The sequence below is a fragment of the Alosa pseudoharengus genome, unplaced genomic scaffold, assembly GCF_046254945.1.
Source record: "Alosa pseudoharengus isolate Yale_2024_CS ecotype anadromous, Long Island Sound unplaced genomic scaffold, YU_APseudo_1.1 YU_APseudo_1.1_scf_2, whole genome shotgun sequence".
NCBI classification, from domain to species: domain Eukaryota; kingdom Metazoa; phylum Chordata; class Actinopteri; order Clupeiformes; family Clupeidae; genus Alosa; species Alosa pseudoharengus.
This window is the reverse complement of record NW_027468663.1, coordinates 4269341-4413519: the sequence shown is the minus strand read 5'-3', so window position 1 is coordinate 4413519 and position 144179 is coordinate 4269341. Positions and strand designations below refer to the sequence as shown.

General features: G+C 42.7%; 4 protein-coding genes across 11 annotated transcripts; 2 read left to right on the top strand and 2 right to left on the bottom strand.

Moving 5' to 3' along the window:
- The first annotated feature begins 3472 nt into the window (after window positions 1-3472).
- Window positions 3473-24929, top strand: cnpy1 (canopy FGF signaling regulator 1). Its single transcript, XM_076293433.1, has 6 exons — window positions 3473-3709; window positions 6023-6131; window positions 17273-17388; window positions 22129-22338; window positions 23147-23243; window positions 24115-24929. Exons 2-6 carry the CDS (start codon window positions 6032-6034, stop codon window positions 24153-24155), a joined length of 564 nt encoding a protein of 187 aa, XP_076149548.1. The 5' UTR covers window positions 3473-3709; window positions 6023-6031; the 3' UTR covers window positions 24156-24929.
- Window positions 24930-30677: 5748 nt separating this feature from the next.
- Window positions 30678-33690, bottom strand: en2b (engrailed homeobox 2b). The gene is made up of 2 exons (XM_076295701.1): window positions 33219-33690; window positions 30678-30994 (listed from the first exon to the last, which is right to left on the bottom strand). Exons 1-2 carry the CDS (start codon window positions 33688-33690, stop codon window positions 30678-30680), a joined length of 789 nt encoding a protein of 262 aa, XP_076151816.1.
- Window positions 33691-56821: 23131 nt separating this feature from the next.
- On the top strand, window positions 56822-75753 carry paxip1 (PAX interacting (with transcription-activation domain) protein 1). 2 transcript variants are annotated; one of them, XM_076293432.1, is made up of 21 exons: window positions 56822-56993; window positions 58149-58283; window positions 58389-58432; window positions 58647-58710; window positions 58866-58976; window positions 60126-60851; window positions 62140-63064; window positions 67051-67145; window positions 69916-70011; window positions 70403-70540; window positions 70739-70860; window positions 71252-71436; window positions 71720-71763; window positions 71862-71929; window positions 72097-72199; window positions 72607-72775; window positions 73040-73140; window positions 73461-73595; window positions 73904-73979; window positions 74113-74177; window positions 75373-75753. In XM_076293432.1, exons 1-21 carry the CDS (start codon window positions 56913-56915, stop codon window positions 75382-75384), a joined length of 3495 nt encoding a protein of 1164 aa, XP_076149547.1. In that variant the 5' UTR covers window positions 56822-56912; the 3' UTR covers window positions 75385-75753. The 2 variants fall into 2 exon arrangements, with proteins under 2 accessions (XP_076149547.1, XP_076149545.1); XM_076293430.1 differs by having other exon boundaries at window positions 74113-75753.
- Window positions 75754-77815: 2062 nt separating this feature from the next.
- Window positions 77816-122281, bottom strand: LOC143133644 (sickle tail protein homolog). Of its 7 annotated transcripts, none has more exons than XM_076293422.1 (21): window positions 122154-122281; window positions 107774-108057; window positions 101394-101592; window positions 99911-100109; window positions 97856-97949; window positions 92578-93320; window positions 91796-91900; window positions 91612-91661; window positions 91215-91381; window positions 90755-90930; window positions 88549-88685; window positions 87988-88135; window positions 87099-87609; window positions 85967-86213; window positions 85278-85534; window positions 84589-84756; window positions 83840-83959; window positions 82971-83045; window positions 81183-82859; window positions 80384-80515; window positions 77816-79838 (listed from the first exon to the last, which is right to left on the bottom strand). In XM_076293422.1, exons 2-21 carry the CDS (start codon window positions 107885-107887, stop codon window positions 79164-79166), a joined length of 5994 nt encoding a protein of 1997 aa, XP_076149537.1. In that variant the 5' UTR covers window positions 107888-108057; window positions 122154-122281; the 3' UTR covers window positions 77816-79163. The 7 variants fall into 7 exon arrangements, with proteins under 7 accessions (XP_076149537.1, XP_076149544.1, XP_076149538.1 ...); XM_076293429.1 differs by having other exon boundaries at window positions 82761-82859; XM_076293423.1 differs by having other exon boundaries at window positions 82971-83042.
- Between the last annotated feature and the right edge of the window lie 21898 nt (window positions 122282-144179).

Sequence of the window (144179 nt, the reverse complement as noted above, 5' to 3'; positions counted from 1 at the left end):
CCAATGATTATGTAACGGCGTTGTCTCTGCTAGCTAGCAACTATGATAACGTTAATCATTCAGAAGGATGCATTTTCCACGTTTACGGAATGCAGTTCAGCTCAGTTAGCTGGCTGACACAAGAAACTAAAATACCATATTCAAATGTCAGGTGGATAAAAAGGTTAGTCATCCCCATTCATTCACTCATCCCTTTTTATCATCGCTTAAAAACATAGCTAACCAGCTGGCAAAACTTGCTAGCTTACAATTGTCCAAAAAGTGCAACGTCCTTTGAACTATTTTAACATTAATATTACCTTGGAAATCGGTGGCCATGACGCTCTGCAGTTTACTTAACTTGCTAACCTAGCAGCTTCGCAGAGTTTGCTATGTGAAAGATTTGACCATGTGAGAACCATGGATTGTATGATGCACTGTGATGGGAAGGAGCTGACGTGAGGGATTGTGGGTTGATTAGGGTGAGAGATCTAGAATGATGATCTTTACCGAACTACACCCATTGTTTCCTAGGGTAGATGTTTGACCTAAAAATAATGAAAGCAAATTCAAGTCTTTCTATAAAAAAATGGACACTATCTCCATGATCTGTGACACCAAATTAGAGGGAAAAGCTCACCACCAGTTGATCTATTTGAGCATGTGTTATGAAGGCTGTAAGTTGGTACAAACACCAAGTAGACCCTAAAGACTTGATCAAATAATAATTTGATTATTCAAATTGGTCATGTTTTATCTTGTTTGTTTGTCTTGGGCCACCTCATTGTCATGAACTAGGCCAGATAGGTGGCATGCATTGAAATCAAGCCTTCCAAAGTTCCAGAAGCCCATATCCCCAAGCGCTAAAACACCATTATCCATTAATAGCAAAATAATGCCCTAATAGTAAAATGCTAAATCGGTGGTTTAATCTCATTTCCCTTTGGGTTGGTAGAGGCTAGAGATAGGTTTAAAGGCAAGTTCCATGCCCCAGCCTACACCATTCTGGGGGGTAATTTATTAAAGCTGCTAAAGTAGTTTTTCAGTTCAAACCGTTTTTAAATGACCTAAATATATATTATATGAGCTGCCCATTTTGAAGACCACGGTGACAGTCGGGCATCCAGGAGGAGCCTTCGAGGTGTACAGCACACTGTCTCCACTTGCAGCAACGATGCAGAGGACTCCAGGGCCATCATGGCAATGTCGTGGCCTCTCTGACCAGTGGCGATGATGTGACCCCAGGCTCTCAGTAGCCCTTCTGGCTGGTGGCAGTGAAGATGCGATGGGCTCTCTGGCGGCACAATTGATGCAGAAGGCTTCTGGGCTATTGATCGTTGATGCAGTTGTGATGGAGGCAGATCCTCTTGCAGGCAGTGCTGTAGGTGGTGGTTGCAGATCCCTCTTGTTTCTGGTCTGCTACAAGGACGCATGTGGTGATATCAACAGGGCTGGGAATCTTTTTCAGTAACAGGCTCCATCTTCCACCAGGCCATGTAGCCTCCAAGAGCTGGTGTGCTAAATGTATTGTTTTAAGTCCAGGACCTTTGACTGAATACCTCAGTGATTAGATAGCCTATGAATGGCGAACACAGACCTCAGGTTCAAAGGCACATTTCGGCTCCCATACACCGCACAAACCCTAGGGAAAGTCATTTATTAAGGATGGATTTATGACTCCCCTGTCCCATATACTCCCAGAGAGTGCCAATACAGAAGTTAGGCCGGTCACACTGACATGTTTACAACACTGACAGTGAACATATAACATATATGCATTTTAACAGCTTAACACATGAACATGATTTTGATATCACAGATGAATGACCTAGTAGGCAATGGTAGAAAAATCAGGATCAAAGATTTATTTACGTATACACATCACACCACAGGAGAAACAGCATGGTTTCAAATATCCACCAGCTGCTCTAACTAGGTTGGTCATCACGTCTTACATGGACCACTGAATCAGACCCTAATTAATGCTAACCTGGCAATCCAGAGCAGATAACTACACTGACGCAGGCAGGTATGTAGTGGTAAAAAAAGAAGTGGGTAAACTATGAATTTTGTGATCTCGGTGAATTGGACAGCGCCATACGGTATTGGATTTTCAGAAGGCATTCAGAACATGTTTGATGACGGTGGAGGTTATTGTCCAATGTTTATAACAATACCAGTGGTATTAAATGGTTCCTAGAGTGTTGATGAGTGTAGCCTATATTGTGAATGTGGATAATACAGTGTGATTTTTGAATGTGTGAATAAACTCTTTTGAGGTGGATAAACTCTAATAAGAGGTGGATAAACTATTTCTGAAATGGATAAACTGTGTTTACTTGCGTTTACTACATCCTTGGACCCAGGGGATGCACCCATGGAGAACATATGATCAATGATGTTATTTGTCACGCTATTTCACATAGATTGTATGGCATTTTGGTAACATTACTGGGTACCCAAACTGAATCACACTTTTCTACTCACCCACACTTTATTATTCAAAGCCAATCACTACAGATTATGCAGGCTACATCAAGGAGAACTGGTGATTATATGCATAGCATCTGAGATTTCAACAGCATTTTGGAAACATGGTAAAAATGTGAGCATTTGAGAAAGATTTATTGTGAAGTCACTTAAGATGGACATGGGTCAGCAATTCTATCAATATGGTGAGATGATTTTTTGATTAATTCTGTATAAAAAAATAATACCGTAATTTAGAAATGAAGAACAACCACAGAAGTAGCCCAGTTGGGGAAATGATTCAACCACAGCATGCCTTTTCACCGCCTCTTCTGCAGAATGGCTGCTTGACAGAATGGCTCTGTGAGATGATGAGATAAACCAGCATGCGGATTAGTCATCATCCTGCAATGGTGTGATGGACTGCATTTAGAGGGGCTGGTGTCTGAGAATGTCAAAGTCAAGTATGTAATCAGCAAATTTACAAGCTGGGTCTGAAGTAGTGCTCTGGAAATAAATAATAAGTGTATCCACTTATTTTAATTGCTGTGCTATATAGGCTATTACAAGATATTAATTAATCATGTCTGATTTTCCATAGAAACTACTCATAGCTGGATGCATAATTTGTTTGTTTGTTGTATAGGCTATAGAATATTGTAGGCTATAAAGTTTATCATTTGAAAATTGAAGAGAAAATGACTGACAATAATGCAGTCATGTGTGTTACCTCCAATGGTTTGTATGCATAGGCTACTTGTCAATTAAGTCAGATGTGTTTTCTTATATATTTGCTAGTGTGGCAGAATGCAGAACACCAGCAGCCATTCTAGTTAAAGTTCAGACAACAGCAATAAAGTAGGCTATCCTAACCTGGGTGCATTGTCTTCTACACTCTCGGTGATGTTTCGCCATATTTTCTTCCGGGGGGTTGGATGGACATTCCTTTAGTGATTTCATTGGACGAATGTGTTTCTGCGCATACATCATTGGCTTACATAGTTGTCACTCCCGTTCATTTTTGCTTGTCGTGGCAGCCCTTCAGCCCTGCACGTCTGTGGAGAGATCAGTTATATGTGTGTGAAAATATTATTCGCGTCGATAGCGATCCTATAGCTTCGACTGCAACTTGTAAAGAGGACAAACCACACCCGTTTCTATAATCATCCACAAGAATTCGTGCTGTCAGTTTGAATTCGTGACGCTATAGTCAACGCCAAAAGTTTCCTTGCCGTTGTGTCTGTCAAAGCTATTCGTACAGGTAAGACAACCACTTTGGCAATATAGGAAACCAACCTTTCTGTCGTGCTGGGACAGAAAAGGCTGGCGCATTCGGTTTTGGAAATTATATTTTAAAATGTTAGATGAAAACGTTTTCAATATTGCCGAACAGCTATAGGCCTGGCATATTCTCTGATTTCAGTTAAGACTCTTTCAAAATCCTTTTCCGAGCAGTGCACCCGTACACAACCTACCTGTGTGTTTAGCAGGTGCACATTGCTCTTGGGCACGCGGGAGAGCAGTCAGCTTACTTTCCCAAGAATCGAGCTTATAGGCCTAAATGGCTACTCCAGCGCATACATTTAGGCTACACATTTAAATCAACCCCGTTCTGGTCATACAACTTCATACAACTTCTGTTACGTTTTGCAAACATGTTGGCAGAACTGGCTTGTGGACTGTTTGTGAAAATGTTGAAACCTTGTTATCTATAGAAAATATAGATCTTTAAAGAATTAATACCGTATCTGTCCGGCTACGTCTGGATGGCAGGCCTACACAAATAGGCCAGAATAGTCCACTCCAGGCTATTCATGGGTTTCATCAGGTCCCTTTCCAGAGGTGTAGGGCCTATTAATCAAGCACCATGCCGTCTGCATTGCTAATCTAGATAATCTATCTTGATTTTATACACCTGTGAAAAGGGACCTGATGAAACGCATGAATCAATCACAAGTGTTAGGCCTATGCATCTTCTTTTCTGTTTGTTCAAGCTGTGAAACTTATTGTGACATAAAAAGTAGGCCAGTTCTGTGGAATTTTTCTGAAGCATTTAGGTCTTATCCACTCTGAACTCTTGCACAGACACACACAGTGGTGTAGTCTAGTTAGCTGTAGTGGGTATAATGTGATGTAGTCTACTTAGCTGTATTGGGTATACTGTGAGCATCAACACCAAATGTTAATACCTAGCCTTGCCTGTTTTAAGTGGGTATACCGAGATGGTAATGCTTTTGATGTGGGTATTACTGCATAGTCCTGGGTATCATGTAGACTATACCACTACACAGATGCACTTTCTTCATCATCTTCTGTCATCTTTGAAGTGTTTTATGGCTACCACCCTACCAGGCCTGTTTCAATTGAGAGCCAGGGTACTGATATTCAACCCCATTCTGAAAAAAGTTGATACTATGACATTATTTTGATGGGAGTTTTCTGGTTGATTTTGTCTTAAAATTCCCGTGTCTATTTCAACTTCTGGAGAGAATTTTGCTCTCTTCATATGTTCATAGGTTATTTTCACTGATCCGATTTTAAAATCCTTAGATGAATTACTGGTTCAATGAACCCTGTCTGACCATAAAGCTAAAGCCATAACATAACATAAAGCTAAAGCCATAACATAACATAAGCGTACATGACTCAGATTTATTATGCCCAGGAATAGGGTATAGTTTGACCGCCTGCAGCTTTATCATTTAATTAGTTATATTTCTTATCATGGACAATTAACGGGCTGTAGCCTATGCTAGTTCATCCTGTGGTAGCATTGTGTTACAGAGAGAATGAGGCTTGCAAGCACCACATGCATCCTACATAATACAGAACTGGAACTACTTGTCTGTTTTATGTGGAGGCGGATATTTGATGTGTTCAGGCAGTCTGAATGGCATGAACAGGCCAGTTAAGCAGGCTCATGTGTCTGTTCATTCATTTTCTAGATTCAGTTATGGCATCCATTTGTCCCCTTTATTCCCAGTGGTGAAAGCAGACTAGTCACCTCATTGCAGATTGCTTGCTCAGTAAAAAAGAAAGTTATTTTGATCTTGCAAGACTGATATAGATGGATAACATAGTTGAAAGCTACTTGTGTTGTTGCTATATTTTTAAAGTGTTCTTGTAAACACTGTCTGTAAAGTGCATAATGATTGTTACAATGTACGGTATGTTGCCTGAACGTTTACCCACATTTTCCATATATTTCCATACTCTTTACAGAGTAATTTAACTGTTGGCATAGTCATTCCACAAATTTGAATATGTTTGAGATTGTAAGGAACAAACAGTTATCTGATCACATTCAGTTGACTTGATGGTAAACCATGTGATTGCAAAACGTGTGATGGCCATATTTTTTTCTTTGTAATCTAACAATGTAACCTAACTGTTATGTACTGAGCCTTCATTGTAAAAGGACATCTGGTCAGCCAGTGCCTATAATTTTTTTCAGAAACAAAACAAAAAACATTAGGCTAGTACTTGACATGTTTTTCAAGGTACTAATGGTGCATTTAAATGTTGATGTGTCCAGACTACTCCAAGCCTCATACCATATCCTCTTTCCCCACAGTAAGATAAGATGAGCCCATGGATTATTCAGGCTGGCCTTGTTCTGCTGCTGCTGTCTGGGTTGTTGAAGACAACAGAAGGGAAGAAGGATGAGATGCTGTATTGTTCAGGTAAGACACTTGTGTTTGCTGGCAAATCACACTTGTTCAGAAAAGTATGCGAGAGGCCAAAATGAAAATGGGAATAGCTGAAAAGGAGACTGAGTGCATTTAGGAGAGAAAAACACGTAAATCCTTGCGGGATTGTTGCGTTAAAAAGATTGGAACCCTATTTGCACTCCAACTGCTGCCAGACATGAACTATTAAATGCAGAGGAGTTTTGCCAAGACTTCTGTGAAATGAAGGATTGTTCATTTACAGTGCATCATGAATGCATATTAACATGGCAAATCTAACAATTTTGAAAGCCCATTCTGCTAGTTATGTCTGTCCATGTGTGTGTTCATGACTTAATGAGAGGAAAACTGAAAACATTTTATTCATAGTAGGAATAGGTACATAGCTTGTGTATGTGTAATGTTTTTTTTTTATTGCCACACAGCAACATTATGCTTACAGGTCAAATATAAAAGGAAAACACACTTTGATGACCCCCATAGTTTACTCTTTCTCCAGATGAGGTCACTCTTCCTGATTCACTTTATAGTGATAACACATCTCTGTTGTGCAAACTAGACTAGACTATGCCCTCTCTGGCTCCAATTAATTGTTGCATTTTTAGACTGTTTGGTCTATGTAGGGTATCTATGTAATTGTTAGATCAAAAGTTAAGTTTAATTCTCAATGCAGTGTGGACGCTTTTATTGTTAAAGTTATAGTTATCTTTATAGTTATTGTTCCATGAACGGCCCTTAAAACTATAGTTGCAGTTATCTTTATAGTTATTATTCCTGGTGTGAACTAGGCTGGGTGAACTCAGCCTGATCTGATGGTGGTTTCTATTCCGCCCTGCAGCTCAGGCTGGAAACTTGTACATCTTTCTCCTGCTTCCGTTACACTTTTGCGGAGGCCAATCACAAACTGGCTTATCCACCTAGTGCGCTATTGGCAGGTTTAAAACGATGGGAGAGCCTGGAGTTTCTGCATCGCCTTGCAAACGTCACCCGGTTTGTTGGTCAGATTGGTGAATGACTATCCAATTACGTACAGAGTCATTTGAGCTATGCCCATTGATCACACCTCTTGTGCAGTAGAAAATACATAGCGGACTACCCAGACCAATGTTCAATCTTAAAAGATTGAGCTTGGTCTGGTCAAATATTGTATCATCTTGTATAAACCTATAAAACATGCACAGTGCTAACGGAAAAAAAAGTAAGTGAGCCCTTGGAATGAATAACTGATTTGGCAGTAATGATCCCAATCAAGCACTCCTGGTAACTGTTAATAACACCTACACAAAATTCAGCAGCAATTTTTGTTTGCCTAGTTCAGCCATGTCTGGCTCTGTTGAAGCCTCAGTGTTTTCACTTTTGAAGTTTTCATGGTGCCCTTTTTGTGCCATACAGTGCTATGTGTTTCTAGCATTGTGGAATGTCATGCTGCTCTTTGGTAAACTTCCAGTGTACAGCCATGTTTTTTGGAGAGCAGTGCATCCTCAGTGGTGTCCTGCTAAGCGCATTTCACACACAGGGGTAATTCAATGTGCTTTACAACAAAAGCAAAGTATAGTGTAAGATAATGCTAAGAGCCTTTTAAACGTTTTACATTTTAGAGTTACTACTTTTGTCAATTTTTACTGTTTGGTTACATCTGGAAAGATGAGTTTTGCAAGTTAGCGAAGCGAGCTAATCACAAGGTTAATATAGCCATACTGATCGATACACCGCAGAAGGATTAAAAAAAATAAGTATACTAAATGTTTTCTGATTTATTTTACATCAATCTAAATTAAGACACAGTAAATGTGTGTGGTTTGGTGTGGGCTAAATATTTTTTTTAAAAATGCCATTTTTTCAAGGTTTGCTTAAATGGCACAGTGACCCAAAAAGCAGCTAGCGCAAGCTAACATTGAATGAGAAAACCTTGATAATTATGAAAATTTGGCAAAAGAGGGATAACTATGGCAAATTTACAGCATATTTAGGCTCCACAGGCATAGCTTTATTCATTTTGGTGTGAACATATTTTTATTTCCCTGGTAGTCAATGTAGAACCATTCAAGCCCAGCATTTTCCATTTAAGCCCATCTCATGTGTTTCAATGAAATTATTAAGTTTGATACATTTTCACTGTAATCCTGTGACTTTGATGTTCTTTTTACCTTACTGACTTCATTAGTTGGCAAAAGCAAGCCAAACATCAAATGTTTATACTTCTTAAATGTAAGACATGTTATTGAATAAATATTTGGTATTTTTACTACTTTGAACATAATATTTTTTATATTTTGATCATTTTTGTCGTGGGCTTATTTGGAACACATGTGGGCTTAAATGGTGCCATAGTACCAATTAAGCCGATGCCAGACTTTTCACTTTATTCATAAAATATTTGTTTTTACATGATGAAATGTGCACAAATAAATGAATGTATTTTCAAATGAGAGATGAATCTTACATTTTAACAAGTTATTATGTTAATAAACTATGTCAGTATGTATGAAAAATAACTGAACTCAGATGTTGGGCTTAATGGGTACGCCTCATTCTTTGTGTCGTTATCGTTGTAGTTTATGTGTGGATGCTGTCATTCATATGAGCAAGACTTATACTTTTTTGTTGTTATCGCTCTCGTTCTTTGTGTGAACAATAATGAGCGGAAGTTCATGCAGATCGACCTTTTTGCTTTCCAACATCACTTTTTTTGTGAGGCATGGTTCTTACTCATTAGAAGATTTTTTTCATCAAACTCTAAATGTTTAAGTGTTTATTTGTATTTGTATTTTTTAACTGGTTTAGTTAATAAATAAAGTTATAATAACTAGATGTACCGCATAGCGGTACAATATTTGACCGCCGCTCAGTCCTGTACATCCGTTCCACGAAAATAAATCACACTAATCAATTTGTCTCCATCTTTTACTCCATCCCCCACTCTTGAAACTTTTGTGTATGCTTGTTTGGCATGTCTTTGTGTGTGTGTGTGTGTGTGTAGCTGCACAGAAAGTAGCCTACTGGCGCTGCAAAGGTGAATAGATTGTAGAATAGCCAAAAAAGTTGTAGCATTGTTATAAAACCTTTATAATCTCTAAACAATCACAAGTAGGGCAGTTCATCACTAGGGCTGGGATAAACGATTATTTTTTAAACGATTAATCTAGCGATTATTTTTTCGATGCATCGGTTAATCTAACGATTCATTTTTTCAGTCCGATTCGATTTCGATTCGATTATCGATTATCTCCCCATTAATTCACTAATAGCAACTTATACATGTTTATTTACATATCTGAATGAAAAACATGAATTCTTTAACATTGCAATATATGTTTATTGCTCTTAAGATTCCAAAATAAAAGACTGAAGTGCAAGTAAACAAGTGCAAAGTAATGTATTCTTAGTCAGAGGTAGCATTCAATAAAGTTCATGTATGTCTAATTGAGTGCCTGTCATTTTAAGACGTTCGTGTGGGAATCATGTGTGGATGCAATTCATAACGTAGTTCAAATAACAGTTCGTACTTCTCCTTTGGACAAGCACTTTTGAGTCTTGAAAACAGTTTTCCATTTCCATCGGGATTTTGCAAACAGAGTCAATAAAATGAGCCCTGCATGAGTAATACAAGCAGCTGCAAGTAAGCATGCTAAACTTGACATCCAAACAGTATTCTAACGTTAGCTTTGAGATAGGGCTACTGCTTGATTGCATAGGCCTAATGTAACTTAACTTCGTTTAGTCTCCTCAATGTACTATGTTGTGATAAGACCTTAGCAGAGTTTACTTTAACTTTAATGCAGCGGTTTTGAACAAATTTGCGCAGCATGGTCACGATGCTAAGCGGATTTAATAGCAATGTAGCCCACTGTGTTCTATGCAGTGCTTCTATGTGGCAACAACAATCCTTCAACAATCGTGAATATTTTGTTAAATGCACAGAGGAGCAGCGGGCTCGTTACGAGAGAGAGCGGGCGGGGCGAGGAAAGGCTGTGTGAGTAAAAAGTGCAGCTCAATGAAATTATTTTATCTTATCTTTAATTTAAATAGCAGGCCTACAACATAGAACATCAATGTGTGGTGGCCGGTTTTGATTTCGTGGTGCCCAGCCACAGATTAGTCAACGTATGGAAAACACTGAAGGTGTAAAATTAAAAATATTTAGCAGCACAAGTTATGCTTGACGAATCGACGCTCATATTTTGCGTCGACGTATTTTTTGCGTCGACGTCATCGATTACGTCGACGCGTTGTCCCAGCCCTATTCATCACAGTTCATCCATTGCAACTGGATTGATGAAAGGTCACTTACACCTGTAGGCTACATTGTATTTGGGAAAAGCAGAAGGTATCAGCATAATGTTATATTTTTATTTATTTATTTATTTATTTATAAAAACATCTCTGTCAGTGCCATGCAGTTTTCAACAGCTATCAAAAAGAAAGGTCATTTTTGGATGGATGGATTTTTTGTGAATGTTTCTTCTTCTACATAAGATTTTAGTCATCTTTAGTTCATGTGATAATTTGTGCATTGACAATAAAGTAAGTAGCCTACCAGTAGTCTGAAACGAAATGCAGTTTTACATCTAACCAGTGGTGCAAATAACTGACCAAATGTCCAAATGGGCCTTCATGAAATGCGTCGCTAGACTGTAACACATTTTAACAGGGCCAAGTTGAAGAGCTGTTGTTCGTTATTGTTCGTGCAAATATAGGCTGATTCATGTTCCCTTGCATTGTGTAGGCTAACTGAGGTCCATGGCTAGTCTGGCTTTCACCAGACCAAGCTCAATCTTTTAAGAAATCAAAAAATAAATCGCCGGTGTTCCAGTTTAGATGGTGAGCAGTTTAACTGGTGATATTTGCATAAAATCAGTGAATATTCAACAAGACCCTGCCTACTTCTTAATCTGCTCTGCCTCCGATAGTGCAGGTTTATATTAGGCTACATTTTCACGAAGTGTTTTCAAGTGAGACAATATAACGGACATCGCTGAAAACATCATCAGTATGTCTAATACATGTCCGTTTAAGCATTATCCACAAATATGACACATAGTGAATGAATGGAAAAAATTAAAACTAGCGATCAGGCTGGGATTCGAACCACGCATGGACAAGAAAGTTGATTGGATTAGCTTCTACATCATCTATACCACTACACTACAAGCCGCTGAAATCAATGCCAGATTTCTATGTATATATTGAACTGTTAGTCAAAGTTAACACAGGTTAACATAAGTGAGAAATATACGCCCATGTTAACTGGTGCCATCACAATTTAACATGGGCATATGCAAGCCTCAAAACAACAAAATAGGTTCATCTTTGCCTCACATACCAAAACCTAACTGATGTACAACAAACTGGTATGTCCCACTAACACTTTATTCCGTTTTGGGGGTTAATAATATGAAACACGTCAGTCATGTGCAAAAATTATCATAACTTAGTGTCATGTCTCGGTGTAGTTATGCAGTGAGCTGTCTAATGATTTGAAGTGAACACATGAAACTTATTTTCACCGAGTTAAATATTATTTAATTTGTTGGTCCTAATCTGACACAAAATGGTTATCATGGTAGCATATATTACAAAACTTTGATGTAGCTGGAGAGTTTGATGACAGATGTTGCTGTTTCAGATTCCCACGTAGCCTAAATTAGAAAATAGTTTAGCCTACTTACTGCTCGTTCAGCAGCCTGTTGCAAAACATTCACTTAGCCTTGATGTTTGCTATAATGAATATCTGGATCGATTGACAAATAAGCTGTCACAAGACAACATAGACCTACATTCATTTAATAGGAACACCATGCTATTGCATAGATACAAAATAACCAGTGGTGCAATTGGTTAGCAGGGTGGACTATTACTGCTAGCTTGCTATTTTAGTCAGCAGTTCGAGGCCCAAGTGATCTTCATAATTTTTGCGCATTATAATCACGATGTGTGTTTCTGCACAAAAAACGAGCAACGTCTGATGGGGTCATTTGTTACTGTTTGTGATGCAAAATTACTGAGGCAAAATTAATCTGCATTATTCAAGGCATGCATTCGCTGTGTTTGCTCATGTTATAGGCTATCACCAGTTAACCTGGACATCAGGATAGCTAGTAAGCTAGTAGACTAGTCTAATATACTACTGACAAGTGTTGCTCTCTGTGGCGTAGTGGTGATAGTGCTTGCTGCTTGGAACATTTTGCCTCAGTGAGACTTATGTTCGAAACCCAACAAAACCTTCGCTGATTTACTTTGACACATTTCCTGTTTGCACAACATTTTGTGTGGATGCTTAAGCAGACATGCATTATACATAGCAATTCCCGCATGTTTTCGGCAAGATCTTGCTTCATATTTTGTCACGCACATAGGCTTGTGAAAAGTGAATCTCCAGCACTGGAAGGGCGGAGGCAGAGCAAAGCGTTGTTAACAAGTAGGCAGGGTCTTGTTGAATATTCTCGGATTTTATGCAAATATCACAAGTTAACCTGCTCACCATCTAAACTGGAACACCGGCAGATCAGGCTGGGTTCACCCAGCCTAATCCATGGTAGGCGCCCGATATTTTTTAGATATCTCTGGCTATTCTAAATGCAAAAATGCATCAGGGAGTTATGACAAAACCGTGACTGTTAACAAACTAGATCCTAATAGAAAGCTGTTAGCTTCCCTAAGCTACAGGTATAAGATAGGCCTATTTACAACATAAATTGTGAGTCTTAACAGTACACATGTAATACTCCTTTTGTCCACTGGTGGTTGTTTTGGCGCTGTTTCGCGTTTGCCATCGAAAACGGAATGAAATGTAGGCCTACCTGCAAACAATGTAAGAGGCCTATGCTGACTGCATCAGTGCTCAAAGTATTCTAAACGTTTATCAATTATTTGTTAATAACTAACTAACTTCTATTCAAGTCATATTTCTGGGATAATTATTTCTATTTTTTATTCACACGTTCAAATGTTCATACAGAGTTCAAAGTTCTCATCAGGTGAGTGAAAGTTAGAATGGTGGTCATTTCAGATGTGTTTGCCAGCACTTCATAAAACTGCCTAGTTTGATAACTTTAAGTTATTTGTAGGATATAGCTTGTTCACAACTTGAGCTATGTATGCAAAGAAACAGAGTCTTTTTATTAGTATTATTTCATTTGAGCTACATTTTACAGTGATATGGCATGGTGGCAACATAAACACAGCTAGCAATGGTATTACATTGCAGTAGCCTATGATTAAATGTAATGGAATATTCAACTGTTGTTTACAGCACTAAGCAACATCGTGGTGAAAAGTTGTAATAAAATCCACTCAGCTCCGTGAATCACGGAAAGCGCGAATGAAGTAGCCACTTCTAAATGGGACCCACTGCACAGTAGCTTAAGGTCTGTTGCTAAAGCAGCCATAATGAAAGCCATAATGAAGGTGTCGTTGTTTGGATACTTCACACACACGTGCTTTTTAATCTCACAGACTACAACTACCAAGCTGGAATCAAAGCACATCGATTCCCCTCGCACACCCTGCACGCACTTAAAACAAATAAACAGGCGTCTCAGTCTCACGCATGTATAGCCATAGGCAAAACTGTATCGGACCGGTACAAGGATACAAGGATACAAGGAAGTTTATTGTCACATTCATATAGTTACTGGAAGTAAGAAATGCAGTGAAATTATGTCTGGTGTCAGCCTATTTGTGCATTAATGGGGGGGGGTAAAAAGTGCAGTAGAAGAGGGGTTTAGTAGATTAAGTGGCAAGGGCTGCATAAAAAAGGTGGGGAGGATTGGGATTGGGTGGGGGGCACCAACAAGGAGCACCCAAGAGCAACAGGGGCAAGGAAAAACTCCCTTACCAAGGAAGAAACCTTGGGCAGATCCACGGCTCAAGGGGCTAACCCAACTGCCAGGGGTCTTGGTGTGTGTGTTGGGGGGATGACCGGGGAGAGGGGATAGTGTGCTGTGTATGTGGGGAGAGGGCAGTGTGCAATATGTGTGTTGGAGAAGCTTCCTCATGAGACAATGTGTTGTGTATTGGGGGGGGGGGGGGCAGTGTGCTGTAAGTATGTTGGGGATGTGTGTTGGAGAAGCTTCCTGATGAAATAATGTGCTGTGTATGTAGGAGGGGTGGGGGCAGGGACTTACTATTGCAAGCAGAGTACTGTATGTATGATGTATGTGAGTGATGACAGTGAAGATGTGTGTGTGGGCGGGAGGGGAGTGGAGCAGTGTGTGTGTGTAGTGTGTGTGTGTGTGGGCAGTGTGCTGTAAGTATGTTGGGGATGTGTGTTGGAGAAGCTTCCTGATGAAATAATGTGCTGTGTATGTAGGGGGGGGGGCAGGGACTTACTATTGCAAGCAGAGTACTGTATGTATGATGTATGTGAGTGATGACAGTGAAGATGTGTGTGTGGGCGGGAGGGGAGTGGAGCAGTGACTGTGTGTGTGTGTGTGTGTGTGTGTGTGTAGTGTGTGTGTGGGTAGGTGGGGGCAGTGTGCTGTAAGTATGTAGAGGATGTGTGTTGGAGAAGATCCTGAAGACAATGTGCTGTGTATGTAGGGGGGTGTAACGTTGGTTAATCATCCATTGCACAGAATGATTTTTGTAGCACGTGCAACAAATAATATTACGATTATGTGTACAGCCCTGCCTTGGATACATCTCTCAAAGTGCGCTCTAAAATATTTGGTTTAGATGTAGATCATCACGGGTGCCTTAATTTTTAAAATAGAGTATTGAAGTAGCCTAGTGGGTGTTTAGGAATTAACGTTAGTTCAGATGCTTTTTCAGACTTTTTGTGGTCTTAATGCAACACTTTACAAAGCACTGACAGGGCCACCAAGGACTGTGACCAAATTAACAGCAGAAAAAAACCTATTTAGCAAGCAGAAATGTCCCAGCCCGGTGTTTGCATCATAGACAGGTTATCTTTCAGGTATATTTTCCATTAGAAAAACATCGCGTTAGGGAACGTTGTGGCTAACTTACTTAGCTTGTTAGTAGGCCAGAATGAGATGAGAGTCGAAAGATACAATTGCAGTGCTGCTATCAATTTGCTTGGTATAACCGCATTTATAGTTTTCTACAAATGCAATCAAATTGGCCTCCATCACTCAACCAATGCTAACGGTAACATTATTGTACCTAGGTCCTATAGCTATTGATATTATAAGATTAACGTACCTGCAGTAAAAACCAAGCATGTCCAATAAACATTCTCAGATTTATTTCGGCTTCAAGAAGAAATGGGAATTACATTTCATGTGAAAATCGTCCTATCCTTATTAGACGTTCTCTGCGGTAAACTAGCCTACAGTCCTTGTAGGAAGCATCCATTGTTTTTCCAACCCACTTTAGATTAACTTCCAACAAAATTACGTCTCACTGCAACGATGCGCCATCTAGTGGACAAACGACTACGTAGGCCTTTCGCCAATACTGGAAATGCAGCCATGATAATGATGATGAATATTTGGTTTTCCTTTAATCCTACTGAATTTGTAATTATGTATCGGCCGTTCTAATTGCTGATACCGATAGTATGTGCGTGCCTGTGTGTGTATGCGTGTGTATATGTGTGCACCGCCATCTACAGGCCAATGAGTGTACAGTCACTAAATATACACATAACTTAATTTTTTTTAGACCCCCCCCCCCCCCCCCCCCATGGATGAAATTCTATGAAACTTGGCATACCCCCAGAGAATGCCAGGTTAATTATACACATAAAATTTGGTGCAGTTCTGAACATCTTAACTGAAGATCGGGGTGATTAAAGCAGAATGATATTGCATTTTCATTTTTTACCGGGGGGGTGCAAATCACAAATGAGTGATTATGGGCCAGGTTGATGTGGGCCCTTGAGACCAACATACCATAAAAAATTCTTCATCCTCAGTGCCACGGTTCAGGTAGTTATTTAGGAAAAACTGCATTTTTTGGATTTTGGGGGGCTCAGCGCATGGGGGGAGTGGCCCCCGGGGACCAAACGAAATTTTTCCATAAAAGTCTAGTGGGGCTACATACCCACCAAATTTCATGTGCCCCGGTGTTTCGGTGTCCCGGGTATCGTTGACCAAAATTTCAGGAAGTAGATGACAAAAAAAAACAACAACAAAAAAACAACTTTGACAATCCCTATATGACCACTTCGCTAGCAGCGGTCATAATCAACTTGTATCATTGATTGAACTCCAGGTTTGCCGACTTCTGTTCTTTTTTTTACTTTTTCCAACTGACATTGTGAATGTTTGAGTTATGTATTGAAAATGAACAATATAAATGCAGTTGTGTGATAAGTGAAAACATATTGTGTTTGTTCAAAATGCAGGTAATTCCAAAGGCTTCTTGCAACTGTAAGCATAAATGTAATAAGGAAAGTAAGAATTAGTAAGTAAGAGACTTGTCTTACAAATAGGTATAATGTAGATTTGTTTTCAGTTCCTTTCTTGAACAAATATCTAATATGTCGGTATGTCTGTTAAAGTTTCATACACTGGGATTGACTAGACATGTCTTATTGTGCATGTTGGAGTCGAGTGTCATTCACAGTGGCTTTGGCAGTCACCCAAGCCATCTATGCATGCCGACTCTCCTCCTGATGTGTGTAATTGAACTATTCAGCACCCAGCTGCACCCCACGGTTGATATGGGGCCTTAACAAAAGGCCATCGTGCTTGTGGCTTCGGTTTTGGTTCATTTTGGTTAGGTACTTGTATTTCAGTGATATTTTAGTGTGTAAGGTGACCAAGTAATTTTCTTGTCTCAAGTGAAACTCTATGAAATTGTTACATCTAGCTGGCTAACTCTAACTCCAATAACAATGTACTATAAAGAACATTCCATCAGTTCTCTAGTGTGATGCTACAAGATTCATCTACATTTTTATACTGACTGTTGCTCAACAATGCAGCTGGTCTTCAAGTTGTACAACTAGTATTCAAACTGCCATCATGGGTGATAATACTGTTGCAGCAGGCCACTTTTATGCCAACTGATACATTGTGGTAGTTTCATTGACTATGATTTTTGTTGATTTTTGGCTGTTGTCGATTGATTACTTTACGAAGTACCGTCAATGTCTTGCTGCATGGAGCTCTATTTATGTCCAGATGTGTTGCTTGTTGTTAATAGATTTTTTTTTTTTCCTACAGCCTGCATGGCAATTGCTGACGAGCTGAACTATTCAATTAGTCAGACTGATCCTAAGAGGACCATCGACGTGGGTGGATTTAGACTAAAACCTGATGGTAGTCTCACTGATAAGAAGGTATGTCTCAAAGTCAAACTGAATAAGGCATGAATGTGTTTAGTGTTTATGCTTACAAATGTTGGGACTGTTAGCAAACAACCTATTTTCCTTCAGGCACTATTATGTTTTTCTGCTATGCATTACAAATACTTCACTTCATAGTATAATGAGATGAGGTTTCTGCTTTTGATGTAATATTAGTGTTGCCAGCGAGAGCGAGGTTCAAAATGCAATGCAATGCAATGTTTAGCTGCACATGAACACATCTTAATTTTAACAGTCATCTACCCTTGAGCTTTTGCACATATTGAACTGCCAGTTTCACAGAATGTATAAAGCAGACACCGCACACGCACGCGCACACACACACACACACACACACACACACACACAGTCACACAGTCGGTGCAGTTTTGAGCATTTATGCATTCACAATGGAGAGATTATCTGTAATTGTAAATAATGGGTAAAATGCCAGTTTTCCACTTGAAGGTACATGTTCAATTCGCCTCATCTCTATCCTCTTTTTTAGTTTCTATTCGGAAAAACTGGAACCTATAGTCAAAGTTCCAAGCGAGCTGAGATGATGCCAAAAGGTGGCGTGAAAGTATTGCTGGTTATTGATTCGCCTGTATTGTCATTGTTGTGTAATGCTGACGTTCTTAACAAGCTCAGCATTTTGAATACCTCAGCCCTACTGGCACCACAAGCAATTACTGTGAATGTAATTCACTACTATGCTACGTTATTTTTCACAACTGGTGCGTTCGTAAAATCTTCATTGTTGTAATTGTTACTTTATTGTTGCTGTGTGTCCTGCTGTAATGATACCATAGTAGTTTCCTTCTGTGTCGGGAAGACATTCAGCTACATTACTTTTTTGTGGTCAAATAGGAAGCACCTGGAGGTGGGTTAGACCAGTTAGCCTATAGCTGGCCTATAGCTAAGAGGGAGCTATAGGCTAACTGGTCTAACCTACTTACAGAGAATTAAGATGTCAGGCTGGGTAATTGCATGCAAAGAGAAAAGAAGGGTGTGTATCCTCTTATCTAACTCTGGGGTAGACAGCAAATAAGATAATTTCCCAAATCACTTAAATGAGAAATTTACTTTGATATAGCAAAGTTTTCCCCAAAGGCTATGCTATATACTACTCTTTATAGTTGTAAATACATATTCCGGTCTTAACTCAAAACTGCACCGGTTGACGTCGTTTTTGGTCCCAAATGAAAATTTCCACTCAGTATCACCCAAAAATAGACCCTAAGATGCTAGATCTCAAAATACTCAATTTTTTATCTCTATCTGATCTTATCTATTCTCGCCGCCTTTCTCCTACGGGTTGCTTAGGAGAAACAGGTGAGATCTCTAAGTGCTTATTTACTTGATGTGACCGCACATTTTTCAAGACCAGAAATGTACCTTTGGGTGGTGTTTGTGCCATTTCATTGGAGTTTTCAATTTCATATTTTCTGTTTCATATTACATTTACTTTGATGTGTTCTTTTAATTAAATTGTATTTCTATTAGCATTTTTGATGCCATTGCTTTAGGTTTTTATAAAGCAAATAATTTAAATAATCCAAAACAAAATCAGGCAATAGCTATGGAATGGAAATAGCCATCACATTTTCTAGTACATGAATACTAGCATGCAGAGCTGAATGTGTTTAGTGGAATGCCTTAGGAGTTTGTTATTTCATGTAGCCTTCTGGTTGTGTGCCCCTGTACACCAGTAACATTGTGTTGTAGTGAAGAAGCCCAATTAGCCATGGGCATGCACACAGTCCAAGGAGATGCTCAGCTTCACCTTTCAATTGTCACCATATTCCTGATGCATCATGGCCTCTTGTGCCTTATTGGTAAATTGATCAACCTCATACCATCACCCTATACATCTTCATAAAGACACACCAGTGTCAATGACCTTGTAAATGATCACCGGTTCCTACAAATCTCCCAGCAAATTGTAACTCGGAGAAAACTGACACAGTACTGTGTCTTCACGCTATCAATGTACTGCTGGGGAAAGGTCAGGCCCCTGTGAAAGGCAGTGCCTGACCCCTGGTATCCTGGGAGTGACGAGAGTCCTCCATTGATCACAGGGGTTAATCCTATTTTGATTGTTATAGGTATCTAATGAATAGGCATTTACGCAGTTCTTTCCTCATTCTCCACGGCCCTTAAGATGTAACATCTAGCTTTTTTACTGAGTAATGTTTCGTATGAAGAAGGCCATGAACATTTGTATTGGGGATGGGATATCCCTTGAATTTTATGTGTTAACAAATGAGGGGATGAGGTACATTCTGAAAGCTTCAGAAATTAATTTTTTTCTATTGGTGATCATAGCATGTAATGTAACTAATATTATAATTTTAGGGTTACTTAAAACTTAAGACTTTACTCCTGTCTATTCCTAGAGTAGCAGATCATTATATAAAATAGACACCAATAATGACATTATTGAGCTTACAGTCTCTGCCCATCAAGACTTTGCTCATTGTATCATCTTTTGAGCCTACTTTTAGTATTTTATTTGGTTTATAATTCTTGCTTTCCAGTTGAGGATTATTCTGTGAGGCTGTATTACAGACATGATGTACAATAAGTGCCTTCCAGAGTACCAGTGTGCACAGCAGTGTGCACATTCAGACACTGCTTCACCAGGTGTTATGTCAGTTGTTGGTTTCACACACTGATTTGAGTCCTGCTAAAAAACACTCTCTCTCTCTCTCTCTCTGTCTCTCTCTCCCTCTCTCCCTCTCCCTCTCTCTCTCACTCTCAAATCTCTCAGCCTGCAGGGACTCTATGTCTTAGTTGCTGTCCTTGTCAGTTAAGTACAGAATAGTCTATGGTCTATATTGTATACACATACACATTATGTGACCTCTTTCCACTATAGAATTATGTTGTGATTCAGAAATGATATCCTGATGGTTTTGTAGTGTTTTCAGACAATTATGGATTGAGATTGTCTCAGTTTGTTGAAGTTTTGAAAGTAGTATTAGTATGACTCATTTTGTTGCTCTTGGGAAGGCTCATCATTTTTTGTGGTCTTGATTTGTCTTTCCAATGGTGTGAGGCTTTTAAATTATTGTCACAATAAGCTGAAAGGCCTTTCTGCCAATCCTACAATGATGGCTGGCTTTCCACTGTGATTCAGTGGAGGATGGCATCCCTGAGAAGCCTTTTCTCTTCCGGGACTGGCTACCCCCTCCCCTTTATTCCTGTGGAAATTCTTTATTGACAGGTTCTATTCAAAACCCTCCGACTGTTGCAGCAAGGAATTAAATTCCCCAGAATTTTCGGGATTGTGTGATAAGGATGCAACATTGAAGCCACCCTTTTGCAAAATCCAGCAGGGGAAGATTTGATTTTATACCTGATTCTTTTTTTCTTTTGTATGATCAATTTAACAGGGTTCACTGTTTCCTGCTTCTGAATCAGAACACCAAATAGAGTTATGAATATGCATTTAATGAATGTTTGATCAAAAACCTGATAAAGAATGTGCCAGAGTGTTTATGAATGCGCTATTTTCTATGCATCTGCTTTTAAGTCACTGGGGGTGGGGGGTGCGGGGGGGGGGGTGAGCATGTTTAATTTTTTAGTATTATTATGCTTGTGTTGGATTAGGTGGGATCCTTTTACTTAGTGTACCAGCTGTGCATCATGGTTGACCACTGTCTTATCTCTCTGGCTATTGTTTTTTAACCCTTTAATTAAAAAGTGTGTGTGTGTGTATGTGTGTGTGTTGCTTGCTCTTCTTCCTTTAGACCTTTTATCTTACTTGTGACCAGATGGCAGAGAGCCATGGAAACCTCTTTGTGTCAGAGAGATTCACAAGAGAGAAAAAAGGGAGAGTGAGAGCAAAAAAAAAAACCGTGCACCATAATGTAATCAGAGGGGACCGGAAGGTTCCATACTGAGTCTGAAAAGGGACAATGGGGTCAGGGATATACATCTACATTGCAAGAAATCCAGCTCATCTGCAATCTGGCCATCTCTCTCTCTCTCTCTCTCTCTCTCTCTCTCTCTCTCTCTCTCTCTCTCTCTCTCTCTCTCTCTCTCTCTCTCTCTCTCTCTCTCTCTCTCTCTCTCTCTCTGTCTCTGTCTCTGTCTCTGTCTCTGTCTCTCGCTCTCCCTCTTCCCAATACCCCACAGCCCTCCCCACTTCTTTCCCTCCTGGCGCCCTTTGACCGGGCTTGACAAGGAAAAACTTCCTGCTTTGATCAGCGAAGGGTGGAGGTGATGGGCTGCCAAAAGGAGTACCAAAGGATGAGACTTAAGTGTTTACCCTGCACTTGGCTGCTGGTGACACCGCTCCCCTCCCTGCTCCTTACCCCCCGCTCGCCTCTCCATTCACTCTCTCCGCCCTCCCGTCCCCCTTTCCCCTTTCTCCTTCCGGGGGAGGCCAAAGGGTGGGAGCAGGTTGCACCTTGACCTGTCTAGACGCCACAGTGTGGGTTTTGTCTTGTTTCCAAGACATAGGGCTACACTTTGCCTAACTTTAGTGGTACAGGTTAAAATGTCATAGCTGTGGCAGAGAGGATGTTTTTGAAATGGGAACGGAAGGAAAAGGTCAGTTGTATGACCTGGATGCATGACCATATAGAATAATTTCATGGGGAGAAAGAAGAGGCAGGAAGAAGGAAGATTGGCTTGTCAAACTACTTTTTTTCTTTTTCTTTTTCTTTTTTTTGCGACAACATCTGAAGTGAAATATTACTTAATCTGATTTTCATTATTTAATAGGTTCCTTTTGCTAGGTCAGAAACTCAGTTAACAGAACTGCTGGAAGGAGTGTGCAACAGCATGAGTGATTACGCTCTCTATGTGGATCCAGACACCAAGGAAAAGAGCTATAAAAGATTTGCCCCAAGGAGCAACAGCGGTGGGGATTTCCCCGATTTTAACAATTTTAAGTTTGATGGCCCAGAGGGTTCCAATGCTCTCAAATTTGCTGTAAGTATTTTTATTTAAATTTCTTTCACAAGTTCAGTACATCATGTTTAATCTAAGTCCTCAGGAGTTTTTCATATGTTATCTACAATTGTATGTTTTTTTCCCCCAATAAGTTATAATATTAGCACAAATATTGCATGTTATTGGAAAAGGAAATGGTTTGCATTTTATGTTTCTTTTCCTGCTTAAATATGTACTAACTGTAAAACAACACATAATTTCTTATTTTCTTATTTGGTAATGGATATTGCTATGCATATTGATTATTGCTATGATTACTACTACAAATTAGCCAGTTTTTGGCAACTATGGATCAGTTCCATTGAAATAGCAACAAATATCTTTTTACTACTTTTACATTCAAGTTCATTGAATTCAATATTTACTCATGCCCATCATTGGGCCATTTTATAGGAAGAACTGGCAGCATATTTTTCCATGCCACCATTTCAAATCATGTTGTCCTGCAAATAAATACTACTTTACATTAAGCTAAACATTACATTTTCAAATGTTAAACATGCATTTTGTATATGCAGTCTGGATCGAAAATGCTATATGTTTGTTTATTGATGAGGTTGTGTGACACCACAAAGGAGATTTTTCTCCAATGCTGTCGATGTGTAGGTGTTTCAAGATGGCAGCGCTGCCATGTTAAACAAGTAGAGGGGAAAAAATGGCTGCCTCACAGCATGGAGCAGAGCCCACTCTGTGCTTCGTTAGATGTTAACCTATACTGTGTATATGTTATCTGTTCTGCTGTACCCAATTCAAATGCATAACCGACATGTTGTTGGTTTGCTCATAGTGTGAGACCATTGTGGAAGAGCTAGAAGATGATATCATCTCTCTTTTTGGCCATGAATCAGAACACGTAGCCGACAAGTTGTGTGGCGAAATATCAGGTACTGGTTTATGGTGTGGCTTGTGTTCTCTCTCTCTCTCTCTCTCTCTTTTTCTCTCTCTCTCTCCTCCTCTCCCTCTTCCGCGCTATCACACACACCCTCACACTTGCACTTTCTCTTGTACGGGTCTGTTTGCATCCACCATATTGTGGTAATTGTTGTCAGGAATTCTGGTGTATCTTTAGGTCTCTTGGAGACCATGTCTATTAAGTTTGTAGCCACTATTGTGCTAATCAGTAGGCCTATATATTCACACACTCATTTGTGCAATGCTTTTAATCAAAGCAAAAAGCAGAGCAATTTACAACCCACACTGACCTCGCACATTGTGTGCATGAATTTAAAGTTTGGCATGGAAATACATTGATCATGTTGTTTTTGTTCCGTATGTCTCAAAGGTTTGCCACATATACATGTATAGTTGCTATAGTTTGGAATAAATTGTCATACCATTTTGGTAGACCTATGTAAGTTTGTTGACACTTCGTAGTGTTTCACAATTAAATTAGGCAAAACATGGCATTATATGAAGGTTGATCATATTAAATAATGTATCGTGGAGGATGGTTCCATTCTCACATTTGGTGCTTCCCTTTTCCAGCAATGGACCATCATTTTTCAGAAATGGAGATAGTAGACGTAATGATGGTGTAGCTGAATTGCGATATTTGTTCTCAGTTTTACACTTTGAATCAAAATGTTCTACTCAAAATGTATTGTTTCCAAATGTTTGCCATATAAAACATGGATCTCATGCATATTCCTCTACAATTTCATGGTTGATATAAGGCATCCTTGTTTTGGTTATAATTTAACATTTGGTTTTAGATGAGTTTGTTAATAGTGTTTTCATTATCATTTTCATGTCTAGGCCATTGTAAAGGGAGCCAAGGCCAGCGTTCAGAGTTGTAACATTGGCTGGAGAACAATACCCAAGCTGTGACCTGAGGTACAATATTGCAGACGTTTACTAATTCTGGGTGAAACACAGTGATTTGGTGGAAAACATTATATGAACATGTTTTGTAATTTTATAAATAAAAGTTGTTTTAAAGTACTCCCTATTTTTTTTGTCATGTGCAGCTCTGTGGTACATGGAAATGAATATTGTGCCTTAAATTAAGTGGCTGTTAGTAATACTGAAGTAAATTATGTTCAATGGCTCCTAATTGGTTTTGTTTGGTGTGGTTTACACCAGCCTGTCAAAGGCCATAAAAACAAGTTAAAATCGCCACACATTTGCTCTGTAATTAGTACAAAATATATTTTTGGACCATGATTACATATTGCACTATTAGCATTTTAATTTAATAATGTGACTTGAAATGACGTACATTTCTTTAATCAGTGCAGTGTCCTATTCCCTTTGCTTAGTTTTTACTCTGGCTTCTATTATTGCATTGCTGATGAAGCCACCGTACAATAATAATGATGTTGGAAGCCTTCTGAGAAAAACTGAGCACTGGTCTCTTAGTGTGGACACACAAATTAGCATTTATCAGGTTATGTTTTTGTACTGTACATAAATTTGTCTTTCCGGTTATGTCAATGCTCTATGGAAACGAAACCGCAAAAAAAACAAAAAACAATTTGAAATGGTGTCACATTTGTTCGAATAAGTACTTCAATGCATATACTGTAACTGTATTGCAATGGCAAAGGCCAGTTAAATATTTTTGGCCTGAATTCTTGTTTCCGAACTCAAATTATTTTGAAAATCTGGGATCATCATTAAAATATGTACTGATCTTGCTACATGTTACACTTATCTTAGATGTTGTGTTCACTGTTTGAAAACTACTAAGATAGAAATCCCCCATTTAATGTTTTTATTTATTATTATTATTTTTGTGAGGTCAAACTTTCAAAACGAAGTATGACATTAATGTGTTTACATTACATACATTTAATTATTATGTTTTTTTTTCTGAGTGGTGTCTGTTGCAAATGCATGGAACAAAATGTTTTCTCCCAAAATGCTGAACAAGTGTACTTAACCTAAGCATGGACTAGCTAGTGAGCTCTCCCATGCCTGTCCTTGTTTGTCTTTGAACATGGCTGCCAGTTATGCATGAGGCCCGACATCGCAGCCTTCTCTTAAGATACAGGAGTGCGCATGCGCTGAGCTGGGACGACATCCTGGTTCTGCAGGGCTTAGGAGTTTTACCGGCGACGCCATGATGGTCTTGCATCAGGCGTTCCCCTAGATGCTGGATGAGTGTGTCAGACAAATCACTGAAGGGTAACAGACCGCCCTCTCGCTCTTCTCTAAACTTCTATCAAATGCTGATCTGCTTGTTGAGTTTTGCACAGCCTATAGGCTACAGTTTATGTCAAGAATTACTGAGGATCTTTTAAGATGACAAGGTTGTTTTAAAGACCATTGTGCCTGCAGTGCGTAGTGTGCCATAGAGATCATTACACTGAAAACTTATGTAAGTATACAGTTTGATTTAAAGGGATGATACAAATTAAATTTACATTTGTACGATACAAGCTTTGCAAGGTGAATTTAATCTATACAGTAAATATACTCTGAGCAGTATTTTACCATCTGACTACAATCCCCCCCCCCCTTTCACAGGAAATGTCCTGAGAAAGGGGAGGGGCCTGGGATGTAATCTATTGCTAAGAGTCCAGTCTGTGCCAGCTGCACTAGCCAATCATGGGACTTCCAATGAGACTGACATCCCAGTCTGCCAGTTAGTTTTCATGCACACACTAGACTGGGGGGGTGAGGGGGGGTGGATTCCTATTGTGGTCAAGTCTACACGTCTGGCAGAAGTGAGCAAGAAGAACCTAATATTGTTTATTGCATTTCACTCAGTATTACTTGGTTAACATTAACATACACTGTAGTGAATTTCCTTTTCTTTTTAATCTGTGTATTACAGGAATGGAATCTCCAGGTAAAAGTTTTGACAATTGTATACAATCTCCTTTTTCATCACAGACCTCAACAGGCCTAACATTTTCTCTCAATGCATCTCTTGAAAACTTTCATTGAGCTGCTTTATGTACTTTGTGTGTGTGTGTGTGTGTGTGTGTGTGTGTGTGTGTGTGTGTGTATGGGTGTGTGAGAGAGTGAGAGAGAGAGAGATGCATGTAAACCTGTCAATGAAAATTACTGTCAGTACTCATTACAAAAGTAATTAATTAATTTTCTTAGTATTGATGGAGGAACTTTAATATTGTTACATATTAACACCATCTTTCACCTGCAGCTGATGCAACAACAACTTCTTAAGTGTGATTTGTCACTTTCAAACTTTATTGACTGTTGATGAGCTACCCTGAAGAATGTTCTCAGTGCAGCAGGCCATCCCTATACTATCCAAGTGTGTAGTCTGAGCTGCTACTTGACACATCAGGGGTTGCCACGGTGCCATTGGCGAGACCTCCAAATGATGAGCCAAGCTGGACTCCTTTCCCATGCGTTGGTTCTAGGTGCATCTGCAATATGTTTCTGGAATGACCACTCCAAGTCTGTTTGCCCTCAGTGAAAACAGAGCCTTCAGGCACAGTATGTAAACTGGATGACGAACCATTTTTTTTTCTCTGAAAAAACTAAACTTGATCTCAATGGAAAAAGGAGGCCCTCTTCTCTCATTGAGAAATGTGATGGAAAAGTGAATCCTGTCCCCTTACTCTGCAAAGTTCAGCCACAGAGATGTAGCATTAACTTGTATTTTAACAAGATTAAAATATATTTGTCCTGGAGATTAGCATACTTAAGTCCCCTTTTGCCTTTTCAGCAGTGGTAGTGTGCTTTGATCTGTGTTGCGTGGCAAGAGCCTGGCTTTGGCTTGGCCATCCGAGTGCCAAGTGTGAAATTGGCCTGATGTCATCTCCATTCTTCACCTTCTCTATCTTTCACTGGCTTAATTATATTTCCGCCACAAAGCCCCAGCACTTAATTGCATATTCAAGTTTGATAGGAAGCATTTAGAAACTATGGATAAATAACTCAGTGGGGTAGGGGACAGGAGGGGTCTTTTGTATGACAAGCATACAAGGACCATCAGTAGGCCTACTTGATGTATTTTGTTTCCATGTGACTGGCCTTTGGCCTATTGTTTTGCAAAAGTTAAATGGACCAGTTGGACTCTCCAACAGGTGTTCTTTAAAACATTTTAACAAATATTTGCTAAATGTTCTTACAATGTACTCAAGTTCTGTGCATTCTAACAAGTCTGCTGAAAATGTTGAAATGTCCTTTGGTTGTCCATCTGAAAACATGTGAAAATTCTGCTCTGGCATATGTCATTCTACAACCTCTATTAACTCATTATTGGCATTTTTGTAACTTTACAAATTGCATGAAATTGAATTAGATGTACCTCACTTCTACAACCATATTTTATCCTTAAACCAACTTTTTTGCCGCGTAGTTGACAGTAACAACTCTTCGTTCGTCTGTATGTCCGTGCGTCATAGAGTTCTGTCTCGTGGCACTTTTTCCATGGATCAGAGGGGGAAATGGGTCGCCAAAGTGTAATGCAACACACCCGGACTTAATTCGGAGGTGTGCAGATAGAGGACTGAAGGAAGCGAAGCACCTGCAGCTGTCACACAAGGCTTTGACCTTCAACGGGGTCTCCCGGCCACAGACTCCATTCAGGAGCCACGCTGCGCGTCTGAGCGGCACCGGCCTTTCTCTTCCCCGAAAGCCTCATCAAGTCAGTGACCGTTGGGCGTTACTTCCACATACAAGCTGAGCCAGAATAGAAATGCAGATGAGCTTTTCTGGCATTGAAGAGCAGGTCAATGCTGGGGATGATCTTCAGATAGCATGGCTTTTGTGGGATATTTTCAATTGCGACTTAAAAAAACGCACCAGCTTTCAGGTAACTTTATTGCCACATGTTCGTCCTTAATTTTTCGAGACTACAAGAGTTTTGATCACTATCTGGTTGCGTATTGTAGCCTATTTAGGCTATGATTTGACACCAAATACTCTTTAGACCGTTGATAAACTATTTTTATGGCTTGTGTATGTTCGTCACTGGCATTTGTCAGTATCTTAACTATCTTAAGAGTCGTGTTTTCTTTTTCAAAAATGCTTGTCTCGAGGAAATACATTTGATAGCCTATTTCTAACACTCATTGTGTACCAAGCCACGTGTCTTTTATAACTCCAAAGCTACCTGATTGCATGTTTTTTCTTCATTCCCTTGGGAAGAGTGGTTGTATTATGCGTATAGACCTGGGTGCGTTTGCGTGTCCTTTTCAAGACCGTTTTGTTTCAGTCAGCAGGAAATATACAATGTAGGCTATGGCTATATTACGAATCAGTGTGAAGTAAGTCTATAAGGGTAAAGAAAACTTAGAACACGTGTTACAGTGAAATGTAACAATGCAGTAGCAGTCTTTTTTTTTACTTTTCCGCAGTTTACGCAGTATGTTTAGGTCTACAGCTGAATAGACTATTGTGTAAAACTTGAGACCTATATATTTCATGTTTGGAACATGCGTCATTTTAAAATAGCCTTCTTTAATGTTCCCATAACAGGCCAAACTTGTACTAAAGTTAAAATATGACGTGTTTTAGGGGCAGTGTTTCGTGAGGGTATGGTGTGGACTTCTCTTACCACTAATGCATTTTCTGAGTTTGCTTCTTGGGATGGGAAATTTTACATGTAGTAGGCCATACGACACTCCATTTTCCATATACGATTCTCCAATTAATCATGGTTCCTCTAATTGCGTTATAGGACTAAGTTGTGCAGAATGAGGGTAACACAATCTTCAGTGTATTGGCCAATATGCAAATACATACATAAGTTCTATAAGGTACCCTACTAGTGTTACCATTTCTGGGTGTTTGGTTACACTTGGGGACGTTTTCCCCCAAAACTAACATGCTATAGGCCTATCACTTGCAGAAATGAAAACAGTAGCCGAAGTCATCGTTTTGAATCCAGTTTTATTTCTTTACTCGTTTTTCAGTTCTCAGGCTGCAATTATACACACATTATATAAAATTATGTACAGTTGCTTTCCTCAAAGAGAACCACTTGAAATAATAATAAAAAACATCACACATCAAATGGTTTGTTTCTCTTTTTTGTATTCTGTTATGAACTGAAGGCAATGGCCCATTATTGATACAAAGGGTGGGGTTTTTAAAAATGATTTTTTTAGACCACAGTTCTCACAGGAAAGTTCATTAAAGAACTTAAGGCAAAGTGTGTTCGTTTGGTGAGTCTCAATTCATACACACTTTTAAAATGTTCAATTAACACACTGCACACCATAACACTGATTCCATCTGCAACTGAATGCCACGCTCATTCCTTGTTTTGTGAAGTAGGTTATGACTAATTGCAGCTTTCATGCAAAGGCCTCACATTTTTCATCAATAAAAGAAGTTATTGCAAGATAAATAAGCAATGTAAACACATCCGTTCCTTCTCTGAAAAAGTAACATCTGAGCATCAGAACATTTTTTCTTGGCGGCGTTTCAAACAATAAAAAACACTGAACTACCGGTAGGCCTAATCAGTTGGATCAAGAGTTTATATGCATGTCAAAAATGTATCAGTATTTAAAATTGCAATATGTTGTGTGTTTGTGTCCTTCATTTTTTATTCTGGTGCGTTCAGGTCAATAGTCAAATATCTAACTTAGTTTAAATCATTAGCTACATTTCGGCACATTATGAACTTAAACCTGTTTATTTTTTATAAGAGAGGTTAAAATATTGCTTTTTCTCATAAAACTATATCATATATCATACAAGCCTCCTCTGGCATCGTACGTTTAAAATGATATTTTACATTCTACTAATAGAACTCTACACCAGATGTGCGTCAAGTTACAACAGGTCATAAATATGTTTTACCAGAATTTTATTAGTTTATGCATTCGATGCCTTGGGAGTTATAAAGTTATGTCAGCTTTCCATATAACCTAACCTAGAGTACTGCATGACAACTTCCACAACTCTGGCCCATAAATACCCTAGTCTATACAACAATGCTGTCAGCTTGTGGGAAACTTCATATCAATGCCACATAAATATACCAGCTCTTGAGAAATGACATTCAATCATAATAAAAACAAGGAACAGGAAACACACTGAAATAAAATAACATTAACAAAGCCGTCTGCCATGTAGTTAAATCACAGTTGCCTGAATGCAGCAGAAAAAATCTTTGGACTTCAGCATGAATTTCATAGATACTGTAATGTGTCAACGTCAAGTGCCAATCAAAAGCGCTTGTTCAAAAAGTTTCAGAAAATTATACAGCAATATTTGCAAACATTTTTTGTTTGTTTTACAACAGCATACTTGTAAATTATAAGCTATATACACATAATATTGCAGAATTATAGGTACTCCATACATATTTCAAACGCATAAACGCTGGTATTTTTGTACACTGGCCCTTTAAATTATTGCATTTTATTATTTTATTTTTTTGTCTGGCATTAATCACTGTCTGATTTGTCTTCTTTTGAACTTGAGGCATGATTGTAGAGTCCCTGTGCCATCAGTTGGATTGCTAGTGAATTCTTGCCCCCGGTGGCTTTCTTGATCTTGGCCCTCTTGTTTTGAAACCATATTTTGATCTGAGATTCGTTAAGACCAAGTTCTTGTGCCAGACTCTGCCGTCGTTGCTCTGTAAGATATCGGTTAGTCTGAAACTCTGCCTTCAGTCTCTGAAGTTGCTCGGCTGTAAAGGCAGTTCTAGGACGCTTGTCTTCTTTGCTTGGTGTTTTTTTCTTTGGTTTGCGAGATCTTGGTCCTGTGGTTTCCAAAGACAGAGCAAAATGGATTAGTGACTGAACGTGCAGACGCAAAGGGGACAAATCCTATAGCCAAAATGGCTCACAGTTGGCACAATATCATCATTACAAGGCCAAAATAGACTATTAAGAATGCTACTTGCTCAAATGTATAGCCTAGCTTACTTATAGGCACGTCTACATGATACAGGCAGACGCACAGCATTTACTGATGTGGATTGAATGAATAAGTAGCTATCTCATAGTTGCCGGAGTTCTGGACAGGGCTGTGGATGAGTGCTTGGGGGTGGGGTGATGATTGAAACGAAGGGAGGGTGGGGGGACTCTCTTTTCACTTACTGTTTCCATAGGAACCACATTTGTAAGCTGGAGTTGTTCATAAACTTGTTATACATATCCTGAATAACAGTATGCTCCTTTTTTACCATTCAAATCGAAATTTCATTCGAATCGGAGTTTGATTCTGTGTCGCACATTCACCTGTTTTGGATGGGGTACGATAGGCTATTGGTAGCCTACCTTATTATTATAAAGATAATAAAACCAAAAAGGCCTATACGTTTCGCCTAGTTTTCTGACGAGATCCTCAATTCAAAGACCACATTTTTCTTGGGAAAAAAAAGACTTCTTGAAGTGGTCCATGGTAATCGATGTGTAAAATATTTGGACTACTCACTACTATGATATTTTCTAACATGCTTGTATAGCTTTGCCACTTTGCAAAAGAGACAAGGGCATAGGCCTAGCTGAGCTGGCTAACCCATGAGGGTAAACACCTGCAGGAGGCTATATTTGACGTCGTAGGCTATATTATCGTACCTATTGAGTCCCATTTTCGAGTTTGTCTAGTGTCTTAGACTCTTAACTGTTCATTGAAAATGTATAAATAGCATATGAGTGACTCATTTATTGGAATAATAGGCTCTCTCTTATTTTGCATAGGCCACCACGACGAAATAACATTGTTAGAAGTGTTACAATATTACAACGTTATAATGATACAATGTTAACAGTGAAAATGTTCATGGTTTCGATTTCTTGAATGTGAATATCTGCATAATTTCAGTTTTACTAGTAGCCTAGGCTACTCGCAAGCTAATTTCACCCATTCGATGTTTTAATAGTCCTTCAGATAACCAGTTAAATTCTGACGTCAATGTGATTATTAATTTATTCGTTTATTTATTACTGCACTTTTGGAGACGTTTGGACTTTTTTTACTGGAATGCGTGCATTTCCTTATGCATCTGTCCGAAACAGTTCTCACTCATGGATTCAAATCCATTGTCAAAAATATGCAAATTCAATATTAACAAAAGCAAAGACTGAACAATGGCGCAAAACGAAGTTTTGGACATTCTACCAAATTATTAAAAGTAATTTTGCTATCGATGTTTGTGAGCTCTCTTATGCCTGGATTAGAACAATTAACTTTATTAGGTTATTTTTCTTTATTGCAGTCTATATCTAGACTATCGTGTATGGTTTCTGCTCTTTGAATTAGCCTAGGGGGTAAATATTTCTTTAAAATAGGCTAATGGAAAAAAATGCCAAATGTTTAGCGTAATGTTTTCCTTAAAGAGAAAAGTTTTTTATATATATATATATATATATATAGGCCTATAGCCTATTACACATAGCATATACGATTGTGGTAGCCTATTAGGGTCTACAGCTTATAAGTCTCGTAAAATTGTAGCCAACACAAAGATAGCTTTCTTAAAACTGAAAAAGCAAGGAATACTAACCCACAATTTACATTTTTTATTTCTGTAATACTCTCTTATCTCGGAAAGGCCTACTATTTATGTTGTAGGCTATGTGGATTTCCCCCCCTGACGCCATTCAACGAAGTTTAATAGCCTAGTTTATATATAGACTATAAAACAACAGCAAAACAGGTCTATATCTATGTTATGCCACCATTCCCAACGTTAGTAACTAAAATATAGATTAAAAAATAAATCAAACAAATGGACAGATTGTTGGCGGGCGTAGCCTAGTCATGGTCAAAGTGAACTAATTATTATTCCATGCAATGGGGTTTCCGGAGATCCCTGCATCCATTCAAGGACCATTTCTTTACCCGCTATTTAAATAAATTCAATTGAAACTAGGCTATCAGAGAAATTATCAGTCGAACCGACATTTTGCTGTAATATCCAAACAAAATGCAACAAATACTGAAGTGCATTTTTGGAAGGTAAAAAAGTTGGCGCTCACCTGATGATGGCCGATCCGAATATCTGGTACAATACACCCAGGCCGGCCAGAGCATGGGCTGTGAGGAGGGGGAGTTGTTGGTTTGCGAACTATCCGAGTCCGAGCTTAGGCACTGATCCCCACTCTCTTCACGGGGCTTCAGAGGCGCTTCCTCAGCAATGCTTGATTTCTTCGCTCCATTAATGGAACTAGGGTTCGAAGTTCCTTCTTCTGCTACAGTCCCTTCCACTTGACCCAGTCTTAAACCCGAAGAATGATTCTCCCGTCCTCTTCGAATACCTGATTCGCGGTTCAAGGTCCCCTCTTTCCTGCGTCCAAAGTCAGGTCGTAGAATATTGTCGATGAAAAAGTTGGTAATTCGGTGTGGGAGAAGGTTAGCCGGTGCTTGTAATAGTGGAAGAATGGCTCGGTTGGATTCATCGCCGGAATCCTGGCGCTCTGCATCTCTGTTGCTATGATCATTTTCTTCCATTCTGAAATACTCTCCCAGCACTCGATCTTTAACCCTTTTCTCGCTCTCCCGCACACAAATATACGAATTCCAGTTTCAAAATATCTTTCTTTTCTTTTTGTTATTTATAATTAAAAATTTGAAAAGAAACACGCAAAATCCTCTCACCAAAGACGATATTCTTTAAATACCACAGAGCCGCCTTTGGTCGTGATCACAAAGAAAAACCATACTTTTACTATTTAAATCCAGAGCAGGTTGTTCTTTTCATCTCATTTGTGTTATTTGGATTTCCCTGCAAAAGGCAAGGCTTTATATATCAAATCTGAACGAATAACGACTATTTGTATGCTGCCTAAACTACGCGTAAATAAAGAGGCGCGACTGGTTCTGAAATACTTTCACTATGGATTTTTGTTCTTATTTTTAATACGAGTTCCCCAGAGTGACGTTGCAGTCCGGTATCCAAGACACGTGCCTTTAACCAATAGAGAAACAGGAATCGAACCACATGATCTAGTGACTCCCGGATAAATGACAGCACCCAACATCGCCTTAATTTCCCACTTTAAAGCTATAGTAGGGCCTACAACGTATAGACAGATATAACACATGAACGAGTTTTATGTATTCTTATTTACTGTCAATTCATCGTGCATTAATTCAAAATATTGAGCGCCAATAGTAAGAGATTTCTCTAATTCGTGATAATTCGGACTTTCAAGTAGGCTAACAGTTGTGGTGAAAATGGCCAATCACATTGAGGGGGAGGGGTGCGTAATGAGAATGGGCGCACCATGTTTACTTGGCGTAGTTTAGGGAATATTTCAATGATTCGAAAGTTTAGCTTGCCTGCGTGCATGCACACTTCCAAACTGAATCAAAATGGTGCAGGGCTGTAGGCTACACAAACGGCCGACTGTAGGCTATAAAAATGTATTATTTCGATGTACAATCGATCTTTTTCAGACACAAAGTAGCAATCAATTAACCCATATTTCATTGGAGGACATCAACCCTTCCTTTCTCTTGTAAAATCGTATCTGGCAACTCGGAATCGAGGCTTGTGCTGTGTCAGCATGTCTTTGGCTCTGACGAGCCAGCTTTTAAACAGTCTACGATGAAAAACATGGACACTCCTGCATATTGTCGAGTCAGAGAGCGCATGCAACAGAGGAACTAGTGGCCCATTTGAAGAAATCGGTGACGTACAAACACAGTTAGGCAGCTGAATAGCGTAACAGACGAAAAGGACCTCTTACATGCAAAACCTACGGATGTGTATATAGCACGAGAGTCCTAAAGATGTGAAGCGCGTGGAGTCATATTAGCAGCGAAGCAGGACCTAATGACATTGTTTATTATTTTGTGTAGGCTATTTACGCATACTGAGCTGGGTGTTGCTGAATCGATGTACCTGTAAGAACTGGCATGAGGTAGCCGCGTGCGTCAAGCGTTGTTTGTAGTCCATTGCCATTTTCATTATACTGGCTTTACTAATTGTAATAGCCTGGGCTAACATGCTAAAAATGTACAGAACGACCACACAAGACAAAGCATAATTAACAAAGTACTTTGGTCGTGTTAGGTTATACTGAACCATGTTTGTTAATTTGGCAATCGACAGTGGCAGATCAACTAATCAGCCAGTTTAACTTTGGGTAAAACATTGTACCTCAGCAATACCTCATCCGATAATGTGCTTATTTCCTTAATTTGCTTAAAAACCTAAGTGGCTGAGACTGTTTCGTTTACCTTTAAACACACTGTTTTGTTATTCCCAAATAAGCAAGCTAAATCTGTCGAGTATGATAATGCGCACGCATATTTCAGGTGCTCATCCATGTCGTGCGTATTCGAACCCAACAGTGATTTTGGCCTGGCCTATTGACCTTGTTCAGTCAGTTGAGCAATTTGCTACACCATGTACCTACAACGCAAAAATAAATAACTGTAAGGTAGCCTACTATAGGAGGGACCAACATCAACTATAACGTGAGCGACTTTGGTGACGTTGTCTACGGAAAATCACTGAGAAGTGAAGGCCCACGGCTGTCGAGGATATAGTCGCAAATGTTCAAACAAACTGTTTTTTATTGGCACAAAAACGACCGCGTCTGTTTAAACGTTGTAGTACCACAATGCCCTAAACACATGGATTTCAACATTAAGTAAAAATGTAGTTCATTTACAGAAACATTTTGCGCTTTTGATGGACTGCGAGTCAGCAGGGTACAATGCCGTCATGACACGGTGTGACTTTTGAATGTTTGATGTTGGGTTTTTGAAATGGCAGAGGATCCACCATAGGATAATGATCTGCTGCCAGACTGACTTCAAATGCTGCCCAGTGGAATTTAGGAGATCACAGTTCATTCACAGCGTATTATACTATTATACTACTATATTATGGACAGACACATTCCGTAACAAAATGATGGCAATTAAGTCACTGAAACGCCCCAATCTGGAAATATTTTTTTCTAACACATTTCCCATTATCTAATTCTTGTACAGGCTATGCTTGCATCAAGCCACTTGATGCAACATGCCAGTAGTACTTTCCCAGTTATTTTTAAGACAATAACCTGTTGTAATAAAAATGGACTCCTTTGATTATCGAAGAAAATCCAAAAGCACCCCACCCATGTTTAGATTGAATATGAGAATGCACGTTTCTTAAAACTTTGTTTTTGCCCCCTTTCCTCTCCTAGGCAAAGAAGATGTACAGTAATGACAGTGCAAGGTTTAGGTTTATGTGTTAAATGTTTATGTCGACATCATTGCCCCCCAGCTATATTATTTTTTCATATAGCCTAAACCTTTCTTTTTGTATGACATAATGCTGATATTGCATTATGATTTAGACGACATCTCACAAATTGCTTTTTCCAGATAGGTATTGTTTTTCAAGTATTGCTAGTTATTCTGAGTAGGCTAAATTAGAAACCAGAACCTGGGTGTCAAAACACTGTTAATTGACAGAAATTCAAGACACCTCACGACCTAGGGTTAGCAAAAAGCAGGGTAAGGGAAATTGATACTTTCACAAAATATCTTTAAGTTGGACAGATTCCTGAGGATTAACACCTCCAAAACATTTCACACCTTAAATGACCCCAAAAATGAACTGTGCCCTGTTACTTTAGCTAAAAGTTTGGGTCAAATTTAATGACACGTTTTAAACTTTTCTGAAACATTCTGAAATGTGGTCTGTGGTTTAAATTGGATATCAACCACAATTCCTGCCACAGACACCTGGCGAATATATAAGCTACTTTGATAACACCCTCCTTTTTGACCATAATCACATGAAACCGATGTAATAATCATCATCCCCAAGTTGCTATAGGCTATAATACGATATTCAATGTTCTAACACTTTCTATGAAGGCTGGAAGTGTTTTCTGTTTACTAACTAAAAGATTGTCGGGGCACACTCTACTACATTTTCGATTGTCCATAAAACAGTGTGTCGGCCCAGCATTGTGGGGTTCCTTATGCTGAATGACAGGAGCCGTAGACTTTTGCTCCTAAATTTTGGCGAGGGCTTTCGTTATCTTCCTTTTAACATAGTGGAGAGCATAAAACTTAGTTTTTAATGTTCCTAAAATTTAATCCATTTCCGCACAGTATTTCTTCTGTTTTGCCTCCACCAGCTGTAAGACTCGTGAGCTGAAGCAAAGGGGGATTTTGTGAATGAACGCCCGGGCTTTTGCCAGCTCACAGATCATAGAGCGCAGATCAGCACACAGATGCTCTCCTTTCAATGGCTATGATATCGAGGCTAGAACAATGCCGGGGTCATGCGGGATCTCCCGGCTTCCTGTCGGCCTTTGAAAAAACAAACCGAGGGAATACAAACACCGTATAGGGGGACCCTAAGGATCAGCAGAAAGGTTACCAACCACTTCCTATTTCGGTCAGGGAGCTTAAACTGTGACGCTGGCATGATATTAATTCTCTTAATAACTAGCCCTGAATTTGACTTGGTAGTCTAATGAGCATCACGACTTGTTAGACTGCTTGTGTTCTTCTCACATTAGCTAAACGTGTCAGTAGCCTATTGTGGGTAGCGTGGTAGGCGAAAGCCTGTCATGCAAAATTAATATTGGGAATGTAATTATTAAAGAGCCGACACCCATTAAATAACCTACTGTAGGGTAGGCTAATTTAGGTTGATATGTTATAGGCCTAGGCTACGTCATGCAGGCAGCAGTGTGAATTTATTGGTCATATCAAATAAAATCTGCTTTTTAGGCCGATGGATGTTTATGTTTATCAAAATATAGTCTGAAAATCTGACAAAATAGTCCAAATCTGTTGACTCTGTAGCAGGGTGTTATTTTCCCATTTTGGTGCGTGTCTACCAGAAAACTAAACGGACTGTTGTTTCTGCGTTTTAATTACGTGTTAATCCGTCTGATCTGTCTGGCGTGTCCTGATAAATCCATCGAGAAAGGCCTGGGTCGGAAATGCGCTTTGCTTGGTTCTCTTTAGTTCTCTTTGAGTCGCCTTGGCTACTGTTCTCCTAATTCCCAGCTGCAAAGTGAACATTCTTACTGGGCAAAGTTAGTGCTGTCCCTTTTGTTGAATATTGGCTACCCTGCAAAGAGTTTACTCACAAGTTTTCGGACAGCTGTTCGCAGGTATAGACATAGGTTGTGCTGATTAAAATGATTCCCCGATTAAATACATTTAGGTCTCAACGAGAAGGCTCAACTGACGTGAGAGGCCCAAGTGCCACTAACTTAAAAATATACCGAAATAAGTCCACAACAGAAAAAAAACATGGAAAAAATTCCAGAAGTCAGTTATATAAGCACGTGCAAACTAAGTGTGGCATGTTTTGTCTGTGCTCCATGCGTAAAAATGACACGTTGAGTGTGTGCGTGCGGTTTAAACTTGTGATAAAGTAGGCTACAGATAAGATGCAGTAGTCGTGCTTAGTTGATGATGGAAATATGAGGACCAAGATTATCCATTGAGCACAGTCTGTGATATCAGTATTTTCAGTATATCTGTGTTTGACACTTATTAGACTGCCCCAGTAGCAATTGAGGCTTTATCCACGGACTTCGAATTTCGCTGCGACTCAAGCTCACATGGAAACTGTTTTATCTTGACTGTTATGTTGCTCAGCTAAGTATGATACATTTCCTGCCAAGCTTGACTAGACGTTACATAGTCTAGTCCTTATCATCATTCATCACCCTGGCCTGGAGGCGAAACATTTTATCGTTATTGTAGGCTACTTGGAGTGCCACCTGTACATGGAGACATGGTAGCCAATTCAAATTCATATGAGCAAAATGCCAATTCACAACGCCAAATATCTTACAGCTGGATAAGCAGTTCAGCTGCCTATGCGTTGATGTTGTTTATGGAAATGTGACGCGGATTAACATTTCGTTTTATTTCCGGAACGATTTAATTATTTTCACGACCCTTACATCCAACGCTTAATTTTATACAGGATGTGCAAGTGTCAGCCTGTCAATCAGACGAAAGACAACGTGCTGGTCTTGCTAATTGTCCAATGAGGGTAGATGAAGAGATTAGGCTTTATACACGGTAATATCTTATAGTGCCCTGCTTATTTTTCTTTGGACCCCTATTATTGTAGAGATACCTCACCCATGTGGTGAAGCACAGGATGCGCCAAAAAGTTTGCACGTCCAGACTAGAGGGTGCAAAAGAGCGTTTGTTTGTACTTGTTATAACAAAAAGGTAGGCTAAAACAGAGTGTAAATAAGTGTATTCAGGTTTAGTAAACCTGAATTGTTGTTACAGAAAATATATTTGCAATAGTGCTGCAATTGTGTAGGCTATGCTACAGCCTGGACAAGAGTTGTCATGCAAGTCATGCAAGAAATGGATATAATGATGTATAATAGGCAAGAGTATTTGCATGTTTAGGCCATGTATTTTATCCCAAGGAAATCATGAGGACAAATTAGGAAACTTTCAATTACTGATATAGTAGGCCAATTTCCTATGCAAGTTAGGTAGGCCTATCCCACCATTGGGCTTCAGCGGATTTGTACCAACAAAAAAAACGTATTTTCTGACTTGTGAAAGTCTTATTGTTCATATATGCGTTGTCTGTGTGAGAAAGCGGCTTGAATAAAATCGATCCTTTCCGTTTGTGTTTTTTAATAGGCCTATAGTCGAGCTTTGCTATTGTGATTCGGTGGTCAGGCATAACCGGTAGGCGCACAATAGTTGTAACGCTTGGTGACCACCAAAAATAGCTAAGCCATCAGTCTGTCAAATGTGCCCCATTCATGTATATTTCCATTCTTCACTGTTCAAGTTTAAAGTCATCAAAATGTGTGACATGACTTGTATCAGGGTCCAGCAGAGTTTGCAATTGCAACACATATTCATCAATAATTTTGAATTTTTAATAAATGTAGGCCTGCATCCGTTATTTATGTTCATGATTGTTCACCAATTTCGAAAAAGAATTTCAACATCTGAAAAAGTTCTCCAGGAAACTTTAACAGTTAAGCTTATGTGCCGATTGAAGGTTGTTGGCGAAGGTTGCAGTGGACCAAAACGCCCCCTCCCTCTCAGAGAAGTTACCGCCATGGCATCGCATTTTAGTCGATTTAAACAGCTATAATGATGGGCCAGGATCAGAATTCTGATAATATTGATGGCGAGACTCGAGAGAGAGACACACACAAAGTAACCGTGTCCACATGGTGGGTGTAATGGCTGCGATGCACAAATCAAAAGAATTAACAACGACTGACCGGCTGCCAAGGTAAGACATCACACATCTTTTGAATCAGTTTGGAATTCAACTCACTTTTGGCTGCAGATGCATGATAGCCTAAATTAGACTGTAGACTACAGGCCTAGTATTTTCTCAACATTGAAGGGTGGGTGATCGACAGAGCAGAGTGATAAACGTCTGATCAGAGTGGTCGTGGAATTGCCTTTGACAACGTTCATTTCAGGTTATATATAGGCCAACAAATTATGCGTGCAAAATGGATGAGATCCATTTGGAAATTCACAACAGTTTCTGCTGTTATTTGTACATGATCTTTGTTCATGTCATTCTGATTCTGTGTCCGCCATTGCTTTCAGGTTACAGATTAGTGTAACGGTTTAATATGCCTACTCTGTTATAATTTAATCAACTTAACGGCAGAAATTAGGAACGTATAGAAACATTTAAAATAACGTGAAAAGAGTTGTTAGTTTCATTGAAAGTGTAGGCTATCTAAAATCTCTTAACAAGGTGGCTTAGGCCTACCCTACCTGTGCAAATGCAGGTGTACGCTTACTCACTCAATCTGAATATGTACAAAGCCGTTGACAAGAATATGGATGTAATATGAATTTAAAAGTGTGAGGAAGTGTTAGCATGACCCTACAGTTGAGTAGGTAACTGATGACTTTACATATAAGTCCTGGCGCCTGAGCCCCGATATGGTTTCAGAGGTATCCAACCCCCTAACTGGGCATAGGTCTGGGACTTCACCAACAGCTAATCCCATCTCTCTGTTCGAGGTCTTTGTGGAAAACCCAGCTGCTCAAACGGAAGGACTGCTTTCAGCTGAGAGTCAACCTTTTGGTCTGATGTTTTTTCTTCAACCTTGAAGGATAAATCCTGTCTGCTGACACGCAGGGAAAAGGAGAAAGGGTCTGAAAAAGCCACTTGAGCCATGTCTGAAATGGTTCAAGAATATATAAGCATTTGTATAGTCAGACAGTGAACTAAAAAGCAAAATCTGTTAACCTATATTTTTTAAAAATATTAGGTAGCCTATTGCTGTGATCGACCTACAACAAATAAACTTAAAACACCTGTGACGTTTCAATTGGATAGCCAGTTAGACTCCAAGGGTAGGCCTATCAATTAAATGTGTTTGTCCCAATTGTGAAGTTAAATGTTATTGTGTCAAAATACACATTAAGAGTCCATCGCAACATCCAGTGGTTTATTACATTGATCGATTTATGTCTGTCACCAATCACGTTAATTACGCACTGCGTTTCAATGGGGCATCGTTTTTTAGAAATTAAAGTTATCACTGATATGCAAAAATGGATGGAAGTGAAGCGACGCAGACAGAGTTCCACAAATCTGATTTACTCATGAGAAAATAGACAGTGCCTTTAAGGCTTCTGCTTTGTATAAGTAGGACCTATACATGAGTTGAAGTGTAGACATCCTCTGTATCGTTGAAAAGATTATTGAAGGGCTGCATGCATGTAAGAGTCCTTGACCAATTTGGGACACTTCAAATCCTTTTTAAGCAATAAAACATGTTTTGAGCGCAAAATCGATGTCAACGTTTTTGTTCTCTATTGTGTAATTATTCAGATTGGGCACCATGGTGTGCACAACCAACGTTACACGGGCTGCAAAGTGATCAGCAAAGCCACCTTTTTGTTTATCAAGCATGCTGGAAGGCAACCTGTAGGCTATACGTCGACGTGTTCAATATCGTAGCCATGAAACCAAATTGTGTCATCATCCATATAATGGTGTAGCCCTATATGAAGACATTGTACTTGCAAATTATATGTATCAAATACCCCTCAAACACAAAAACAACTCAGAATACATGCTATATGGAATAAGTTCCAGAGAAGATTAGACAGTCGGCGAGGTCCAAAACTTATTTTGCATTGAGTTTGTGATTATGACTCTAAGAACAGCAAGAGAAAGAATCATACCACAAAAACATGAGAAAATTATTCAAATCGAACCTCCTCCCAAGTTTGGAGGAAATATACAATAATACAGTAGGCCTATGAGAAGACATCAACAGTATTGTGATAGCACACACTGAATTCCATGGCTCTTTGACATGACACCCATGGTAACCTGACGACAATTTCAATTTCTACAGACAAGGCCTACCACATAAATTTAGAGGTGGTGGTATGGTATACATTAATGCATGAAAGGAAAGTAACAAAACTATTGGATTTATAATTCAATGCAATTATTTCACGTCACGATCCAACTAAGTGACCAAAAGCGCAGAATATCTGCCTCCAAACTCACAACTCGTCATTCTTTAATATGCACATAATAAATTGGGACTATTCGTTTTCGCCAGTAGCCCAATGTTGAACGAAATGTAGGTATTTCCCAGCGCTGAGTCCAGATGACTCGAAATGCGAAAGGAAGAGGCGCAGAAAGAAAAGTCTCCAACTAATAAAGACTCAGCGGACCTGAACGTGCGGTCTTTACATTGCGCTCCTTGTGAAGGAAAGGCGCATAAGCTCCTTAAGATCTCCTAAAAAGGGGATTTAGCCAGTGGTCCACTGCAAATAAAAATGAATCTTTCTACAGATAACATACTGCTGGTTACAGTTGTAATACATACTTCAGTTTGGTAATAATGACACCTTAATTTCCCAGCAATTCTCCCGTTGGAAGTTGTATTTTAAGTTAGCATGTGTGGCTTGTTCAAAGACCAACGTTTTCTTTAACGTCAACCAAAGGGAATGCCATATTGAGATAAAATACAACCAACAATAGATTTATATTGAGATATGCTTTATGTCTGGAATGAATAAATACAACAAAAGTTAATTGAATGAAAAGTTATTTGAAAATTGGCCATAGGCTTTTTGTAGAGACGCATTAGGCCTACTTCTCATGGCATAGTTCCCCATATCTGAATTCCCATATAAGGTTCAGGTAGAAAACATGTTATAAAAGCTTGTGTCAGCATGCACCTGTATTTTAACCTTGACCTATTGTGAAGGATATTTTAAGATCATTATTCTTCTACATCACTCCTCGGGTTATTCATCAACCAGGAATAGTATTGTGCTCAATGCATATCAGGGCTGATTGCCCTAATTAAAAGAGTTGCCCCCCTTTTTTAATATGGATTCACTGATGAAATCTCTTTGTAAGTATACTGTATGTCATCCCAGAGGGCAATTTTAACAGACATATTGTTGAAGTAAATGTGCTGCAGCGGGTCACTTTTTAGTTTTCAATTAACATGGTGTTATTAAAATGTAATGGCCCCGGTGATTCGCTCAGTATATCTTTAGAGACTACCCTTAATTTAATTTTCAGATGGTTGTAGAACCTTAGGTGCTTGTCAACGTGCTGTTTGGGGGCACTGAGTTTAAAAAGGCCTATGGCCAAGCGTGCAACATCATTGTCTGCTTAACTTAGACCCATTTATGTCAGCATGCCTTCTATAAATGTTCTATTACGAAATCCATAAAGAAGGAGTCTCCTCCAGAACAGGAGACATTCTGCATAAGTACACATTTTAAATAGGCTATGTCGTGGCTGGACCTGTAGGTCAGTTTGCAGACCAATCACGTTTAGGCTATGCTCATTTTAAGTGTATGGAACACAAAGCTATATAGCGACATCTAGCGGTAACTAAAATAGCTAACTAATCCCCATTTATTTTAGAGCTTTGGTCTTTAATAAAACAGCATGTTTGTAGCTTGGCCTATTATATTATTACCTAATGGTTATCCGCTAAAACCACGGCAGATGTGTACCACTTACAATTAGGTCAGGTTTCTGTTGTCTTCGGCTATGGCACATCACCACCACCTCTTGCCGACAAGAACTGCCCAATGCAGTAGGCCTAATATTTGACCACTATAACAGCTTATTATTACATATTTTGGCAACCAATTAGGGCTATTGCTTAGCCTGTGGTCAATGTAAGCATTTTAGGTTTACAGTCATTTCACAGTAGGCTACCTTGGTGAAATCAGTAAACAAAACTCCAAAACAATTCATATGAAATACGAACATGGCCTCTAGAGTAACCTCAGAGATAGTGTAGCCTAGGCTACTTCATAAAATTGGCTTTTGGGGCATTTCAACAAAGTAACTCGTGCATGTAAGCTGTTCACCTTTCCGCTGCGCTGGCATGCTGTAGACTCATCTCCATGCGCGACGGCTGTCTGTGATCTACAGCGCACCCTGCTGTGAGCACGGCTCCCGTACTGTCGGGTCCCTTCTCCCGCTGAGCCTTGGCTGTCTTTAATTTTCAGTAAGGGAGGGGTAAGGGGGGGACACCAAATGTAACCTACAACCCAACCATATCGCTGTTTGCTTTTGCGCACGCTGACACTTTCTCATGGTCGGACATAACCTCTCATATCTCAAAATAACCAAGGGTTTATAATCGGAACTTAACACAGGAATATTTTGAAAGGAACTACGGCATGGTTGATCATCATTTGCCATGGATTTCTTGTTCCACACATGTAGTGAACTGTTGTTCAGACTACACTGGATTTAATTAAGTGTGGCAGTTCAGTAAGCAAAAACGCACAAGCTCTATCATTCAATGGCCCTGTGGCCCAAATGTGACACCTGACACCTATAATATTAAAATATGCCAGTTGTGCGTAAAAGATAGCCTATAAGGCAGCCAAAATAACAATCTCTTGGAGATGTGTCATATTGTCTCACCATGCACGACTCTGAAATGATAACCGTCCATGATGTAAAAGGTTGGGGTCCTTCCCAAAGGCAGCAGATTCTGGGCGGGAAATTTGGCCTGCATCCCAGAAATCTCTGAGCGAAAGGTTAACTGTCAGTCCCCTGCAGGGAGGAAATGGGAAGCGCGCTCTCCAGAGGGGGACAGGTTGCCAGATCAGCACGTCTCCTCCAGACAGCCACAGACAGACAGACAGGCAGACGGGCCGTCAGTGTCTCAGTTTGGGGCCGGCCTGCCATCATGGAGGGAGGGAGAGCCAGCCGAAGGGACGAGACTTACTTACATTACAGGCAACATCTCTCCAAAAGATACACACATACATTCTGAGTGGGAGTCGAGTCTTTCAGTAGCCTACACTACTCATGTTTGATTTTTTTTGCCCCCGAAGCAAGCCTCTATATATGAATTATTAGGAATGACGAAGGCTATCTTAGAAGATTATCCTAGCTAGTGTTTCTATATCATCCAAAAGATTGTATCAAAGCCCCTATTCTCTGCCATAATGGGAGTGTTTTATAGCTTGAAATCTGTGTGATGAAAGAAATCAGTACTGATTCCAGATTGCCTAAGGGTTTACCACACCATTACTTTTGTCTTTAATTAAAAGTGAAGTTATTGTGAAATGCAATAATGGGTATCCCTTATGAACAAGCAAGATTTATTGCTTTGTGTCTGATTTTCTATTGGTAAATTTGATCAATTGCCAACAAATTGTCTGTTTAGCTATTCATTTGAGACCTAATTATAATTCACAGAGAATGCAGCTCAGCATTTGGTTTGACCAATATCTGTGTTGTATGAATATGTCAGCCAAGGAACAGGCCAGATTGTTCATACTAAGGCATGTGTCTTTAATTATCATCATAATCTTTCAGGTGTCTTTAAGCATCACCATTCACCATAAATCGCATCAAAGCCAAGGAGAATGGACATGTCATGTTGTTCATTAAGAGCAGCATTATGAGCTCTCTGCAGAGTGGTTGATTGAAAATTCAAGGTGCACAATATAATGTTTGGACTCTGGATAGGTAAACTACATAAATTAGGCTACCGTAGAAATTCTCATGTTTATGATCTGTTATTGATTACCAAATATGTTATACCTTATACGCATTAAGTAGATAATGGAGAATAGAGGTGCCTACTGGTATTTAATCAAATCAGTCACTAATTTCACAAATGTTTGTACAGCACAGTGTTGCACAGCTGAATTTGCTAAGTATTTTACACAACATATGGTATAATCATGAAAATGGTTTATAAAGTTTGTGTACAATACCTTTCAAACAGTTGTACACTGAAAAAATTAGGTATAGGCAGGCTGACACACTGAAATTCTTGTAAAAACTGATGCTATATTTGGAATTTGATAATATACAACATTTTGTGATGTGGCAGGCTGAGATAAAAAAGAAAGAAAAAGAAATGCAGGATAAATGGCATAGAGGCCAAGGAAGAAGGTTGGAGAAAGCCTTTGTTATATCTCTCATCATTGGGTGCTTGACATCACTGAGGGAGATGGGGTAGGCCTAGATGCCCTGGTACTCAAGGATATACCAACATACCTGTTTTTTTTTTCAGTTTGTCTATGGAGTGTGTGTGTGTCTGTGTCTGTGTCTGTGTGTGTGTGTGTGTGTGTGTGTGTGTGTGTGTGTGTGTGTGTGTGTAAGATGCTTTTCTGCTGCTTCAGTTTGTGATGGTCATTTGTTTGTAGGGATCAATACAAATGACTTTGCTTTCAGAGCACGGCAAAGTAAACGTGTTGGTTGGCTTCTACATCATCGTAACAACCTTATCAAATAATGACAGCTCTTCTCTCAATTTACTTCCAGGTGTGAAAGAGTAATTTCACGAGTAATGAAATTAACATCAGCATGTCACCCTGCCAGAATCAGTCTCAGGTGAGAAATTGGTGTGGAAAACCGAGTGGGACCAGACAAATGGGTCTAGGCAACCACAGACAGCCTTGCAATATATTTAGATGATCTCTCAGAATGATAGAAATTCATGTATTATATTATACTGAGTGATCATCTCATGTCTCTTTGAGGATGATCTAATGATCTAGAGATATAATTTTGCCTGCTCCGTACACAAGGGCTGCAAGGAGTACTCCAGGTAAGGAGTGTGTGTATAGAGCGGTTGGGGCGGGAAGGTTGGGGGAGTTTGGTTCATCAGCTTGGTCTTGCATTCTTTCTAACCTTGTGGTTTGAAATTATATCTTTCTATTGCAGCAAAATGAATCCACTTTGGGGGAAAATTACGTTAACATCTATTTTTTTGTCCCAGTATTGTGGAATTGTCTAGCCTGGGAGCCAGCCTGTGTTTACCCCGCCCATAAGAATTTGAGTGTGGCTACGGCAGGCTATAGGAGTTGTCCTCTATGTCTCACTGTATATCTGTTATCTCAATATGGGGATCTCCAGAGGAAATTTTGAAGGACATTTTTGTCACAAAAACTAAAAATTGTTTCAGCCTTATAAAATGGATAATATTTCATAAACGGAGTAAACCGATATGACAGATATTCCTAAGCAGGATCAGCCAAATGAGTCTGTGCTAATAGCTTTTAATGTGATGGCCATACTTTGTCAAACAGTCCAGGAAAAGGTTGTCAAAGCTTAATTCTGTCAGGTCAACGGGTCTTGTGCTCATGCTGAATCCTGCTGTCAATTAAATGATCCAATTACGCCTGCGATTGGATGCATTTCAGAGATTGTCAAGGTCTTTTAGCACTGATGCTTGTGTCGGTGTGGGCTTGTGTGGACACTCAGTTGGAATGCATCTCAGCAGTGTTGACACCTCCTAATTATGAAATCAGCACGCAAATTACAGATCATCTGCCGAGAGCAAGCTGAGGTACAGGACCATGGAAAACATCAACCAGTCTTCATCGTTGTCAGCCATTGGCAGTTCCTTTGGATTCTCACAAATACAATCTCAATCTTTTGCTCCTATATATCATGATGGCATGTCTGTCTGCTATTTGTCAGTGTCTGTAGATTAATATCACTGTCTGATCTTGATAACAAAGGGTCCATGTATTACATTATTGTAATGTGACTTTCTTTCTTTTTATTATTAAAAACATTTTATATCCTTCCACTCTGCCTTAATCCAGTATTCTTTCACTTATTTGCCATTAAATGGATGGAATGGAGTGAGCTCAACTGTCAGATATCATATCTCATAGAATTAATTAATTCATTACGAGCATAAAAAAAGACAGTGCAAGTGACTTCTCTGCACCTGAGATAAGGAGATAAGCAAAATAAAATATATATCCCCTGCCAAAGATTGTACACCAGGGGGCAGGGTTGCCTGACATCAACTTTATCCGTGTTGTCTCATCAAATATGAGCACCTCTTTTTCATTAAACAAAATGGCATAAACATGAGTGCAAGCTTATTTGTTTTACAAGAAGTCGATTGTATGCTTACTAAAAAAAAAAACACTATTCTGAAATCCATTTATGATGGCTAGGACTCTACTGAAAATGTATGAATTGATTAAGCAATTCACTCTAATTAGCTAAGAAAAAAACATTAAATTTGCAGTATAATATCACTTAAATTAAACTTATTAATCATGTAACGTGTTAATGATAGGCCTGATTACCAATTGAATGTTTAAAAAGTAATTGGAAAATTAATAGCCTATGATCTGTAGGGAAATACTGGCTGATTTAATGACCAGACATTAAAGCTATAGTGTCCACAATATCCATGATATTCTCTCTGCATTAATAAGAAGGAATGCTTGAAATTAGCACTGACTAATTGTTTCTGTATTGTGCGTGATGGTGAGCATGATTTCCTAGCACGGCCACTGGAATAGATAGCGAATGAGGACACATTCATCTGCACATTGTGCTGTTCTAAGAATAATCAGCCAAGGCATTTGAACTCCATCGCCATTATTTACACTTCCACATATGCAAACTAGCCTACATGAATTGTGAATGTGTGGGAACGGTTTTGAAAAGGCCTGTGGAATAATTGAATGTTTATTTAGACTAATCTGTTCTTACATCAGTGTGGGTGTAAATCTGTCATTGGTGCTGATAGTAATGCCATTAGTCCACACTCAACTTGATTCAGACAACGTTCCCAATTTCTATTTTTCTCACTGAACTTTAAAGTACTATTCTAACTTGGTTGCATCTATGTTGAACATAGGCTACTTGACACTGAGAAAGACACTGCACTGGGTAATGTGAAAGCACAAATGGATTTGCAAAAGGATGCTGACATTTCTCCCAGTGCCATGGTTAGTTTGAGACATTTTCATATCTGATACAGGCTTAAATGTCCCCGATATGCTATTCATACTTGGGTACAAATTGACACATTAATCACTTCTCATGACATGGATTCTGTAGACAGTGTTTTTGTAGGAGCATTTGCAATGATTAAGGGTATGAGTCTGTCATATCATGGTCTAGCTTTAAAGTGGTCAAGCCTCTGACAAAGCCTCCTGGAATAGAAGCTACATGTGTCAGACTTACTGAGAGGCTACGACCTGTAGTCAGCCGTCTGCTTCCCCTTCATGGTACTAGCATACTTTAAGCGCATGTCACATTCAAAATTCATGTCCTCAGCACAAAGGCAATATCTAACCTGACAGTTCATGATCCAATTAGCCCCAAAGGTGACTCCTTGCTATACCACAATGCTACCAAAAGTTTCAAAAAGTAGGCCTAGCATTTCCAGTAAAACAATGTTGTCTGTCAAAAGTGTCAGAATCATTGTGTTACACATAGCACAATCAAAGTTCCTTTAGCATCCCCTTCAAATGATCTGATATGTTGTCAAATACTGTTATCCTGTAACAGTTTAGTAACAAACAGTTTTGGTTTTATGCATTTTTGGACATTATATCTGAAGAATCCGGTTTCTCATCAGTTTTGGTTAATTGGAGTGCAAACCAGTAATTTCAAACTGTGCACGATGAAGTATAACCTTTTAACTTTATATTCTCATAGGGCCAATTATGACAACAACAATACATTACATTTATATAGCGCTTTTCTAGACTCAAAGCGCTTCAAAGCGAAGGGGGAACCTCACTAACAACCACCAATGTGGACATTGCATTGTGTGAAGAAGTTGATATTGCAGTTACAATATAGTGCAATATTCCATGCAGATAACTTTTCACAAAATTGTAACCTCTGTCCTGCAAGAGTCGAGAGGTGTTTATCGCAAATCATCTTTTTTTTGCTCTTTAAGCGAACTAATGACTTTGATTCATTCTGCTTTGTCAGTTTCATTAAGCTGAACATTTTCAAAATGCATCTTCAGCATCTTCATAAATATCCTCAGACTCCTCCTGAGACTTGATGTTTGTCACAACTGTAGATCTCATGAGCGTCATATATGCCCTTGATCGTTCCCTCAGATCCCTATACAGGTAGCCTATGTGTTCAGATAGCAACAGCATCAAGAAGAAAGACAGAGAAGAGGAAGTAACGAAACCACCATGGTCCAACAAACCAGGGGCGATTCTAGACCTAGAGCTTTGCTGGGGCACAGGCCCCCAACTCTCAATACATAAAAAAAAAATAATAATAACTGTGCGCGCAATATGAATAAATGGCTAGCCTGATTTGGACCATCACATATCTCCCCTAGGTCACAGACATCCTCCTCCATACTCTGAATAGTTTTACGCCTAGCCCCCATCATGTCCTCATCCGTTTCTTGCCTGTCTCTCCTCCTCCTCCTCCTGCCTGGTATTGGACTGCCCAGCCTGTGCTCTTTCTCCCCTCTCTTCTCGACCTTCTCCTCCTCCTCCTCCTCCAGCACTCTCTCCCTCAATTGTTGTAGCAGCCACTATCCAGCAACATCCAAACACATAGGCATAAGTAGGCCTATACTCACATGCATTAATTTAATAGGCTTTCCTACTAACACAAGGGAAGCTTATTTTTAGTCAAAAGTGAGATATACTTCCCTCCCAGGCAAGGGTCCTATATACATCCTGGCAATACTGCAGTTCTTTGTAGCTTAAATAGCCTACTAAAGCCTTCATACTGAGTTTTGGTGATAATTTGCAAATGTAGCCTATAATAATCTACACAGATGGCTATTCTGATTCTGTGTATATTATTATAGGCTACATTTGCAAATGCAGCAAACTTATTTAAGTTTGCCATTAAACCATTGATCAAATCACAGCACTGGCTATTACCAGCATAAATGTTAATGTTACCGTTAATGTGGGCAAAATGATCATACCTCCCTCATCCTCCTCACTGTTCCTCCCCCTCTGTTCAGGAAGAATTTTCTGATGTCCATCTCTGAATAGTCAGAAGGCTGTGTTTAGTTTTACAGTAGGACAGCTTCACAAACAGTATAGGCTACTTTTACAGGAGTCTCTACAGTATACATATAAATCCTTATTAATTGTCCGCATGTGTGCATGCAGCCTACGCATGGTGTGCGTGTGTGTGTGAGGGAGAGAGCACAAGCTGGTAAACTGTTGCTAAATTTAGGCTACAATGACGCTAAGCATTGAAAAACAGATGCTAGTTATGTTATGTTACCCTAACACTCTCTAACAGCGATCAACTTGTAATTTTTTCTGTCAAACAAGTTGTGAATTTGTTGTAACATTAAACAGGGGACGACTTACTCTATGCTCAAAGTGATTCCACAATCCACAGTGTATGTGTGTGCAGTACAACGAAACACTCGGAAGAATCATGTGAACGATTTTCATTGGTTGTTGCGTTCAATCTTAGCCAGCTACAGAGGTGCTATTTCCTGATTGGCTATTATGGCCCCTTTCTTTATTCCTTGTTTTTTTTTATTATTGGCTGGTAAGTGACAGACTCGAGCCATGATTAAAGCAGGCACGGAGATGCGCTCATGAATGCCGTTTCCAGCTAGAGCCGCGCTAGAATTTTACTGGGGCACTGGAGACTTTTACTAAGGCACGTGCCCCAGTGAATAAGGTCTAGTGACGCCCCTGCAACAAACCCTAGAAAGAAAGAGAGAGAGAGAGACAGAGAATAAAAAGAGAATTTGATATGATGAGGGATGCAACAGCAGCCTACTAACATTTTGGAAATATTTTAGCTAGTGCTGAGAAAACCCCCCACAATAATTCATCCTTACCGGGCCACTCCCCTTCCATATTAGCTGTATTATTATCAAGTACATCAGAATCACTCAAAAAATGAAATATGTTATTATCAACAAAAGCAGTACCAACCTTTTCGGTTGAAGTTTGTAGCGTGGACTTGTAGCATTTGACTTTGTGGGATTTGTAGGCTCTGACCACTGCTACCATTAGCAACAAAACAAAAAATACAGGAACAAGACACAAAACTGAAACAGACAACCATTACAGAATCAGACTAGGGGGAAGTGGAAATGGAGAGGGTCTTAAGCAACCGGAGAGAAAAAGCACTTGGGACACAATTAGAACACATTCAGGAACCAACTCAGGTGCAGGTTAGGAACCACCTTGAGAAAGGAAGGACCTCAAACAAGAGCCACCTTGATAACAACTTCTGGTAGGAAGCAGTAATGAATAGGAGCTATCCGAGAAAGCAGAAAGCAAGTTTTGTTTAAAAAAGTCGGAGTCGATTTAGCCTGAGATTAAGGATATAATACTGGGTTTTTAATTCCAGAAAGAAGGTAACTTCTGAACTACATCTGTTCACTAGCAGGTTTTTTACATACATTTTTACAGACCCTGAGTTTATACAAATCTCCTTCCTAATGCTGAGCAGTGGGGTGTCCTTTTCTCATTTACCCAATATTAAAGACAAATGAATTAGCATAGCCTATTTTGAGAAGATTTTAGACCAGCCAAGCAAGCAGCCCAAAGCTCAGGGAGCAAAACACAATAGAAACAAAAACAAAACTAACAGTGTGGCACCTATTTCCCATTTATCTTTAAATATGTGCAAATTAATTGTCAGGATCAGTGGCTCCACAGGCTCAACCAATCAAGAGGAGTGTCAAAAATAATATGGACATAATGTGCAGTTGTTTTTAAAGCTGATGATCAGTATGGGTGGTTGCTTTCCGGGTGAAGCCATCATGCTAACCACTGTGGCCTTTTTGTGGTTAACTGTTTAGCTCTACACAAATTCCTGTCTTCAGCAAGACAGGACAAATTGTCCTGTTCTCATTGCAACATATTCTCAATTGAAACGTGGCACTCCGGGTATATAAATATATTTATGTATGTTTATGTCGTCATTAAGGATTTAAGATAGCAGTCTTCAATTCTAATCCCTACACTTTGTTGTCAAATTCAATGGTCCTTATTGTCAATTCAGTGTTGCTTCTCAAAAACCAAACACAGCCCTGACTTGTGTCTTGACTTTATTCTACTATCATTTGGAAATAATTAGACTTCACAGGGATATCTTGAATGATAGCTGCAGTAAATAGTTTAATATTTCAGTATTTCTCTGTCACCTTTTGCAAAATCGCATTTTCTATACTTTTTTTTTCACATCTTTCTTTCCTTCTGGGAAAACCAGTCAAAGCCACACAGAAATGTATCAGACATTCATAGTTTCATCATGACATTATCAAATGTTTTTATTACAGTTTTTTCTGATTGCTTAAGCACATTTTTTGTAACTATGTTTTTTTGCCAAAACTCTACACACAAAAGCCAACACACCTTGCTTAACTCTTCACACCTTTGTATAAATGGTGTTTTCGTATCATACAGTAAACACAAGCCATCACAATAGTAAGCACACAATGTGCCAACTACACACTGATGGTATGAATAAAAAACACATCTGGCTTTTGCTTTCTCTGTACACAAGGTAGACTATGTCAGTTTGAGGTCATACTTTTGTCATAGTTCTGTAAACATACAGGGATCCAAACTTCAAGTATTGGTGTTTATTTACACACATCAAAACAAACACAAGTGTGTTTTTCCAAGTCAAAACACAAAATAGCATTTCACTGAGACAAAACAAATCAGTCTACATCGGGTCGTCTCTCTCAAAATTCCGTCTACATCACATGCAATGTCCAAGGCACCGGGGAAAATATATTCTGGAATGCCGTATCCAGGCCTGACATGACAATATCCCCACATGTAGACTGATTTTTTTGCCTGTAAAGGGCTATTTCTTTCTCTTCTTACCCTTCCTCTTCCCCCTTCTCGTCCTCCTCTTGCTCCTCCTTGTCCTCTTCCTCTAACTTCACCTCCTTGCCCTTGTCATCCTCTCCCTCTCACTTCTTCACCTCTGCATCCTCTTCCTCCTCTTCTTCCTCCTACTTCTTCACCTCCACGTCCTATTATTCAGCCTCCTCTAATTCTTACTCTTCTCACTCTTCCTGCTCCCTCCATTGTACCCATTGTACATTACCTGTGGCTTATTTATAGTGCTTAGGCTGATTGCAAAGTGAACTAATTATCTAAAACATTTTATACATTAGAAAGTGTGCCAGAGAGTTGGCAAAATAGTGAAAATAATACATGTGTATAGATTTGCTAGGAGTGTGTTGATCATTTGGAAATTAAGTATAAAGCATGAGTTGTGTTTACAGTTCCACAAAAAGAGTGCTGTGCAGTGAATTGTGCCTACAGTTGTGCAAAGTGTGTGTTACAAAATTGCAAACTGAGTGCAAAGCAGTGTTTGTGCTTTTAGTTTTGCGTACTCAGTGAGTGGTTTTGCTATAAGTATTAATAGTTTTAGAAATTGTGCTATAAGAATCACGGTTGTGTTTAACCATTCAGAAAAAAATGTAATATATGTAACAATGTTCACTCTGTTTAAGCTCTAGTGAAGTTTTAAACATTTTGAGCATCTCAAAGCATTTCACAATGTACCATTTCACTGTCCATCATTTAATGCACTTATATAAATATAAAACAAAATTACAAAATGTACAACCTTCTTACAGTTGGACATAACTTTTTATTTTCATTGAGTTTCACATCTTCATCTTGCTCTGATCATATTTCTGTCTTTGACTTCTTGGCTTCTTTAATTGCCAGGGTTTGTGTGGGTTCGAGGAGTACTGTGGATCTAGTTTTTTACACCACTTCCTTGAATCATTTTCCAAATATTTTATCAGAAGCATCAAGAAGATATTGAGGACACCAACTGAAAGTAGAAAGTAGCGATACCATGTGCCAATGTATCCAGTGGATGGATTGACCAGCAAGAATCCCTTTGCCAAACCTATAAAACCAAGAATACTTTAACATGTTGCATTTGTGCTTATTCACATCACAATTAATACGTAGTTTCAGACTTACCCCAGATGTCTTCCATTTTGTTCAGTGAAAGCAAAGTCCTTGCATCAAGCACAATTAACTGGGTATAATGATTGAGATTCCGTTACATACCAAAGCAGGCTAGATATTAATGCTTTCTTTTTTGTCTTTGTGTTTGCAGACCATCCTCTGTTGGGCTTTTTAGACTTAATGCTACTAAGACTTCAGGCCTTGAGAAATAATTTGCTGAGATGTGGAGGGTGGATATTGTGAGGGGGAGCTGGATGTCTCCAAATCCACTATCATCTCATTCTTGCATGTGTTCCAAATTAATCTGACTCCACCAGAGCAGTTGTTCCAACTCCTGTCAACATTTAGGGTGTTATAGAACAAGAAAAAAGGTAACCAGTATTATTACTCAGTACTCATATTTTTAAACTAGCCCACTTGATACAACATCCCAGATTATAATAATAGGCCTGATATTAGATCTAATAATAATAATAATAATAATAATAATAATAATAATACTAATAATAATAATACAAAGAGAACAAACTTTTCTGAAAATGTTCAGAATAATATAAATTATATATAAATATATATATGAGAAATATATATATGAGGCAAGTCTTATTTAAATAAACTCCTGGTGTATTTACAAACTTTTCAATGCCTCGTTTTATGAGTAAAGAACATAGTTGTACAACTGTAGAAGTTTCGTACCATTCAGGGCATTATTAGTGGGGTAATTTACGAGATAAAAGTTGGTACGTCGGGGATGAATAAAGTAATCTATCTATCTATATCTATCTATTGTGGACAAAGGACAAGGAAAACATATGGTTTAAGGTTTAATGTGACACAATGTGGCCACTTTCAAGCAACAGTTTTTGTAAAGACTTGCAGTAGACATTCTCTGCTTGTAGTCTAAAAGCAGTGTAAAGTAGTGCTAGCCTAGCCTAGCCTAGGAGAAAACATTAAAGTGGCCCCAGAAGGGTGGCTATTTGATGGCTATTGTGGTGACTGATGTTAGTGGAAATAAAACTCCTTTTCAATGACACAATAATCCGATCTAAAAGCCTGTTCGTCAAAGTTTATCATTTGTCATCTTATGCCAACCACAGACACATAACATTTAAATAAAATCCAAACTGTCAGAAAATATCCATAGTCGCTTGGCTATCTGAACCGGAAGAAACTTTACGCGCTCCCGTCCTGTAAACAGACTATCGGACTTTTGTTATGAGGGGGGAGTCATACTAGTTTAATTAGATTTTCTGCCATGGATGATAATTAGAAAGTGGTAAATAAAATATAAAATAGTATTTAGTGCTAATAAAAAACCTGAGTTATTATAAAACACAACTTTAGATTTAAAATATCAATATAGAAATAAACATATGTTTTCATTCCCCACCCTGGGTCAAAATGTAGGCTTCCAAAGCCCGCGTAGTATTTGGCGCTTTGGAGACTGCACTTTGAGGACAGTAAATGGATAGAAGTTCATTGAATATGTACAATACCTAATATATTTAATTAATAACGTCCTCTTTTGATACCGTACAATGTCTGAAGAGGAATTGACGGTGCCCGAAGAGCTTTTTAAAGATGTTAAATTCTACGTGGTTGGCGATATTGACCAAAAGGTAAACTGTATACAGTTTTCTAGCTAGTTGTTGCTACCTAGCTGGCAATCAATTTGAGCTAACCATTTTCATTGTGTTCTTACAGTGTTACTATTTGCGTATTTGCATTCGGATTTCACAGACTGACATCTAAGACAGCTAGAAGTTCATGTTGTGATGTGTATTGTCGTTTGCAGTTATTGTTTTAACATAACAACCTTAGTGCTTTAAAGTATTTTGAATCAAGCTTGCCCACTTGTCTTGCTAACGAGATAATGCCGAGCTAACGTTAGCTATCATAGCTATCATAACTGATTGATGCCATGGGCTATCCATGTATCATCTTGAAGAATCTGACTCATGAAGCTGACACTATTTGTTAGAAATTCCTTTGTTCAGAGTAGGTGTCTGTTATTACCATAAGACCACCTTGCGGATTTGGCGGGGTTCGTAAACGTTCATGTTTACTTGTCCTCAAGGATACTCCGGTATAACCAAGTTAGCTCAGAGTTACTGTCAGGAATATTTGGCATGTGTCCCAGACGCAAGTAACTACTAATGCATTGCTAGAATGCCTTTGACCATGCTTACACTGTTAGATTTATTTGCACATAACGCCATTTGTACATAGACAATAATGCTAGTGAATGATTGTGTTGTAGCTCAGCTAGCTGTAGGAAGGGTAACTTTAGCTAGTTTGCTAGCAGGCTAGTAGGTAACGGTATGTTGATGATCAGCTACGCTAAAAGGCTTACGTTACATATTTACAATTAGTGACTCTCATTCTTGATCAGACCTGTTAGTGATCAGTGTTTGCCATGACATTGGCAAAGCTCTCTTAATTTTGTGGCTAAAACATGGGAAATGCGGAGACGTTGCTTAAGTCAACTGTCATGAAAAACATAACCGATGCATCATTAATTGGACCAGACAGCTAAGAATTCATTCAAGTGTACGTGCCAAACACCCATGGTTACGACTGCATGCATTTTCTTTGTAATGTTTTCTTGACAAGAATATAATGTCTGCACTCTGTTAGTCCATGTAATAATATAAATTCCAAAGACCGATAATAGATCGGTAATACTTTTCACCTTATATTTTTTTATAGACTCGTATTTGTTTTGGGCTGTAGTGTCATCACATTTTATCTGACCCCGTCACATTACTTTGTAGGTTGTTCAACTTTTGAAAGCTGGGAAAGGAAAAGAAGTTTCCTACAATGCTTTGGCAACTCACATCATTGCAGTAGATGGTGACAATCCTGAAGTCAGTGAATCACGTGAAGTCTTTGATTTGCCAGTTGTAAAGGTAACTAAATGAACCCGGAGAAATTTGACAGTATTTGACAGTAAGTCAATAGTGTATAAAGTTTTCTTTGAGATGGCCTTTTCAACATGTCTCTTTCCTCCTCAGCCATCTTGGGTGATTCTTTCTGTGCGATGTGGAGACTTGCTACCGTATCCTTTTGAAAGTACACTGGTGTTTAGGATATCAACTGTATACGTACATTACTTTTTGTTTAGCTTTTAATGACACTTGGACAGCTTCCCTGTCCTAGGCTTGACTCGTTACTCTTCCAGCTATTCTCTCTTACCCACTCTAATGTTAATTTTGACATGTTTCCATTCAACATAAACATGAAGTTATATTAATTTAACACAAACCATATAGAGTCACAGGCTTCTCTCCAGAGTCAGGCCAGCTGTTCTTTGGAATTACAGCATGTCTGCCACGGGTAAGTATCAAATAGTATAGCCCTGACTCCTAATTTAAAATCACAACATGGTTCTACACTCTCTTGTTTTGCTACTCGACTTGAACTCCCTAATATCCCTGCAGTTTTAGGTTATGACAGTGTGTCTGACGGTCTAAAGTAAATTTGTCTTTCAGCTCCCCGAAGATCTCAACACTCTTTGGGCCTTGATCACATACCATGGTGGAGACTGTCAGCTTTCACTCAACAAGAAGTGCACTCACTTGATTGTCCCACAGCCCAAGGGGGTAAGAATCTTTAGCTGTCTGTCCTATTGAAATGTTATCGGTCAACACTGCTTTTATGACCATTTGTCTGTGGTCTTTCCAACAAGGAAACAACCTACTTGCCATTTGTCTTTATACAATATATATTTTTTGTCTTTATACCATCCAATCATTCATTTCAATCAATCGCTGAAAGAAACTGATTATACTTATAATGTGATACATGATTTCTTGCACTGTGTATGAATGAACTGAATGTTGGCCTTTGTTGAAGCCAGGAAGATGTTTTTATATGGCAAGATTTCCTGGAGGCAACATCAGGGTTTTTGCCGGGCTCTCTGCATTTCAGAGTTTATTGGCAAGGGTCTAATTCTATGGCTCTTAGAAGACTTTGTTTGCGGGGCCCTAAACTAGCATTCACTGTGGTTGGCTGGACTATAAAACAAGCCTGTTCTTTTTTACTCCCTTGTTAGCAGTCAGGGAAAGTATTTATCAGCCACATGGCCAGACTCTTATAAGTTATATGCCCCATACGACTTAATAGCTAGGATGTCTTCTCGTAGTTCTGAGTGTTTCATCACTATTACCTAAAAGGTGTGTTTCTTTTGGCAGCATCAAAGTTTTCCTATGGTGTTTTAGCTATTTAAATAGCTTGTGCAATATTCTTACTTTAGATGAGAGAATTTTTCTTGTATCCTTAAAGAAGGCTTGTAGCTCACACATGGGAAGTAATGCACACTCCTAGTATAAACATAACTGATTTCAGTTCAGTCATGTTCACCTGTTGGTTTAATGCACACTCTTTAGCCTTTAAGTTTGTTTGAGTGGTTGCGTGCACTTCCCACCTTTTTTTAGGTCTGTTGCAGGACAAAGTATATGAACGTAAAACAAGAGGGAATGTCCGCACACCGGACTATAGCTCCAAAATGTTTAAATTAAAACCAACAACGTTTCGACTCGTCTGGGTCTTCTTCAGGCAAATGGACTCTTTAGACTTTCCCACAAAGTAAGACAGTGGAGAAAGTTGGAAGGTTAAACAAAATCCAATGTCAAACAATATGTGTCCTTAAAGGAACGTATAAGATATTAACTGTTAAGTTGTGTAACATGTCTCTTTATGTTGAAGTCAAACCTGCTTTTGTTGACATTTGTTCACTTGATTCTTCTCAGGAAAAGTATGAGCGTGCATTAAGGGAGAGCGGCATCCTCATAGTCACGCCAGAGTGGGTGGTGGACTCTGTGAAGGACAAAGCCCGTATGGATGAACTGGTTTACCACCCTCGCCTGGTCTGCCCAGAGGAGGACGAGGAGGAGGAGGAAGGCAGCGACTACGAGTACAGCCGCGGCTCACGCTCGGACGGCAGCTACAGCCCACGCCGGTCCCCACGCAGCCGGCGCTCCAGCGGCGCCACGTCCCGCGACGCCTCCCCCGTGGCCAGACACCGCCGCCGGCCGGGCCCCCGCTGTCGCCGCCGCTCGTCCTCGCGCTCGCGCTCCCCGTCGCAGTCCCGCTCGCCCAGCCCCACCCACAAGCCCGAGCGGCGCAGCGAGCTCATGTTCGATGACTCCGATGACTCTTCCCCGGAGAAGGAGGGCAACCTGAGCTGGACACCGGCCGAGGTGCCCCAGCCCCCCGCCGTGGCCACCGCCAAGCGCCGCCTGCAGCCAGGCAAGGACTCGGGCCTCATCAACCTGTGCGCCAGCGTGCCCATGATCCCTGGAGCCACAGGGGTGGGCGGCCCGGCGCTGCCCACGGAGGTGGCTGGGGGTGGAGGGGCAGGGACGGCGGACAGGCCGGAGGGTGTGCCCGGCTGGAGCCCTGCGGCCAGGACGCTGAGGAACATCACCAACAGTGCCGACGTCCAGCAGCCCAACAGACCCTCCAATGTCGCACATGTAAGTAGGCACACATTCCAGTGCCGAGTTCATTTTGTAAAAAAGTACAATCCTAGTTGTCAAAATGTGCATGTTTTACAAAGAGAGACTTCATGTAAAAGTGCTTTGAATGGACAGGTCAATCAGTGCCAGCAAATGAATCATTATAATCATTATGTGTAAACGGTAGGTCAGTTCACACCAGAGCTAGTGAGCGGAGTGCGAGCGAGCGAGGAGCGGAGCGGATGGAATTTTGTTGGAGTGCTGAGCACTTTTTCCATTTAGAGGTCGAAACGGCCGCTCTGTTCCGCTCCAATTTTGCTCCGATACCGCTCACACCTCGAGTCTGAGGCATGCCCAAATCCACCCAGAATGAATTTCTTCCTAATAAAACCAAGTCTGTTAAATTTCCAATATTGTCCATTAAGCTCGTTGATGGGGATGGAGTTCGTTAAATTTTTATAAAGGAAACTGATAAGTCATACAAGTGTAGGCCTACTATTCCTACAAAACAACTAGATACTAACAATGTAGAGCAAGAACAACCATGTGGTGACACTGTTTCAGTAAGTAAAGATTCATTTTGGAATCTAAGAAGACACATTTGCCGGAAACATGAGTGTGCTACGGGAACACACACAGAGCAAAGAAAAACGAGAGCAATTTGAATATGCTTCATATCAAGTAGAAGGCTAAAGTATTGTGTATTGATGTTGCCAAGCTTGTTCGTTGTTGCACTCGTTGCGTTGTTTATCGTTGCAATATCATTTAAAATAAATGTTCTATTAGTGAAATATATTCCCATTGCTCTTAGTACTTTGGGATTTAAGTTCTCTGTTTAAGGAGACAATTTGGCTTGTAGATTATTTCTCCCTCTTTTAAATTGGAGCGAGCGTGGAGCGATTTCACTGGAGGGGGAGGATTTTTAAGTGGAGCGGGGAGCGAAATTGAGCGGAGTGACCTGATGCGAATTTGAGCGGAGAAGCGGCCGAGTGAACAGCCACCTGAGTGAGGAGCGGCCGAGTGAACAGCCACCTGAGTGAGGAGCGGCCGAGTGAACAGCCACCTGAGTGAGGAGCGGCCGAGTGAACAGCCACCTGAGTGAGGAGCGGCCGAGTGAACAGCCACCTGAGTGAGGAGCGGGATATTCGCACCGCTCAGCTCCGCTCACTAGCTCTGGTTCACACATAACAAAGCATGGCTACTATAGAAGATGCATTATAGTCTCTCATGGCAAGTTATAACCAAAATCATGCCTTATGCTGTCTTCCTGTCTGATGTGAATATTCCCTCATTTTTGTCACCACAGATTCTCCAGAGTCTCTCCGGCCCAGCAAAGCCCCTGGAGCAGCAGGCTCATCCAGGCCAGCCTGGCGTGCCCAATCAGATGATTTTTCCTCAGGCCAAGCCACCGGCGACACAGCAGCAGCTTACTGAAGCACAGCAACATCTCCTGCAGCAGCAGCAGCAGCAACAACAACAACAACAACAACAGGGCCATCAGCTGCAACAACCACAGCAACAACATCACCCTCAGCAGATGCCACCCCAACAACACCCAATGATGCACCTCCAGCCTCAAGTCATGCAGTTACACCATCAGCAGCAGCAACAACAACAACAACAATTGCAGCAGCAGCAACCAGTTCCACCCCAAGGCTTTCCACAGATGCCCCAGCAAACGCATCCCTTTATGCAGCAGCAGGCTCATCCACAGCAGCAGCAGATGCATCCGCAACAGCAGCAGCAACAACTCTTCAATCAGCAGCAGCAGCAGCAGCATCCATTCACTCAGCAGCAGCTGCGACCCCAGCAGCTGCTACGCCCTTCCCTGCAGCAGCAGCTGCAACAACAGCAGCAGCACGCGCTGCAGATGCAGCAGTTGCAGCAGCAGAGGTTGCAGCTGCAGCATCAGCACCAACAACAACAACAACAGCAACAGCAGCAACAGCAACAGCAGAATCAGCAACAGCAAATGCACCAGCAGCACTTGCAACAACAACAACAACAGCAGCAGCAGCAGCAGCAACATTTCTTGCAGTTGCAGCAGCAGCAGCAGCAGCAGCAGCACATGTTGCGGCAGCAACAGCAGCAGCAGCAGCATGTCCAGAATCAGCAGGGCATGCAGCATCAGACGCAGCATGGGCTGCCGCATCAGACCCAGGCCTCCATGCAGCCTGGGCCCCATCCGCCTCAGCCTCACCAGCTGTTCGGTCATGAGAATGCACAAGACAGTAAGAGCACACCTCCTTGGTCATCTCTACTGACCACTACTGGTCATCTCAGTTTGCTACTAAGCCAGTTTGGTTTATAAGTGAAGGCTTGCTATGTACAAACCTATGAGGGGCCGCTTAGAATATAATTCATACTTGGTCATACACACACACTTATCATAATCATAATATCACATACATATTAGGGCTGTCACTTTTGTAAAAAAATATTGATCGATTTTTGAGACATAAGTGTTCATTGAATCGATTGTAAAATCGATTTTTTTATGTCTAAAGAAGTTTCCATTTTCAACGCCAAATATAGGCCAATCCACAAACAACTAACAGGCATTAGGACCAACGTAAAGAGGGCGCTTGTAGACGCAAGCCAGCAATATTTCTGATGATTTATTGGCGTGAAGTTTCGTGCACAATGACAAAAAGTGCAACATTCTCGAAAACCAGTAAGCCGAGTGGACTGCCATTACATCAGTGACATGACTGAAGGCTTCAACGTAGCTGTGTCTGTGTTTACGATTAGAAATGTCAAACAAATTTCGCCTACGTAGAACTCGATTGCACAGTTTGCGTAGCCTACCGCATTGTTCTTCTCTATAGTTTGATATACCAAAAATCCAAAGTACTTCCACATCGAACTCCTCAAGTTATTAGGGCCTATCACTCGTCTCTCTACATGTCGCACAGGTTGATCGCGTTGTCCTCAATTTTTTGGCAAAACACGAGCAGCACAGCAGCTGATTGAAACAGCTGTTCCTGGTGCGTAAAATTGGTGGGAATTTACTCTTTAGCTTTCACAATGCTTACTGCACTTCGGAATTCTTTTATATTCTTATATTCTTGTTTGTGAATTTTGTTACGTCTACCTTTTTTATTTGTTTATTTCGTTTAAAATTAATAGTGTAAATATTTGGTTAAAATTGATTCCCTATTTTAGTTTTCGAAACTTGTGTTGTTTGGTCCAATCGATTGTGCAATCGATTTTCGAACGTAAAGTGACAGCCCTAATACATATTATCATAATCTCACATATACATCACTATACTTACACTCAAAAACTACTATACTCCGTTTACATGTGTGTATGAGAGAGTATAGTAGTGTGTGTGAGCAAATATAGTTGTGTGTGTGTGTGAGAGCATATAGTTGGGTATGAATTTTTGAGTACCGTATTTTCCGGACTATAAGTCGCACTTTTTTTCATAGTTTGGCTGGTCCTGCGACTTATAGTCAGGTGCGACTTATATATGAAAAAAATTATATAATTGAACATGTTTTTAAATGTTAATTTATATTAACTGACATGAACCCTGCATGAATCATTATCGTCTACAGCCTTGAGAGAGCGCTCTCAAATGCACAAGTTGTGAAACACACGTGCATACTTAAATCCTCAAATTACTGCCGGGATTCTATTTATAGCTGGGCCTCAGATTCGGACAAATAAAAGCCAGTATAATTTTGTTTCAATTTAACTCATAAAATAGCTCTTCTTAATAATTTATATTGTTGGTTGGTTTAATATTGTTGCCAATGAAGTCATTGTCTTACACCATGAGTCTCCAACACATTGCTCTCAAGCTACCAGTAGCACGCAGCCCCAGGTTAACCTACATTTAAACACAATTGTTGCTGCCAGGCATCAGCCTACGAATTTTATAAAAAAGTAAATCATGCATAATTTAAAAAATAACTAAATTTAGGCTATCTTAGACCTCTTTGGCTATACGGAATAAGGTTTCCCTTGCAGCACAGCACACGTTCCATGAATGAATGAATCAATGAAAGCGGATGCCTTATCTCGCAATAAGCGGATGGACATCCCGACACTCTTTCATACATGAAACTTAATAGTGACCCAATGCCATTGATAGCCTACCGGTATTCCAAACGAAAAGTATAGGCCTATGTCTCACAGTAAAACGCAAGAAATGAAGGCCTATAGCTGACTCGAATAGGCTACAAGCCATGGTCCAAATAAAGGTGCTCTGCTTTGCCCAGCCATAAATTCAGGATTCACGATAGTCTGTCCCCTAAACATTCCTCACCTGTTATCTGGACATGCATGAAAACAAAACTCACTGCCATGTAATATTTGATCACTGTTTGGCTACTAATTATCTTTCATGTGAATACGCACAGAAAGTGAAAGTAGGCCTACTATGCGCTCCGTGTCTGTAGCTGTCCTGTCTGTTCACGTCCGCAATCGATTATAACGTTCCTCAAATGGAGAACACATCCATGTTCTCTTGCGTTATATTATAGGCCGTCATGCTTCTGTGTTTGCGGTTCCTGATCGATAAACGTTTGTTTTCCTTTCCTGTCGATAGCGGTTGATGTAGAAGCACGTAATAGGCTATAATAATTTGACTTTAGCGGTGACAAATCCTGCTGAGAGAGAGAGGCACCCCCAAAGTGGTCCTGCGCGCGCGCGCGTCTCTGCATGGGGTTCAATTGAAGTCAGAGTTGGTCTGCTTTCAGGCCGCTCCATTATTAGATTAACGTCAGACAGCGCTGTAAAATGTGTGGGAATTTCTCGCATTATGATGGCTAGCGTTGCGGGACTTTTATTAGTATACTCAATACTTAGTAATAATTTATGCGCAATCCCGCGCTGAAATTTAGGCCCTGGTTTGAAATGCGCATCTTTTTTCTCTCGCTCTCTCGGCGAGCATTTGTTTTGCTGCCAGCTTGTGCCAATACGCTATATCATCCAAAATGCTTGATTGCATTGCATTCTCCACATTTTTAGCTAAAATTTCATGTACCACATCAGCATTTTTGTTCAGTGAATCTTTTGTAAATTGCTTTACAATAGCGTCGGGCACTTGTCAGCAGCCTTCGGCTTGCCTCTTGCCACTATTCACTCCTTCGTCTTCAAGATTCCCTGTAGAATTCTCAATATTTTTGGCCTCAGTGTGTTCAGTTACATAGTCTGTCTGTTCTTAGTCTTGGATTTTGTGAAATAAATTTCTAAATATCACCTGCTTGCTGCAGCTTCGGTCTGCACGTCCTTTTAAAACCGCATATTTTTCTCTCTCGAGCATTTAATCTGCTGCCGGCTTGTCTCTCCACATCGTCCAAAATGCTTGATTGCATTGCATTCTCCACATTTTTAGCTAAATTTTCATGTACCATATAAGCATTTTTGTTCAGTGAATCTTTTGTAAATTGCTTTACAATTACCGTCGGGCCTATATGCCTATTGCCTGCTTGCCTCAGCTTCGGTCACGTCCTTTTAAAACCGTCTTTTTCTCTATCGTGAGCATTTAATCTGCTGCCAGCTTGTGACTCCACATCGCCCAAAATGCTTAATTGCATTGCATTCTCCACATTTTTAGCAAAATGTTCATGTATCATATCAGCATTTTTGTTCAGTGAATCTTTTGTAAATTGCTTTACAAATACCGTCGGGCCTATAGGCCTATCGCCTGGCTTGCTTCAGTCACGTCTAAAACTGCATCTTTTTCTCTCTTGTGAGCATTTAATCTGCTGCCAGCCTGTGACTCCACATCGCCCAAAATGCTTGATTGCATTGTTTTCTCCACATTTTAGATACATTTTGGTGTACCACATGGTATTTTCTTTCAGTGAATCTTTTGCTTTGCAATGACCTTCCTGCCCTCCTCTTGGCTGCCTTCACTCCGTCTTCATTAACATTAATCTTTTTGGCCTCAATAATCCAGTTACATAGTCTCTGTTTTTGGTTTTGGATTTTGTGAAATACATTTCTAAATAAATGCGACTTATAGTCCGGTGCGACTTATATATATTTTTTTCCTGTTCATGACGCATTTTTTGACTAATGCGACTTATACTCAGGAGCGACTTATAGTCCGGAAAATACGGTATAGTATTTGAGTGACCATATAGTGATGTATATGTGAGATTATGACGGTGTGTGTGTATGACCAAGTATGAATTATTTCCTAAGGCCCCTCATACGCACCCTTTTAATTTACTGATTTATCAATAATTTAATCCTGCAGTTCCTGAAGACGGCTTCTTGGTCGGATGTGTCTTCGCCATTGCTGACTATCCAGAACAAATGGCTGACAAGCAGCTTTTGACAACTTGGAAAAAAGTAAGAACATCATTTCCCAATCTAGTGTGTGTGTGTGTGTGTGTTAGGGCTGCTCGATTATGGCAAAAATCATTAGCCTTATCTGTTATTTCCACAACCCCAGAAAAAGGCTTAATAATTTGTATAACTTAACTCTCTGCCACTGTATCCCCTCACTGCCAGACAAACATTCTAAAAACAAAACAATCAAAACAAAAGTACATTTTTCTTGTTTTACACCACTTGTGATCGCTACAGTCAAATAACAGGATGTAACACCACTGCCTTTCGTTAGGGTTCCCAAAAACCCTGTGTATTTCATTGTAGTCATTACAAACAGCAGTTACACAATACAGGGCTCTACACAAAATTTCCAGGAGCACTTGTGCGCCCAAGTTAAAAAATTTAGGAGCACAGACAAAAATTTGGGCGCACAGTCACTTCTGTACTTAACTTACACATAATCTAACATTACACTGCAGCTAACATCTAAACATGCCAGTGCACCAATTGCGAATATTAAGAATGACTGACAACATTTAGGCTACAGGAAACAGGATTTTAAAGATCAGTGCCTACTTTATTTTCAGTCTGTTCTATTTTCCTACATTTTGTTAATGAAAAATAATATAATACATTTCTATATTTGCTTTTAGCCTGTATATCAAGTATCCTGCCAAATGTAGGCTAATTTATTTATTTGTGAATCCATCTGTAGCTAATCCAAATATGCCCATGGTGACCTATCTGACTGCATACTGCCTACTACTACTACTAAAACAGTCCATTTTCTCTTCAACAAAACCCAACATAGGCTATCAAGGATATATATATTTTTTATCCTTTTATTATTTATTTTTTTAATATCTGCATTGATGGGGGCAGTAGGCAAACGTTAGGCCTACTTTCGTTTTGCACTTCAGCTTGTATTCGGTGTAAACAAACAAGCATGCGTGGAAGCCTGGAGTTGTGAGTAGCGTTCTACCTTTTAATAAAATGGGAGTATTACGGGAGGCTACTTTTGTGCCTGTTCGCTACAGCTATATTTTGCATATTGCAGCCAATACGTCAACTGGGCTAAAAGGCATGTTAAGTTACCTTTCCTTCTCTCACTGCATTCTCAGAATCTCATCCTGTCCCTCCTATATCCGATGAATTCGGAGAGGAGAAGAACTAATTTCTTCAATCTTTGCATCTTGGCTGGCTAGTCTAACTTTCCACTTTTTCTGCGTGCTCTTGGATTTGATAGAAGCGACTACTATCGAGTCACAACGCGAAACTGCTAACGTTGATGGGAGGTGTAGTTTTTATGCTGCATTCGCGACGTGATTCTATGGTTTGCACATGTTTCTCGATGTTGCGGTGTATTTTGTAGACAAACATTGACATGGTTAGAAGTCATTCGCACCAGTGCGCCTAAATATTTTTTTGCACTCGCACGGCATCATTTTTACTCGCATGTGTGAGTGAAATGGGCGCACTGTAGAGCCCTGCAATATAATTTGTAATTGGTACTAATGAATTATCACCTCAAAAATACACACAATAGATAATATTCATAGGAAAATATGAATATTATTACATACTCAAAATATGCACACATCCCATAGGCCTAAGTCTTAAATTCTACTTAGCTGCATTACATTGCAATTACATACTGTGGTGTGTGTGGCATGTTCAGGCATTTTGGATTAAACCCAGTGACCTGTTTGCTGATTATCTGATAAAAATGTCCCTTTGTCATGTTTGTAGGCTTGTCTACATCGCTGCTTGTATCTGCACTAGTTGGCTCTCTGTCGCATACATGTCGCCCTGAATGATGGCATTAGAAGAACGGTTCGTTGATCTGATTGGTTGATTTGGCCCGTCTATCACCAACATAGGTGGTGATAGACAAATGGTTTATCCAATCAGCTAACCAGTATTTTCACTCCTTCCCAAACATTCTCCAACGGAAAGTTCCCAGATGGATATGCGGAGCAAATACGAAGCAATCCATCTGGCGTTGTCAGGTTATAGCTGGATAGCTAATATATAAGCAAATCACGGTGGTCGGATTGTTTAGTTTCCCACATGTTTTCTAAGTTTGCAACTTTAAATGTAGGCTAATTGAGAGAGAGGCTTCTCCTGTGGGTTTTTGAAAATACGTTTCATAATCCATTGGGACTGAAGGAGCAAACAATCAGTGTTAATGATCTAACAGTAGCTTTCGCGTTTGCCTAATGTTAACCTTGTGCACTATAGACAAGCTGTAACGGGCTGATTTCAAAAACCAGGCGGGTTCTAACGTAAATTAGCCATCTTGCCAAGTTCTCAGAGTAATTTGGTCGCCTCGATTGACAGTGATAATAACAAACTTAGCAGAGAATGCTAGTTACAATTTTGGCGTGGTTCATGATGCTACCGACTGCACAAGCACACAGACTACACATGCAACCCAAAACTGATTGAGTGGCCTGTGCACAGAGGAGAGGGGCGTGTCTAGTGTGGCTTAAAGAAGCAGCCTGAATCAGTGCGCCGTATGAGTTGAAATTGTATGGATTTTTGTGATCGTTTGGAGCAAAATTGAAATTCGATTAATTGCACAGCCCGTGTGTGTGTGTGTGTGTGTGTGTGTTTGTGTGTGTGTTAAAAACAACAGTAAAGGCAATAAGCATAAGGCAATACGTGGTGGAACCTATGTATGCCTAAGGTTGCTGACCCCTGCTTTATGCTCTTAACATGTAACAAATGCAGGCAGCAGCATTGAAATCAATATAGTTGTTTTAACACTGGATCGTTTACCCTGCAGATTATTCAAAGTTATGGTGGTACTGTGGACTCGTCCCTAAACAATCGCTGCACACACCTGCTTTGTGAAAGCCAAGTCAGCAGCATGTATGTTCAGGTAAGTGACGCGCTACAGGTCATGCCTCAGAAATGCCTGTGAATGTGTGAACATGACCCATTTACTTTAGCCAATACACCTGATGTGAATGTGTGAACATGACCCATTTACTTTAGCCAAATACACCTGATGTGAATGTGTGAACATGACCCATTTACTTTAGCCAATACACCTGATGTGGCTGGAAAGTGTGCCACCGCTTTTAGATTATGTTTGTTTTGTCATGTCTGGCTTCCTCCTGACACACACCTTAGGGAACAAATCGCTGTATCATCAGTGCTGCACTTTGCTTGTCATTTCTGGAAAGATACATGGTCTGAAGTGAAGACGCAGCGCAAATGACTGTGGGAGTGTTGATTGTTTAGTGTGTTGTGTGCATGGCTCTCCGCAGGCCTTAAGAGAGGGGAGGCGATGCGTCACCATCCACTGGCTCAACACCATCCTGAAGAAGAAGAAGATGGTCCCCCCACACAGAGCTCTCCACCTGCCCTTTGCCTTCCCACCTGGAGCCAAGCCCTGCTCTCAGCACGTAAGGCCCTTCCACCTACTCATCCCAAGTCAGTCCTCTGCCAAAGAATGCAGTGATGGAATGTTTTTCTCCTGTTTCATTATCAGTTTCTAGTCAGAAGATGATTTGAGTAGTTCGGAAGTACAGTGGAAATCTTTCATTCAGTGTAATTGATGTGTTTTTGCAGCATGCATTAATCATCTGGTCTTCTGTTGTCAGATCATCTCCGTAACGGGGTTTGTGGACACGGATCGGGATGATCTGAAGCTCATGGCCTACCTGGCGGGGGCCCGCTACACCGGCTACCTGTGCCGGAGCAACACTGTGCTCATCTGCAAAGAGTAAGCTCCTCTTCTCATCTTGTTAATTACGTTTGTAAAACTTGGGCATGTCTGCACTTCTTGCCCTACTCAGATGCTCTTGTTTGCCAGGTGACTCGGTCACACAGACCTTGAAAATCATTGAAGTGTATGGCTCAGTTGATTTGTTCAAAGAGTATTCACCATAAACCCACAGAGAGTTACTCCACTGGTTGAAGAGCCACCCTCCAGCTATGATTAGGATGATTGCCTGTTGCAATAATATCTGTGCTTGTGTTTCAACTCTCTTACATTATTCCCTCAAAGTCTGTGCCCTTGTTTGTTATGATCACTCTAATGTCCTTGAGGCTTTGTTTTCTTCGAGCCTTGGTTGTGGTCTGTCGTGTTCACCCGCTCTTGCTGCTGTTCCCAGGCCGGGTGGGCTGAAGTACGAGAAGGCCAAGGAGTGGCGGATCCCGTGTGTGAATGCCCAGTGGCTGTGCGACATCCTAATGGGGAACTTTGAGGCTCTGAGGCAGGTGCAGCACAGCAGGTATACTCAGTTCAACCTGCAGGAGGCGCTCACGCCCAACCCACACCTGGTCCACAATCTACTGGGTAAGAGTCACATGTCCAGTAGTCCCCTCGGGGGTGTTCTCATTTTTGTTTTTTTGTCCCCCAGGAAAATAACTTTTGCTTTGTGTCCCTGAAATGTGTTGAGGCACAGCATGCGTTTAGAGACATCAATTGCCTGAGTGATGTAGGATGTTGCAATGTTGCAAATTCCCTCAGTATATTTGCTCAAGATGAAAATTACTTGACATTACTTTATTTTTGTGGTTGGAAGTGTCAGTGTGAGGTATCAGAGAGAAATGAAAGCGATGTTGTATGTGATTGACAGGTGCGTGGCGGACTCCTGTGAAGGTGGCACCAGACACTTTAGCAGTAAGATCTGGCTAGTTGCTGTTTTGTACACATTGTCTGTAATCATTACATAAACAGAGATTGTAAGCAATAATCATCATTTGTCATATTGTTCCCAGACACTACGTATTCAGCTGAAACAGAAACAGGTGGATGCCAGCCCTCAGCCGCCCTCTAAGAAACCCAGGTGAGTGTGTCCTTGAGAACGTGTGTGCCTGCTCTGTAGTAAGCATGGAAAATGTTCCATGTCTAATATTTCGATGAAGACAAATTGACAAATAGATTGACAGGAAAACCACTCTAGAGCATTTCAGTGGAGTCTGACAAGGTTTGTTTTGCAAATTTATTTTGCAGGCTTGAAGAGCTCCCAACGCCAACTAAGAAGCTTCCGCCAGAGTCCACACCGAGTGTGTTCTTCACTGGCTTTGAGCCTCTCCCAGTCCAGCAGCACATTAAGGTAGGGGAACAGAAGAAAGCAGAGGCTTGCTCACAGGCTTTGTGCGGAGGATTTAAGTAGGGTAGAGTGTATAGTCCACCAGTCCTTCTTAATCTTGGAAACTATCCCACTTACTAAGTGGTTATTTGCTAAAACTAAATTTTAGCAATTGCTAAATTTGTAATGATTTGAATGCCGTTTCAGGGGGAAGTTTTAATGAGAAAAGTAATCCCCCTGCTTTGCCTGCTGAATTCAATGAATGTAAACAATAAATTGCGATAATGTAATAAACTATTTGTGGAATGAGATGAAAGACGTGAATCAGTTTCACAAAACCCGTTGCCAGTGGACGACCATCTCTGCTGTCAGAAGCACGAGGCTCTCTCCATCTGTCCACACTGTGTGACCTGCTCTGTTGTCCTCTGCAGAGGCTGTATGAGCTGGGAGGAGAGGTGGCAGAAAGTGCTCAGAAGTGCACCCACCTGGTGGCCAACAAGGTGCTGCGGACGGTGAAGTTCCTCACGGCCATCCCCGTGGTCAAGCACGTGGTGACCTCCGAGTGGCTGGAGGAGAGCTGGAAGAGCCAGAAGTTTGTGGGTGAGTGACGGCCTGCCTGGTGCAGCCTCATGCTGTAGAGCTAATACCGAAGCACGAGTTGAACCCCAACCCTCACCTGATATGTGTAGAAACAGGATATTATTTTGTATCTTTGAATGCGCCGTGGTTTTAATGTAATATACTATAAAGATGAAATATGCAGAGCTGAATTTTAATTGTTTTTGTTTGTTTTGGTTTATTTTGATTGATTTATTTTGGTTATTTGTTCACTGGTTTCATTTGTTGGTGTGTGCGTGCCCACAGACGAGCAGAAGTACATGCTGCGGGACGCTGAGGCGGAGGTGTTGTTCAGCTTCAGCTTGGAGGAGTCTCTGAAGAGAGCCCACACAGCCCCACTCTTTAAGGTTTGAGCACCCATAACCTCATTCTAATCTGCGTGTGGTTTTTGTGTCTTTCTTTCTGCCGACTGTGCATTCCGCCGCTCTCGCGTGTCACTCGGCTACTGATGCCAAACGGCACATGTTTTCAGAGATAAAAAGCACTCGACAGTTCATCACGCTGTAAGAGTGGCTAGATACGAGATAGGTAAGCGCACTGCCTAAGAGATGACGTGCGCTTGTCCCGTTTTGATGCTTCTTAATTGGATGTCACAGACAGGCTTCACTGAGAGAAAGGGAGTCAATTTTCACTCTCTCTCTCTCTCTCTCTCTGTGTGTTCCTCCAGGGGAAGTATTTCTACATCACCCCTGGGATCTGTCCGAGCCTCAGCACCATGAAAGCCATAGTGGAGAGCGCTGGAGGGAAGGTGCTGTCAAAGCAGCCCCCCTTCCGCAAAATCATGGAGCACAAGCAAAACAAAGTATGTCTCTCTCTCTCTCTCTCTCTCTCTCTCTCTCTCTCTCTCTCTCTCTCTCTCGCTCTCTCTCCACATTTTACCCGCAGACTGCCAGAGAAGGCCGTAATGCATGTCATGAGGTTTGATGATTATATCACTGAAGTGTCCGCTAAAGATGAAGTGCTCTGAATCATACCAGTCTGCATGTTTGAATACAGATGATTAGGGCAACGGTGGTTTTTATGTGTGTCGCGTTCAGTTCAGTGCCGAGTTCAGTTTTTTGCAAGCAGTCTCTTCTGGTTCTTGAGTGTTTTGTGTTTTTTTTTCCCTAGAATCTACCAGAAATTATTCTTATATCCTGTGAGAACGATTTGCATCTTTGCAGAGAGTACTTCCTCAAGAATATTGGTAAGGGAATATTCTTTGTTTGAGCTGTTACAGATGAGAATAGTTTGATTGATAGTTATCATTCTTTGCAATATACTGCCATATGTTCTTTCTTGCTTTCGTAGCCTAATGTCTTGCATTCTCTCCATTTTAGATGTACACAATGCTGAATTCATCTTGACAGGGGTGTTAACACAGGCCTTGGACTATGAATCATATCCTTTTACATATTAGCAGAACATGCCTACCTCTTTCAAAGTGCAAAGCATTTTTATAGTGAAACAGTAACTTGTGTGCATAAGTGTCCACCCCCTGTAGCCCACATTTACATAAATTACAGCGGCAAAATCTGGGCTTTGTCTGGCACAAGAATACACTGGGACTTTTGCCCATTCCTCTGTAACGCCATCCATCATTCCTACTATCCTGACCAATTTCCCAGTCCCTGCTGATGAAAAACAACTCCCGCAGCATAATGCTGCCACCATGCTTCACTGTGGGGATTGAGTTCTTAGGGAGATGAAGGGTGTTGGGTTCTCGCCACACATGCGGTTTGCCTTGATCGCCAAAGGTTCAGTTATACTCACACCTGACCAGAGTACCTTCATCCACATGTTTGGAGAGTCTTCTAGATGCCTTTGGGCAAACTCCAAACATGCTTCCTTATTTTTTTTCTTTAAGCAATAGCTTTTTTCCTGGTCACTCTTGCAGAAAGCCCAACACTATGGAGCGTGCGACTTATCGTATCGTGGTACTATGGATAGAGCTTTGCAGCTCTTTCAGAGTGGTCTTGGCCTGGGCCTTTTGGGCACCCCTGATCAATGCCCTCCTTGAGTTTCGGAAGGGCATGGAATGCTATTCCATTTTTAAATAATGGTGGATTTCCTGGTGCTCCATGGGATAAAGTTTTTTGTATATTTTTGATAGCTCAACCCTGCTCTGTGCATGTACCTGTTTGAAGGGTACCTGGTGGTAATGGTGCATATTGTTTGGGGTCCCTGGTGGTAATGGTGCATATTGTTTGGTTTAGTGGTGCTCCTTGCTATATGGTGCTGCACTCTTTCAGGGGCTCTTTCAGAACTGGTTGACTTAGCTGAACTGTGTGACTTCTGAAAGTAATTGGTAGAATCAGATCTTCTGTAAGGCCGTTATAGCAAAGGGGGTGAATACATATGCACACATCACTTTTCCATTTTTTTCTCACTTTACCAATTTTGGGTTGGGTGGGTTTCATAATGTAAAATCCATCAATAACAATTAGTAATTTAAATGGATAGGTTTTTGGATTATCCATTTAAATGTCAGATTGTAATACAAAAGAATTGGGAAAATACTAAATAGGGGTCAATACTTATTGTACAACAATATCTCCTACTAGGTATTAACAAACTAGGCCCTTAACAATCTCACATATAAATTCACGTGATAGGGGGCCAACAAGGTTGTAGGAGAGATGCTGATCTCTGGGTTTATCGACCTGCTGCAACAGAGGTCCCTGCAAGGGCACATGAAGACACTGATGAATGGGCTATCCTCTGAAATCTTCTATTGTACCATAAAGTACTGTCCTTTTTGCAGTGTTTTGTATCCTGTACACAGACCAGTTGTTACTGTGTTTTTTCCCAGGTTCTGCAGAATAGCTAACAATAAATAGATATTTGTTATTTTTATGATGTGTAAATTATGAAATCGGTGAGTGTATCATTGTGTGTTGTTGTTTTTTACTGTTGATTTTTTTTTTTGTTTTGGAAATAAATCCCTACTCACATCTGTGAAAAGATGCTGCACTCGGTGAGGCTGTGTGTGAATTGATGTTAGTTTTATGTGTGGGAAGGAAAGACTCAAAAGTTTATATTGCTCAAACACACTCAAGTGGTCTACTAAGACCTGAATTGTAGGTGGATGCTCATTCAGAGCTGTGGTGCAGAGATCCAACATTTTTGTCTCCATATCAAAATCGGAATATTGATTTTAAAGTGTTTCAGTCCCACAAGGCTGATGTTAATGAATTGTTAATGAAGAGCTGAGGTAGTTACCGATGGAGAGTAATTGTCTGCTGTCAGACAGATTGGCCTGCAGCCATCCCCTGGATCCCAAGCTGAGTTGCAGAGAACCGCTGGAAGTGATGTCCTTAAAAATATGATACTATATGTGCTGTAGGAGTGCTGTTTTCTGTTTGTAACAGGACTCCACCACTTGCATATCTAAGGTCATGCTCCACATAATTCTGACAATATAAGTTTGCAATTTGTTTACCATAGGCTATTTCCACATCTACCCCTGACCTTAATCAGTGGGTGTGCAATTTTACTTTTGGTCATGGGGTGTGGGAAACTTCATATGGATCACGATACTACACGTGCAGAACTGGCAAACCTGTAATTTAATGGCAATTGAAACCCATCACTCTGTGCCGGCATAATGGCCTACTGCCATGGTTTGTTCATTTTCAATTCTGGATTGTTTACTACACTACTAATACTGCAGTTCTCAATAATGAAAAAGAAAATATCAAGTAGGCCTACTCTGCAGCACTAAATATGATGTTCTAATGGTTATTGAAGTGGCAGGAATGACTCATGCCAGTGTGAAATAATGATAAGTTGAAAGATAATTGAGGATCACAAAGTGGTGCCAGCAACTTCCCCCCTTCACTGAGGCTAATTAACACCCTTGTTAATTCCAATTAACAATGCAAATGAGGAGTAATCTTTGATTAACTTGCACAAAGTTCCTTGTTGGTTTGTGAATGTCCTTAAAGATTTACTCTGTTGATGCATCACTGCAATAAAAGGCTAGGGAAAATAATAATTACTCCTAAACGTTAGAAGGACTTACATTTTAATTACTGAGTGTTCCTCCCTCTCAGACGCATTTCAACAAGCGGACTAACTTTTACCCCCATTATTAATACACAAATTACTGGCTAATTACAGTGGATCTGCCATGGGATTCATTAAGTAGGCTATGGAATTTCTAAAGGAGCTAATTAAACGGGCAGTGCCATTTATTTGATAAAAAAACAGAACTAGTCTTGCCATTTCCACTGCTCCATTTTGATGTGAAACAATGGCAATGGATAAACCATTTTATTGTATGCACTTTTATACATACATAAATAAATAGGGAACTGGTGAGATACTAAATAAATACAAGTTGAAACCATTACACCCCTGCTATGATCACGCTCAGTGGCATCATAATGAATAATAAACAAACGACTTCCCATGTCTGATCACTTGACAGTTCATTTATATATATATTCTGAATTAAGATAATCATTCCATGACAAGGTCCAGATTAATATGCCAATCATGTTTGCACAAGGGATGTTTGTGAGCCACAAATGGTTACTTGTTGGAATTTTATTTTTATCATATTAATTGCTTTTCTCACAAGATAAAAATGTAACCAAATTGTCTGGCATGTTTGATATTGCCAAGACATCTCAGAATTCCTTGACCAAGAATTTGTTCCCTATTCTTGACTGACAAAGCAGATACCAGGATATGATGGGTGCAACATTACAGTGAAAATACTCTCTGAATATCCAATTGTCAACATCTTATTTTTGTCACTAAAATACAAAAAGAGTGCATTTGGAATATAGGTTACTTGGCTGCCAATTGGCTGACAATGAAGCAACTGCTAGCTATTGTCTTAAAATATATTTATATGCAAGAACCTCACAAATAATGAAGAGTTCCTCTAATTCAATATGATTAAACATTATACACATGCTACTCTATGATCACAGCTGGAATTGCAACAATACAAGCCTGATTATCATTATGATATGATATTAAATGTGTGCCAAACAGAGGCATTTTGAAAATGTTTCACAAATACTCAAGAAATAGGCAAGATTTCATTTATTGCTAAATGCTATATTGACACATACCACTATTACTCCTGAAGCACAAAAATGTAGACATGTAAACACAAGTTTTAAATGATTCCTCTGTGACTAAAGTAAGCACTCAAATCAGATCTATATTTAAAAAAAAATAAAAAAATAAAAAACAACTGAATTCAAAGTCCAAACAGATTAAATCTGTACTACAAGCAGGCAGCCCTTTATTAGGTCAGACACCTTCACACACATTTTCTTCCACAGAGCTTTGTACAGGTTATACAAGCTTATAAAATTAAAAGAGAAAGAAATCAACTATTTACAGTATTTTGTGCAAACAAAAATGTAATCTCAAACATCTGAAAGGCATGCATTGAAGTAAACTTTGGCCAAATCAACCAAAATATGTCTTTTTTTTCTTCTAAACATTTTGTATGTTTGCTCATGATCACATACTGTGGTATCAAAACCAGTGAGTCTCTACAACTGCACAATGAGAGAGACAGCTTTGTGTGACAGTGCCCTGTCACAGGCTTAATCACACAGTGGCTCTGATGCACTGCATTGTCTGTCTGTCAGTGTAAAATGAACACCCAAGTGCTTTGGTATGTTGGCACAGACACGTACTGAGGAGGACAGGTTCCACATTGGTCTATACTGGTCAGAGAAATCATTTGGCAGTGCATAGGAACCTGTGTGATACCTTTTACAAGTAAATGCTGCCATTTCAGCTCCCTTTCAAAATCAATTCAAACTTTATATGAGTGTCAAAGCATTGCTATAGATAGATGTCTATGGCCACTTTTAAGCCAAAGTAGGTGAAAATATACTGCAGTATTGAAGTCTTTTTTCAAATTTCAAAAATATTTTGTACATTTTTTGTAGTGATCTATTTCAACATGATCTATTCATTCCCAAACATATTTATATAAAATATATTCTCAATACCATCCATTAAAACTGCTAACCTTTTACATAAATAAAAAATAAACATCTTCCAAAGCACTGACTGTCTAGCACTAAATCTAATGGGTTACATATTTTCCTCTCTCTTGCATGTAATGTAAGCCAAGAATTAAATTATCTTGTGAATACAGTGAATACACTCATCAATACTTGTATAGACGCACAGGGCAAAAGGCTGACTTTTCTCTAGGTTACACTCTTATCTCATCACACATCAAGCAGCCTTCCAGCCAATTTACACCCATAAACAGATTCAACTGATGTTCAGAACATGAACATACAGATAACACTATAAAACAACATACCATGAAGGAGAAGGACAAGAAACAGAAGTTAAAATATGACTACACACACATACAAAAAACATAAAAAACAGAACATGGAGGTCATGCCATGTCCCTGGAGGATGATGTTGGTGTGATGGCGGGCGGAGCACTGCTGCCCCCCTGTGGCCGAACGCTGCCGATGCCGTGGAGGTGGGCTGCCCGGCCTCCCCTGCCGCCCTGAGCCACGGCCGTGGGGGAGAGTAGGGAGGGGGAAGAGGGCGAGGAGGAGGAGGAGGTGGAGGTGGGGGACACGGAGGAAGAGGAGGAGTAAGAGTAAGAGGAGGAGGAAGAGGAGGAGTAGTTGAGGCCAGAGGACGAGGTGGTGGGGATGCTGACGGGGTGATGGGATGGGGAGGTGTGGGGGCGGCCATTTTGAGTCTGCTGCTGCTGCTGCTGCTGCAGGAGAGAAAGGGTCTGGCCTTTGCCCCCGTGGAGCTGGAGGGAGTCGTTGGAGGGGACGGGGCGGGGGAGGGCGTGGGCTGAGGTGCGAATGTGCCGGCCAAGACTTAGACACGGAATGGAGGACTTGGAGGGGGAAATGGGGGTGGAGGAGAGGGCAGAGGAGGAGGAGGAGGAAGAGGCAGATGATGGATTAGTAGGCTTAGACATGTTTGAGTTAGGAGAAGACAAGCTACCTTTTCCAGAGCTAGGACAAAAGGCTGGGATCTTAGAAGCAGGTAAAGCAAGGAAAGCATGTTTACTATCCCCATCAGTTTTCACAGAACTCCCGTTAGCCTGCAAACAAAGATGCCGAAAGACATGGAATGTCAAGTAGGATGATTACACAGCTCCATGATGATTATTTGCTTTTCTTTTTTCTCATTTCACCAGTATGTACTGCAAGACATTACTTGAACACAATTATACATTTTCATCCAAATGAAACACATAGGGGGCTAATACACAGCTGTGGTAAAACATTACTGGAATTGTTTCAAATGATCTTTCTTTTGGCTTGACAGCAATACTGCTTCAGAGATTCAAGGAATATAAAATGACTGTTCTCGTTAATGTGCTTATGGGTTGTTACACAATGAACATGCTCAAGAGGGGGGGGGGGGGGGGGGTGGCATGGTAGAAGTGTATGGAAACAGTTGTGACCAGCAAGACAAGGAGAGAAGGAAACATCACAGCTGATTCACATAGGCACAGTCCACTCCACAAGAAAACATTCACGGTTCACACTTTTACAACGCTGAACACAACAACTGTTTCTTTCTGCCATTTTTAATCAAGAATGAGTGTCCCTCCATAAAACTGCTGCCTTACAGCAGAACTACCTGTCTGAACTGCCTCTGGGTATCTTGGAGCTTTTGCGATTTCCCGGCTTTCTCCGCGCTCGCGCCGGGCTGCTGTCGGGTCTTGGGTGAAGGCAGCGTGGGTCTAGACGTGGAGGACGAACCGCCGCTGTTCTAGAATGATAAACAGGAAGACGGTCAGCGAATCGGCCAACGTGTGAGCCGACAGCTCCAGAGGCGAGCAGAGCAGGAGAGATTTCTGATTATAGACATGATTCTGGAAGGAGAAAATTGGCGGCGGCATGCTTAAGTCAACCCAAAAGAAAACCCCATTATGACTTTGAGTCAAGTCATGCACAATGAAGTTCATCAAGATCAAGACTTTCTTTCTGGGAAAAAAGAGAGAGTTCATTAGTCTATGCCCAAATTCAAGCTTGAGAGGCCAAACAAATATTAGGACTGAACACATACACACAGACACACACACATACCTGACACACACACACACACACACACACACACACACACACACAAATACAGACACACAACCACATAAACAAACAGAGAGAGAGAGAGAGAGAATGAGAAAAAAAGTTAAGAAAAAGAAACCAAGAGACCCACAAATCAAGTCCATAATCATGTCAACCCGAAATCACACACAGGACTCAGAAGCAGAGGGAATCCCAGTGTTTGTCCCACTCCCAGCACCTAGGAAAACACTTGTGATTTAATAAATCAGTGATTAGAGTTGGGGGTGGGGGAGGGGTGAGCCCACAAGCAGACCCAAGGCACCGGCGTTAAAGGGGGGGTTGGGGGGGGGGGGGGGCAGCTGGAGAGAGACCTGTTTACTGCTGGCGCTGCTGCTGGAGGAGGAGGAAGACGAGGACCCAGATGAGGGGGAAGGGCCAGAGGCGGAGGTGGCCGACGGCCGGGGCAGGAGGTGAGGCTTGGCCTTCTTCCGCAGAGAGGACCCCTTCTGGGCCTTGGATGACTCATGAGGGGGGGTGCGCTTGGAGGGACTTCCCTCCGTCTGAGAGCAGTCGGAGACTGACCGCTTCACCTTGGAGCCTCCCCGTGGGGAAGAGGGCTCCTGGGGTGGGGTTTGGGACTTGGGCCCCATGTCACTGATGGTGCTCTCTAGTTCCTTGATGGTCTCCTCCAGGCTGTCAAGGGTCTTGAAGGTGTTCTTACGGATCTCCTCTGTCCGTCTTTGGGTCTGAGGTGCCACTTTGGCTTTCGATGGAGTAACCGGTGCTGAAGAGGAGGTCTGGTTGGCCTTGGATTTACCGTGGATCTCAAACCGTTTGGCCACCTTCAGCTCCTTGGTGGTGCCGTCCGACTCTTCCTCGTCCTCGTAGACCACCACCTGCAGGGTCTTCTTGCCCGTTTTGGTCCCCGTGCGAAGCGCCTGCCCTATGGCGGCCAGTTGCTTCTTGGGGAACTTGAATTTGAACTTCTTCTTGGCGTCTTGCTTTGGGTCGTTCAGAGAGAGCTCGGGTATAGAGCCGTCGACAGCCTCGGGGGACAAAGGCTCCGTGGGACTCAGGGGCTTACTGACCTCAATAGCAGCAGCAGGCCTCTTTGGCTTCAGTTCAGCCTTGTCTGTTCTGGCCAAACCTATACCAGTTGCAACAGTTACCTCTCTTGCCTTGATCTCTTTCCTGGCTCTCCTCTCCAACTCCTCCTGCTGCCGCTCCTCCTCCTCCTCCTCGCTCTCCTCATCGATCCTGTCCTCCGACAGCATCCGGTCCAGCTCCTCCTCACCCTCGAAGATGGTCGACAGCCGCTTGTAGGCCTGCCGGATCTCCATGGGCTCATCGAAGATGATGATGACGGGCTTGCGGTCAAAGCCGCAGTCCTCGGGTGCGCACACCGTCTGGTCCATACCTACTTTGACCGTCTGCATGTCGCCACCATTGGTGTTGTTCACCAGATCTTTGTATTCCCCAGTGGACAGTGCCTGCACTTTGGTCTGGGTGATCATGAAGGCAATGCTGTCGGTGGACGGGGGAGGGGGGCCCTCCTCGTCTGGGAGGTCTGGGCTCAATCCGGACTCCTCCGCATACCTCAAGCGGCCCCTATTAGACCTCATCACCACCTCCTCATTGACCAGACTCTCCCCGTTTGGTGCCGTGGTGGCCTGCCCACCCGGAACACCATTCACTGGCTTCTCAGTAACAGCACTGTGTTTGGCAGGCGCAGCGTTCCTCTTTTGGGCAGCCTGTGAGAGCACAGGTTCTGGGTTAGGGCTTCTCTCTGTCTCAGGACAGACTGGCCACGGCCCAGACCTGTCTGTGTGCTGTGTGGATGGCTGCGCGCTTGGGCATTGGCCTGCTGCTTTATGGGAAACTGTGGGGAATTCAGCTGATGTTAATAACTTTGGCTTCTGGGAAAGGTCAAAAGCATTCGCATGTGCCACCTTGGTTTGGGGAAGGGTTCGCTCCCTGCCCTCCTTTTGTTCTGCTGTGTCTGCTGCAGGATGCTCATTGGAAATCTGTCCAGTGACGTAATATATCACCTGACAAGACAAAAAGATCACAGCACCCTGAGGACAGTGCCAAGCTAATAAAACATGGTGGTGTGGTTTCCAAATGAAATACAAGTAAAGAAAAGGCGATAGACTATTTACCCTGGAACCTTGTGGAGTGGAATCCTTTCCATCCTTGGTTTGGTTTGTCGCTTCACCCTGGTGACCCGGGGTCTGCTAGGATAGTTTATTAGCATAGCATTATTGACTCAAACGTTCTACTTGGCTGTACTTGGGAAGAATGAGGAATGTGCCCATCTTAAAATGCACTGCAAACCAATGATCTTGTGTCAGTGGCAAAGAATAAAGAATTACACAAAGTGCTTGATGTTTCCTGAAACTGAACACAAAGCACTAAGCTACATGACTTTTTCACAGGCATTTTCGTCTGATGGGCAAATGACACCGTGATTCAGGAAAATGAAAATGACAGTTTCATCAGAAAGGGTAAAAGGTAAGTGATCCTGCTGGAAATGAGAGATTAGAATTAGGGAAAATAGCATGATTAATTATATCATTACAGTCAGTGAGGCATAAGGGTGTTATAGAGTGTGACATGCTCTCATTGCAAACATGTCATCGGAAAACCATTACGTCATCTATATACAAAAAAACAGAATGCTGTTTTGTCTGCATTCAAAAGAGAGCAGAAACTCTGGAAACAGAACAGTTAGACAGCTTTTAGACAGCCAAGTGCACAGACATGGCACTTGGACCTGGTCTCATTCAAAGAAGAAAAAAGAAATCTGAAGTAGTAAGTTCAAAAAAGTGTTTAGTCCAACTCTAAAAGCAGTTAGTGGCACATCAGCATTAGGGGCATCAGCATTCAGAGCCGGGCACATGGAATCCTAACTACAGCGCTAAAGCTACAGCCAGGCGAGGGGTTAGGTGGGCAGCTCAGCTCTACTCTCGGCACTCGGCTGGTGCCAGTGGGGCAGCAGAGGGCAGTTAGATGGCACTACACCCGTTACCTTTGTGTCTTGGGGTGTGTGGGGGGCTGGGGACTCTGGCTCCAGCACCTCCAGCTCAACATTTGAGAGGTCAACAAAACATTTTGCCTCTAACTCTTTAACGGTGCACCTCTCAAACACCTGAATGGGGTTAAAGCACAAGGCGGTCAGGCCATTGTGGACACATTTTTAGAATAAAATGTCATATGAAAATTCACATTGAACGTAATCTCCAGTCATTTTAATGTTGAATTTCCATATTTAATGTATTTACATTTGAGCTATACAATAAGCTTTAATTTAAGCTGAGTGAAAAAAAAGGTCAATATGTTAGAGAGAGAACAAAGTCCAAAACCATGTAAGAAGAAGTAACCCAAGAGCTTTTTAAAAGGACACAGAAATCTGCTGTTCTCCCATTTCACCAAAAGAGGGCAGCATAACCGTAGCCAACAGGAACAAGCCAAGAGTCACTGGTGCCGATGTACATGCAGCGCAATGCATACTTCTATCTTTTCCAGTCTTTTGACATTCTTTCCTCACCCTTTTTATCTACTGCAGTCTTTGTGTGTGAGTGTGTGTGTGTGTGTGTGTGTGTGTGTGTGTGTGTGTGTGTGTGATAGAGAAAATGTGTTATTCAGTGCTTTTCAACCTATCAGTCCTCTGGGTTGTGTTATCTCTCCCTGTTTGTTTATGTGTGTGAGCTTGACTGAAAAGACAGGAGGGCATGAGTGTGTGATGAGGAGATCTGGACCCCTGACAGTTCCACTCACCTGCAGCTCAGCCATGATCTTATCTCCCTCATCCTCCTCGTCACCATCGGCACTGGCGGCTGCCCGAGGAGTGGGCGGGGGGCTCTGGGGTTTGGGCTTGATCTCTGGGGGCACCTTAAGCGCTTTGGGCTGGGCGGACTCCTCCTCCACCTCCTCTCCCTCACCCTCCTGCAAACACAGGAGCACACAAAAACTCAGCTGGAGTGCGACCGACATTCTGCCCCCCTCCATCTCGCTCTGAACCTCTGCCAGGAGGATGATATTTCAGCAGGCAGCCATTGCACACCGCTGCTGCTGATGCACTGTGTAGGAAGTCCTACCCTGGGCGAGTGTGACACACCCGGGCAAACTAACTTTGCTACACTTTTTTCATGAGGGCTTTCTTTCTGTTGCCCGTCTGTGAACACATGCGTCTGGGAATGTGGCTTGACAGGGTGGTGACTCAGTCAGCTCAGTCATTTCTATGGTGACACACTTTCAAACACACACACACATATAAGCAATGTGGAAGTATTTAGTATGTCCCTCTAAACAATGTTCATACCCTGAAGACATCTATCTGCATTAGTCAATCATATTTTGCGGTAAACTGAATAGAAACAAACTCAGGCATGCGTGCACTGCACACACATACACACATGAACCCACACCCACACCCATACACTTTCACACACAAAGGCCACCCAAACCTGAGCGGAGGTCGAGTCCTTCCTGTTGTGCGAGGCGTAGATGACCTCTCCTGACCTCCCGGTGGTCAGGCCTGATCCACTGGGGAAGAAACGGCGGGGTGGGGGAGGGGGAGGAGACTTGCTGGCCTTCTCTGCTGAGCCGGCCCTCGCTCGGTCCACGCTGGGCCTGTGAGGCTTCTCAATGGCTGGCCTCTGTGCTCGCTCCGCCGAGCCGGCCGCTGCCACTGGTTTGTCAGCTACGGGTTTTGGTGGCAGCTCTGAGAGAGGGGTGCGAAAGACGTGCAGTGACACACACACACACATACACACCCACCCACACACACATGCACACACAAAAGGGACTTGGGCGTACTGTTTCATTTGCATAGCTATTTAGCTTAGACTGTTTAGAAAGCCTTGTATGAAAATACTTGTAAAAAATAAAACATTTTTTTAAAGTAGCTACTTTTCTGCAACATCTGCCTTTTAGTGCCTTGCTTAAGGGAACATCGGTGGCTACCTGGAATAAAACCAATTACTTTGTGGCTTCTGCTTGCTAGCCTTGCTAGCCAGTTCCATAACCACTGCACTTTTATGGTTTCTGTAAAACTTTCAATTTCTCTTCAGTTCCAATGGTTAAGGCAGTCTCTTGAGAGATTTGACTTAACAAATAATTTTCCCAGGGTATGCGGGACCTCTCATGTCCTTACCAGGAGCAGAGGCTGCGGGTAAGGGGGCCTCCACCTCATCTGGCTGGGGCTGCGCTGGCGTCTCCCCCTGGGCAGGCACCTCTAGGCTGGGGATGGCCTGCATCAGGCTGTCCTGGGTCTGCTGGAGGAGCCTCTCCATCTCTGCCCCATCAGGCTGCGCTGGACTGGGTCCAGCCTGCGGCTCTTCCTCCTCCTCCTCCTCTCCCTCTTCCTTCTCCTCCTCCCACTGCCTCTCTGGGGCTGGTGGCTGCGGACAGAACACAGGTCATCACGCGCGGCTCAAGACCCCCTCGCCACCACGAGGCCTCAAATTAAAAACTTGTTCTTTATGACCACTGATGGTTGTAATCCACTTACAAAGACAAAACGTTGCTGTTGTGACTGCAGGAGCACTGCTTTAATACGTGCCCATACATACTGAATACAAAGGACAAGATGTCCACTGGTGGTTGTAACATCAGACTGATCATAAACAAAGAGAGAGGGCTGGGGGTAATCTGATTTGCTATGGTGCTCTCTGGGCTACCCTTGGCTCATGATGACTGGACTCCTTTTATGATTAAACCTTGTGGTGAGAAACTGTTGCAACGCTTTAGTATGAATACACCAGCAATGCATACAACTTTTTAATGGGGAGTTTTGATAGATTCTCCTTTGCTTTCCCACATTAATGTGTTATACACCAGGCCGTGTCCTGCTTGGGTTCTGTAGCTAAGAAATGTTATTTGTATTTACATGCTCTATTTAGCCAGAGCTCTGTGGTGTTCATAATTTATTATGGCACACAAAAGGCTTCAGGCGTTACTGGTGCAGTTCAGTACGGTAAGCTTTTAAATGCTTTGAAAATAAGATGATAAACAGGGGTAATTCACATGAATTTACAAAACGGTAAAACATTTTTGTTATTAAATCAAATGCATCTCATCCTTGACGACCTGTAAAAACAGCTTGAAAGCAAGGAGCGTGGAGCCTAATCATTAGCATAGTTCTTCAAAGGCACAGCATTTTCGCTTTGATGCTGACTACATTCCTGCACATGCCCTCTTTTTTAATGTTTCTGCACAGATGAGTCGTGACTCACACACCCTGCATGACCTGCTAACACGCTCTGCCTCTGACCAGTGGCACTGACCTCAGTGCTGGCGCCTCTGTGTCTCAGGCTGCCCCTGCTGCTGCCGCCACTTGGGGGCTCCTCGGTGCCGAGGGGGGGCGGTGTGTCCGAGCCACTGGTGGTGCCGGAGCCCGGGGCGTTCTCCGCGTGTCCAGCCCTGGGTAGTGTGGTCCTCTTCTGCAGCGCGGGGCTGCTCTCACGGCTGCGAGGGCTCACCTTGGCCACGGTGGGAGAGTCGCGCGCGTGCGTCGGGGTGAGCGGTGGGCTGGCGTGGTGGCCGTGGCCGAGGCTGGCCGAGTGCTGGCAGACGGGCGCGGAGACGGGCGCACTGCGCACGCGGTGCACCACCACCGGCGAAGAGGGCGTGAGCTCCGAGCGGATGGCGGTGCCGGCCGGCGACCGCGGCCCCAGAGTCGGGGAGCTCCGCGAGGAGCCCGAGGAGTCGGAGCCGTCGGCCGCCGTCACTGGAGACGCCTCGGCCGTCACGGCTCTGGTGGGCTCTGGAGAGGGCAGGACTCCCTCAGTGGCACATCTGCACAGACGCAGAGAGTCAGACAACACCCAAACAAACAACAGCAGTAACACCTCTGCAGCAGCCTGAGGCCATGGCCACTATTCAAACATGTTTGGCAGTACCACACGGTTCTGTCACAACCTCCTTCTGGGTTTACACTGCACTAGATTGATGATGGACTCCCCCCTGACTCTGGAGCAACATTACTACCACTCAGCATTTGCCACTCACATCTCCACTCTTAGCCTGGTAAGCAACCACTCGTGAACTTCACCACCAGCACCCCCACCTTCACACCCACACACACACACCTCACCCACACACGCACACCTCACCCACACCCACACCCACACACACACACACACACACACACACTCCCCCCAGTCCCAGAGATACCTCCTGAGGCAGCTGAGGGTCTCCGTCAGGGCCCTGACTCTCTTCAGCATGCTGTCCATCTTGTGCGGCTCCTCTTTGAGGAAGCGCACGGCCTCCACCTCCACCCGCAGCACGGAGCGCATCTTGGTCTGCAGCCCCGGGAACTCGCCTGAGGGGCGCACACACCCGTCACATGAGTCACACAGGACCAGCACTCACACACCAGCTGCTGGAGCCATCTAGGCATGCACACTCAAAACATGCAGGCATATACATATCTGTTTTTGAAATGTGCTGGAGAGCATTACAGGTTTAGATTGGGTGGTCATGACTTTTACAACTTTGTCTATTTTGCCAATTGTCTCATAGCATTACAAAATGATAGTGTGCAATTCTAACAGTGATACAATTTCTATCGTCAGGGTTTTTAGTGCAGTGTTTATGGACAGTCAGCCACATTCCAACATTGGTTTTGGCAGAACGACTGTTCTGGGCTGCTCAGTTTTTCAGCCCTTCCCTCAGCCATCTGTGAAAATGTCAATGTTAGCTCGAAGGTAAGTGCGAGTCCCGAATCACAATCACCTTTGAGTCCAGCCAAGGCCTCCCCCACTTTCCTCAAGTTGACCGCACCCTCCTCCACATCCTTCAGCGTGATTGGCCGTTGGGTCATCCTAGAGGCGGAGTCTTTCTTCAGCCTCTCCACATACTTCTCCAGCTCCCTTTTGTAGTCACAACAAAAACAGCAGCATCATTAGCTGAGCCTCTCCTGTCCGTACTCAGGCCTCGTCCCCTCGCTATACACTGCTGACCACAACGTAAACAAGTCACCACATCAACCCCCTCTCCTTAAAATACTCTACATGAGAAAGACAACAGCGATTTGGTTGTATAAGAGAAGAAAAAAAAGAAGGAAAAGAAGGAAAGAAGAGACTAAAATAGTTTGTCGGAGAGGGGGAATGGATCTCTCCAGAGGATTACCACCACATGAGGTGAATTTATGTCAAATGTTAGATGACAAGGACAGAAAAAAAACTTTTTTTTTTGTTCCTTGAGCACAAGCCAAACACAAAGTTAGAGGGGAAATATTCCCACGATCGAAGCTTGGGTGGCAGACGTGTGTGTGTGTGTGTGTGTGTGTGTGTGTGTGTGTGTTGGGGGGAGAACCAGTTTAACATGCTCAGGTGGAGTCTGTTGACAAGAAGTCTCATAGGGAGCAGCAGTGGCTCCAACTCTCTAGAGTGACTAAAGAGCAAATGGCCACAACCCAGTGAGAGCACAGCTCACTACGGAGCCTCAGCAATAACACCTCTAAAGACTCCCTCCCTTCACACCCTGGCAGATTGGCAGGGTTTGTCAACGCTGGCTAATTCTAACTAACCAGCGGGAGACAGAGCTCTGTGCCCTGGGGGAGCCGTGCGTGCGATAGCTTGCTCTGCACAAGTGCTGATGTCATTGCTCAGTGGTGAGGGTGTGAGCATTGACTGTGTGTGTGCGTGCAGGCCTGAGCTCTGGGCCGCCCATAGGGATCTGCTCAGGACACAGACGTGGCTGCATGTTCAGGCAGTGATCATTAGCACGGCACAAGGACTTGCACGTCTTTTTCATGAGCATGAGTCTTTGTGTGTTCAGCCAAGTGAACTGAGACGCTCTAGCGGTCTAGCGGAGAAACATTTTGCCTCCAATTTGGTTTAAGCAAATACGCACCAAGGAGCATGACCTCGAAACACTGTTTACGTCCATCCTCACAATGCTTGTTTTGCATTCTGTTTTTTTTTTAACGGGATGCACTATCTACATAAGAACCTCTCGTCTGGTTTCTCTGCTGAGGCAACAAGCTGAGGCAAAACCAAATGACTGCACAGCACTCCCCACCCTGACTCACACACACACACACACACATGCACGTACACACACACACACACACACACACACACACACACATACACACACAAACAAGTATCTGGTGGGACTTTTTTAACCCGACTGGCGGTGTGGGCCGAGCGCTGGCATGGTGCCAAATCAGGCACTGGGGTCAGATATCTCGGCAGCCCCTCATTTCCTGACACGTCTGCTCCTCTGAGATGTGGCTCCAAACAAAACACTTATCATGGTACGCTCGGCGGCAGGCCGCGGCCATAATTACCCTATGTGCAAATCGGGAGAGAAGACCTGCTTGCGTTCACATGTAAAGGGGGGAAGCACAGGCTTGACAAATCACCCAGTCATGACGGCAGCCAGTGGCCAGTGTAATTACCGCTCCCGATGGTAACCTTAGATCACACACATCTGATTTGGGTGGCGGGCAGTGCACAGCTGGGGGACACAGAGGGCCGCCAGCACCCACATTCTTTCTGCTTCGGCTCCATTTCTGCCCTGTCACTGGCTAATGGCTTTGAACAAGCCAAAAAAGCTGTGCCGCAGGACTTAATCCATCAGCCCCGAGAAAGGGGACTCGCTGTTTCATTAAACATCTACAGAGGTCATTACGCTCTTTAAACAGAGAGCTCATCAAGATTTATCAACCATACTAATCACCATTTCAGCTGTAAATAATAATAAATAAACACATTTTAGCTTGGAAAGCTATTTTCATACAAAAGGAGCTACTAAATGCATTTGTGTTTATATAGGCTACATTAATGCTCTCCACAGCCCCATCGTGTCTATCTGTGGACTGGGCCCTCCAGCAGAATGCAGGTGGTTACTGGTACACAAAAATATGCCCTGTTGGCAACATACACTTTCCCACTTTCCCAAGCGACTCCAGTCAGGGCGCGGCGTCTCTTACCCCAGCTGGATGAGCACCTTCTCCTCCATGGCCAGGTATGTGTGCCGCTCCTGGTCCACCTGGGACCGCTGTTTCTGCACCGGATCCTCCAGGTGCCGCAGCATGTCCGTGAACCGGCCAGTGATCTCCTGCTCGGCCCGCCGAAGCATCACCTTCATCGAGTCCTGGTTCTGGAGCTGCAAACGGACCACATGTCAACATCAACACTACTTACTTAAGAGGATATAAACGCTAGCTCAACACAGCCCATACAGATCCAGTATGTACAAATAACATTCATACCCACACAGTGCTCTGTTTCATTCACTCATTTTGGCAGGGGATAATATACTGCTCTTTAATGCTCCGTATGACAATATGCTGTCAGATCTTGTAATAAGATCCCTGGTTGTATCTCTCCCCTGTGACCTGTGGAAGCTGTGGCCTCTCCGTGATGGCGGAATCTGCGCACATGCTGTACCTGCATCTGCTTGAGCTGGTGGAGCTGCAGGCGGAGGTCAGACACGTTCCTCCTGAAGGTGCTCAGCATGGATTGCATCTCTGTGTCTTTGGCTGACGAGTGAAGGACCACAGCCATGGAGTCGGACTGGGCAGTGCGATTCTTGGGCACGGGAACAGGTGACACTCCTGAAGGATGAAGGAAGGGTGAGCTTGAGAGCTTTACATGTGACAAACGGACAATGGTTAAAACCAGATGGACCATTGTGAAACTGTTGGATAGCTGGCTTGGCAAGTTAGCCTAGCATACCTAGCATGTAAGCTGCTCACAAAGAAAGTGAGTACTGTGCTAAAATAACTGTATAATATAATTTGTCTAATTAATTTGCATGGCAAAAACCACTGGAATGTGTACTCACCTCCACTGTTAACACTGTTAGCAGGAGATGCTGTTCTCACAGGTTTCTCTCTGAAAGGGAGAGAAAACATACAAGAGCTTTTTACAAAACAAGACAAAACACTGTTGAAGAATTCGGTATTCAGTATTGTTCTTATGATTGCATATAGGTGTACCAGTGGTATGATTATTGCTCAAAAGATTACCCAGTAGTGTCTTTGGTGGCACTAGCATTTGGCCCCTTTAAAAGTGCATGTTGGACAAGCCCTGTCAGACTGGCTATCTGCTGCTCCATGGCCTTCATCCGCTCACTGCCCGAGGAGAACACACACACACACACACACACATACACACACACACACACACACACACACACAAAGCGAGTTAAAACCTCTCAAGACAAAGCCATGCTGGAGCACTCAAAACAACTTGCAGCACCACTCTGTCAATATTTCCTCTACACTTATATGCTGTTCTCTTGGGAGCTTGGCTGTTTCTGCTTGATGTCAGTGCCATGAACCACAACAGATATTAAGATTGGATGCCGTCCTGAAGACCTCGCTACACCACCATCTACATCTGTCACGCTTCAGCAAACAACAGCGTGTAAATGATCTGCCAGAGTTCACCACAACAATATAATCCTGTGTCTGTGACTAGATCGCTGAAAGAGAGCAACTACAAAAAAGATAGACTCGCTTTTCTTGACCATATTTGTACAAAAACACAAGCAGTGAGGGGGTTTCAAGTGTGCACATGAAAGCAAACCGCAAAGGTTTAGGAACCACAAAGGAATCCATTCTGAGGTAAATCTAGCTCACGGTAGCTTTGAGGATGTTTACTGTACATTCTCTCGGACCGGGTTACACTGTATCACGTTGCTGTAAACATGAAAAGTGCCATTGTAGACCACACACTTCTGAGAAATGCCAGACTGAACTCAGGTGCCTCGCAAAGGTTGGAGACGACCTCGCTCATGTTTACACACCTGGTGTGGTGGGTGCCGGGGGGTACGCCGGTCTGAAACGGCCTGGTGCCGTGTCCCGGTGGCAGGTCCACAAACACGGGGGAGACCATGCTGCCATGCACGCTGGCCACCACCTCCATGGTGCTATTGCTGTCCTTCCGGAAGGACCGGCGCATGGACGAGCCCCTCTCCACCGGCACGCCCTGCGGGGGCATGTCGATCATCCTGACCTCGTTGACCCGGTGCGGGGATGGCGGCTGCGCTTTGCCCCCGAGACTTGCCATGGGGTTCTCGGCGTACTTGCGCGACTTCTGCCGGTAGAGCGAGTGCTGCTGTGGCGGCGGCGGCTGCTGCTGGAGGGCTCCGTCCACCGCGTCCCCGGGGCCCTGCGACGAGGACACGCTCAGCCGGCCCTCGGGGTGGCCGTACGGCTCATACAGCGCCACGCTCTTGCTCCCGCCGCCCAGGTCCTCGTCGGGCTTGACGTCGCGGCGCTCCAGGATGGCGCTGGGGCAGGGCGTGACCGAGCGGCTGCTGGGCTGAGGCGCACTGGCCAGGCGCTCGCGGGGCAGCGTGGTGCTGCCGGCCAGGGGCAGGGAGGGACGCGGCCCATACGGGATGCGGGAGGGCGAGGAGGGCATGGAGCGGGCAGTAGGGGGCGACACGGAGCCCTGCAGGGCGTGGAGGCTGCTGATGGGGCTCGAGGGGGCCTGCCGCAGGCTGTGCTGGCCATCTCTGCTGACGTACATCTTCTCCCGATGGACCTGACAACAGCAGGGAGGACAACACGTTTTCATTTAGAGATAACAGATAGACTGACAGATAGGTGGACAGACGTGTAAGGGACCCACTCACTGAGGTGTCCCGATACAGAATTAATGGACAAGGCGGGGGTTCTATTCTAGATAGATAGATAGATACTTTATTGATCCCCAAGGGGAAATTCAAGGACTTCAAGGAAGATTCTATTTGCTCTATTTGCTTGCTGCTTTTCAACTGTAGTATAGTTGTTATAGTTACCATTCAAGTTTCCAGATATTGAACGTGACATCTTTTTTAACCAGATCTATTTCATAAATGTCCCGATATACAGAAGTAATTCAGTTATTAAGTGATAATGCAATAAAAGGCTAATAAATCTTTTTCTGGGTCCAATGGCTTTCAGAGCTGCTCGGTTTTTTCCATAGACAGTAAAATAAAAAAAAATTCGGCTATTCAGAGCAGCCTTTAAGAACATTGTCATCCTACTACTCACTTGTTGTCTCAATCTAATAAAATCCTATTTTTCGCGGAAGCCTGCACGTAACCCTTGATTGTATCATCTGGCTGCACACCTACAGTATTTGCTCTGTTAAAGTTAAATGATTTTGTTTTATCCTCAATAAAACGGAGGTGATGGTGACAAGGGTTGCAAGTTGCAAAAACCAGCTGGCTGTGCCAGTTTTTAACCAAAAAGCTGTTGGGCCCGTGATGTCGGACTTAACAACTGAATAGCCCCCTACCAGCCAAACATAATATAGTATTTATAGTCTCCATGGGTATACTTTCAGGTACTGACTAACAGAAATCCACAAGATCAAAACAAAGTCAAAGTCAAAACAAACAAAAAGGAAGAAGCACATAAACACACAAATTTGAACATTTTATAACTGGAGCATATTTGAATGACCAATTTCAAAAATGAGGAGTGACTCAATACTCAAGGCCAATTGCAGCTTTTCAGGCAACAAGCAAGGACAGGAAACGTGCATGCCAAAGAATGTCAATTATAAGCAAAGAAAAAAAATCCTTTTTGCAGATAGCTGTTGACATTTTAACAATAAATGATTATCTCCTGGTAACGAAGAGAAATATACAAAACACTGAAGTTTTGTTTTCCAAATGAGAGCCATTGGACTGACTTGTGTACTTGTGTGTATGCGGCAGAGAACTTACAGTAAATGAAAGGAAGGCCTACAGAAGTACAGCACAGAATGAAACAGAGACAAAAAGAAACAGAAAAAAGAGGGATGAATCTGGTGGGAGTGTAAACAGAGCCTGTGCCCAAACCTGTCTGTGTTCAGCAGTGGGGGGGAGAGGCGCTGGAGTAAAGCAGGGACACAGGCAGTGTGTGCAGTGTGTGCAGGTGTACTCTCCCCCGCTCACCTTCACCAACACAACACCTGAGCTGAGGGAGCGCAACACCTCATCCGCCGCCCACTGCTTTCATCCAGCGCCGTCGAATACAATATGTGCACAGAAGGCTGTTAATTTCATACTGTATATCTGCTTCCATGTGTTTTTCATATGGAGTGGTAGATAAGGCAGCAGTGCTGCCTTCTTCTAAGCTAATGGACACTGTTCCCAAAAGCATTGCACAAAAAGAGAGAAAGTTCCGGATTGAACTGTGGAAATGAGTCTAGGATGACCCCATCTATGTTTCTTTTGAAAATCTCAGGTCTCTGGTTTTATTTGAGGTTACTGAAAGAAGATTCGGATGGCTGGGGTGAGAAATAGAGATTACACACTCTCAAATGGGGGGAGGCATGTTTGAACAGGTGGAAACAGGTTTGGAAACTGCACAAACCACACTGTTAAAATGGTGTCCACAATTACTGACTACATTGTGTGAAAATGGAGGGATCTATCACCAAAAAGACTGGGGGAGCAAAACCACACAGACACGCCCACACGCACACACACGCACACACACACACACACACACACGCACACACACACACACACACACACACACACACTCACTCACTCACTCACTGACTCACTCACTCACTCACGCCCAAAAACACACACAAACACACCAACATCAACACAGTTCAAACACAAGAGGTCAAGAAGCTATAAATACACCTATTGGTGGGAGACAATGTCTAACACACAGGACAGGCCCTTTTTCCACATGTTGAGTGAGCTTCTGAGCTTTTATGTATAGCCATTCTGAACAATAAAGCCATTGTTTTTTTGTTTTTTTTTAAACAACTTGAATTTCCCCTTGAGGATCGCTTGAATTTCCCCTTGAGGATCAATAAAGTATCTATCTATCTATCTATCTATCTATCTATCTATCTATCTATCTATCTATCTAAACAGCTTAAAAACATTCAACATTGATGAGCAGGTCTATGCCTGTTTGCTTTCTGGCACATGGGGCTGATCTAGTACACACACACGCACACACACGCATAAATCTTCCCTTTGTGGCTTGTGGCATCAGGCCACTCACTGAATGTTTAACCCTAACCCTAAGTGTGTTTCTGATATTGGGCTAGCTCGTCAAGGATGAGAAGCTGTGAGGTATGTGCATGATTTGTGCATTTTTTTCTCCCACAAATGAGAACAGAATCCCAGAAGTCCAACGTCCGAGGACCTGAAGGCAGTTGAGACACTCTCGAGGCTGTGACTAGGCCTGTCCTGTTCAAAATGAATCCCCTTCATTGAAAACATCAATAGTGTGTCTACTTGGCTATTCAAAGATGTACAATCTCAGTCTCTGATGTGATAGGGTGATAGGCATCAGGACAGCCACTGTTTACATGGACATCTAAAAGGCCACTTGAAACAGTAGGATCTGATCCAAAGGTTCTTCCTCTACTTTTAAACAGACAGAGAAACAGACAAATAAACAGCAAAGAAAGCACCCCATTTCCTTGTAGGAATCAACAAATGTAACCAGCACCAAACACTGGAGGGAAAACATGTGCAGCTACAACACCTGAGAGTGGTCTCCACCAGGGAGGGAAAGCTGTCTGCACCACAGCCACTGTCATGAGGATACCCCTGATAATCTACCAGTAGCAGAATAAGACACCACTAAGGTTTTGGGAAACGCATGGGATGGAGGACAGATAAAAACATAATGGATGTTATGAGATATGGGCATCTTTATTCATACTTTCAGAGGCCTACAGCAAGGGGCCAACACAAGTCTAAACATAACACAAGCCGTTCAGACGAGAAGGATCTACAACGCTGAACTCGGCACGCTAGAGCCCCACGGCTCCTTGGCACACTGAGTGGTTTGATAAAACCATTCAGCATCCTCATCAGACATCCAGCTGAGCGACATGCCGTCCCTGCCAGCACCGTCACCACACGCCTCCTCCACCACCTCCAGCTAGGGTGGGTGACAGGCCCCGTGCACCATCTGACATATTCAACACGCTGAACAAATTAAAAGGGAACACTAGAGATGAACAACGAATGTACACAAGTTGTTGCTCCCTCTGCAGTAAATTAATCCGTCAGGATTATGTTAGAAATTGGGTTACTCTTGAAGGAGATACATGTGCAAATCCTGGTAGAATGTGCTAATAATTTGCCTGGATGAGAGACATGATGACATATTACTACATAACTGCCAAAATTGAGTAGTAGCTTCTTGTAGAAAGGTCCAATTTATTCTGGAAGGCTCTCAATGAGTTTACACGCTTCTGAATAAGCACCAAATCTGTGCAATTGCCAGTATTCCCTCTTATTAAACACTTCCAGTTACTGTTAACAGTATAACATTATATAATCATGATACAAGCATGCTTTATAGGTTGTTACAGTATAACAGTACAACTAATGTTATTACAATATCCTGTATTTAATCAATCAATTAATCCATACTTATACATGTCTTTGAGGCCAAATGAAAAAATATTTGAGGATTGCTTGCTAACATTTATTCACATGTTTGAACACCACCTTGTCTAATACAAATTCTCAGCAACTGCCTTGAGAGAGACTCTTGTTGTCACTCAGTCTTTCGTTAAAAAGTTAAAAAGTAAAATGATGAAATGAATACCCTGACCAAATATTTCTGACAATTACCAGTGAGTAAAATTGTGGATGACTCAGGCTAATCGCTACTTGGAATTAGGATCAATCTAGCGGTAGAACTCTGAATAGTGAATAGTGGCGCTCTTTTTCTGCAGGTAGAGTATGTTGAGTCAACTGACGGTAAACACTGACTGACAACACAGCCCACCCCTCATAAGGATGTACTTTGGAACGAACAAATAAAGCCTGGCTTTGGATTCCCCTGCCGCTGCTGCACAGGAGCGCACGGGAGAAGGCTCAATCCCCGAATAATGGTGTAAGGCTTTTCACAAAGAGACAACCGCATCTCGGGGAGCTGCATTTGTCCAGGATTAACGAACGGAAAAATAAGAAAATGAAGGTTAGAGGGTTCAGGCTTCACGGTATTTTAGTGTGTGTGTGAGAAAGAGAGAGAGCGTGCGAGAGAGAGAAAGAGAGAGAGAGAGAGAGAGAAAGAGAGAAAGAGAGAGAGAGAGAAGGGTAGGCATCATCCACTTACCCTCACATCCCCATTGTTGGGCTTGGAGTTGTGGCTGAAGGCCTGGGCGGGGTCTTTGTGGTAGACCTTCAGACATGAGTGAGGTGTGATGTTCCTGCAGAGCACAACAACACAGGGGCAGGGTGAGCCATGACAACAGTGGAGGATTGGCTTCACTTCCAGCTGATTATGCATGCAATTGTGTGCTTATGACTATACAACGGTTTGTGCGCCGATGCACAATCATTATGGAGACTCCTATTACGGATACGCTGACAGCATTCCGCCGCTTTTGCACAATGTTACGATTAGACTGGGGCCGACTGCACGAGCGTGATGACACCCCGGCGAGCGATATCAATTCATCACGGGAGACGTACTGTATATGTAAATCAGGTTTCTCGGCCAAGTATACTGACGTATAAAAGGAATTTGCTCTCTGCATTTATCCCATCCGTGAATTAGTGAACACACAGAGCACACAGTGAACACACAGTGAGGTGAAGCACACACTAACCCGGAGCAGTGAGCTGCCTTGCTACAGCGGCGCTCGGGGAGCAGTGAGGGGTTAGGTGCCTTGCTCAAGGGCACTTCAGCCGTTCCTACTGGTCGGGGATCGAACCTGCAACCCTTCGGTTACAAGCCCGAAGCCCTAACCAGTAGGCCACACCCCTTGACGCTTCTCTCACTATGACGCACGAGCACCACTGCAAAATCAGCCCCGGCTATTGATGACAAGCCCAGATTTGTAAATCCCTCAACCCGCTCGGGAGCTTAACTATTCAGGACATCTCTTCCTTGGGCCACCCAGCCCAGCCCAGCCCAGGCTCAGGATTTTGAACCCCACAGAGAGGAGGGATTACACCCACCCCCCTTCCCCCAACCCCCACTCCTCCCCCGTTTCCTCTTGGCTTGTTTGGGCCTCGTCTGAAGGCAGGGTGTGGTGCCGGGGACACTCCCCGGAGTCCACACGCGTTCAGACACGGACTCCATCTCCCCTCGGCTGGCGGTGATTATGCCGGGGGTTGGGCCTGGCATGGAGGAGGGCGGAGGGTGGTGAGCTGGTGTCAGGAGGCTCTTTGGACATCTAACTGCCTGTTTAGTTGTGGTTTGGCTTCCTGAGGCAACGGGTGGTTTTAACATGTCAGCTATGAGAAGCAGTGGCTCTTGATTCAGATCAGTTTTTTCCCCCTTTCCAAAGCCAGTATCAGTCATCCACTGCCCGATTGTGCGGCATTCAACAAGATTTAGCTGCATTAAACTGTCTTTAAAATCAGTGACAAATAGATCAGCCCAACCCACGCACTGCATACCAACTGCATTTAGCAATACAAAGGCAACTTCAATTGAACCATCTGTGTTTGTCTTTTAGCAAATCTATACATATGCTTTGTTATTTCATATGCTGACAATACGAAGAAATTACACTCAGTTTCATGTGGGCCACAGAGCCCTACTGTCTTACAGTGTCTCATTGTTTGCAGACAAGAGAATGCATACAAACACCCACACACACACACACACACACACACACACACACACACACACACACACACACACACAGTGTACGTGGTGTATTGCAGGACTTGTTTGTACGGAACTGTCATTGTGGGAATGCTGCCTCGAGCAGGGTGGAGGAGAGGAGGAGAGGAGAGGGGGAGAGAAGGAGAAGAGGAGTGGTGGAGAGGAGGAGTGGTGGAGAGGAGAGGAGGAGAGAAGGAGGAGGAGAAAGATGAGTGGAGAGGGGGAGAGGAGAGGAGGACAGGGGGAGAGGATGAGAAGAGGAGTGGTGGAGAGGAGGAGTGGTGGAGAGGAGAGGAGGAGAGAAGGAGGAGGAGAAAGATGAGTGGAGAGGGGGAGAGGAGAGGAGGAGAGGGGGAGAGGATGAGAAGAGGAGTGGTGGAGAGGAGGAGTGGTGGAGAGGAGAGGAGGAGAGAAGGAGGAGGAGAAAGATGAGTGGAGAGGGGGAGAGGAGAGGAGGAGAGGGGGAGAGGATGAGAAGAGGAGTGGTGGAGAGGAGGAGTGGTGGAGAGGAGAGGAGGAGAGGAGGAGAGCGCAGTAGGCTGTGCCACTCACCTGACGTCAGTAAGCTCATAGTAGACGTTCCTCATGTCGTCCTTGATGTAGACAGCCATGCTGGGGGACTCCAGCATCTTCATGGTGAGCAGCTGGGGGAAGGCACTGACAAACAGGGCCCGGATGGTGTCCGCCCCGGTGATCTCGTTTGGCATCCGGATCTGCTTGGTGTCCTCGCCATACTGCAGGTACAGAACACCTGAGACAAGGGGAGAGAGCCTGGCAAGTCAGTGATGTTGAAGACACACACACACACATCCATAAGCATGCACACACAAACACACACACGCACACACATGCACGTACACACATGCACACACACACACACACACACACACACACACAGACACACACACACACACACACACACACACACACACACACACACACACACAGATAGACAGCCAGACAGAGCAAATGAGTCAATTCAGTTTTATTTAGGTGGTAAACCCCATTAAGAATGTATTGTCTGAATTATCTCGGTGAGTCATGAACTCCACAATTCCAACAGCAGTGATTTTTCTTGATGTGTTGGCCTGCAGTGGCTTGTTAGCTTCGGTTTGCTTCGGTTTGATGGCTATGCCACAAGACAGGGAGGGAAAAACAAGACGAGCCAAAAAGAGAGGCATGGACAACAACACAGGAGCAGACAGCATTGACTCAGAGCCAGTTCCATCCGTTCATTTGTGTCCATTAGAGTCTTCCTCGAAGACCTTTCAGGCCCAGAGTGCTATGCTCACAGTATGTTTTCAAGTATTTGCAGAGATATGTTTTTCAGTGGCCCACTTAATTGCATGGCAATAAAAGCTACCAGATGTTCCTGAAAAATATCTGTGAGTGTCTGAATGGCCCATTGGGGAGAGACCATATCCCTCTAATAATAAAGCCTATTAAAGTCAAAAAGAGGTTCATGTTTGTTGGGGAAAACACAGCCTCATGGTATGCTGAGGACATGTTGATATTGCAAATGCAGTTTTAATTTATGTAAGCCTAAACTAAATGGACATGCAATTTGAGACGTTTCCATTAAAACAGACTTCACCAGACATACTAGTCCATTTGGAAACCCACAATGAGATGTGGCCTAACATTTGCCTGGGATAAAATCCCACCACCAAGGACTGCAACTAGCAAATGCCCCCCAAAAAAGTTCAACACTGTTTCTGACATACTGAAAGAGATTTATGTATGATTTTAACATACCGAAAGAGTTATTTTGTATAAAAAATGTCTGTCCCTAAATCATTTTCCCTTTTGCTGTAAGAATGACAGCATTTTCTATTGACAATGCACTAGACAACCATCTAAAAAACAACTCTATCCATAATCAATGAAATCACAGCTCACACATCATCCTTCATTTGATCATTCTACTTAAAATAAGCATATTCAAGACATACATACACACACACAGAGAGAGAGAGAGAGAGAGAGAGAGAGAGCATATCGGTGGTGTTGTATGGTAAAGTGAGGGGTCACTCACCCAGTGACCTGTCCTTGGTCTGGTTGGCAGAGCGCACCACAGGCAGGCTGGCCCTGGAGCGGGTGCCTCGGGTGAAGGCACTGGGTGGATCTCCTCCTTCAGACATGGCCTCCAGAGACTCCAGCGAGGCCACAGACAACGGCTCCCCCGGGGCCCCTAGGCCGGGCTGGGGGCCTGCACTGTGCTTAGGGAGTCTGATCTGGAGGGTAGGAAACACATGATCCATTTAGGAAACTCCACCTAGGCAAACTACATGAAAATAATCATCCTGTGCACTGTATTCGGAGTGAAATAAATATGGTGGATATTTTGTCAGACTCAATATTAAAACCAATGAGTTGGATGCCACAGAACAGATTATATATTTCCTTGTCCAGACATTCCAGAAACATTCCTTGTGTTTACCACAATTGGGTGCTACAAAAGTAACCATTTAAACCGAAATATCTCCAATCAGCATAAAACTCAAGGCGTGCGAAATCAAACACCCTGCCAGGGAGACTTTAATATGCGTGTGGCTGGCAAGCCTGGCTAGCCTTGATACAGTATAAAGACTTAGACTGCTAAACTCAACACAGATAACACATTAAGAAAATATTGCTCGCCAACCATGAGGACACAAGTGTTTTTTTGAATGTCAAATTACAAACAGCGAATCCATCATAAACAACAACAACCAATAGGAGTGCAGAGAGAAAGGTCAAATGGCGAGGGGAGGTCATTAGATTCATCTGGAAGTAATCTGAATGCACATTTTTATTATTTCAAATTCAAATGCCACACAGGAAACAGATAAACACGTCTGGTTATAGAAAGCCCCATGGTATCCAGAGGGAGACACATCAGAGCCATCTATGCACCATAAATATCAAATACCTTCAAAGCAGTCTGTGTCACAATGTAACCTCTAAGTATGATTTGCAACAGTGCACAGACAAATTAGAATCGACCACATACATAGCTGAGGTGAGATATGGAATCTGCCATGCAAATGATAATTCTCCAGTACTGCTGCCACCATGTTATAAATGCTGTATACCTCAGTGTGATCAAAACAAAAAAGCAAGCCACTGCTGTGAGGTCAGCTCTCGGCCTGAGAGGTCGTCTGTCAAAGACAGTTTTCTGAGGACATGCAGGGAAGCGGAGGGGATGGAGGAGCGCAAACTGTCAACACCTCTTTCAGTCAATTACTGTTTAACCCTGCCACCGTGCGCCGCTACAGAAGGGCACAGAGCACCGGCAAACACACAACAAGAGATGAGAGACATCTGTTTGGACAATAAAGCAAAGTGCTTTCATATGTTTAATTATGTTTTTTTCCCCGCCAAATCTAGCATGGATGTTTGTTTCTGTTTCCTCGTGTTGACGATGAGTCTGCGTAAACAGAGCGGAGTGGAGCGGAGCTCAAATCTGAGGACAAAGGATGCAGATGGGCATGCCAGCGCACCCCCGGGGACTCCTCCCACCCCCACCCCTCCGCTCTGCGCCGCTGTGCAGGGAGGAAGTGACATGCACAGGTCCATACACACACACGAGTCAGCCGCCGCATCAGGGCCACGCGGCTCCGCACCGCGCCGACTTGCTCCAACGCACGCACGGCTGCAGCCCTACCTCAGGTGAACCCCCCCGACCCCAGCCCGGATCGAGAGGACCCATCACTCACTGCCCACACATCTTTATTGGGGTGCTGGTCCCCCTACCGGCCTCCTGTGTACTGCAGACAGGTACAGGGCAGATTAATATGCCAGGCTATTGCACTGACCCTTGATCATCAAAACATCAATAAAAAATCAGGAGGGGGTCACCCATTCTATCTGACCTTGTGTACTGAGTGTGACTGTGAGTGCGGACTGAGAGACTGTGTGTACACTACACAGATCATAATGGTGTTTGATTTGATGCATAACCGTGATGTATAAACATATATTTAATGAAAAGAGTAAATGTGGTGTGATATACATTGTCTAGCTTTTACAGTATATTAAAAAACACAGGAAGAGAAAGATGGAGAGGAAGAGAAGTCGCACACTTAGTTTTAGCTCCAACTGAGAAATGGAGGCCCGAGGCTTGTGTTGTTTACCAACTGCACGGTCAAGTTAACTTCAGATTATCCCTATCATTGGCAAAAACCTCACAACAGCATTAAGAGTGTGCCTTCACGAGTGAGCAGGCATTGCTGTGGGTTTGTATAAATAATGATCACTGCGCATATTGTGCAATTCTGGGTCAAGTTCAGATTTGTCCAAGATGGCCCAATCCGTTTCATGACTTTAATTCCAGCTATTTCCAGCATATAGGCTGATGAGCCAGATTATGCTCATTCAGTGGGCCAGTGTTTACATGCAGTTGCCATGGTGTGACCCCTGAGCAAGTACACAACATGACAAGGGCTAAGAAAGAGGAAGCCAAGGATCACGGAGATTCTTTCCAAATTGCAAGTGAAATGTGCATGTGTGCGTGTGTGGGGTGAACACCTGCTCAGAATCTGAGGCCTCCATGGGTGACACTCTCATGCAGCAACACACTCTGTCCTCATTGCTGCATGTTGCCACTTCCTCTGCGCTCAACTCACAGGTCCCATCATCCTTTATTTACACAGAGAGACAGAGAAGGATTCGTCCGCTTGACCCCACAGCAGGTATTGGAAGCCGGAATTCCATACAAACGGCAGCCCAGCCGCAGCAACTAGCTGTGAGAACTATGAGGTCTCACACAGACCACAACAGTCCTCCTAAATCACACTAGGAAAGTGTTGTGTAACACATTTAAGTCTTTCAAAAAACATTTCCTGTGAAAACATCTGAAATGTCACCAAACAGGTATAGCTAGAGTTCTCTGAGCAAACTTTTCACCTCGGCCATGTGTGTTAGCACAGGACCTTAGAGGAAGATGGACTCCAAGGTGTTTTCCAGATGCAAAATCTTGCATTATATTTCAAAGTGGGTTTCGTATCAGAGTTTGAGGAGACCATGACGGAGCTGAACTGGGTCACACAGCACTCATTAGGGATAACAAATCATGCTTTTTCTTGTGCCTACTTGCAACATTGGGTGGGCATTTTTAGGTGACACGTAGCCGGGGGGATTCTGTGACAAAAATGCACGCTGTTCGCCCAGTTCACTCGGTCTGACTGACATCCTGGACCTGCAACCGGCCATTATTGTGTGGTGTGCGAGCCGCCGGTGAACTGAGAGAGCCGGCTAGCCTGGGAGGAATGTGAGTGTTTGGAGTCGGGGGTTGGCCATACCGGGCTTGTCTGACAACAGATCAGTGCCTCCGGGGCATATCTGAGCCCAGGCCTACGACGCCCCACAAAGCCCACAAACCAGACCGCTCAGGCCTGCTGGAACAACAACAAACACCTGGAACCTGTTGGCCGAAGGTCACCGCTTCCGGTCAGAGTAACTGAGTATATATTACATAGATTGACATCTTGCAGTCAACGCGCAGAGAACTCTGGATCACATCATCTCATACATGTTGTGAGGATCTGTTAATCCAACATTGTAGTTTTGCACACTGGCAGTCTGGCTAAAAAGAAAGAAAAAAAATAACTTTCCTATGCTCTTCATTTCTGAGCTGTGAGTCAGCCTGGCTGCTCAGAGGTAATTACTCAGCACAGAAGAGTGTGTGCGCCTCACTTTATACCGTCGACACGGTCACAAAGCTCACGTGGCCCAGTGGGTGCAGGTGGAGGGTCTGGAGGTGATGAGTGGGCGTGATGCTATCTGTTTGGGCACTGTGGCTTTCCTGGCAACAATTCCAACCCATTTTCCCAATCTGCCAGTAAGAATGGCGTACTGTCCCCCTCACCGAAGTGTGCTGGTGCTGCTCGACCCGACTGGGATCAAGCCGGTCATGTGGACAGAGAACAGACAGCTAGTTACATTTGAGTGTCCAGAGCACTCACAGAGCACTCACAACTCACAACTGAGGTTGGAAAACAAGAAACATCAAAAACCATATAATTATATTTAAACAAGCGTATTATATTTAAATTATATTTAACACACACACACACACACACAAAGCCCTGGCACCCTACATCTGCTAACACTTCCACAAGCAAAGTATCAGCTGTGGCTCCTCTGAATGCTAGCCAGTAGGCCTACTACAGGAATCGATCTAGAATGGATTCCAGGCATACAGGAGAGCTGGGTCACCATACGGTAGCACTCACTTGCTGTCAGAATAAGTGTAACAGTGTGTCTGTTAAACAGTCATGGAGATGGAGAAGAGGGAGAAAGAGAGAGAGAGAAATAAAGAAAGAGACAGATATTAGAGAGAGGGAGAGAGGAGCGCATGCGAGAGAGAAAAGGCTACCGATAAAAAGGAAAGCAGCCATCAGAGCACCACCTCAAACAGTTCACTGCATTCTCCTTTAATCACAGGCAGATGAAGAGGCAAAGCCCTGGTCTCATCTGTACTGGTCATATGCCAGCTCTTTCAAAGGCTTGGCAGGACAGAATAAATCATGTCTCCGAAACTCCTGACCCTTCATCCATCTAGGTGCACGACTGGCAGACTATTAAGCCAAAAAGGAGTGTGCTATTAACTCCCACGGGATGTTTGGGCTCCCAGTGTTGCAATATGCAGGGGGGAATAGCATATTTGAGGGGGCTGCTCTCTGCGGGTAACCTTGAGAATGAACAGTAATCCAAGCCGACCAAAGCTAATACGCCAACCAGAATGTTTCATTATTCAAAGCAGCAGCAATTGTTGCAAATCAGTGAAATGTAATAGCCTACTTTATTGTCTAGATTCCAGATTCCGGGCTATTCCACCCATTTCGAAATTCACTTATAGTAAAATGATATGCTCTGAAATGCAAACTACAAATAAGTGGTTATATATCAGTAAGAAAGCATATGTTTATGTCACACCCAGTTCAACTTCTCTCAACAAGTAGTCTACAATCTAGTTGAGAGAAGAAAAAAAAGACAATATAGAATATAATGGAGGCAGAGTCAGACTGATTTGGCCTACTTGGCAAAACTGAATGAAATTCATGTGGAAAAAAGTGAGCAAACCTTACGCCATCTCAGTACAGTCCATTTGGGCCACATGAAAGTTTTTACGGAGCAAAAGAACTCTAACTTGTTATCTTTAGGCTACTTGGTGGAAAACGCAGCTACGGGAGACAAAGATAAACCAAAGGTGACAATATATATAGGCTACCACAAAGTAGTCATCATCGAAAATGCAAAAAAGCAAACTTGTCACAACTTGAAAAGCACATGATCACTAACCCAGCGGCGCTGCAATCATGTTCTGAAGTAATCCGACAGATTTCCACGTTTTCACGATTTCTTCATGAAAAACTGATCCAATCCAACTCGGTCCGGACTGCGAGACAAAGTAGACAATTTTTTCCTGTCTCGAAACGGGACGTGGTAAGCACACGCGCTGGTGAAAAAACGGATAACTCTTGGTTCCGATGTGATAGTGGGTGGGTATTTGCCTGTAAACTGAGCTCTCTCACCAGTGACACCACTCCCCTCCATGGTAACTAACCACACCCACACATGCGGTGTTACCTGAGTCTTTCATTGTCGGTTTTTAGACGGACTTAGAAAGCAATTCATAAGACTGCGTATGGAAGGATAGGCTTTCCTTTCCACTTTTCAGCTTTACACATAAACTCCAACACGAACTACATGAAGTATGCCTATCTTTTTCCAACTCCATGGAAGTCCTCAACCGAGTTTTCGGGTTGATATATTGCCCAATACACCAATATAATAATAAAATGTTCAAGGCGCTTAATAAGGCTCATCTTAAACTGACATTTTCAGATTGTTTTTCAGAACAACTATTGCCTTTACATGAAATATCCTATTCTATTCACCAGGAGAAAAAAACCTCTCTGAAGCGTACGTCATTGATAGGGTACCATCTAGTGGTGATTTCAATGCAAATGCAAATCATGTGTAACTATCATTTAGGTGTTATTTGAGTGTTATTACACCAGACCATACAGGAAGACAAGTGAAACAAACCTCACAGTTGTCAAGATATGTTGTTTCAAGAAGGCTTTAACGTGATGCACGCAAAGACAACAAAATCACGTATTGGCCTGAAACAATGTGGCCTTCTTTTACATGTAACATGTTTGAAACAATCTGTGCATGTGACCTGCGGCAAATGTAGAAAACATGTTGTTGATAATTGTACTGAAAGTTTTCAGTGGTGGTGGAGATATTCATAACCATTACCATTTCCCATACCTTCACAGCAGGTATACAAATCATTTAAAATATCAAGGGAGAACTCAAGGAAGAAAGCCTACAACAAATCAGTGACTGCACTGCACGACAACGTGACAGTACACTGCCAACTGGAAGACCGGGAGTCCAGGAGTGGCTTCTGGCTGTCCTTACCTGGTCCCTGATTCTCTCCTGGTGGCCCATGATGGTGGAGGCGTGGTGGGGGTACTTCTGCTTCAGGTGCTCCAGGAAGGCCTCTCGCTTGCGGTCCATGTGGTGCGGCTGCATGGTCTGTGCGTCCCCAGCGCTGCGAGGCCCCCCTACTGTGTAGCGTCTGGGCAGGGTGCGTGGGGACCAGGGGTCTGAGTGGTCACTGTCGTCTGCGCTGCTGCTGTGGTGCTGGCTGAGGGCCTCATTCTCTGTGGCGGACAGCCTCTGGTTGCTGATGTTGCCAACCTCTGAGGGGTAATCATGAAAAGGAAGGAGGGGAAAGGGTTTTATTTTAGGTGAGGGAGCAGCCCATGCAGAGTTCAAGTGCAGGTACTGGTAGTAATGTGTCAGAGCAACCAGTTTCTAACCATGTTTTATTCCCTCTCAATTCCATAATAATGATTCCTTATCCAGCTATAAAAAGTAAAACAAAAAACAAATGCAGCCTCAGTAGGTGACTGCCCATATGGTCCAATAGCTACACCTAATTAGCATGACAGGCAATTAATCCAGTAGCAGGAACTACTATCAAAGGAGCGGACTGGCATTAGCCAGGCAAGAGCAATTACGGTGATGTGTGGCCAGCAACAAAACAAGACATTTGTCACCCCATAAACAGCCTGCGTCCCAGACAGAAGCAGGCCTGTGAGGGCTCATTACGCGCCTGCAGGAACCTGTGAGGGCCGGTCCCCTGCCATGGATCTGCAGCAGAGGTCAATGCTACTGCACTCTGATGATTTAAAGTGCTGATCGCAACACCAGTGAATGAGAAGTGTGGATGTTTGTACTCATCTGTTTCTGTCCAAATCCACCTATCCATCAAAGACCAAGCAATATAGATGGTGAAAGTAGATAAGGTATACAGTACATTCTGTAGATAGATGGGAGCAGGGAGGTCTGTTTTGGTACCATACTAAATGAACTCAGCACGTCGTCTGACATTGAATAAACTGCTGCTCATAAATTTAATCAGGATGGAGCCAGTCATGTGCAGACTCCGTTTATCAACTCAAGAAATGCACTGCTAAAGTAGGCCTCCCAAAATCTCTATCAGATGCCACATGACTGACTGGTGTGCAGGCTCCGTCTGCTTTCCTGCCAGCCTGCCTGCCGTTAAACCTTTATGTTGGCTTTATGAAGAGCATTATGGAGCAGAGCTCTCCGACCAATGATAGCTTCTGACTTCAAAGCACCGAGAGTCTAATGAGGGAGCAGCTGTAATCCTCTTTATTCATTATCTCACACAAATGATGTGGGAAGGAGACGGAGAGTCTAAGAAGATGGTCGCTTGAGCAGAAGGTGCCATATCGGTGCATATCTAAGGTATGTCCATAAGTATGTGGGAGACGTTTTTGAGTGTGTTCTGGCCTGGGGAATGTGAATGAGGAAGATAAATTAAATATCTAATCATACCTGGCATCGCCTTCCTTAATCCTCCAAAGATTTCATATTTTGGTTACTGTGAGGCCAAGCTCTGACCTGTTTAGCTCCTAACTATGCAGACTGTTACATACATACAAGCAACAACACTGCAGTAACGTTCAGAGAATTCATATTTGAATTCCCATACAGAGATTATTGTAAAGCCATTTTGTATTGGGGATACCATTCTCCCATCATTTCTGTCCACCACAGTGGAAAAGATGCAAAAGAGTTACTAGGAATGGATGTGTTCCCAGCTCCCTAAGCTGTGCTTGTCATCTTGTCTGAAATCACCCTGGCTCAGAGCAACATCTAGACCTTCATCCCCCTAACACACACACACACACACACACACACACACACACACACACACACACACACACACACACACTCTCTCTCTCTCTCTGGACAATTGTAGTGCAGAAAAGACTGCAGTGATTAACATAAGGTTTTTTAAAAGCGTGAAAGTTGGACTGGAAACTACCTGAGGATAGGTCTGAACAACAGCAACAACAAGAACAATAATATAAATAATAATAATGATAGTAAAATAATAAGTCTTTTTTATTATCTTGATGGTCTTGATTTAATGTTGCACACAATAGAAATACATTCAGAAGGATAATAGACCACCATATATAGCATGCACTGAATCATTGTGTCAAGCCATTTTCTGGCAGAACATCCTCACATAATCCAAATATGTGCTCTGAGATGCCCAAGAACAGCAAGGGTAAGCAATTGGACATTGGAATCATTCTCCACACAATGTCTTGTGCTGAATAATGTATGCTCATTGAGCTCAATGCAAATCAAACCAGCTAATAGGCTAACTGAAATAACACCCATGCCAATCTCTAGGTATGGTGAAGGGTATGTGATGATGTGGGGCTATTTTAATTCCAAAGGCCAAGGTAACTTTATCAGGATGCACAGTATTCTGGGTCCATGAAATAACTGGCCTTTAAAAATAAAAATCTGCCTGTCTCTATGGGAATTTGACAGAGGGGTGTCAATACTTATGACCCCTGTATTTTAAGAAAGAACATTTATTTATTTATGATACATTATTCATTCACTAAGAAAATTGGTGTCCTTAAAGGTTAGATATTTCCTCATTTTTCACTTAAGGCATTAAGATCAATTTCTAAAAGATGATTTTATATTCCTCTTTTCAGTCAACTTTAGCATGGGTGCCAACACTTTTGGCCATCACTGTATATGTACATAAGTCTTGTCAGTAAAACACCCATCACATTTAGGTAGCTTTTAAGACAGCCAAGGGAAGCATAACAATCTTGTCAAAATGCTCGTAGTGGATCAAAAGGCTGGGCAACACAGCTTTTCATTCAGTCTTCTCCTGGGGAGAGCAGTGTTGACATCACTTACAAAACATTCAAAATATATCCCCCTGATGTGATGTACACCCTGCAGGAGGTCTCCTTGCATCCTCCTTCCTCTCACACCCAACAACTACTGCTTCTCACACACACTCACACACACGCACACGCACACGCACACACACACAGCTAGAGAGGGCAAAAGGACAGAGCTTCCCTTTGAGCAGCTGCTGCCCCACTGTCCTGCGGTAGAAATTGTGAGAAAGCTTTCCTGGAAAAACCCTCTTCGCTTCACCAGCTTCCATCAACAGACTGATGATCCTTATCTCTTTCCTTCCACTGCAAGACGAAAGGAGAAAACACTGGCATTGTCCCTGCACACTATTTTTCCGAGAGGAAGGTCAAACGATAGACACTTAAGGATATCCTCCTGTTGTGACGTAATTCATTCTTTCCCCAATTTTGGCTTTCTAGTGTGTGTGTGTGTGTGTGTGTGTGACAGAGAGAGAGAGAGAGAGAGAGAGAGAGAGAGAGAGAGAGAGAGAGAGAGAGAGAGAGAGAGAGTGTGTGTGTGTGTGTGTGTGTGTGTCTTACACATCCACTGTCATGAAGGAGCGCAGTAGGACTCGTCAAAGAACCAAAACAAAATGAGAAGCTTATTAACTCTAATGTATCCATCTTTGTAATCCTTGGTTGTAGATATAGAAATTGTTTGATAGAGTCAGATGTCTCACATTGTTGATATCTCCTAATGATGTATCCACCTGTGTCATTAACATGCAAATGGCAAGAAGTAGGATGATGGCAAAATGGGACTGCATTATTGTATAACATTTTCATTGTTGGGTTTTCTTATCTATTATCCTCACCAGCACCTGCTGTGAAGTCTTAATTACATGCATATATGCACACACACAGACACACACACACACACACACACACACACACACACACACACACACACACACACAAACACACACACAGACACACACACACACACACACACACTTACTCACACACACACACAGACACAAAACACACAGCAATTAGCCTACTACCTGCTTGTTGCTGACTTGCTTGCCATTAAGTTGTCATGGGATGGGCCCTGTAGATAGGGCCAGACAAGAGCCTCATTATCTAGCTCTCCATGGCAGAGATGCTTGCCGAATGCCTGCCAGTGGCTCCAGTGTTTTAACATAGCAGAGGGAGAAAGTAATCCTTCTGTGGCGGAGGCGATTAACTCCAGGAACATGACGAGGCACAAGCTAAATTGCTGTGTAGGAGGAAACTCGCCGCAGAAGGAAAGGAAGGAATGGGAAAACGAAAGAGGGAAAAAACAGCAGTAATTAATGTAAGAGTCGTTATGAATTGGAGGCGGATGTTGACTGAAGAAATGAAAACCGAAGAGATTTTCACTCAGTGCATTAATAGGCTGCCAAGGAGGCCCATATTTCAACAGGGGGTTTAATTCTCTAATTGCCACACCCATGTTTTAGGAAAGCAGACAACGAGGGTTCTAAACCTATATGACTTACAACATCTGTCTCATCCCAAACTACTGTACTGCTGAACTGAACTATTTAAATAAAATAGTAGTTAGCCATAGCAGTTAGGTATGCAAGCCTGCCCATGTTTATGCGTATGTGTGTGTGTGTGTGAGAGAGTCTGCGTGTGTTTGACAGGAGATGGGAGCATGCCACTGTAATTAGGGGCACGTCTACAAACTGATTTTTAACAGTTTGATGGTTTTTCCGCACATGGCAGGTAGCTGCCTCAGGGTAAGGCAACAGGAAACACCCCTGACCTTACTCTCATAGATCTTTTCTCTGTCAATCTGTAGGTAACAAGTAGACACTTGAAAGATCTGTTTAGAAAACATCTAAAAATAAGAGGAAGGAGAAACGAGAGTGTAACTTGTACAAACATTCTTAAAAATGTAGCAGGTGAGCCATAAGTCTACCTTGGACTCAGTAGTCTTTGATATATTGCGAAGATGCAGATGAAGACTCCGTGGGAGCACCTCTGCTGGGATTATTCTTACAGCCGAGTTTTAGAAGACTGGTCTAATTTTTTCGAATGTGCACGCCACTATCACGTCTGGTGCAGCCAGTTCCAGGAACTATAGTGGAAGTGAATTGTTGCAGCATACGTTTAGCGAACAGAACGCTTCAGTTGTGTGCAGTTGTGTAGCCTCATTCAGTGACCTTTAGTTGTGTGCAGTTGTGTAGCTCCATTCAATGAACAGAATGCTTCAGTTGTGTGTCCGGTGTTGCCCCGTTGTTAATCACCGGACGGTTGAGTTTAAACATATGGAGCCATATCTACCACTTGAGTACTACATGTTAAGCACAAAATATTTGCTCAGTACCTCTGTAATGTCGAAGGCCACACCTTCTCATCATACGCGATTTAAGAAATTAATTTACGCGATTTCGGCCATGTTTTGTGGAGTTTTCAAAAGTAAGACTTTTGTTTCTTCATTATTATGTTAAAATGAAGTGGAAACACATGTATTAACTTACATTAAAAATATATACATATTTTTATGGTCAAATAATTTTTTATGGTTTTATGGTTGAAGTGCCAGTTTATGGTAAAAGTCAGGTCTGTATAGATAATACTAGAAAACATGACAAAGTTTATGAATTAATCAAATTAACCATTATATACTGTTTTCAAATGTATACTCCTACTGTAAACACAGCATATATATGTTTAAAAAGCATGTATACGCATGAAATATATCAAATTAGCTATGCTAATCTATGCTAATTCAATGCAATTCAATACATTTTGGTCTGTACCATGAAGGGGAAACTGATTCAACTATATAAACCATATATTTTCTGAAAGCTTAGACCCAAAGGATGTAATTTAACATGACATGAGACATGTCCCACCCTCCTCATTAGTATGCTGCCCAAGCATAATACATTGGGTATTGGTAAATAATGTATATGGCTAATACCGTTTTGGGCTATCATGTCATGAGGAGGGTGAAAAATGTCAAAACCCATGTCAGTTCACATCTTGAGGGTATATGCTTTCAGACAATGTATGGTTTAGGTGGTTTAATTACTTTTTCCTCCATGGTACAGCCCAAAATGTATCAGCCATACGCTTAATTTACCAATACCCAATGTGTAATGCATGGGCAGCATACTAATGAGGAGGGTGGGACATGTCTCATATCATGTTAGATCACATCCTGAGGGTCTAAGCTTTCAGAAAATATATGGTTTATATAGTTGAACCAGTTTTTCCTAAATGGCACAGACCCAAAGGTATCAGCCATATACGATTTACCAATACCCAATGTGTTATGCATGGGCTGCATACTAATGAGGAGGGTGGGACATATCTCATGTCATGTTAGCAGGCCCGTCGGAAGAGGGGGGGGGGGGGCGAATTAGGCGGTCGCCCAGGGCCTCGCGCTCTGATGGGCCTCGCACCTGGCCAATGATGTTGCAGATTTATCTCTAAATCTTTATTGCTGCTCTTTATACAATATGTCTCTAAAATAAAGAACTGTATTTCATTTAAATCTGCATCGAAGGCACATTCCCCAACTGTGAAATTGCGCTCAGGCTCTTACTGACAATTCCAGTAACTGTGGCATCGGGGGAACGAAGCTTTTCAAAGCTGAAACTTCACTTATTTGCGCACCTCAATGTCACAGGACAGACTATGTGGGCTCGCCCTTCTGTCAATTGAAAATTACGTTGCCTGCAAGCTGGCTAAGTAGGCTATGGTGAGTCAATCTATGTTATGCGTGTTATTAATTTGTCAGTTTATGTAATGCACATATCTTCAATAGTTTAGTTTGAATGTCGTGCGCTCGATATCGACAAATTGCGTTCAGTAGCCTAATAGCCTACTTCATGACCATTTTCTTCAAGTCAAAATGTTCACCTTTAGCTATGTCTGTGTTAACATGTATGTCTGTGTTGTTGATGTGACGGATAATAAACGGCTTATTATGGCCAACGATTTATGTGCCTGCTATAATGTTATATATCATTCCCCCTCTTAAAGACATGTCAATGTATTATCCTACTACTAAATATACACCGACAGTAGCCTAAGTTATGTGTAAAGTAGGCTATTGCATGATTCCATGCACGTATAGTTTAAAGGGCCTCGCACCCATCAAGTTCGCACAGGGCCTCGCCCCCCTCTTGCGACGGGCCTGCATGTTAGATCACATCCTGAGGGTCTAAGCTTTCAGAAAATGTATGGTTTATATAGTTGAATCAGTTTTCTCTTCATGGTACTGACCAAAATGTATTATGTGTACACGTTCTTCACCTAAATCCATAGAATCCCATTCATTTCAATGGTAAATTTACTTAAGTGGTCTGCAGGTACAGGAATGAGTTTATTTCTTGTTAACATGATTTCTCTTAAACTCTGGGACCAGGGCTACAAGATAATACCACTTTTATTTTGGGGAGAAAACTGTTCTCTTTCAGTAAAACACAATAATCTCATGCCAAAGTCAGATACAGTAACTGACTTTTACCATTAACAGGCACTTCAACCGTTTGGTAGAGGTTTATAGAAATTGAATGGGAGGGTCCTTTGGAAAAAAAAATCACAGATTTTTCATACTACAGCCTAATAGAGCAAGATAGTGTTTTCAACACTTTTATCATGGTGTGCCAGTTAAAGGGTTAAAGGCACACTATGCAGGTTTTTTAGCTTAATATGCAAGTTTTTTAGCTTAATTTACCTTAATTTACCAGCTTCAGAGTCATTGGAATGGTTATATGACTTTTTTCGGGTTGAATGGTGGCCGTCTCGCTTCCCCCTAGCGCCTGTGAGCTGAAAATCCACTCTTGCAACAGTCGGCCGGCGGGCCAACGGCCTCAGTGTCAGGAAGTATAACGAGTGTAATGAATTGCTTTACTGCATTCAAATACACGCCAGGCACCGGCTAGAAAAAGGTAGCGATGGAGTTTCTCAGACATTCGTCATGACAGAGCAAGCGAAAAAATAAGCAAAAACCGAAAAAAAAAAACAGTTAGGAAATTGCCAATACTGCATAGTTTATACCTTTAAGGGTGAAAAGAGTCTATTTTCTGTGTTGCACATAATTTTGTGTACAACCGAAAGGAAGCCCACTGTTTCTTAACTATATGTAAGTGGGTTGTGGAGTGGTCTGAAACTTGTTGCACACTGCCACTTAAAGCCCCCATTTATAAGAATGGAAATAATAAAAGAAAAACTTAAGTATCTCTGTATGGAACACATACCCTTGACATAATTACTAAAATGACTAGTTATGCCTAATTACTAGTGGTTAGTATTGTTAAGATGTTCACAGTGTCCAGCAGAATGTCAGAAAAACAGATTTGTTTTGTGGAGCTTTTCATCTGCACTTTTTATTAACATGGTGTGATTCATATGGGATGATGGAAGTGTTGGGCATAAAAAAAGAGCCAATACCCTCTTGTTTGACTCTTTCAGGAGAGAGACTTTTTAAATTGCCTGAATTCAAATTTGTGCTCATTGGAAAATCTACATGAACCATGAGTGCCTGTACCAACTGTGATAAGCAGCTTAGCATACTTACCTTCGGACTGGATAATAAGAAAATAATTAGTTTTATCTGTGCAATGTTCTGTTTGCTTGTTTGTGTAGATTTTCAGTTTTACTTCTCTAACAACTAAAACGGCATGCAACAGAACAGAGCCTCTGAGAACATACTACATCTAAAGTTGAGCAAACTATTGTAGTATCTACATTCTCTTAAGAATGCTTGTGTGTGTGTGTGTGTGTGTGTGTCATGTTTAATCTCATTTGACAGTGCGGAAGGATCAGCCAAATTTGTGCATCTCCACCATGTTTGTTGTGGATTAAGCTAAGCCAAGCGTATCATTACAAGCTACGAGATCCAGTGATTTTTCAAACTCTATTGACATGAATTTCAGAATTTGTCATGGCAACAACCTCCAGTGCTCATGGCGTTTGGAGATCTTGGGTAATCAGTTGGGAATGCAGTAACCACTCCCTGCTGAGCTATAATGTGTCTCCAACTGGACCCGCTCCATCTCACACACAGTAAAGACGATGTGGTTGGATGGTAAGTGGTGCTTTTGGCCTGGTCTGCATGTCATATGTACACTTAGATCACACTTACTCTGTGGATGGCATACTTGCCAGTGCTTAACAGCCCTTAAAAGTCTGCGTATCACCAACTGTGTGTTCAGTTGCACAACTGTGTCTTTTCCGTAGACAACCTCCAAAACTAATGTTAACTATGTTGAATTTATCACATTGGGAATGACCCCTTCTTTGCTTGTCACTTAAGGAAATAATCTGGGAATAATAGCAAAAGCTGCAGTGCACTCCCACAGCAACAAAGACAAAGAGGGTCTGGAAAACATTATTATCATAAGGATTTGACAGAAAGTCACTTCATATTAGTTTCCATCCCTACATAAAATAGCAAAGCAATATGGAATTGCATTCCGCTGATGAGAGATCTACAAAGTGAAATCATAGAAGTAAATAAAGTTGTATGATTTTTCCTTTGTAAAGTGCTCTTTGAATAGGTAATTCTTATAAACCTATGCAGGGATATGCATTGGACTAAACAACATGCAAACCTCTGCAAGGTGTCCATATTGCAGTGAAGGGATCGGCTCACACTTTAGGCCTATTGTTTATATTTTTGGCCGTTTCAGCCCTTCCTGCCATTATATGACTCCAGGGCGAGGAATGTTCCATGAACCTGGCAGCTCAGTCTGAACCTGAACCAGAGAGCCACCGGTGCCCAACAGGATACACATCCCCGCTCAGATTCCCAAAGGGTATCCAAACATTTCCACTTCTGTGTTCTTTGCTCTGTGGCCAAAACGACCTTAAGCGTTAATATTTTACAAAGGAAATCCACACGTCTCAACGCTGCTCAACCCAGAGAGCTCTCCTCAAGTTAACATCCACAAACGTGAAAACACCGAGCCATGGCCTTGACATTACTTTTGCTGCCTGGAAATGTGTGTTGTTCTTTATCAAGGTTTGTGTAACTACCTGAGAGGGAGAGTTTTTTTTAGCACACCACGTCGGCAAAGGGCTCCGAAGCTGTTTGTTATTCCGCGGAGTTGGTTTTCTTCTGCCTGGCCGGCCTGGTCACTAACCATCTCATTTGAAGTCCTCACCTGTTAACTGTTTCATGGAGAGGCTTCGGGAGCTGTGCTTTTCCAAGACTAGGCAGAGATGATGAACACTGGGGCTCACACAGGTCGCACCACAGTGCATTGTGAAATATCTGCCGAGCTCGTCTGAGGTGAGGTTTTAAAGATTTACTTTAGGAAAATGTATCAGAAATAAATAAAACTGCTGAAGGACCTGACAGCTGTGATAAAGGATTCCAATAATCCCAGCGCTGTAGCATAACCAGCGCAGCAAGTATTAAATGTTACCATTCTACTTACTTATGAGATTCGGTCCTAGTATCCATCTGAATGAAGCTGAGGCAACTACTCTATTAGTACACTTTAACTAATTTTTTGAAAAAATGGTGTCAGATATGTTTGAGATCCACAGAGTTAGTACTCTAAGGTAGTACATTCCAATTAGGGACAACACAGTTCATAAACTTGGCAGTATATGGCGAATGTTTACAATGTACTGTAGGTGAGTGTGGCACTTGTTTGTTTAACTGTAATACCCTCCAGCCTTAACACTCAGGCTGGTCCATTTGGCACAGATGTGAAGCACTAACACCACACTACTATGTCATATGTGGTCCAGATGGATACAACGCATATGCCCCAAAACTCTCCCAACTAACCTCCTCTAACAGAAATCAATCAATTCGCAGAGTGTGTTTATTTGACTCATTCAACTAATATCATTAGATTGATATGGTTTGACAAACATTGATGAATTTTACATACCATCCACAGCAAAATTGTGGATGCCAGTTATCAGGCCAACTGCCTCACTGACATGCTAGCTAGGGCAAGCCGAGCTTGCCCAGTAAGCTGTGAGATATTCTTAACCCAGTGCAGGAGTGCTTGAGCCACTAACCTCATCAGCCTCACAGCTTTGTGAACAGTGAACTGGACTGGAAGAGGAGTGACTCAGCTGCAGCCCCCACTGCTCCATCCATATTCATGACATTAAAGTCACATAATAGCCTCAGAGCTCTCAAATTGTGCTTTCATTAAGCAATCTGTCATGTGTTAAGGAGGAAACCAGTCCTCACAGACACATACTCGTCTAAAAAATGGGATAAGCGGCACAGTATATAGGGAGTAAAATGACCCAGTGAGGACCTTACAGAGGGATTCAGAATGGCTGATAGAAGTTTCTGCAAGCTCGTCAATTACCCGCCCGGCCGCCCTAGTCTGTTTGTACTAACAGAACATGACATCAGCCCCGGCTGCCTGTCCGCTTGGAGACGGAGCCTCTTGTCCAAACGCAGGACAAAAACCGAGGCTTACTTCCTGACGGCCATGACTCATACAAAGATGTTCTACTTTAAAATGTCAGTGTGAGGACAGTTGGATGATTAAGAGCCCAAAATACCAGCAGTGGCAGCATGGTTATCAGCACATTCGAGCCTGTGCATTCAGTGCTGCACCAGTGTATAGATAACCTGACTCTCGCCAGATGTATTTCGTTCCGCCTAGCTCCACTCATCCATCTGGGATCGATCCATTGGAGAGGTGTTTCAGAAGGCTGGGCCTTATCAAAAATGATTGCATATGCATTGGATAAGCCACTTGTCTGTCATCTATTGACGTGCTACTTCAACCACCCACATCAAAGCCAACCCGTGACGCTGAGAACAGTCTCACAGTCGCTTCTACGCTACGTCACATCTATGAAACTCCTGCCCTGCGTCCTGATTGGCTCTACCATAAAATCTGGTGCCGAAATCACTTTCAACAGAAGCGATCCCAGATGCGGAACGAAATTCATCTGGCGAGTCAGGTTAGTGTATAGATGCATTCAGGGCTGGTTCTAGCCTACTACATTTGGGTTGGCTGGTAGAACTTTTGAGTGGGCAACATAGCAAAGCGGTGAAATTGGATCAAAATTGACATAAACACGAAACACAAAATCTTTAAAATCATGCCCCCCAGAGTGTAGCACTGTAGCTGCCTGGCTAATCTAGCTGTTGGCTGCAGTAACTCGAGCTAGTTAGCACCGATTGTTTTCTTTACACCGATTGTAGGCTACTCAGTGACTTCGAGAAACAGAGATCTATGTGAAAAATGGCCAGAGTTTTCCTTTAAAGCATCAGCTGGGGTGTTTACATAGGCCTACTGCACAGCTATGTACCAGCTAGCTACCATGACACTCAACACCAACTCATCTACATCCAAGCTGGGTTTGAGGCTGCACACTGCGCAGATGCACAACTGAAAACAAAAAACATCTTGACTTTGTTTGGGTGGGCCTGGAGCCGGCCCTGAATGCATTTTACAATGTTGCCAAAACGAATGACCAGTCTTTAATCCTAATCCAGATCATATGCTCACTCTGGGTTTTACATTCTGAATGACTTACCTTGGTTACCTGTGGAATCTGTGCTTACACTATGATCACTGTGTTTATGCGGAGTATCTGTGTAACGTCTCAGAAGCTGTTGGTTTGGCCTACAGTAAAACCACACAGCTTTCAACTGACGTCAACCTGCCTTTATCACCGTCATCACCCACAGCGAAGCATGAAGTGTTAAATCTTAGTGGGTCTGCCATAATCTCTAACCGCGTACAAACCCTCATATGTGGTCAAACCTGGCACGTTTTATTTGTTTGATGTTTCATGAGCTTTGACCTCCCCCCCACACAAACAAATATTGAAATTGAGGCTCAATTTGCACGTGCACGTGCACACACTCACACACACATTCATATTAAGGCCGTGTCAACAAATGGCTGAATTCCCATCAGTCACCAGTCCCGTGCTCTGAACCTGACACCTGTTGCTGGCTGTCTAGACCCCCACCCCCCCACCCAGTGTGGTCCCAGTGCATCCCGCCGTATCTACAGGAGATCAGTGCTGGCACGGCCTATAGCGCACGGCCTGAATATAAACCTGGGTCAGCAATGGAGAGGAATGTCATCCAGACTGCACGCTCTCCCGGACAGCGTCGGACACAAACGATGCGGATCAAAAGATTTGGGCTGCGTTGTCTTCATCAGCAGTTCAGCAGCTCACCAAAACAATTAAGCTTCATCGGCCAGCACTATTTTATAACATGCTTCATTTAGCCAGAGAGGCAGGCGTGCCAAAACCCCTTGGCTGGTATGCAATACCATAATGACAAGCGAGGTCCAAACTACATTGTATTATACTGTGGCAAATACCCTGATGGACAAAACACACACACACACACACAAGAACAAAGAGGAGAGGAAAGTATGCAGTGAAAACACTGTGTGGACTGAGGCAGTGAACTGCCAGGCTATAAGTTAGGATGAGGGGGCTTGCCGATATAAAAGCTAAAAAATATGTGTGTCCAAAAAACCAACTGTGATTTTCTTTAATGTTTCCAGGGTTGTATGATTATTGCCACCAAATGAATAAGGAATTCTAGTTCCATCTCCATCACAGAAATGAAACTGCTCGAGGGTCTGGCCACCATCTTCCAGTTATTCCATAAAATGGGACATTTGAGCTAATAAAAAACTACAGTGAGAACACCAGACAGTCACAGAGCAGTTTCCAAGGCAAAGACACACACACACACGCACACACACACACACAGACACACACAGTCACACACACACACATCAGAATTTGAGCACAGCGGTGAGGAATCAGAGTGCCAAAGTGAGCCACAGAGACGACCTGTGGGTTCGTCCACAGCCAAACTCTCATCCCTCGCTATCCCCCCCACCCCCACCCCACCTCCCTGCGGACCTCACTTTTCATTCCAGACGAGCCCTTCGTTTAATTAAGTCTTGAGATGGATGCGGCCTCTCACTCTTGCTGCCAGTCCCCTAAGTGTATTTAATGCAGCCGGGCCAACAGCTCGCTCAATGACTCTGTCATTCACGCACAGCACAGGGAGTCTCTTTACTACTGCAAAACCAGCTCGCTCCAGAAAGCAGGCCCGGCTGTCCACTCTGGGAGGTGCCCCGCTGTCTTGAGTCAACAGATGACAATACCATGGGTGGGAGAAGGGAGAGAAAGTCCCCAAATGTCTTAGCTTCGGCGCATCACAGGATATGTTTAACAGATCAAATGGTGGCGGACAATATAATGAGTTTAACATCACCATGGAAAAATAAATATATGTTTTCAGGATCCCACACATATTACTGTAGGCTACCTAATATGTTAAGCTTATGAAACACACACAAAATCAAGTTGCTGATCAGTTCAAACTTCCGTTTATACTTATATGTCTTTACTAATCTGATCTTATTCAGCCACTTCCCACAAAACCTCAGCTCTAAGTCTACAGCAGACATTGTAAAGATTCAGTCACAAGATAGAGCTATGCTGCTTCAACAAACAAACTACTTCTTAAGAAAAACATCAATTTTGTTTATCGAGCTGGCTGATATGCCTCCAGCTGATTCTCTGAGTTCTCTGTATTGTTGGAGTGCACTCACCCTCCTTCTCTGAGAAAGTCTCCAGGTCTGTAGAGTGTTATCCGGCTGCAATAGTGAATGAGTGAGTGTGTGTGAGTGTGTATGTATGTGTATATCCCTCCCCTCCGGTGGCTCGGGCTCTTCCTGTCCACTCTTTGGCCGTGCTGCGTTCTGTTGTGTAGGACTGTGCTCGAGTGGCCTGCCCTTCCTCCACTGTGCCAACCCAGTTCAGCCAGCCAGCTTTTCAGTGGCCTCTCTACTGAGAGAATGTTTATGTAAGTTGTGTGTGTGTGTATGTGTGTGTGTGTGTGTGTGTGTATGTGTGTGTGTGTGTTTGGGGGTTGGGGATGGGGGTGGGTGGTGGGAGGTGTTTGTGCATTTGAGGGAGGGTGTCTGTGTGTTCTCATGTGCATGTGTGTGTGAGGGGTAGAGAAGAGAGAGAGAGAGGGAGAGAGAGAAAGTAGAGAGCAAGAGTTAGAGAGAAAAAAAGTGGGTGGGTGGAGGAGAGGGACAATGCTTGTAGAACTCTTGCTAAGGAATCACTAACCTTATTTCAGTATGTGTGTGTGAGAGAGTGTAAGAGAGAGTGGAATGGTGGTGGTGGTTGTGATGGGGGGGGGGGGGGGGGCACATCCTCTGTTTCACTCCTCCAACAAAGGTGTGGTCTCTTCTTCCTGAGGTTCATGCAGGACAAAGGAGATTGGGCTCCTACAGATGAGTGACTTCATCCTCACATTTCAAAACAGACGGGGCTGGGCGTCTCACCCCTGCTTACACACACTCCAACCATGACCCTTGACTGAGAACAACACAGAGGCTGCCTGAGATTATGGGATTGTAACACACCTGCACAGCACAAAGAGCAAGGGACAGTTTTGTTGCTGTTGACGGCCTTGTATTGTTTTAGGACACAAAATGCTAAAACCATCGGGCTTCCCTGGTTGAATCAATGTTTTCACACAGAGTGCAAACTCAAAACAAAAACCTCAACACAGCCATTCTTATACATTACCAGCACCTGTCTTTGTTTGCAGGAACTGTTGTGGTTGCTTAGAGATCCATGTTGGAGTTAATCACTCATTTCCTGACGTTATCCTTCCTTTCCTTCTCTCTCTCTCTCTCTCTGTCTGTCGCTCCCTTTCTCTGTTTCTGTCTCAGAGGAGTGGGCACACCCACTGATTTACTGGCCAAGACTCAGGCCTCTTGTAACTGCCCCATGCTACCTCATAGCCCTGCTCCTCTGTCTCAGTGGCAGTTTTCACTGACTACAATCATTATTCCTACAGTCAGATGCTTCACCACACCATCCTCCACAGCCCTGTCCATCCGTGGCAGCCTTAATGTGTGTGCTATTGAAGACGGCACTGCTTAGCCTAAAAGTAACACAATGTAACATCCGAATGGGCTTTATGTACTCTTGCCTGCATGAGTAACCAAGACAACAAACAAATAGATGAAGAGAATGGCATGAATATTTGATGTAAACCCATGGATAAGAAAGTGGAGTTGGCTGGAAGGCAAAGCCAGGACTGACAGACTCATTCCCCAGAAATGCCATGACATCACATTTATTTCCTCAGAAAATCTTGCAGCGTAAGAGTGAAAGCATCTCTCTCTCTCCTTCCCCCCCCCCCTCTCTCTCTACTGACCTAAGCCAAGCCTAAAAGCATAAGCCCTGCCAATATGAGTTTCTGAGGAAGAAAAACTGAATGGCTAGAACAGGCTTTGCCTCTAGGTAAAGAGTTGATTCACAGGTGCTATCTTGGATGACACCATCATTGGAAAAACTATACCACAGACAGACACACAGTATCTTTCATGTTATTTATAGTGTGGACCTTTAATGTAATATTATCTTTGCCTTCTGGTGTAACTATTCTGCATGCACGCAGGCTAGTGAAGACATTTGAAGGATTGTCTAAAGCTTGCGTGATAGCAAAACTCCAGAATACTCCAGTGGGCAATGCTGACATTTTAAATCAAGTGGATGCTTCGAGAACTTTACCATAACCCAAGAGACAGCGAGCGCAGACATTTAAAACACGAGGCAGAGTGTGAATTCCTGATGAAGCAGAGAGACAGAGCAACGTGGTTTTGTCCTCTACCTTAATGTAATTTTATGTCAACAGCCCCAATTTCCTCCTCGTGAAATGACCATTAGGCATGCTTCTGGTGAGTTAGACTGGGTTTATGAGAAACACACCGTTATTCTTATGTAATGTTGTATATTACCTTGCTGCTCGGTTGTTGGTGGAAGGGTAAATAAAGTTGCCCACAAATCCAAATTGTGAACTGATCTTGATTCTATTGCACGAGTAAACTCTAGGTCTGCCTGAATCAGGCCCGGAGAGAGAGAGAGAGTGTGTGTGTGTGTGTTTACTGAAGCCTTGCCCTGAGCTCCTTGGCTATGCTCCAGCATTTATATTTAACTATTCTATTCTGCCCTGGGGCTTGGTGGCGTCCGCACCATTGTAAAGCATTTTGTTTTCAGATGGGAAACACAGAGGTGTTCTGAGCCATCAGCAAAGAGAAACCCATCTGCCTCTGGGGGATTGAAGAGGTGGAGCTAAAGCCTCCATATTACTCTGACATCCACCGTCGATCTTAGATTGCACGGGTGCACTTTTCCAGCTCGGAGCAGCGGGCGCGCACGGACAGTCCTAAAAATACACCTAGGGAATTTGATGGGTTCCTACAGGCCTGGCCTCGGCGAGGATTTCTCAAACTGGGAGCCTGCCAAAAGGATGTGACACGTAAGGTCTCCCGTGTGACAGGCCGGGTGAGCGGTGCACGGCACGGGGAGACACAGATGCAAGGAGCAGCGGAGGAGGGGTCCGCGCGCCCGTTGACAAAGCCGAGCTGATTGATCTGGTTCACTCGTGCCCCCGAGCGGGATCTCTGGTCTGCCGTGCCGATGTGACGGTTCACTACACACCCTAGCGAACGAGAGAGAGCGAGGGAGGAAGCGAGGGAAGGACTGTGCTTACAGAGGAGGAAAAACTGCAGATTGCATTACAGAGGGCAGGAAAAATTCTGGGTGGTTGAAGGGATTTCCCCCCCCCCTTTTTGTATGTGCATGAGTTCCTACTTAGGGTCACTAACAGGGGAAGACAGCTGTGAACATGGTGAGATGGAAAGTTCTTGATTCAGGGGATGGTGTGGTATGTGATATCCATTGGAGATGATGAGGGGGCAACATTAGAGTGGGGAAATGCCACACCCAGCAAACAGAAAGCCCAGCGCAGCAGTGGACCGGTCCTTATGTTTGCTGAAACAAGATCTACAACATGAATATCACTAATGTTTTTGATCAAGATGCTAGTATATGTCATTACAAATCAATGTCTTCATAGACTCCAGACAGACACAATGACAACTTTCATGAATTTTGGTGACCTAATAAGAACAAAAAACATGTGAGGGAACATGACCGTCAGTTCGGCAACACTTCAAAGCCCTGTTGATCTAACCAATGGACAAAGCAGAGAGAAATACTGAAAAGGCAAAGAAAACATTTGAGCTAAGAGTGAAGACAGATAGGGCAGAGATGAAAAAGCACTCCAAACACGCTAGGGGAGGGGGAGGGTGAGGAAGGGGGGGGGGGCAGGACAAGGTCACACACAGGAGGCCTGAAACGTCTGACCAAGGAGGAGGAGGAGTGAGAAATCATGCAGACACTCCTGACAGCCGATCTGATACCGGCACCATGTTTGTTGTTGAATCTGACGCGCTCTACGTCTGCATAGCCATTCATGTTACTGAATAGAATCTGTCATTTGTCAGATCCTATCAGAGATGCGGGTGTGTATGAGATGCTGTATGGGTGTGCGAAAGAAAAGCTGCAACCAGGAAAAAGGCGATGTGCAATTACATGTACAGATTTACTGATATTTGCAATGGGGTGACTTTAAACCTTAAGAACACAGTCCACAGGAAATGTCTCTCTGTTTGAGCTACAGACAGGACACAGTGCATGCAGCCTTTGTTTTCTTGGCCACCCTTGAGCACTTGCTTATTGACCAAATATCCATTGTTCAGTCCCGCTGCACGCACACATACACACCCAACTGAAAAACATGTGCTAACAAGCTGAGACAGCTTACCAAATAAATAAATAAATGAATAAATACATTTGTAAATAAATAAATAAGCAGACAAACAAACATGGACTCAGCCAACAGTGAGGTTAGACCTCATTAGCATCTGCCATTTGGAAAAAAGGTAAATTCCATCTCCTGTGCTTAAAACGAGAGTTAACCATTAACAGTGACTGCATTCCTAACCTGCTGCTGAGCGCTTGATGAAAGCGTGCCGCACGGTTCACTGGCCACTGTGGAATCACTGGGTAAGGTTTCATATGGCCAAAGCTAATCTCATTGGCAACATTGCCAAATGGACAAACTCAGCAAACTCTTTTAACAGCCACAGAGCATTCCACTGCTGTTTTGCCCCCCCCTTTCTCTCTTTGTTTATTAAATCTTGTTATTGTTTCTTTTTTTGTCAAGAAGAAGTTGAGCAACTAATGACATTTCTCTACATTCTACTGTAGTATCTCTCTGTCTGTGACAAATGAAACATGAGTCCACAAAGCACATTTAACATTCAGACGAGGCGAGGTGAGACAGCACAGCCCACTCCACTCAAAGCAGGCACTCTGCGTGTAGTGGGACTGGTGTCTGCTTTATGGCACACCAGCATTCACCAGACACGGCCTGCCTGAAACGAGGGATAAATCTCGAAGCCGGGCATAAGCTGGACTGCTCCGCTGGCTGGCGAACGGCGTTGACGATCGCAGTCCTCTTGGCCAAGAATGTGGAATCGGTCACAGATGACTTTTGTCAGACTGGCTCGGAGTTCTCCCGACCAGCAGGCCAGCTGTCTAAGTGCTAGACAAATAAACGGCACAGGGCAGACAGGCAGCGGTGGTGGAGGGGTGGGGGATGGAGGCTGCACCGCAACCCCCCCCCTCCTCCCCAGGAGCCAGCCCCGAAGGCTCCCTGACAACCACGGTTCTGCTCCCTCCAGCTATTTGTTCTATCTTTCTAAATAGTGGGATATCATGTGGCTCACTAGATGTCTGTTGTCAAACTAGATGTAACACATAGCGGTACATAATAAGGTGTTGCCATGCACTGGAAAATAAATAACTTCTCAACTTCTCTCCATCCCCTACTCTTGAAACTTCAAGTCCTTCATGCTCTCCCCTTGGTTGCTCACAGTAATTGTTGAATCTCAGATATTTATGTATACATTCTTATGTTCTAAAGCCATATATGTATATATATATATATATATATATACAGTATATATATATGTGTGTATATTTGATCAAAAGCCATTGTTTTCCTCTAGCACTTTCACATCGATATCCCTCCCTCTCCATTTCAAATTCTCTGTGTCATGTGGCTCCATGACTGCAACATGTTTTCCTCACATGAAAATATGACGCCTGCTCCTCCTCTGTGGTGTGTGGAGTAGCGCCCCTCCCTCCCTCCCTCCCTCCCAACCACGGAGCCCAGCAGTTCTGTGTGCGCCTGCCTGGGAACATTATCCCCGTCTTCCCACAGCGGCTCACAGGCTCCGTTAGCGCCTATGGCCAGGGAAGGATTAGAGATTAGAGGGCTGCAGCAGAGGCCCTCACCTCAGCCACCACAGCCATGTCTAGAGCCGCAGCTCAGGGGAAAGTGACCACAGCTGACATCTGGGAAGAGAGGCAGACTGGAGCAGCACAGAGGATAGGGCTCGGTTATTCACTTTGTTCGTTTGTTTGTTTACACATCATGTTAAGTGAGCAGTCCCCTCGTTATTCCTGTGCTCTGTCGTCAGACCTAGCGTAGCTCTAAAGATTCCTAAACAGCTCCCCGAGTGCTCTGGACAGAGCTGTGGCTGCGGCTGTTGTGGAGGCTGAGAAGCATCACCTAAATCACTCCCAACAAGCAGCCGGCCTGGAGACTAACTTGAGTGAACAGCTGTTTGGGATGAGCATTGTGTGTGTCCGTGTGTGAATGAGTAAGAGTGTGTGTGTGTGTGTGCGAGCCATCACTTGTCCCAGGAGCTTAAAAAGAGGGAGGGGCAGGAGGAGATGGAGGGTGGGAAGGAGAGGACAGCGTGGGAGGTGCTGTTGCAGGCATCGTGCGGGCTGATTGGCTAAAGCAAATGTCTGTCTCGGCCACACACAGACCACACAGCTGTCAGACTGAATCACTTCCTGTGGATTAGACTGGCGTGGTGACACATGGAGATCGGCATAATTGCTGCATTACATGGATACTTTGGGTAGCAGAATTAGGGAGGTTAGTTATGCAACTAGAGAGTGGACCTGCGTGTGGGAGACACAAAGAATGCGAGAGAGACAAAAAGAGACATGTTGAGATAGTATTGTGTGTGTATGTGTGTGAGTGTGTGTGAGTGTGTATGTGTGTGAGTGTGTGAGAGAAAGAGCAAGACAGCAGAGTGGTCATGCACAATGGTCAGCTCTTCAATGAGGGGCATTAGAACACAGTTAATTAGAACTCTCCATTGTGACATGTTGGGTTCTGCAGAGCTGAAAAGGCCATGACCTACTGATTCACATTCTGTGTTATCATCATTCAAATTCCTCCTGTTACACAGTTGTATTGCTGCCTCAGTGACTTGTGTTAAGGGATAGAGTTATTTACAGCAAACTATGAATGTATTTGGTGTGGGCTGAAAGATAGGTAAAGACCTGAGGGACTGCTTATTAGTCATGGATACATCTTGTAAAGTGCTGGCATCACCAACAATAACCATGGACACTTAACATACATTCCATCTAGCATTGTGCCATTAACATCCCTTACCATGGAATATTCACAAAGACCAATGTGGTATTGTATACTCAATACTAGCAATATAGTTAATCGAGAACGTTTCTACTCGTTTAAATAACAAGGGTATTCAGCATTATGTGATTTGCTAGGCCTTAATTAGTGTCCTGTAGCTCAAATCCATGCTTTAGTAGTACAACAGAGATGGGGGAGGACAGGGCTCCTTCATTATCCTATGTAGGAGGTGATTTTGTGTGATGCATACAAAACAGTGCACTAAGCCATCCTCAAATATCTTCTGACAGGCAGACACACACACACACACACACACACACAATACACATACACATATTAGAGCTCACAAAACTCAATGTCCTTCGCTTATGCCTTGCATATGACATCCTCAGCTAAAATCTTGTGTTTGCGTAAGCTTGGATTATGAGTAAGAATGTGTGAGTTTCTTTCTGTAATTACAAAATTCACACACACACACGCACACACACACACACACACACACACACACACACACACACACACACACACACACACACACACACACACACACACACACACACACTTCAGTAAAGCAAGCAAAGTCAACTCATATTTAAAATGACCTGTTTCTATCTTTGGCTGTGAGGTAGTGACAAGTAGTAAGTCATCAGAAAAGAACGGGGCGAACCAATTCAGTGTTCCAGAAGATTTACTGAGGGGTGTAATGGAGGACATTTTCCCGTGCCACAGAGCAGAGAGGAGAAGGGCAGCTACACCACTCGGCACTTAGACGCAGCCCAGCAAAAGAAATAGTTTCCCACACCTGCGACCGGGCCATCATCTAATTATGATAAATATAATTTGCTTTCCAGATTTTCTTTTACACTCCCACCACAGTCGGGAAGTGCCACAGTTAAAACGGAACATTTAGTTTCCTCATTTTAATGCACAATTAGCACTGCAGCCGTGTTAGCCCTACAGTGTGCAGGACCATGAGCAACACCTCCGATTACTCCGATGGCGATCTGAACTACCGTCGGCCTGCGTTTGAGAAACAGATGAAACGTTTCTACAGCAATCTGGCTGCTGAGATGCCCCAGGCAGTGGCACATCTTGCCCAGCTTGGAGAGTGTTTAATCTGTAATCAAGAGGAAGATATCATGGCTGGATAAACGGAGGCATATGCTTCAGCGGCAGGGGTGAGAAAGAAAGCCCCACGCAGGCGTTCAAGCAACTGCCCAGTCGCAAGGCTGTGTCCTCTGCCAAGCCCTGCAATCTGCTCTGAGCGCCTGAGATCACCGATGAAAAACGGTATCATTAAATGCGTCATTCACAGATCACTGGGCATGATGAAGGCAAACAAGACCTCGCCAGGGAGCAGGTACATGCAAGGCAGCACTGCCCACCACCACAGTAGTAATGTGACTCAGATTGCAGCCACAGTAACGCTAGGATTCAAGCTATTATAGTATTAGAATTATAGATTTCCAAGCTAAGAGCGCTGTGAAGTACATAAAACTAAACATAAGTAATTGCCGTACTATCTTTCAATATGCCCCTGATAAAGAATGCTACTCGAGTCCTAGTGGTGCTCTAGTAATCATAAAAGAGACTGTTCAAATAGTATATTCCCTTGACTTCCTTCAGTCATTCTATTTTCAGAAAAGAAACAACTTTTGGACCAGAAGAGCACATGTCATTCTACTGAAACACTGCAAATTACACTGATATATATAAAAAGAAAACATTGTGTTGAAAGGTCTGGTGGACATGAGGGTGGGACTCGTGACCACAGAGCTCCACAGGAAAATGACTGTCAGAGTGAGGACAGGGGACGCCTGAGGGGTGGTATAAATCCGGACTGTTGTTTCCAGCCCCAGAATGCAGTGGGGGCTTTACAGGGAACTGTTTTTTCCCCCCACTTTTCAGGCGAGATGGAGCCTTCCGGGCTGTGTGGGGTGGAACTGCCTGTCCAGCCAGCCAGCCTGGCAGAAGCCCGTCGCTGGAAATGTCAGGCCTGTATGGTGGCGGCGTGTGAGGACTGCTAATGTCTCTGGGACAGGCGGCCTGCTGCTGGTGGGTGGGGATGGGAGACTTCTGGCACATCGTTTTCCGGTGGTCGGGTGCTGACAGAACGTATCCGGCGTCACCCCTCGAAAATGCTGAATTGCATTGTTGTCAATATCACTACGCTTTCCCGACGTGTACAAAATCATGCATGATGATTATATCACCCATAACAAGGCAAACTTGTGCTCTGTGCTCCACCTGGTGGCATTAGACGCATGCACGAGTGCCTGAGTGGCGGATCTGGGTCCACAGCATGGCTCTCTGGCAGACGCTGCCTTGTGGTAATGAAAGCGAAGAGGGCGCCAAGATGATAAAGTCAAAGAGAGTCAAGAGGGCTGGTGTGGAGCTGAGACCCGTGGGTGCCACCACCACGCCACAGGCTCACTGGGGGCATTTGCACTCCCTGATGTGAGCGCCACAGCCAAAGAGCCTGCTGGGGCTCCAGGCCCTTCTTTCCCAGGAGTCCTGAGTGCAGTGCCTCAGCCACTGTCGCTGTGCAGCGCAGCACTCTTCACTCCCCAGAGCTCACCAGGGCACTGACACGCTCGACCTTCCTCCAGGGTACCTAGCAGACAGCGCTACAGCACAGCTGCTTTAAATGCCAACTGTATGGAGCCCTACACACGTGTACACTAAACATCCACAAAGCACAGAGCGACTCTGGCAATGAAATGGCCATGTACAATGGCTTTAGTAAACAACACACAGGGCTTACAACAATAAGGTAACAATACGCTCAGAGGTATTACTGCATTGTCAGGCAGGGTAAAGTATTTTCATACTTCATATAGGGAAGACGATACATCTGTTGGCTTGGCAATTTCATCAAGGTTACATATGCATACATAGGTATCGATATGATTGTGTGTCTATGTGTATTAGTGTGTGTGTGTGTGTGTGTGTGTGTGTGTGTTAGTGTGAGAGAGAGAGAGAGAGAGTGAGTGAGTGAATGTGTGTGAGAGAGAGAGAGAGAGAGAGAGAGAGAGAAAGAGAGAATGTGATGATCATGACGGGAATGTTACTAATCAGCAGAGTGGACACTGAAAGCCCGAGCTGCTCCTTAATCCCCCACATGCAGAGAGGGCATCCGGTGAACAATACCAGCGGGACACTGCTTCAGACAGGAATGCCCAGTACTTAAAGACCCACTCCTCAGGCATGCTCATCTAAGCTCAGGTCATGCTGTATGCAGTGTGTGAGTGTGTGCACAGACAGATAGTAAGAGAGAGCAAATCTGAAAGAGAAGGAGGGATGAAGAGAGAGAGCAAGAGAAAGAAAGAGAGAGCAAATCTGGTGAAAGGGTGTGTGTGAGACAGGAGGCATCAACAGACAGGAAAGCATGGGAGCACCCTGCAGTTGTATCCTGTTGTGCTACAGACACAATTGAGCCATTTACATGACAATGCAACATAAAGGCATGACCTATTTCTCACCACCAGGGGTGATCTGTACAGTGTGAACCTCACAACGGAAAAAGAACCTACTGGAGCCCTGCCAACCCCACTTAGCATGTGCACTCCCCTTAACACAGAGCAAGGGTGAGACAGAGAGAGAGTGTGAGAGAGAGAGATAGAATGTTAGAGAGAGAGAGAGTGAAAGAGAGATAGAGAGCTACAGAGAGAGAGAGAGAGAGAGAGAGAGAGAGCACAAGAGAGCATATGCATGTCCATATTATGCTCTGCTCCTACCTTTAGCCAGGGGTGAGACACTCCTGTGGGACTCGTGGTGGCCAGCCTGCTGCTGCTGGAGCGTGGCTCTTGGTCTGACCAGGTTGCCCTCGCTGCCAGCCCTCATCAGCCTCTCCCCCACGCTCAGCATCCGCGAGCGGCTGCCTGGTGGCTCCTTGCGGCCGGACGACTTGGAAGGCTTGGTCAGGCGTGACGGCTTGGACATCATCTTTGACTTTTTCCAGGGAAGGGTTGCAGAGAGGTGCTCCAGGATTGGCGATCTTTTGGCGGGAGGGCTGTCTAGTTTGTCCTGCAGAGGTCACTCGTGGGATTGGGAGCGATAGGGTGGAAGGGAAAGTAAAAGAAAGCGGGGCGTTCGGGTGGGGGTGGGAGAGGTCAGGTTACCAGGTGACCCTAGAGTGGAATGAGGATTCTTCTGGGTGGCAGCACAGCGTTCCTGGTTAACATCCCGCTTTGGTAATGATCGGTGTCTGATGAATGTCACGCCCCTCTGGAACCAGAATATCTGCTCTTCTTCCTCTGATGTTATGATAGCCGCTTGTGTGGGACGCGGAGGCCAGAGTTCAGACGATGCGTCTTTAGCAGTCTCTTTCCCCCTTCCCTGGCTGCTGGAGACTCCACATGTGTTACGATGAGGATGAGGATGAGGATGAGGATGAGGATGAAGATGAGGACGAGGATGAGGATGAGGTGAGCTCTCACAGCTCCGCTCCCCCAGCTGACGGGTTCAGTGCTTCTGCGTCCCGATGCCTTCCGCTCTGCACTCCGGTAGCCTGTGGTCGTCTCTCACACCGAGCGCTCTGCTGTTTCAAACTCAGTTCGCTCTCTCACACACACATGCACTCACACTCACATACACACACAACACGCATGGTAGTGTCCAGCTCTCTCTCTCTCTCTCTGTTTCACTCACTCCCTCCCTTTCTCCCACCAACTACGCTCTGCCCACCACTGTCCAGCTCTCCTTAATCACTTCACTCGCTTTATGAAGAAAACGATCCCTTAATGATCCCCGAGCCTGCGGAGCATAATCTCTGAGTGGAGTGAAGTCTGTGCTCGGTTTTAACGAGACGCACGGCACAGATGATTACTGTTTGACAGTTGCTTTGCTGTGGCTCTGCTGTGTGCATGCACTCCAGCAGCTCTGGCTAAGCCCTACACACGGCAAAGAGAGAGAGAGAGAGACAGAGGGAGGGAGAGAGAGAAAAAGAGAAAGAGAGGGATGAAGAAAGAGGGAGAGAGAGAGAGAGAAAAAGAGATAGGGAGGGGAAAAAAGAGACAGAAAAGGGAAAAGGAAGATTTACTCTCCGGTGCCCTTTCCTGATAGGCTGCCTCAGGAGCTCTTCCTCCCACCTCCCCCACAACTGATTCCAGCTCACAGAGAAGCCACATAGAGTTCAGTTGAGCAGCAGAACGTCTCAGGTAGAACAGCACGCATCACACAGCAGGTGGCCATCAGAATGCACACGCCAAACACTTTGCTCTCTAATGGCAAACAAATAGTCAGGGCACACACACAAAATGTGCCAGCACACCAGGTTGAAGAGTTTAGGGTTGCCAGATGCTTATGGGGGTCTGGAATTAAGTTCAACTCTAGTGGATGGAACATATGTTGAAGCTATTGCAAGGAGCACATGCTGGAGCATTGATAGTATGCACATCTGCAATCACTAGGACACTAGGGCAGTTTTGCTTTAAAATAATATTTTGGTTTAACACAAAGTCTTCAGTATTTGACACAGACGCATGCTGTGCATTTTAGGAAATATGAAAAGCAAGGCATTCTATTTTGGATGAAGAATGTACGCTAATTTGCAGTGATGTAAGGTTGTCTAAATCACATTTCGATGATTCAGAGTACTGCAAATGTAAAATGACAGGAAAGAACGTTCTTTATTTAGGGGTGGGCGGGGGGATATAGCCACTGCAGAGTTTTGCTGTGATGCCTTCTTGCAGGACAGCACTTCATTAATGAGTAATTTTTGGAGGCAGTTTTCTCATAATCAGATGCCATTTGAATGGCATGGCATAGTCCCCCTTAGGGAGGTGAAGCTCTTCAGCAATTAAAACATTTTGGGAGTGCTGGAAAAGGAAATTATGTGTGACAACACGTGGACAATCAGTACCCCCATGGTCCCAAATGACAAACATGCATATCATTTTTCTCTCTCTCTCTCTCTCTCTCTCTCTCTCTCTCTCTCTCTCTCTCTCTATATATATATATATATATATATATATATATATATATATATATATTTATCCACCATTTAATGCAACAACATGCCAACAAACGGTATACAGTGGCTATTCAAAATAAGTAAAAATGATGTGCAATAAACTGACACTTCGAATTGCCCAGGCTACTTTGGACTTGAAACTTTGAATAAACAAACGACAATTCCGACTGAAAGGTCTCAAATTGAAACGAACGATAGGCTAATGGTCCCGAATTTAAGGATGTTTCAGAATGCATCTTTCTACAAAATGGTTTGTCATCTATATCATTGAGTTATTCAATAGGTTAAACATATAGCCTTACATCAAAGCTTTAGGCTTATGTCATTTCGATCAGCTACAGACAAAGAGTGGCAGACAGAGTGTGATGTCACTTATAGGCAGGGTTGGGTCAGATTACTTTGAAATGTAATCCATTACTGACGACAGATTACATGGCAATTTTTGTAATCAGTAATGTAATCAATAGGATTACCCAAAACATGTAACGTAATCTGATTACTTTAGGCAGTGATGGGCAGTAGCGTTGCTACTTGTAGCAACGCTACTAGCTTAATTACATTTGTCAGTGGCTTGGTAGTAACATCGCTATTTACAAAACCAAGTAACTTTTCAGTAGCTTGATTATTGATCAAGTAGCGTAGTAGCGTCCTCGAAAGCTCATTTCTCCTGGACATTTCTGACATTTCACGCATAACAGCGTTTTCCTGCAGCCATCAAACACATAAATTAGAGAGGGAGTTAAGTCATTAGGCTTGTTCGACTTGAGGCAGATCTGTGCAGATCTGACTTGATGTGATGCATGCTGGGTTGAACACAATGCATACTGGGATGGACGCAATGCTTACTGGTTAGAAATTTTGTCCGACTTCTGTCAGCCGGGGAGGGACTTACCACCGTGACACCATGTCACATAACCTTAAAATATCGCGGGAGTCTTAGCCTGCAGACAGATCTTGCAGTTGCCTTCCACGAGCTGCACGAGCTGAAACACGCCCTCATGACGTCAGTTCAAAGACGTGATAGGCCATTTGGGAGGAATCTCCTCATGATGATTTTGACGGGAGTCTCATGCTGCTTCCTTAGGTTGGAATATGCGAAAATAAACAGAAATCGAATGGATACCTTCTTATACGTGATTTCTGCAACAATGGTAGGCTAGCCTACTGAAAACGTTTGGAGGTTTTTTTTTTCTATTAAAAACATTTTGACAAATGTTAATTGATATAAGAAACAAGAAAGTTCCATAAAGGTGATGGAATTACAAAAAATACTATTTTATCACTCGGCTAGATATATTGTTACTATTACTATATTAATGATAGTAATACTTAGAGCTGCTGAGAGAAAATTACGTAAATCCAGAGATGGAAATGGTCTTAGTAACTACCAGTCTTTGCTATCATCTTTTTCATTCACTGTTACACTTGCAAAAAAGGCATTCTATCACAGCAAGATTGAGAGCGCAACTGACAGTAGAAAACTTTTTCAACTTTCAAGTCTCTTCTCAATCCTCCACCACTGCCATACTTCACTGTCAGCAGATGACTTTGCAACATTTTCACTGAAAGTTGCTTCACCCTCCTGTTGTGTTTGTTTTATGTTTACTAGTTTTGTGTTCCCGGTCAAAAATGACAGCTGCATTATAACTTGTTATAGATACAACACACATATTATCATCTAATGTTGTGATAGACCTTTGTATCAACTTGTGTTCTATTGGATATAACCAGTTTTAAACTTCCATTTGGTATTTATGGCCTGCAGGCCTCACTGACCTGAGCTCATGCAAGTCAGAAAGGAGAGATTCCATTGGGGAAAGGTTCCATTGGGGGCTGGCATAGAAGCAAAGAGGGGGAGTGAGGGTGTGTTTGTGTGTGTGTTTTAATGTACAGAAGTGCATACAGTCCATCTGATCAATAAGTATGTGCCTGGACTCAATTTTATACACTGACCATTTTTTCACCCATTAATTTCTAATGGCCAGTCATTTTTGACCGAAAATACACATGGGTGTATATAAAACAGTTAAAAAAAAGTTAAATAAAACACTCAAATTGTTATAATATCAAAATATGTTTTAAATATCAAAATTTGTTTTGTGTGTTCAGATGCCCTGTGTTAACAAAGCCAAGAAGACTCATGGTAGTGAGAATAAGTTAACAATATTTTTTAGAGAGAAGAATTGTCAATCAGTCATATTTGACTGCAAACACAACAGGATAAGTGTTCAGTTTGAAGAGCCCATTAGGAGAGCTTTGCCTGTGAATTGTTGGACTCTTTCTCTCCTCTTGAAGAGGTTTCTCTACTGCTTCAGCAAAGTCATCCAACAACATGCCCTTTGGATCCTGTCCCGTCTATTCTTCTGCAGTCTGTCACACCTGCTGTTCTGCCAGCAGTCATGCATGTGTTTAATACTACTACTACCAGTGTTGGGAGTAATGCGTTACAAAGTAACGCGTTACTGTAATTCCACTACTTTTAGTGGTAACAAGCATGTAACGAAGTATTTTTGTAAATCCAGTAAGGCAATTACAATTACTGAAATTTCAAAGAGTTCGTTACTTGCGTTACTCTGTTGATCTCGAATGAACAACTGCAGACAAGATGCACGTTTGCTGCTTGTCTCCAGACCTTAGCTGTGTTTCCAGCGATTGTGTTTCATGTTTAGATTGCAGATACAGTTAATAGCCTTCTCCCATTCCTCCTTATTTCGGATTTATGCTAAAACACACAAGAGTGCATTAGGCTACAATTTAAATGGGCATCTTAAAAGCCTTTTCCCTTTCGTTTCCATCTGGTAAGCTCCACTACAGTAAAAGCGCATTTGTTGTTTATCTCCGCTCTTTTCCGCTATTGCGCAAAAGCCTCGTTATATTAATTTCTCATTCTTACAACATAGCCACGCCACAACACCAATAGGCTACAGTAGCCTATATATAGCCTTGACACAAGCAAGCACACGTTTAACTCGAGAGGAAAATGCAGATTTCACTTACCAGATAAAGAAACCTCCAAATAGCCTACCGTACGTAGGCCTACTAAGCGACTTGAGTTATTTGCACAGTATGTTTACATCGGAATTGACGTCCATGGTGTTATGGATTCATTTGTCTGCGACGGAACATACAACTTCTCTCTGGAACACCTCATCAGCTGAAGAATAACCTTCTGCATAGTGCACGACAATCCCAAACTCTCAGATGCATTATAACTTATTTCGGTAGGTCAGCACTTGTGCAGCGCAGGCTTTTCCCAAACTGCTGGTGCTTAAAATGCTATATAATACTCTGTGTTCAAAGCAGGACGAGGATAAGGTTGTATGTGCGTGTGAGCAGACAATAACTGCTTTGAAAATAGGCCATTTAACATTGTTTCACATTACATCCCATTGAACTCATTCCATGTAGCCTACAGAAGGATTGCAATAATAATGATAAAAATAACTTATTACTATATTGCAGAATTCAGTGTCAGTGCACCACCATGCATACTACTACTACTACTACTACTAGTAGTAGTAGTAGAAGGCAAGCAGTAGGCAGTGTACTGTACATCTATCAAACCACCTAGATGGTGAGGGTGGCGCAAAACAAGGTCAGGGAGGCCTTAATGCATTGTAGAATGTTTTGGGGTCGAAAAAGTTTGAGAACTCATGCACAAGGCTATTGATTTGAAGGCCCGTTGAAACTACAATAAATAGGTCCAAAAATTAGGTTTATTGTGTGTGTGACTGTTCAGTACTGTTCATATTGACATTTTAAAAGCAGACTTAAAAGTAACTCAAAACTAATTACTTTTGATATACAGTAATTGGTAACGTAATTGAATTACTTTTGAAAGAAGTAACTGTAACTAATTACTAATTTTCAGTAACTTGCCCAACACTGACTACTATACACTCAGTTCTGGAATAGTTCCTTTTTCTTTTAAACAGGCAAGGGTTATGCCTTTGCTAAAAAAAGTACACTTCATACAATTGATAAAGAACTACAGACCTGTCTCCCTTCTTCCTTTCTTGTTGGCTTTGGAGGAAGTGTTCTTCAAGCAAGTCTATGACTTCTTGTATCAGAACAAACTGCTAGACCGTATGCAGTCTGGTTTCAAGAGTGGTCATTCTACTGAAATTGCTCTGTCTGTGACTGAAGCATTGAGAGTAGCTAATGTAACCTATTTACATTACTGTAACTGTTTAACCTGCGTGGTTCAGCCCTGCACACGCCCGGACTCAAACCCGTAAACAGCAGCACCTCAAATCAGGAGTCTGCTCAGTCATCAGTATTAATTCTACTAGACTTACCTGCACCCTTTATACTGTAAACCATGACATTCTCCTCTCTACACTGTCTGAACAGGAAATTTCTGGAAAAGATCTTGGTTTGAATCCTACCTTAAAGGGCATTCTTTCAGTGTGTCTTGTATCAAAGTATCAGGATCTCACCACAGGTGTGCCATAAGGATCAGTATTAGGGCACTATTTACACCACTTCCTTGGGTGAGACCATTCACTCCCATGGATTTGACTCACTATGCGGACGGCTTTACCTGTCTTTACCACCTGAGGACTGTTTCCCATCAGATTTCTGCATGCCTGATATTTTAGAGTTTTTGGTGTTTCCAGCTAAAACAGCTATTCCCCAACAGATTAACATCCAGCTTGACTCCTCTTCATTGACCCCAACTAGATTGGCACGTAACTTTGGCGTCATAATTGATGACCGACTTAATTTCTTTGAACATGTAACCTGAATTGCAAAATCGTGTTGGCTTGTCCTTTACAACATTAGGAAGATCTAAGACTATCTTGTATCGTAATATCCCACATGAAAACGTGCGTGAATAGTTGGCCTCTGGAATTTTTAAAATTGTCTCGGGGAACCCAGCCCGAAACCAGCTTCTTCTTCTTTTTTTTTTTGCACCCCCACTTTCAAACTCGTTAGCGCCGCTGCGTCTACGTGATGACTGTCCATATCTTTTACTGTCTATAGATCAGAGCAGATCTGCATTAAGTCGAACAAGCCTAATATATTTTCTGACTGACAGTTGTGTTGATCACTAAAATTGCATTGACTTGGCATGCAGTTTGAATAATTGAAAGTAGCTACTAATTATCAAGCTACTTTTGACAGTTTGTAACTTAGCTTGCAACATCTGTATGGGTGGTAGCTTCTGTGTAGTGAAGCTGAATTTATTGTAGAGTAGCTGGTAGCTTAGCTCACTACACATATCAAGTAGCTTGCCCATCACTGACTTTAGGATTACTTACACATGACATATACACATTCTTATTTCCAATGGTCTCTTTTCCGACTGGAACGGGTCTATCGGTTGACGTCGACGGCTCCTCCATCTTGGGCTTTGATTTGAACCTTTTTCTTGTCAATAAATTACAAAGGCAATTGGAGGATAACGACATCTAGTGGACAAATGAATGGGCTGCTTGTAAAAATAATGTAATCTGTGCTGCTGATTATAGTTACTTGATTTTTGTAATCTGATTACGTAGATTACATGTAATCCATTACTACCCAACCCTTCTTATAGGCTAGATTGTTGAGTCACATCGTTGCAAATTTGGACATGTTATAACATTTATAATTTATAAATAAAAATAAATAAAAAATATTGTAAGATATTGTAATAGTTGTAATATTGTAATAATTGTAAGATGTTTTTTTATCCTAAATATACAGGAAATCCCAACAAAAAAGAAATTGGAGGACACCAGGAGGATATTATAATACCGGCAGGCATGTAATTGGGCTACAGTTTTCTACATGAATGGCATGTTTTAACGGGCACTGCACTAGTAAACAAACTAAATATGCGTCTTTTGCAACAAAGTATGAACATAACTTCGATATAATGTAGAGGGAATGCACCAACAGTAGTCTATTTAGACGAAGATCTTCAAATTCCTGTAGCATAGCAGCTATTTTCCGTTTCCATTAGTTTTCTACCCGAAACTAGAAAGTTTCTAGGTCAGAAATCGCCTACAGAGTGCCGCTCAGACAATGGCAGAAGTGGCGTCGTCAAGTTATGAGGTTATGTGCCATCAAAATGATTTTGGAAACATTATGTTAAGGTCAAAAAACTGTTAAGGGTGCCTTTAAACTGAGTCAGGCCAGGTTAACTGTAACTTAATGCTACTTTTAATCCTTTTCTGTATAATAAATGAAAAGTGCATCGTGGGATGTGAGGGATGGATTTGTTTGGATATATTAATAAGCTCTTGCCCCATTCAAGACCACAGAAGCTGCCAGAAACCCAGCCTCTGCCTATGTCCATATTCTGTCCGGCTTCATGCTAGACATGACAGTCTTTCAGTTTTACTGAGTCTCCCCATCCTCTCTAGCCATATGTGTGGGCTTACTTGGACAAAGTGTAAGTTATGATGCATCCCAGAATCCCAGTTCTGATGCTTATCCTGACTTGCTGAGCTCATCGTACTTACAGCTCCACTTTGTTGCTATTTGTTTATCATAAATTAATGAATTAACAAACAAATAGATAAATAAATATACATAAATCCACACATACATACATACATGAACATTAAATGTATTCTATCCTTCCTTGCAGATGCATGCTGTTCCTCAGTAAGCCATAGTTTCCACACAGCAATCATTTCTCTAATTGCATACTGGTTGTAAGGAGACCCAATGCCTACTTTCGCTTCACTTCTGTGAGGAGAAGAAGGAAAGCAACATTACATCACCAAGGCAACAGACCAAAAGTGCTCTGAGGTACTGCACTTACTGAAGACTGGCTAATGGCTCAGAGAGTTCTCAGAAAGTGAGTACAGCTTACAGCTTGACCGGCCCCAAAAACCACACACACACTCTGACAATTTTCAACAGGCAGCATTTTTCTGTGGGTCAGACGATGACGGTCTCAGTCTCCCCACTCTCCCCTGTGTGCTATCGCTCAGAGGCCGATCACAACGGATGGCAAACTATAAGCACACGTCCCACAGGGGAGTTGTGTGAGAGACAAAGGACTGTTCAGAAACTCTGATGTGCTCTCTAAAGGGGTTACAACATGTGGTTTCACTGAGTCACAGCCATCAGTAAACATAGGTGGGAAAATGTTTACGCTATGATGATGTATTTACGGGTCTCTCTCTGGAGAGTGTGAGGCAGATCTCTCTAATTAACCTGAATGGTCTGTTTGTACAAAGCCTAGTTCACAACAATGTTAAGCTCCTTCAGGATTTAAAGGAGTGAAGAGCAGAAGTCGTTCACCAACATATTAATGAACTCTGTGCCACACCAAATTAACACACTACATCTGAACATCAACGCTACAGCCAACATGTGAGGCAGACAACTGTATGGCTGGCTCACATGTTGGCTGTAGCGTTGATGTTCAGTTGATTTCCTGCACCGTGATTCCAGTGATTCTACTGACCTAGCTTTGTAGAATCACTGGAATCACGGCGCAGGAAATCAAGTGAATGCACCTCACAAAGCAATAGCCACAACCCCAGGGAGTGTTTTTTACCTAGATCACATGTTTCAACTTCAAAAGGTCTTAAGTATCACTGTCTCCTGCAGTTATGTGTTAACGCTACAGGATGGCACCCTAAGGGAAACCACTTTGTTATCAACATGTAACACACTGAAGGTCGTGACATGCTCCCGCGTCTGTGTCCCGCACACGTGGCGTGTGACGAGAATTGCATCATCAATGCACATGGGGGGGGGGGTTTCATATGCTTCCCAGCAATTGGGACCCCGCGTCAATTGTGCGGAAATGTGCACATAGGAGCATAACACTTGCATAAGAGGTAAAATGTATGAAAACAAGTCAGCGCTTAAATAGTTAAAGCTGCAGTTGGCAAGTCTGACAGATTGAGGGGACTTAGCCAAAATTTTGAATGTTTACAACTCTCATGCCTCTCCCCCACTACCACCGAGCACCCTCTCATAGAGTTCGTGCTCGTCAGTGCGCACCAGACTGCACCAGACTGTGATTGACAGTCAGATCTCACACAGCCCTGCTCTGATTGGACCAGAAGAAGGAAGGATTTTTGCAAAACAAATAACAGGCTCTAGGAGGAGGTAGAAGTGCAGGTTTTTTTTCTAAAAGCGGCTGATTTATGTTGTTCTGTCGGAGCATAGTGTCGGTGTTTCAGTGAATATGATCAAAACAATCTTGCCAACTGCAGCTTTAAGCTCTTAGACAAGTCTCACTGATGGTTCTTCTCACATGTATTTCAGGAAACCATCATTCTCACCCTCAGGTTCACAGTTGATGTATATAGCTCACAAACACACACACACACACACACACACACACACACACAGTCACACACTTACACACATACTGCCAACAGTGGGGCTCAAATATATTTTCCACCAATTGGTGTTTATGCCTTGGACATAACTGTGCACTCAAAGCCACTTATCAAGCAATTCTCCACAAACGTAACCTGGAGCCTATTGAATGGGGCACTCTCACACAAGACAGGCAACCTTCTTGTTCAACTTGGGAGGGCTCTGTGAACAGCAGAGGCCTGTGAACAGCAGAGGACCACGATGGAAGACACAAATTAAGTCTGCCATTCCAGAAAAACTTGGTTATTACCTTGTCTTGCTTACGCCCGTGGCGTGCTTTTGTGTCAGTCATCGCAGCTTACTGTGTACGGCGGTATTCGTTGGGCCTCTGTGTGTCTAAAAATATCCCACCAGCACATGTTCCAGGCAGTTTGTGCTGTCATGCCCCTCTGAAGCTCAGGAATCAAATGGGTTTAATAGGGAGGTGGTTATTTTCAGGCCTTGATTTGCCCTCCTGCCTTATGCCCTGCACACAGAAAAGGTCTCTCTCTCTCTCTCTGGCACACAGTGGTCTCCTCACGGGGTGCAGTGGGCAGTGGGCCGGGCGCTTGGGAGAATGTCTCTGTCAACGTGACTGTCTCCTGTGAAACATCTTCACTTTGGTCCCTCCAGTCAGATCTTCATTTTTATTGATGGCTATGGGTCTGCCTTGTGTGTCTCTTGAGCTTCTTAGACTGACTAGTGATTGTAAATAAATTGCGAGGACAGAGTCCTTACAAATTGAATTGACCAAACTCTCTGCATTTTGCATCCACTGACAGTGTTTTGCGCTGCATTCGGTAATCAATTTCTATGGACTTTCTCCTTAAAAGATGGCAGCAACTGGAATAATGGTAAGGAAGTGCACTGACTCCACAAACAGTCCTTTTTAATACACTTTCAAAGGTGTACAATGTCAAAGGTGGAAATATTTGGTTTATCTGCAGGGACCCA

Excerpts from the sequence above, each read along its gene's own strand:
- cnpy1 (XM_076293433.1), top strand. The coding sequence starts at position 6,032 with ATGAGCCCATGGATTATTCAGGCTGGCCTTGTTCTGCTGCTGCTGTCT. Across the intron at positions 6,132-17,272 it reads TGAGATGCTGTATTGTTCAG|CCTGCATGGCAATTGCTGAC; the intron begins GTAAGACACTTG and ends TTTTTCCTACAG. Across the intron at positions 17,389-22,128 it reads GTAGTCTCACTGATAAGAAG|GTTCCTTTTGCTAGGTCAGA; the intron begins GTATGTCTCAAA and ends ATTATTTAATAG.
- en2b (XM_076295701.1), bottom strand. The coding sequence starts at position 33,690 with ATGGAAGAAAATGATCATAGCAACAGAGATGCAGAGCGCCAGGATTCC. Across the intron at positions 30,995-33,218 it reads TTCGGATCGGCCATCATCAG|GACCAAGATCTCGCAAACCA; the intron begins GTGAGCGCCAAC and ends TGGAAACCACAG.
- paxip1 (XM_076293430.1), top strand. The coding sequence starts at position 56,913 with ATGTCTGAAGAGGAATTGACGGTGCCCGAAGAGCTTTTTAAAGATGTT. Across the intron at positions 58,711-58,865 it reads TTACAGCATGTCTGCCACGG|CTCCCCGAAGATCTCAACAC; the intron begins GTAAGTATCAAA and ends TTTGTCTTTCAG. Across the intron at positions 73,980-74,112 it reads GTACTTCCTCAAGAATATTG|ATGTACACAATGCTGAATTC; the intron begins GTAAGGGAATAT and ends TCTCCATTTTAG.
- LOC143133644 (XM_076293422.1), bottom strand. The coding sequence starts at position 107,887 with ATGCAGCCGCACCACATGGACCGCAAGCGAGAGGCCTTCCTGGAGCAC. Across the intron at positions 85,535-85,966 it reads ACCCGCAGCCTCTGCTCCTG|AGCTGCCACCAAAACCCGTA; the intron begins GTAAGGACATGA and ends CCCCTCTCTCAG. Across the intron at positions 82,860-82,970 it reads CCACTCCACAAGGTTCCAGG|GTGATATATTACGTCACTGG; the intron begins GTAAATAGTCTA and ends TTGTCTTGTCAG.